Genomic DNA, 141,840 nt, shown 5'->3' on the forward strand with positions numbered 1-141,840 from the left:
CCCATCATGATGAACCAGATGAATTGGTCTGGCCACCCCTGTGGTCCTGCTCTGCAGGTTCACAAAAAGATATCATGTTTCAATTTCCTTTTGTGTGTGGACCACAATGTAGAAGCTGAAGTTGACATATGTATTTTTCTATTCTTTTTTTTAAATAAACTTTGGAAACCAAAACAAAAAGTCTCTGTTTTAATGTCTAATGTGGTAATTATCAACAGATAAACTGATAAACAAAAACTCTTTGGGGGACTCCGTGATTTTTACATTGGTCCTGAGATCCCAAACTTAGAAACCACTCTCCCAAGGTGACTTCCCACCTACAATTATTCTGACACCTGCTGGCCCCTCCCCTCTCTCTCTGGGTCGTTGTTTGCGCTCTGTCCTTGCGCTCTGATCCGCTGACCAACTCACACATCCATGAGAACCCCCGTTCTCCACAACCCTGAACAGCCACCACCTCAAATCCTGCCACACCACTGCCCTCCATGAAACTGTACTCACTCTTCAAGACCCAAACACTTCTGCCTCCCCAGAAGCCTGGCTGGTTGCCCTGGGTCCTCTGAGCTCACAGAGCCCTCGCCTGACGACGGGACAGACAGATGGTGCAGCTGGAAGGATTTTGCCCAGACAGCCCGTCTCCCCTGCAGGACGGCAGCTCCTGGCTTTGCATTCAGTGCAGCTCTGAACCATTCACCCGGAATGAGCCGCTTCCTCTCTCTGAGCCTGTTTCTTCATCTGTAAAATGGAGCCGTCTCTATACTCACCTTGCACATTGTTTAAGATCAGAGCGGCTCATGGGTCTGTGGTTAGTGACTTCAACCACAGAAGCCTCTCTGGGAGATTCAAGTCCAAGACCAAGGAGTCAGCAGGGCGGGTTCCTCCTGAGACCTCTCTCCTGGGCTTGCAGACGGCCGTCTTCTCCCCGTGTCCTCACGTCAGCTGTGTCTGTTTCCTAATCTCCTCTTAATCGTCATATTGATCGAGGCCCATCCTCATGACCTCATTTTAACTTAATCACCTCTTTAAAGACCCTGCTCCTAATACAGTCACATTCTGAGATTACTGGGAGTTAGGACTTCAGCATAGGAATTTTTTTTTTTTTGCGGGGGGGTGGGTGTTATAGGTGCAACCTATAACAGTGTCTGAAGCCTCCAGTCCAAGGCCATCGCTTGTCACAGAGCTAGGCTTCTCTCTTCACCACCACCAGGGCCTGGGACTGTGGTCAGTGGCCTGGGCCAGCCCATCAGCCCTGTAAGGGATCAGTCATCTCCCATGACTCTCTGCTGGACTGCTAGACTGACTTACCCACCATATCTCCTTAGCTACATGAACTTGGGTCAGCCCTTGGCCTTCCTTCTCTGAGCCTCAGTTTCCAAAATCGGCAACATGGAGGAAATGACTTGCAGAGTGATGGCGATGGTGAGACGAGACCATCGTTGTCATTTTTATCTATGTGACATCCACTTTTCTTGAGCACCTACTATGTGGCAGTACCGTTCTAGGTTCTGGGGATGCAGCGGTGAAAAAAAAAAAAAAACAAAAAAAACAGACTAAACTCCCAGCTCTGCTGGAGCTGACATTATTCCAGGGACCGCCAGACACCAAACAAATAAGCATGTAAAACACAAAGCATCTCAGATGGCGGTAAGTGCTAGGAAAGAGTAATAATTAAACCCAGAGAGGGGAAGGGGAGATGTGGGAGGACGGGGTGGGGGTGCTGCAATTTTAGACAGGACGGTCAGGCAAGGCCTGTCTATAAAAAGATTTGGCAAGTGAGGGAAATGCACAGGTATTTCAGAGACCTTTGCAGGCAGAAGGGGCATGAGCGTGCCTGGCATGTTCCACAATCGGGCTGCTCGAGTTGAGTGAGCCGGGGGAGATGACTGCAGGCAGAGCCAGAGAGTAGCCAGGGGTCAGCCAGGGCAGGGCCTCGCAGGCCACTCTCAGGATTCTGGCTTTTCCTCTGCATGCAATGGGAGCCTCCAGAGTGCTCTGAGAGCAGGAGGGGGCGTGACCTCACTCTGATTTTACTAACAGAGCGTAACCTGGGTGACAAGATGAGATTGCAGCTGGCTCCTCGGCTGGGCGGGTTCGGCTCAGAGTGCTACGTGCGCCTCTGCAGATGGCTCTGTCTCTGGCTGCTCCCGCCCTCCCGCCCTGCTCAGCCTCACCCAGCCACACTAGCTGGCCTGCCACACCCCCGAGGCTGCAATCAGTCTAGACCTCATCCCCTTCTCAGGAGCCAGTCCAGGGCCCCAGTCCAGCCCTCATCCCTCCCTTCCCAGAGAACTAAGAAGCAGCTAAGAGGCAAGTCTGGACACTCGAGTGCAGGGTTCAAGCCTTCCCCTTAGAGTCTCTGTGCCTCAGTGTTCCTTATCTGTAAAATGGGAGTGACCATAATAACAGACCATTAAGAACCTATCAGCATGGTATGAAAACAGGGCTAATGATCGCCAGCATTTTGAGTGGGTCTGTGTTGTCATGAGACTGCCCAACAACACTGGAGAAAGACCGGCTGCTCACGGGGCTCGTTTCTTAACCTCCCCAAGACCACCCACATTCATTGGAGAACAGGGGCTGGACCACAGATGGCTGATTTTCACACCTACCTACAGGGCAGCAGGGTGGGGTCCAAGAAGAAACCCCTTGGGAGTATACTTGGCACGTTCGGTAAGCATCATCTGCGGGCACAACACCCATCGTGCCACACGGGAAGGACATCCGTCCCTCCTCTGCTTTCCCAGCCTGCAGGAGGATGCAGGAGATGACCATGCTTCATGGATCACCAAGGCCTGGTATACAGCAGGGGCTCAGCCAATGCCTATCAGAGGCAACCAGAGCATAGCCACAGGCAGGTGCAGGTCCTGATGTTTCCCAGATGTGTGGCCAGGGGTCTGTCACTTTACCTCTCTGAGCCTCTGTTTCTGATCTTGCAATGGGGACGGCTCATTCTTCCTGGGAGGGTGAATGGGGCAGGTCCGGGGCACCTGCGTCTCAGCTGCAGCGGGACGTAACTCAGGTACCCAGAGGATGCCTGGCAAGTGCCCTGTGGATGGGGTGGTGCTTCTCTGAGCCTCTGGAGCACCTGGGCCGAGCAGATGGGGGCGTGAACTCTAGCGATCTCAGGTTGGGGAGTCCCGACAGAACCTGTGAGGTTCCCAGGAGCCAGGTGGCCTATAGCAGCAGGTGGAGGCATGAGTTAGGTCACTGTTTCTGCTGCATGGATGATTCTGTGTTTAGTAGGTTCGCTCTGGGCTCAGAGAAGAGCTGGACTCACTGAGTTCAGGGAAAAGACCATTGGGAAGGAACATCCCTGTCCCCTGGACCAGAAAAGCCCTCACCAGCACCAGGGCCTGCTGTCTGCACTTTTCTTTTCATGTTTTCCCTTCTAATTTCCCCCCATGGTGCTAGAAATCAAATCCAGGCCCTCATGCGTGCAGGACAAGCGCTCCATCACCGAGTTGCACGCCAGGGCCCGTCTCTAGGCACTTTTCTTACAGCACTTCAGTCGAGCCTCTCAGGAAGCTTTTGAGATAAGCGTTCATGTCACCACTTTGCAGGTGAGGAAACTGAGAGTTCCCAGGGCCAGGCGCAGCGGCGCTGGCCTGTCATCCCAGCGGCTCAGGAGGCTAAGGCGCGAGGATCACGAGTTCAAAGCCAGCCTCAGCAACGGGGAGGCGCTAAGCAACTCAGTGAGACCCTGTCTCTAAATAAAATACAAAACAGGGATGGGGAGGTGGCTCAGTGGTTGAGGGCCCCTGAGTTCAATCCCCAGTACCTGTCCCACCCCCACCCAAAATAAACCACAATAAAAGAAAGGTTCCCAGAGCCACCCAGGTAGGAAGTGGTAGAGCCACGATTTGAGCCAAGGTCTGAGCCTCGCACTTTCTGCCTCAGAGGCAGCCCTAAAACCTTGACCTCTTCCTAAGCCAGACCTCTGGGGTTCAAAGTGAGAAGGGGGCTGCCCCTTTGATCTCCCTGCCTCAGTTTCCTCATCCAAAAACTAGGAGCCACAGGACCTACCTCATGGGGCTCTTGTGAGGATTCAGTGAGGGAGTGTGTGGAGTGACAGGCAATCCACAGTCACTAAAAGCTCTCTCTAATGCCACCCGATTACCCTTCTCTCAGCTCTGCTAACGGCTCCGCGTGTGTCGCGGGATTGCTTATTTCTCTTGCTCACTGCCACCTCTTCTGAGGCATTTCTCTTTGAAAAGCTTCTCTTTGTCACTTTCCTCTCTTTCTTGTTCCCTTCTGGGTCCTAAATCCTGGCTCTGCTGCCTGAACTTCAGCCGAGCACGGGCAGCCATCCCGTCAGTGACCCTCTCAAACTTTGCTCTCTAGAAAATTCTCCTGGGGAGCTCGCTCCGTGTGGAGTCCTGGTTCCACTCGGGAAGATGGGGTTCTGTAGGTCCAGGGCCAGGACAGGGAATGGGCCAGAATTCTTGACAGCTCCCCTCCCCCGTGTGTGGCCCACCTCCCAGGTGAGACTGGCGGGGCCTTGGCCGGGACCACATTTGCCCTCAGTTTCTTCAGCTATGAAATGGGGACAATCAAAATCTACCTCCCAAGGTTGTCAGGATGAAATTCTTTTGTCTAGAAAACAAACACATTTTTTTTTATTTCCTGCCTTGGCTTCTGTGTAATTTCTTTTGTCTCTGTCTTTCCCATTCTGCGTCCTGATGGTTTTGTATTTCATCCTCTCCACCGGCTCCTGAACAGACCTGAACAAGGGTGACCCTTCTGGAAGACGGTCCAAATGGCGTGTCCCGCCCCTCCCCTGCTGCACCCAGGCAGGCAGTCCCCCAAGATGAGCGTCCCCCACCCCTGCAGCCCCCACAGCCTGGAAGCCCAGGGAAGATGGGGGATCCATTGTGCAGGAATGGCCCTGCTGCTATGGAAACCGGCGTTCAGGAAAGGCTCCATTCCGGGGAGCCGCTTGGCCTTGGGGGAGGGGGAGAGGCCAGACTCCGCCTCGGACGTTGCCCTCCCATTACCCGCCATGTGATGCTGGGCAAGTCACTTAACCTCTCTGAGCCCTCGTCTCCCTCACCGGCCTGGGAGCCGCAGCCCCATTAGCGGTGGGAAATCAGGGCCGCTGATGACTGAACGGCGCGCTGCGGCTTTCAAGCCTGAAGACGCGCCAAATTGCCGTTTGCTTTCATTACCGCGAGCTCGAAATATTCTAGTGCCAGCTTGCGGCGCGACCCTGGGCCACCGAGGGCCAGCGAACGATTTCCATGATAGAATTCCCTCTCTCGGCGGCTCGGGGTGCACACGCACGCCCACGCCCACATGCACACGCGTCCGCCACCAGGTCCTAGCGGGCTGCTGCGCGCCCCCTGCGTCCCCTGCACCCCCTGGCCCCGGGACTGACAAGCTGCCCGCCTGGAGCCGCAGCTCCTCCGCCAGGAAGGGAAGGAGGCAGGGAGCGATGGCTCCTGGTTACTCCACGGGCAGTGCCAGGGTGCGGATCCATCTGGAGATGCGCTTCCTCTTTCCCACGCCTCCAAGGCATGGGCTGCAGAGGGACCATGGGGTGGGATCTGCCTGTCACCCACCCCAAGTGGCATCAGGTGAGGTCTCACACACACCTCACTACCCTCAGAAACACATCACACCCACATGCTTTCAAACACACACATGCACCATGGTGCACAATGAGCACAGGTCGACTTGGACATCAGGGTCCCCTGGACAAGCTGAGGACTTTCATGCCTCCTCCTCTTGGCTCACGCCATCTCTCTATGGAGAATCCAATCCCCAGGTTCCTCTAGCGGGCTACTCCTTTGTGGATCCTCTGGGCCCCGCCTCACCTAGATAACCCACCTGATCGTCCGGAGAACACTTGTGACTTGCCCAAGTTTGCACAAGCAGTGAGCGGCCGAGGAGCCTTGTTAGAACCTGGGGCCAGCTGCTCCGAAGAGCATCCGTGTTCATCCTGCCAGCCTGGCTGTTAGTTTGTTTTCCCAACAAACATTTATTACGCCCCAGGCAGGCTGCTTGGTGCTGGGGACCCAGCCATGAACAAGGCCAGCCGAGAATGAGAGAGCACAGCCCAGAGAAGCAGACAGATGCTAAACAAGCAATTACAAGCGTGATGGATGCCACCAAGGAAAAGCAGAGAGCCCCCGGCAGGGGACAACAGGAGGATGCCAACAGTTCCCATTGTACGAGGTTGGCAGCAGCCGTGCCCCAAGGGTGTCCCCTTGCAGAGCAGCCCCCTGGGGAGGGACACTTTCTCCTGAGCACACGCCCAGGGAAGGGCACTGTGAGGTGTGAGGACCTCTTCAGAGGCCTGGGGGGGGGGGTGGTTGGCAGGGGATAAATGCTTTCTAATCACTCGCCTCTTCTTGGGTGGGCTCCTTGCCCCCACCAGGCCACCCCCAGACCACCCCGGGCAGGTAGAATTAGCCCCAGCATGCAGATTACCAAAGCAAGGCCCAGGAAAGCGGTGCCAATCGAGGATCGGAACCCAGGCCTATCAGACTCCAGATCTCTAGGAAGGTCCCTAGAGATGATCTACCTCCTGGGTGCCCAGTACATGGCCCTGCTGAGTGTGCTTACAGCAGCAGGGAATACAACCAGCATCCAAGGAGCCCATGTTACCCATTACAGGATGCCACCTGCACCTCACAAGGAAGCAATTTGGCAACATGTGGTAAAGCTCCGACATGGCAACGAGCAAGTGTTCAGACAGGTGCTTCCAATTGCCAAGCTGTGTGGCCTCAGGCAATCTGTCTAACCTCTCTGAACTACATTTCCCAACTGTACAGTGGAAAAGATGTGAGGAGATGTTTCAGGTCTCTGGCCTCCTGGTCCCGCCTCCTTTTCCATGCCTCTCCTCCAACCACCCTGGCTTCAGGCTCTTGTCAAACTTGCCGGGTCCTGTCCTTGCTCAAGGGCTTTGACTAGGACCACCAGGAGGGAGGTAAGTAACAAGCACACAGGGGCCGAGGCTTCTGGATGGCCCGTGGAGAAGGTGCCCCATTTCCCGGTGCTTCTGGTGGCAGGCTCTAGTTCCAAACATTCTGCCCTTCGCCTGGCAGATGACGGGGCCCAGGCGGAGCATGTCCCTGTCCAGGCAAAGCTGCCATCTTTGCCTGGATCATCGCCTAGGCCTCCTTGACCACATGGAAGACTAGAGAGGAGGCGGTGATTCCCCTGGGCCTCCTTGCCAGTGCCCGGAGCTGACAGGCAGCGGGAAGCCAGGCCCAGGCTTGGCAGGGCCTAGCAGGGGCTCAGTGCCCAGGGCCAGGGCCCTGCCAACCTCATTCCCCCAAACAGCTACCGATTGTCCCCGTGGCTCCCCAGGTCCCTGAAGCCCTCCCAGCAGCCACTCTCTCACGGGGATCCCCTCTCTCAAAGGGTCCTGCAGCCTGGCTGCTTCCGGCCGTGACCAGGGAGGCTGGGCGGCCATGGTGGTCCCAGCCTCATGGGAGGCCCTTGGACTTCCGAGCCCTGCTGGGAGCTCTCAGCCTGGTGCTCAGCAAAGAGCAGGCGAGGACAGATCCCGGGGTGGGCCGGTCCTCGTGGCATTTGTATGCAGGTGCAGGCCCGGAACATGAGCTGGAATCCATCAACAGAAAATAAAACGCTCAGGGAGTGCGGCCCTGGAAGACAAACGGCCGCGGGACGAAGGTAACGGCCACTGGCGCCTGCCGAGCGCGCACTAGGTCTCAGGCCCACCCCAGGGGGATCATCCAACCCTCCCAGCAGATGCGGGGGCCTGTGGAACCTGCACTTCTCAGAAAGAGAGGAGGCCCAGGGATGGACACTGCTTCCCCAAAGAGGGGAGCAGGGCTAACCCAGGCCCTGGCCCCCGAGGCGGGGCCTTGCCAAATCTGCCACTTTCCAAACCACCCCCCCCCCCCAGAGGGTTTCAGAAGGGCTGTCCCAGGAGCAGAGTTTTCACATCAAATTCTCATTTACCACCCCACCCACCTGGAGCAGCGGCCAAGTTCAGAACAGGGTGCATCCGAGTAGGGTGCAGGGGGTTCCTAGAATCTCAGTCCAGGCCCTCCCAGACCGGCTGGGGTGGCTAAGTGTGTCTTTTCTACATGGTGCTACTTGATTCTGGGCTTGAGAGCCCTTGGTTAAGAGACAAGTTCAAACTAAAAAGAACCTGCTTTTTATTTGTCAGGTGAAGAGACCCACAGATGAGCTGCCCGTGTGAGATCTAGAGGTGACCATATAAACTACCGTTTAGTTAGCACCTATTACGGGCTGGGTCAGAGTGCTTCAGGTCCCTCCACACAGCTCCGTGCCGAAGGTCACATTACACTTCCCATTGTACAGATGAGAACACCGAGGCACAAGCTGTTTAAAGTCCTTCGTATGATGTTGCCCAGCTGGGCAATGGCAGAGCCAGGGTCTGAACCCAGGTGGGGGCTCCAGAACCGGCTGCTCCAGCCCCATCCTGGAGTCCACAGTCCAAAGGGAAACAGATAAACATCTGAAGAATTCCTGGGAACAGGTACTTGGGGAGGGGGCATGAGTGGGCTGCAGAAGCTCAAAGGGGCCCCAAACCCAGAGAAGGGAGCTGATCAGAAAAGGCTTCTTAGGGGAGACCCTCGAGAGCTGGGTTTTGACAGATGAGTAGGAGTTGGCTGGGCTGATGTGGCAAGAGCCGTGAACGTGGGGGAGAACCTGGTGACATAGAGGTCTTGGTGAAGTCCTGGCTAAGGAGCCAGACAGCACCCTGAGGGGGTGCCGCTAAAGAGGGGGAGACACAGTTTTGCATTGACAAAGGGGATCTGGGACAAAGCCTGGCAGGTGGAGGCAGGGAGACCTGGGGCTCTGGGAGCAGGTGGGATGCAGCTGAGGACTTGGGCAGGGCAGGAGGACTGGCGTGGGGGGTCTCGAGGGGCAGGCAGAGGGGTGTGTGGAGATTCTGAAAACAGGCCAATAAAAGCACAGGGGAGCTGCACAGGCGGGGGGGACAGCAAGTCCCTTTACAGGGACTTGTGTGGAGTTTGGGCTCCATGGGCACCGGCAGGGGAGGGGAAGTGGGTTCAGGAAGAAGTCAGAGAACTTCATGTCTGAGTGTGGGCGAGGTCACCCTCCAACAGGCAAAGTGGGCAGAGGACACTCCGGGGTGGCATCCTCCAAGTTTCAGCCTTGGTTCCAAGCAGGTGCCCCTGAGGTCCTGTCACCGTCACACCTGCCTTTCCTCCTCTTCACATCTTCAAGGGGTGGTCAGGGGAGGGACCAGCCGTCCAGCTGTCCTCTGAAGGTCACATCATTGTCTGGGGGAGGTCTGCCTTCTCTCTGGAGGATCCTTGAACTTACCATGTGTGCCTACATGCTTGAGGCACTGAATGGGCACTAGGCCAGGTGGGTTCGGCGCAGTGGGCTCCCAAGACTTAGGCTTGGGGACAAGCCCCAGGACCTCTCCCACCCCACCCCTCTCCCACAAGTACACACCCTCATTCCTGGACTCCCCATGCCCGTTTTGCTGTCAGTGTGGCCTTGACCAGGGCACCCCACACACACACACCTTCTTCATCTGGTAAATAGACCCATCAGTGCAGAATTTTTTGAGGAATAGGGTCTAAATGGCGCACAGGGACAAAGTCCTCAGGATGTGAACTGGACGGCCATGCACCTCCCTGCAAGGCGAACAGTCTTGGAGGCGCCCTGCAGGTCCACCTGTGCACCGTGGGGTCACAGTTGCATGTTCTCCTGTGGTGACTAAACATGCACAGTGCCCGGCTACAGGGGGGCGCGCCTTGCAGTCCCCTATTTCTCTTCCCTTCTCCTGTCTGTGGGGGCGCAGAGCACCCTGACCCTCTTCCAGGGCCAGCCCTACAGGGATGGCTGGACCCAGCTGGGCCCCCACCTCCAGCTGGGGCTGGAGCAGGGGAGCCAGGGAGTGGGAGGCCTGCAGGCCTGTGGTGTGAGATCCCAGCTGTTGGAGCTAGTGCCAGCAACAAAAGGTATTTGCATCAGATAATGAGTAAAGTGTCTTGTTATTCCATTAACTGTGTAGCAGCGACTGCGGCAGAGGGAGGGAGCGTTGGAAACCCACGGGGCAGGCAGGGGCTGAGATTGCTGACCACCAAGCGGCCTCTAGGCTTCCTGGGGGCCCATCAGCCCCAACAGGAGCAGCAGGGGGCCACCGATGGGCAGAAACGTGTGGGGAAGGCTGGGCCTCATCCTAGACTCAGCTTCACAATAGGAACTCCAATGGAGGCAAAATCAAAAAGCACATCCTGGTACCACCAGCACCAGTGCCAACACCAGGATGTCCCCTGAAGGAACTCTGAGTCCCCAGGACTCTGGCTCTGATGACAACCGTGGTACTCAGCCTCCTACATCAAGCTTTGGTGCAGTGCCCATGGGATGGGATGGGGGTTTGCATTCCAGAGGTGGTGAGTCACACTTGCACTTGACCTTGCTGGGCTTTCTATACAATGGGATGATACTACTACACTGGCATTGCATGGATGGAACCCCCCAGAGTCCCTCTGCAGGTGCCAGAGATCCTGTAAAGAGCAACCCAGCTGAAGTCCCTCTCTGGTGAAGTTTGCATTCCAGGGGAGGGAGCACATAAATAAATAAGAAGGTGATAAGAGCTATAAAATTTGGAAATGGGATAATGAAAGGCTGGGTGCAGGGGTGGGGTGCCGGGGACAGAGTTTAGAGGGAGAGGGAGGGCCATTCCCAGCAGGGGACATTGGAACCAAGGTTCAGGTGATGCCCATGGAAAAGCCCTGGGCATTGGACATTGGACTTGGGGGCCTCCCTGGAGGAGGGGAAGACCAATTCAGCTCCACAGCAGAGACCATCCAAGATGAGGATGGAGGGGAGAGACGGCCCGCCGTGGAGCAGCGCTGGCTGTAGGATCTGGGTTTGATTTTGAGCTTCCTGGCCGCCCCCAGCAGTTGGAAGCAGGCAGAGACAGGATCTGATTTCAAATGTTCAAAGGCCTCCTGGTTGTTATGGGGGGATAGATGGGTTGCAGGGACCAGGGCGGGTGCAGGAGAGCCCGAGGATGCCCAGGCAGTGGTCAGTGGGCAGTGGTTGATAGGGGCTGGGCAGGAGAAAGTGGAACGGGTGGTGAGCCAGGGCTGGGCTTTGAAGGTGCTGTCAGCAGGACCGGGAATGAGAAGCAGCAAGGGGAAGGCAGGGACAGGCTGACAGGGTTAAAGGAGATGGCGGGTGCTGGCAGAGGGCTGATTTAGCACAGCACCTTGCCCATGGTGAGCGCTTTCTAAACACTGCCTGTCGCACGGCAATCTGCACCAGGCACCTTCTGAAGGTTGCGGGATCAGCTCTGCAGATCACCAAGAATAAGTGGCCTTTCGGGTCCCAGGTTCCTGGGTTGATCTGAGAGGAGAATAGAGGACTCACCACCCTAGAAGAGGTCTGGCAGTCATGTTGTCCAACCTGCGCAGTGACAGCACCTCAGACAGGGACTTGCCCCAGATGGGCTGGTCAGGGGCAGAGCAAGTACAACTTGGTGTAAGATTCTCTCTGGGTCTGTTGCACCTGCGATCCCCAGGTGTGAACTCAGGAGCACCTCCCTCTGCTTTTGACCCTCCCTGGACCCCATGGCAACAGTCACAGAGACTTTGCACTTGCTCTTCCCTCTTCCAGAACCTTCCTGTGACTGCTGTGGGTCACCTGGCCTCTCTCCTCTTCTCCCCCCAGCAGTCCTGCTGAGGTCAGCTCTCCCCAGCTGACCCCAGCATCCGGGGCCTGTGGGGCTTCCCAGCACCAGGCAGGAGCTCGGCCATCCCGACATCTCCCTCCACAGCCGACTCCGAAGGCATCTCCAGCCTTTTGCCAGGGGAGGCTGGCAAGGTGCCCAAGCCCCACTCCCTGGTGCTGCGGGCCCCCCAGGCCCTCACTCCTGATGGCCAAGACACACAGGAAGGAACCACCTTTCCTGTTGGGACCCAGCCCGGGCGGAATCCCCCTGTCTTCCTCCTCGCCCAGCTTGGGTATGAGTCAGGAATGTCCCATTAGTACTTTTCCTTTTCCTCCTCCCCAGGAGCCAGCCCAGCACTCCACGGCAGAGGAGGAGAGGTGGAGGCCAGGGAGTGTGGCCCCCCTGCCTCCTGCAGGGTCAGGTCACCAGGAGCCTCAAGCCAACAGGCATTTCTTCCCCCAATGCCAGAGGGGTCTGGCCTTCTGTTGGCCCCAGACTCGGGATCTGGGCTTCATGCTTAACCCCAAAGCAGTCCATGCCTCACTCAAGGCCAAGTTCAGACAAGAGGCAATCAGGGGCTTAAGTGGCTGCCAGAGAAGGCCAGCCGCCTGGTTATTAAATATTAAGTGGCAAAAGCCTGGGAACGTTTAATTGCAAATGAGACTCAGAAGCAGATGTTGCCAACAGCTTGGCCCGGTGCTCACGGTTGGGAGCGACAGGGGATTTCAAGTCACTGAGCCGGGCTGCTGGCAGCTTCCCTGCATTTACTGGGTACCTGCTGGGTGCCAGGCCTTGAACTGGAAGCCGCAGGTAGAAAGATTGGCCAAACCTTGGTCAGCTTCCAAGGGTTCTGCATCTGGAGAAAACCTAAGACAAGACAGGCAGACTGCCCAGCACAGGTAACCCCCGGGGGGGGGGGGGATGAGTCTTCAGAGGGGAGATGAGCAGGCTCGAAAGGAGACAGTCGGTTAGTCACTCAGTGAACATTTATCCAACACCTGCTGTGTGCCAAATGTTGTGGATTCTGGGAAATGAAGTTTTTACACAAGTTGAACGCTTTCTCTCATGGCATTTACTTACAATTGACTCAGAGCCTGCATGCCACCGCAAATGAAGGTTTGCACCATGAAGAAATGGCAAAGAGGAAAGAGTCCCTGCAAAGTAGGGGGTTCAGTGTGGCCAGACACGTGTGGGAGGGAGTGAGGGTTGGAAAAGCCAGTCGTCATGAGCCTGAAAAACTGCCCTGCTGAAGAGTTTGGGTGAGTCCTGAGGGATTTCAAAATAGTGGAATGACCTCCCTCAGGAACCGTCCATGGCTCCCAGCATCCTGGGAAAGAACATAATCTGGACTTTTAAGCTACCACCCTGAGAAGCAATAGAGGAAGGAGGCACCTCTGTGGGCATCCAGGTGGAGGCGGCTGCCTGGTCAGCTGCCCATCCCCACCCCCACACCCACGCCAGGTAGGGTTATTATGGGAGGCTGGAGGATAATGGAGGAGCCAAGCTCCACCCCTTCACTCTCCTCACACCTGCAACCTGTTCCACCAGCTCCTGAGCCGCTGCAAACATCCTGGGAACACAGGCGCCTTTGTGTTGGCTGGAATGCAGACCTGCTGAAGGTGGGAGGGGAAATGGGAGAGCCAAGACCCTGCAGGCCCCAGGTCCTTGCCCAGGGAGGGAAGATGCCCGTTCACCATGCCCGAGAATGCCGTGTGTGTGAGTGTGTGTGTGTGTGTGTGTGGCACGCGTGCGCGGTGCGTGCCTGTGGGGCAGCGTGGGGGAGGTCCTGATGAACTTCCAAGGTCATGCCCTGGTCATGATTCTATATAAAGAAAGGCCAGCAAGAGGGAGGGAAGAGAAGACTTGCCGTGAAGATGCCAAGACCCGGGAGGATGCAAGACCTTAAATATGGTTTTCAGGGTAGATGATAGGAGATGAGAACCTAGAATATTCTATAGACAAACACCCCCCACCACCACCACCACCGTGCTAAGATTCTAGAATCCTGTGATTCTGAGACTCTAACCTGATCGGGGAAGGCAAACATCACAGCCAGAACTTCCTCTTAATACCCTCCCTGCCTCTGGAGAGAACCCCACACCCATAACTCCAGAGCCAAGCAGCCTTGTTTACCCCATTTTTGCCTTTAAATTGTCTTCTGGCTCCTCGTCGGCGTCTGCTCATCTGCACACACCCCTCCGCAGTCCCTCCTCCCAGCCTGGCAGCCAAACATTTGCCATCTGCATGTAACCCAGTGATTAGCACCGCAGAGCGGGAGAGGGAGGCCGGAACCCTGGCTGCTGCCGCTCAGTCGGCCTTAAGTCAACCAGGCTGCGGGGAGTCACCCCGGCTCCCCAAAAGGGCCGAGCAGGGGAGGAGAGGCCACACACACACACACACACACACACACACCCAGCAAGACACACAAAGAAAGGCCCCAGCGCACAGACACACAAAGACACGGAAAGACACGCAGCCACAGACAGGCACCCCAGACAGCACACACCCACACGTGTGCAGAGCTCACAGAAGCAGACCCACGCCGTGTACATGGGCCTGGACAAACACACAGACATGCACGGCACACTTAATACACATTCACACACACAGGGCAGGTCTCACAAGGGCCTGCACCCAGTGATGAGCAGAACGCACAGTGGCTTGCACAGACAGGCACATGCAGACACACCCAGCCCAGATATACACCTGGGGTCACAAGGGCCCACACTCTCCCAGGGGGTCCGTGGCACTGAGCTGTTGGCCTGCCCTCTATGACCACCTCCCACTCCCACTCCCCCATGGGACATTATGTAGGGACCACTGTGCTCGCAGCCGGGGCTGGGCCCTGGGGGAATCCTGGGCCTGTGACCCAGTGGGTGGAGATGGAGAGAGCTCAGCCAGGCCCTGGGGGCTCCGAGGATGCCGGCACACATGCAGGCACTGTCCAGAGACCAGAGCTGTACGAAACAGACTTTCCAGAAAGGTAGTGAGCTCCCCAGCACAGGGGCCACCCAAGACCACCCAGGGTGTTGTAAATACTTGGGTCAGTGGGCGCTGGGAGCATGGAAGCCCTGTAACATCCCTTCCGACCCCGAGATTCTCTATTTCTATCAATTCCACCGGGCTTCCAAATAGTGATTTTTTTTTTCAAAAATGTTTGTATCACCTTCTCTATTAGTGGAAACACGTTCAACATGTTCCCCCAAAGTTAAACATAGGTGTTTATTTATAAATGCACTTATATACGTTTTCGCTAAAACACAATGTATTTGATAAAAGATACGCAAAAATAGAAAAACTTGAAGTAATGAGACACACACACACATAGATCATTACCTTAAGGGACAAGTGGAAGAGCGGGAAAGCCATATCCCATTTATTGAGTGCGTCCGTATGGCAGACTTCTGATATATATTATTCCTTTGAATCTTCAAAATAGCCCTGTAAAGAGGCTATCATGATTTTTCCATTTTCCTGATGAGAAACTGAATGACAATCGAGCCACCTGTAGCTGGCAGGGGTGGAATTGGAACCTGCTCGGGCTGCTGGCTCCAGAGCCCACTGGGCCACCGTGATGCTCTCCCACCACGCAGGGACAGGACGGGGTTTGCATGAAGTCAGGGAAGGACCCATTTGGTTTTGGAGGTGATAGTTGCAAAGCCGGGGTCCTGCAGCTGAGGGGAGGGGCTGCATCATGTGTCAAGAGTGTTGAATGCTGGGTGCAGTGGCACACTCCATAATCCCAGGTGTCTATCTGGGCTGGGTGTGTCTGCATGTGCCTGTCCGTGCAAGCCACTGTGCGTTCTGCTCATCACTGGGTGCAGGCCCCTGTGTGACCTGCCCTGTGACTGTCCCCGTGTGTGTGGATGTGTATCCCAAGTTCAAGGCCAGCCTCAGCATCTTAGCAAGGCCCTAAGCAACTTAATGAGACCCTGTCTCTAAACAAAATAGACAATAGGGCTCAGTGTGTGGCTCAGTGGTTGAGTGCCCCTGGGTTCAATCCCTAGGACGCCCCAAAAGGAGATTTGATTGACAGCCTTGTAGCTGAGCGACATATGTGATCTCAGACCATTGGACTAGATGTGGCCATTTCTGTCCTTCAAATCATGGCTGTTCCAGGTGCTGTCCAGGCGGGGACCAGTGGCTTCGAGGTTCGTTAGGGATACAGAGCTCTGCCCCGACTCATGACCCACTAAATCAGAATCTGCATGTAACAAGACAGAGTCTGAGGAGCCCCAGGTGCCTTCTCAGCTGGTGTGGGCCCCTACCCCAACCCGTGGGTGAGAGGCCACTCCAGCCTTGGTCATCTCAGGGCTCCTCGTCCCAGAGTTTGGCAGTTCCAGGGTCTTGGGGCGTTTGAGGTGGCTTCCTGGAATCTGTGCCTTCTGCTTGGTCTGGATGTCCTCGGCCGTACCCCTGCAGTGGCCTCCGTCTTGCCTCAGTGGTCGCCCGCTGCCCTGAGCCTTCCTCGTCTCTCCTTCCTCTCCCCTCGTCTGCCCTCCCCCACCCCGTCTGTCCTAGCCTCCTGGCTGCCCCCTGTCCTTGAACTTGCCAGGGGTCTCGGAGCTGGCCGCTCCTTCCCCTGGGGTTTTCCTGCGGCCCTCCCTCTCGTTTCCTGACAACTCTTAACAGCTAGGACAGTTCCCCCCGAGAATGCTCTGGGGACAGGAACTGTGACTATCTCATTTCCAGCACTGGGCAGGGCCCTGGCCCATGGTAGGTGCTCAGTAAATGTCCGCTGGAGGAATGGAGGCGTGCCTGCCTCCCACCAGGGCCTCTGTCTCCACAGCACCCAGCTTATTGGAGCCTCTGGCAAAGGCAGAGGCTGTGGCACCCAGGCCTGGCTTCCTGGGACCCCCATGAGGCCTGCTGGGGAGGCCTCACCTGCTCCCCAGTCATGCAGGGTGAGCGAAGCATCCCCCGATACCCTGAGACCCCCCAGCTCTCCCAGTCCCCCCTGGTAATCACCTTAGTTTGAGACCTTCCTGGAGACTCTTGACCCTAACTCCTGCCTAAATCCTAAATCCATTCTGGAAGGCTGACCGTTGGCTGGAAACTGGGGAGAAGAACTACCAGGAGATGGAACCCGGATGAATGTTCTCTCCCGAGGCCCCTCACGTCTCAGGCTGAGGTGTGGGGCCATGGTTTCTCTCTGGCCCTCAGTCTTTTTATCTATTCCATGGGGGTCCCTGCTGCTCTCTTTGCTGGAGAAGGAATGTCAGAGAGGAAGCTCTCAGGGTGGAATTCAGGCATAAACCAGCTCCGTGTTCCAGGCAGTTGGCACTGGGGTAGGAAGGACCTGGATTGGAGGAGGGAAAGGGATTTGGCATCAGAAGATCTAGATTCACTGCCTGGCTTTGCCTGGACCCAGGCTCGCCCAGGCCCACTCTCCCTCGCAGAGCCTCTGTCAGCTCACCTGTGCAAATGGGGAGAGGCCAGGGGAGGATGGAGCTTCAGCCAGGTGAGCCGGCACCTGAGCTCCACCTTCACCCAGCCAGGCTGGGAGGCGGCCGGAGGGACCAGGCCACCAGGCTCTGGAACCGAGGTCTGAGGGGGCTTCCCAGCCCACTCCCTCCTTGCCCCAGTGGCTGGGGCAGCACGGAGACCAGGGTGGCCGCAGACGACCGGGAGCCAGGCCCCTGCTCATTGGAAGCTGCAGCAGAGAAAGTGGTGTGTGTCCCCCGGGCTTTCCCTGAGGACCAAGCCAGTTCCTGCCCAGGGACGGACACTTCCTCTTTGGAACAGGCAGAAGGCCAGCTGCGAAGTCTTGGACTCCTTGCCTGGAAAGGCAGCTGGGAGTTTGATGAGGACACCTGTTCCTTGAGGAAACCCAGGCCAAACCAGGCCCTTGGGACAAGATGGAGGAGCCTGAACCCGTTGGTCAAGCTGCAGCGCCCTCGTAGACAGAGCTGCTTCCTGCCCTGTCCATGAGCAGAGCCATGAGCGGAGATAACATGTGAGCAGAGACACAAAGGAAGATTTGGAATGAGCTCGGCAGCTAGCTGGGGAAAGATGATTCCAAGCACAGGAAATGGCAAGTGCAAAGGCCCTGGGGTGGACACCCACCAGGAACGTACTCAGGAGGTAAGTATGGCTGCAGTTCAGTAAGCAAAAGGGAAGAAACAGGAGGGGGCAGGGTCACATGGGACCCTGTGAGCTACATGGAGAATATGGTTTTCTTCAAGAGATGAGATGGCAGGCTATTGGGGAGGTTTTGATTGAAGGAAAGACAGGTGGAATGTCCAGGAGGAAGTGAGAAATGCAAGTGTCCAGCGCAGAGTGTGGAACAGGTGGGAAGGATGAGCGAGAGCCGGGGCGGGGGGGGGGGGGTCGACATGGTGGCCTGAGAAGCCACACGCCAGGATGCAGATGGAGAAGCAGCTGCCACTACACATCAGGCCCGGGCTTCTGCAGAATTTCTCTCTCTCTCTCTCTCTCTCTCTCTCTCTCTCTCTCTCTCTCTCCTTCTTGTCCATTAATCCCACTCTCAACCTGCTTCTGGATGAGGAAGCTGAGGCGAGACCTGCCCAGGATCACGCAGCTAGCGGGGGACACTCTGGGACTGAATACCCACCTTGTGGCCACTCGGCCGTGTGGTCCCACAAGAGCCAAATCTTTGGGTGCTGGTGGCCCCTCAGCAGGCCCAGTGCCGGGCACCCCAGAAGGACCTGGAAATCATGGAGCCAGTCACTCTGGAGTGATGGGGACCCAGAGAGGGGACTGTGGGGCATTCCAAGCTCCCTGCACAGTGCGAGCCAGAGTGCACAGACACACAGGGGGAGCAGGGGTGGGGAAGGAGCGCTGCCGGGTTCACAGCTTGGCTCTGAAGCTCTCCAGCTGTTTGCTCTCACGACAAGCCCCGTTCAGCTCCCTGCCTCGGTTTTCTCATCTGTGAAATGGGAATGAGAATCATGTCCACCCACGGGAGAGTCACCAGAGAACCCACTGAAGTCCCTCAGGGCTGGGCTTGGTGTGTGCTCCGGGCCCTCGCTGTGGTTAGTGTGGTAGGCAGGGTAGCTCCCCGACCCAGGCTCGTGGACACACACGGAGCCAATCAGCTCTCTGGCCTTGCCTCCCCACCCTGCCAGACTCCCCTCCCAGAGGTGTGGGGGAGGCTCAGCCTCAGCACAGCTGGGCTCGGCTCCGGGTGGAGTCAGCTCCCCAGAGCCTGAGAATGGTATTTAGGCCCTGACAGCCCAGTCCCACCCTTGATGAGCTCCAGCGAGCCGCCTGCCTGGTGGCTTGATCGCTGACTTTCCCGGGAAAGCACTAATTACCGCCCGGCTCCCTTGGGGTCTGGCTCAGTGATCTGTCACAGCCCCTCAGCCTCAGAGCACTGACTGTACGCTCTGAGCGGTTGCTGTTCTGCCCTCCGCCCTCCCTTCACCTCAGACAGGAACCCCAGGGACGGACAGACTGGCCAACCAACAGGAAAGCCGGGACCAGGCCCGCCAACCGTTCCCATGTCCTCTTGAACAGCAGTCTATCCAGTGGCTCTTGACATGTGGCCCTGGGACCTGCAGCCTCAGCATCACCAGGGGGGACCTTGCTAGAAATGCAAATTCCCGGACCTTACCTGACACCCACTGAATTAGACACTCTGGAGGTGGGGCGTGGCGTGTGTCTTAACCATCCCTCCCTCCAGTGGCTGCTGAAATCTGCTCAGTTTGGAGAACCACAGCTCTGCTTTCCTGGGCAGCTATGGATGACAGGCGGGGTGCGATGAAGAGGTGATTATAAAGTGGGGTGAGTTTTGAAACACAGGTTTGCAGAGACCTGCCTCTGTTGATTCCTTACCTTGTGAGCTGGAGTGAATCGGTTTTTAAACTTAATACATATTTATTATCAACCTACTCTTTACTGCTGAAGGACCCTGGGGCTGAGGTTCTGGGGAAAAAAAAAACAATTGGCATAATCAATATCAACTTCTTTAGCCCTTACAAAAACTGTTTAGATTCAACACTATCATTAACCCAGTCTTCATAAGTCAGAGGCGGATTCCTGAAAGAATTTGCCTCTGGGCTGGGCATGGTGGCGCACGCCTGTAATCCCAGTGGCTCTGGAGGCTGAGGCAGGAGGATCGTGAGTTCAAAGCCAACCTTAGCAAAAAGTGAGGCACTAAGCAACTCAATGAGACTCTGTCTCTAAATAAAATACCAAAAAATAGGGCTGGGATGGGGCTCTGTTGTCGAGTGCCTCTGAGTTCAATCCCCGGTATCCTCCCTCCAAAAAGAAAAGAAAGAAAGAATTTGCCCCCGGGATAGTCTGAGTTTCAGCCTTAGGATCACGTCCAGAGCTAACCACTGAGCAGCCAGGCTGGACTGAAGTGTAGCTAGGCAGGAAGATAGATAAAACACAACGAAAACACACAATTTGGGCAGGCCACAAAGCCTGCTAGGCAGGCAAGTGGGGAAGAGGCTGGGGTGTCACTGGGGCGGGGCCGAGGGGGACTACTGTGACAGGGTGGTCTGGCCAGGCCTCACTGAGGACGTGGCTTGTGAGCAGAGGCCTCTCAAGGTCTGAGCTTGGTCAGCTGTAAAGCCGGGGAGTTACTGGCAAGCCCCTCGGGTGTGGCGCGAGTGTGTTCCAAAACATGACTCTGAAGTTCAGCAAACGGGAAATGGTGTCATGCTTTTGGAGAACCGAGTTCCAATCCTGACTGGCTTGGCCGCCCATTAGCTGTGCATCTTAGGCAAGCCATTCCCACCCTGAGAAGCCTCTGTTTTCACAGCTACAAAATGGGTGAGGGTCGGAGGACATTTACTTTGAAGGCAAAAAGCCAAGAGGATTGGCTGACAGGACAGTGAGTGGGGAGGAAGGGAGAGAGATGAGCCGGGGACACAAGGGCCCGGCCCCCCAGCCCTGCTTTCTCTAGAGCCTGGTCAGCAGCTTTGCTCCCTGGCAGCTGGTTCCCGGTGCAGGCTGCCCAGGAGTCTGTGCTGTTTGTATTTTGATGGTTCTGGCTCCACAGCTGAGGCCTCTACTCCAAATGCCTCCTCTTTGCCCAGAAAAATAGGTCATTGGCAGCCCCAGCCTCTTGACAGGCCCCGCACAATAGCAGCCTGGCGGGCTCGCCTGCTGACGCTGGCCCAGGGTGACGGGAAGTGAAGAGCCGGGCGTGGGCAGGGCTGGTGCCAGGGAGCGCTGGGTCCCTGCAGGGTCCCGCGTGCCCTGCGAAGTCACCCTGGTCCAGTCACCCTGTCCCTGGCTTTGCTCCTCACCTTTGGGGACCCAGCAAGGTTGTTCCATGAGTGTGGAAGAGTCTGGTACCTTGGCCCCTTCTGCAGAGGATCACTCCAGATCCTTCCTACTAGGGCTGCGTTCACATCCAGGCCACCAGTGACACCTTGTATCAGGATCGTCCTTGTCATTCTTCTTTCATAGATGGGGCCTCAAAATATTTTTTTTCTCCAAGTTACATAAGTCAACTTGCCAGAGCCCTAGCTTCGAAGCCCCTGATGGTCCCCTCCTGCGCTCAGTCACATCTCTCCAGCAGACCCCTGACAACAGGAAAAGGAGCTGATGGGACACATATCAAAGGATCCCTGGGGCTGCTGAGTGGCAGGAAGGACAGGTAGAAATGGGACACCCGGGGATGGGGAGGCTCAGACCAGGGTGCTAACAGGGGAGGGGCTAAGAGGCTCTATTCTGGATGTGATGGGGAAGCCCAGCCTGAGCCACCCAGTGACAGACTGTCACCAGGGGTAGCAGAGAAGAGTCGAGGAGCCGGTTCAGGGACAGAGCCCTCTCTGGCTTCCCATCCCACCTCCCCGGTGAGGTGAGATGGTCCCCTACCCCTTCCCAAAACTGGCACAGGAAGGGGCTCTCCCCCATTGTATCCATTTCCACTCGAAAAGCTAAACAGTTTACTTATCGATTTGTTTATTTCCCCCACTAGATTGTCTGCTCCTTGAGAGCAGGAGGTTTTTTTCGGTTTTATCTTTTTTTCCAGCCGCTGCATCCCTGTCGCCTAGCTCAGTGCCTGGCACATAGTAGATGCTTAGTAAATATCAGCGTGCACAGGAGCAAATGCTCATGACCCAGGGCAGCCCAGACTGTCTGCTATGGGAGTGCCTGATTGGAACCAATTATCTGCCATAATCTCTAGGTAACCACAGGCAAGTGGTACACACCCCCTCTGTTTGCCCATGTGCCATTGATCTCTACCGCCTCTCTGTCCTGATGTTTGGTGACAGGTGATTTTTATGTGGATACAGAACCAGGCCCAGTAGGCCCCTTCTCCACCCCACCCCTGGGGCAGAGGTGAGGATAAAAGGGACACTGTGTTGGGAAGCCCTGCTGAGCGTCTTTGCCAAAGGTGCTATATATAAATAGCAGGTGGTTCAATTATTATCCTTCCTAATCCCCAGCTTCCTAATCCCAGGCAGGTTTGTGTGTGTGTGTGTGTGTGTGTGTGTGTGTGTGTGTGTTCGCGCCCTGGGGGAACGGCAAACAGCAGAGCCTTCTGGAAGCCCAGAGCAGGAGGCTGCCTTGCCTCTGACCTCATCAGAGGCTCCTGTCCCCCTCCCCCTCCAGAGGGAGTCTGGTGATGGGTATTTCCCCAGAAGCCTCCTCTGGCCACCTCATGGTCCTGCCAGATGTGGCCTGAAGAGTTGGAAACTCGTCCCTGCTGCCCATTACAGAAGCTAGGATGACCCCACAATAATCTTCCTACCCTGATACCCCAGTTCCATGCTCCCCTCCCTGCAGCCCTCTCCGGCAGGCAGAGTGGCCTTTTGAACACAACAAAGACCATGGCCCTGGGCTCTCTCCCTGAGCCTCCAAGGCCACCAGGCTGGATGGCCCACCAGCCAAGCTGACATTGGGTCTTTCTTCTGTGGTTGACCCTTCTTCCTGGAACATCTTTCTTCCCAACCTCTTCTTTCCCTTCTTGTCACCCGGCCCCCACCTCTCAGGGAGTTAACTTACCTGCCACCCTATCTAAAGGAGCTCACCCCCTCTCGCTAAGCTTCTCTTCTAATGTTGTCCATTAATTCCTTCGACTTGCCTTCTTATCTGTCTCTTCTACTAGAATGTGAACTCCTCCAGGGACAGGTACCTGTTGTAATCTCCCACGCCCAAAGAAATGAAAATTCCCTTGAACTTCAAAGCTCCCTGGAACCCTGTAGGTTCCCCAGGACTGGCGTCTCATTTACTTATCAAACATTTGCCTTGCACTTGGTACATGGGAGGCGCTTTTCAAAATGTTATGCAAATATTAATTTGTCTAATCCCCACAACAGCCCTTTTTTTTTAGGTTGGTTCTCACCCTGGCCTCATTTCAGATGAGGAAACTGAGGCACAGAAAGAGAAGGCATTTGTTCAAGTCCCCAAGGCTCATAGAATATAGACCCAGAAAGTCTGGTCTTATGTTCTTAGCAGCTGCACCCTGACTGCCTGTCTGTCTTGGCAGAAAAGGAGAACCAGGCATCTGATCAAAAAGCCTGAGGGGGCAAGGGTGTCACTGTGCAAAGGTTATTAGCTTGTGAATAATAATAATAATAATAATAATAATAATAATAATAAATCATATCTCCTTTCTACCTTAGGCCTTGCTGTGTGGCCTTTGGGAAAAATCTCCCTCTCGGGTCCTCAACTCCCTCTCCCTTTACAGGCAGGGACTTCTCCCACTTTGCTTCCTTCTGTCCCCTAACCACTTCAGTGTGAAGCAAATTTGGCCATCTTGAAGCTTATTTTCAACTCAGAAACTCTCCAATTAGTAGAGGGTCTTGAACTCCTTTCCCTCCCTCCCAGTGGAGCCGCCTTCTGCCAGATGACTCCAACACTCCAACTCCCCGCAGCTGACCTGGCTGATGCTAGGGACGTAAGGAAGAAGGACAGGGACAGCCTCGGCTGGGTTTTCCACGGGGAGACTCCGTCCTCTCCTCCGGGCCTCTCACCCCAGGTCTCCTCCTTTCCTCTAGCCTCTCCCCATCTCCTGGCGCCCAGGCCTTCCAGGGGCCCCCTCTCCCCACGCCCCTGCCTGGGTCTTCCGCGCCTCTCAGGCTGCGCTCCGCGGTGGAGAGGCCCCGGGCCCGGGCGAAACCGCCGCCCCAGGCGGGCCGGGACCCTCGCCCCGCGTCGCCCGCCGCAGCCCCTTCCCGCTCCCCGCTCCCCGCGCCTCTCTCCCAGGCGGCACCGAAGTCCTTCCTACACACACGCTATTTTTGTACCATCACTCTCTCCTTCCTCTCCCCTTCCCCCTGCCTCCACTTCCTGCTGGCTTCACCTCGGCCCAGCTCGGGAAGATCTGGGCCCCTCCGGCCCGAGCCCATGCCCTAGGCAGCTCCAGAGCTCGGGGACCGGGGGCAGGGCCACTCGGGGAGGGGCAAACGGCAGCGCTCCCGCCCCCTCCACTCCCCCTCTCCCGCGCCGCCCGCAGCCTGTCGCCCGCGGCGGGAAGCGGGGACCAGTCCGGCGGAGTCTGGAGGCCGGGGGAGGCCGGCCGCAACTTCCCCAGTCCACCTTAAGAGGACGATGTAGCCCGCCCGCGGCGCCGGCCTCAGAAAAACAAGTTTGCGCAAAGTGGAGCGGGGAGCCGGGCCTCTGGGCAGCCCGGGCGGCGCGTCCACCGCCTTCCAGCCTCCCGGGGGCGCAGGTCCGGCCGGCGGGCGCGAGGGCGGAGGGAAGGGCCGCGCGGGCCGGGGGCTGAGCGCAGTCGGAGCCCGGGCTCTCGGCGTCCCGGTCCCGAGCCCGAGCGGGCGGCGGAGCCTGCGCGGCCGGGAACCCGCGCGGGGTGCTGGGCCCGGCGCTGCCCTCGCTGCCTCCGCGGGGCGCGCTGCGGGCGGGCGCCGGGCGAGGAGGTGCCGCGGGGCCGGAGCCCGCAGCCTCCGGGCGGGCGGAGGGCGGCGGAGGGGGCCGGGCTCGGCGGCGGGCGCAGCGCGGGGACCGCGGCCGGGCGCGCGGCGGGCAGCCCGGGCGGGGCAGGTGGGCCGCGGCGGGGGCGGCTCTGCGCTCGGGCCCCGCGGCCGCGCTGCCCCGGCCCTGCGCTCGGCGCCGCTCTCCCGCGCGGTCGGCCCCGGTCCGCGCGCCGCCTCGCTCTCTCCTCGCTCTCTCCCTCGCTCTCTCCCTCTCTCTCCTCTCTCTCCCTCGCTCTCTCCCTCTCTCTCCTCTCTCTCCCTCGCTCTCCTCGCTCCCTCGCTCCCCCCGTTCGCCTCCCGGGTCTCGGGCTCCCCGCCTGGCTCCCCGGGGTCCGTTCCTCTCTCCCGTCGCCTGTCCCCGGCCGTCCCCGGCTTCCTTCCCCGCGCTCTCGGGCTCCGTCCCCTTCCCCGTCTCCCGATCTCTCCCGGGGGGCGGGGGGAGCCCCCGACCGTCGCGGCGGCGGCGGCTCCGAGCCGCTCCGGGCGCCCGATCCGGGGCGGGGGGCGGGGGAGGGGGAGCCTTAGTCATTTCCCCGCTCCAGCCCGCGCCGCCCGAGCGCGCACTCACGGCCGCTCTCCTTCCTCGCTCCGCAGCCGCGGCCCATGGAGCCCGCCGGCCCGGCCCCCGGCCGCCTCGGGCCGCTGCTCTGCCTGCTGCTCACCGCGTCCTGCGCCTGGTCAGGTAAGCACCCCTACTCCCCACCGATGCCCGCCCGGAACCGCGGGCTCGGGCCTCGCAGACTGCCGCTGGGAGCCGCTCGGCTAACGTGCAGCAGTCCTAGGGGGAGAGACGCCTGTCACCAGGGTTACAGATGCAGAAACTGAGGCCCAGAGAGGGCCAACGACTTGCCCAAGGTCACACAGCCACGGCTAGCACCCAGGATAGAACTCTTCCTATAAAGGTCTGTTTCTATAGACTGTGACAGTGTGACACTGTGCTGGGCACTGGGACTTAGTGAAGAGTCGGTTTACCCAGCCCCTGCCCAATGCAAGGAGGATGGCAGGCTGTCAGTGGCTCTTAAGCAGGGTGGCTTTGCTCAGAGCTGTCTTTCTAGACTTAGGGCTTTCCACAGGTTTGACTTCAGAGTCCAGAGAGCGGGTGGGGGCAGAGACGCTGCCTGGAATGAAACAGGCTGTTGCAAATAGGAAAGAGTGAGTCCTCCCTCGGGTACCAAGAGTCGAACAGTATCAGTGTGTATGCGGGAGTGGGGGTTGGCAGGAGCCAGGGAGGCCCTGGGGAGACTGCCTGCGATCTACTGATCTCTCCTGAAAACGCTGTGGATTGTCCCCGTGGTGGCAAAGCCTCTGGCTGGATACTCCTCCTGGTTGCTCTCCGGCTCCTCCTGGCTCTGCCTTCCCCAGGCTTCCAGGCAGCTCCCGCAGTTCAGGTGTTCAGCGGGGCTGTTACCTGTGGCTCTGAGCATGTCTTTTTGTTGGCCTACATCAAACACCTGGCAGGCAGGCAGCAGGCAGCGGGCTGTGAGGGCTACTGTGTGTATTCGCCAAGGGGTGAGGTCACCGTTCAGGAGTCCTGCTTCTTAAAGGGGTTTTGCAAAAACAGGAGTCTCCTGGGAGGAGGTGAAGCTCCCAGCAATGGCGTTGGACGAGTTGCGGAGGGAGGGGATGGGGGGGGTCTTGTCTTGTGGCCTCTGGAAGCTGTAGTGGACAGGGGTCTCTGCATCTGCCACCGTGAGCAGGGAGGTAAGGATGAGCTCAGTGTGCACCCCCCCCAACACACCCCACCCCTTTGCATTTGCCTGGAAACTGGTTACCATCTGATAGCACTGAGAAAAAGAGAACTAGCAGAGAGGGGGTGGAAGGAGGGTGGGGGATGGACAGCAGCTTCTCTCTGCCCTGCATTTAGTTCCCCCTGAGCCCCAGCAGCCCACAAGGTGTCCCCCCACCCCCAGTTCTTCTCAGTCGCAGTGGGCTCCTTGCTGGGTGGACGCGGAAGCTCTGATACATTTCCTATCTTTCCTGTGAGTGGATCTCAGATCTTCTTCCTGCCCCAGCCAGCCATTTGTACCCTGCAAAAAAAAGTCCTAGCCCTGCCCCGCGGTCCTCCTGGGCTGGGAAATGCACAAGTGCCTCTCGCAAGTGCCTCATTTTCCTGAAGCCAGGAACTGGGTCCAAGTTAATTTCTAAATGTCTGTTCCAGGCCCTCTCAGACCAGGACCCTGTGGTTCATTCCCTGGCAAATGAGCAGTAATGCTGATTAACAAGTGTTCAGGGGGACACCTGCCTCCGCCGGGGCCCTGCCCGGGAGTGCCAGCACCCTTCTTGTGATCACGTCTCCCCCGCACCCTTTGCCTATAAAAACAATCTATAAAATGGTAAAGATTGGGCCATAAAACTTCCGTTCCAATCCATTCAGCATCAATAGTCTGAAAAAGTGGAAGCAGCAGAGGGGCCCCGATTAACTTTGAAATAAATAAATCTTAGGAGGTAAGAATGAATGTCTCGGTTGAGAGTGGCAGCAAGGGATGGGGCAGGGCCACCGAGCTCGGGCCTCCCAGAATCCTTCACTCGGTTTTCTGGGGTTCTGGTGGCACCCTGGGCCCTGCTTTGAGGCTGGAGAGTGGGGCCTCAGGCCCTGCCACCCTTGTTTGGGGCAAGGGATTCATGACAAAGCAGAAGAGGGACAGGATAGAAGGGCAGGAAGGGAGGAGTAGGCAGTTGTGCAATTTTCTAAGAAAATGGATTTGTTGGGGTGAGAAACTCAAATGTCAGGCCTAGGAAGGCAGCTGGAGATGGAAGGACGGCCCGTGTCTCGGGCAGGGTTGTCATTCTGGGAGGTGTCACATGATGGCTGTGGCTTCACATGATCCCTGTGCGGGGGGGGGGTCTGGTCATGTGGATCATCTTGGTTGGGGGGAGGCAGGGGAAGAAGTTTCTACAGATCACATTTGGCACAAATACCGCCAAAGGGCAATTGTAAAAAGGTGCCAGTGAAGTCCCCACCCTGGGCTCTCCCAGCCAACGTAGGCCACTTCCTGACGACTGTGCTGAGGGAGGTTGGGGACACCTGGGCAGGCCCCACACTAGGCCTGTGGATACTTGCTGGACCTCATCTGGGCCTAGGGACCTCTGGGTCACTCTCAGGCAGACCTCCCAGGAGCTCCCTCAGCTTAGCCTGGGGCAGGCCAAGCTGAGTTGGGATTCAGGCTTTGGGGACAGCTGGACCCTCCACGGAGCCTCTGACCCTGGGGTGGAAGGTGGCCTTTTGGTGGCTCCAGTGTACTTTCCTGAGTGATGAAGTCAATCTCACTTCCTCTTTCACAGAAACATAAGGGGGTGGGAGCCTGACCCCAACGTGCCCAGGCTGTCGGAGGTCCTTTAACGCCGTGGTGTTCTCTGGGTACTTTCGAGCCATTAATTATTTCTCTGCTAGCCCCACGGAGGAGACTCGTGGTGTGATTCATCAGTCAGCACCGATGAGTCCTGATGTGAACCAGGGGTTGGGAGAGGGAGGAGGCACCATGTTTATTAAGTACTCAGCAGCGTTCCCCGCTGTGTGTTTTATCTGCACGATCTCATTCATCAGGGATGCCCGGGTTGGCGTTTACCCCCATTGTACAGATGAGGAAAATCAAGTCCCACACTGGGAGGATAAGTGGTCCCAGGAGTAAGAGGGGAGGGAGCCAGGAGTTTGAGCGCGTGGAAGAGATTAAATGCCTAACTCAGGATTCCTTGGTCCAAGACGGAAAGGGGGAGACTCATCCCCTCCCGACTTAGGGGGAGAGTCACAGAAAGGTTTTCCACTGAGTCACACACATGTGCTTCCCGAGAGCCCGCTGTCAGCCCCTTGGCCCTCACAGATGACAGCACCCCGAGAGTGATGTGGCCCCCCCAGGAGCCCCCCATCTGGGCTGCTGAGCTCTGGAGCCCCCCAGGGCTGGATGTTCCTCCCTGCATCTTCCTGGTGCCCTTTGTGACAGATGGCGAGGGGGTGTGCGAGAGGAAGGGAGTCTAAAAGTGTTGTGCGGATCCCACACGCTCGCGCGCCGCTTCCAATGGCTCCGTGCGACAGGTTACTTTCTAATTTGTAGTCTTGGACTCACGGAAGGTCCCTACCCCCTCCGTGTTGAAATGTGCTCAGATTTCTGGCCTGTCAACACAGCGCCCATCATGTCACTCCCAGCCCAGAACCTCGAGCTGCTGGTCCAAGTTTTCTCGGAAAAAAAAAAAAAAAACCAGAAAGCAGCAGCAGGGCCCTGACAGGACTCGTTTCTGGCCACGTGTTTCCAACAGCCTGACCCTTGAGCTGTTGCAAAATAACAGGGCTGACTCCCTGTACCCAGAGCCCCGCTGGCTCCTGAAGCCCAAAACGCCAGCAGCACCTGAAAGAGCTTGCCCTGGGGAATCCCAAGTGGGACCACTTCTGCCCCTGTGCTGGCCACGGTGTGGGCAGGGTGCATTGGATTTGCTCACCCATCACCCTGTGGTCTAGCCCAGAGCAAAGCCAACCCCCGCCCGACCCTCACCTCCATGCTGTTCCTGCCATCAAAACTGCCCATGAGAGCCAGCGTGGTGGCACACACCTGTAATCCCAGTGGCTCAGGAGGCTGAGGCAGGAGGATCTCAAATTCAAAGCCAGCCTCAGCACAAGCAAGGCACTAAGCAACTCAGTGAGACCCTGTCTCTAGATAAAATACAAAATAGGGCTGAGGATGGGGCTCAGTAGTTGGGTGCCCCTGAGTTCAATCCCTGGCACCCCCCTGCAAAAGCAACCCCTTCCCAAACCAGGCTCAGTGGTGCTCCCCTGTCATCCCAGCAACTCAGGAGGCTGAGGCAAGAGGATCACAAGTTCAAAGCCAGCTTCAGCAACTTAGCAAGGCCCTAAGCAACTCAGTGAGACCCTGTCTCTAAATAAAATATAAAGAGGTCTGAGGATGCAGCTCAGTGGTTAAACGCACCTGGGGTCCATCCCTGGTACCAAATAAAAAGCCCCTATTCGGACTTCTTCCTCCCCTGAGCCTCCCCTCACCAACCCCCTGGATTTGCATCTGAGGCTCCTCACTATTTCCTCCTTGATCTGGGACCCCTGTCTGCACCTAAACCTCAGGCCTGCTTCTCCAACCTTGGCCGCTAGGAAGCCTCTGCCTGTCTCCCTGGTCTGGCGCTCAGACCCCCGCTTCAGTCCCAGCCCTGCTATGGACTTGGGCCTCAGTTTTCTCACCTGTAAAACAGGGATGGGTTAACAGCTGTAGTTCAGGAACCAAGACGGCTGATGCTCCTGGGCTGCTTCTAGGGTGCCCGGGAGAGCAGCGCTCTGCGTTTCCTTCGTGGTTCTTTCTGTTTGGATCTCATCTGTAAAACTGGAGCTGCTCTCTGAAGCATGCAGCAGGCCTGTGGCCCGTGGCAGGGACTCAGACAACAGCAGGAGTGGCTCAGTGAGTGAACCTCAGTGTGGGTCGCTGGGCTGAGGGAGGACAGACAGGTTGAGCCAAACCTACCTGCATGTTCTCTAGACTGGGCGCAGTGGCGCGGGCCAGCCTCTAGGTGTCTCCAGCAGGACACGCAGGGCTGCAGCCCAGATTCCCAGGCCTGGAAAGCAGGAGGGGCCGGGAGGGGCAGGCACCAGCCTCGCCCCGCACCCCATTGTGCCCAGAGCAGCCGGCAGAAAAAAAGGGACTGGCCCAGCTCACAGGGCAGCTCTGTGGCCAGCCCCGGGTGGGATGCCAGGCCTCCTGTGGCCTAGGCCAAGACTTTTGAAAACTGGGCTGTGCTGGAAGTTTCCACTGTGAAAGCCAGAAACCCGACAGGATCCTGAATTCTGTGAGAAAATTCTAAAGTCGTCATAATAGGAAAGATCATTTCCAGACCGACACTGGCTCAGCACTGGCAGTGTGTGGTCCCAGTTGTCCCTGCAGCTCCCCTGGGTGGTGTGCATCATTATCATCTGACCCATTTGACTAGTGAGGGAATGGAGGCTCAGAGAGGTGGAACACTTGCCCAAGGCCACACAGCGTCAGAATCAGATGGCCACCCGGGGCAGCCTAACCACAGGACCTGTGCTGTGAGCCGTCCTGCTGTTCTTTAGACACTGTTTAGCCTGATTTGGCCATGGCAAAACTGAGGCCTGGGAGCTGGCGTCCTGCTCTCTCAGGGCTACACTTGATGTCCCTCCATCAGCGTATCATCTGGGAGGTGGGGGCAGCAGGTGTTCCCAAGACGTGTTTCCGCCCCGTGCTGGAGGGGGAAGCAGCTATTTTGACAGCTGAGGCTGCTTTCCTGTTCGCTTCGGGCGTTCCTGGGTAGGTCTTCTGTGCAGGGCCGACGGTCCTGCCAGGTGTCTTGCCGGTCCCGGGGTCCAGGGAGATGATGGAACAGCTGAGCTGGGAGTGGGCCGGCTGTGGAGCTGGTTCTTTGTGTCTCTGCGGTTTCCTGAGCCCATGCATCTGGGGGCGCAGGGTGTGAGCTGCCGCTGGTGGGCACTGCAGGCCGAGGGCAGGTGCTGGGACCCGGAGGGACATGGGAGCAGGAGCAGGCCATAGGCCCCCGACCGCAGAGACTGCTGGGGCCGGTGGGCGGTGAGGCCCGGGCGCTCCCGGCTCCCCATCTTCAGTGTCCTCCAGAAATGGGAGCCCATGGGGGAGGAAGGACTCGGAGCATGGGTGATGGGCACATGCTGACCCCTGGGCCTGTTATCTTTTATTTTGGAAAATTCCAAACTTATGAAAATGAGAAGGAAGGAGCCCCGAGTCGGCACCGCCCCCTCTCCCAGGCCTGGGCAGCTGCCCCTTCCTTTGTTGGGGGGTGTTGTAAAGAGAGGCCTGACGTCAGCATCACGTGTCCCCCCACCACTGTGAACCCTGCTGGGCGTCTCCACGGGGGCACGTGGTCTTGTCCTCACAGTGAGCCAAACAGCATGGGGCCCTCCTTCCCCAGGTGCAGATAAGGAAACTGAGGCTCCCCAGGGCCAAGCTGAGCCTCCCGAGGCCACACAGATCAGAGCCAGGTCCACCCCCCTTCACTCCTAACCACGTCCTCTGCTTATTGGGGCCATTTCAATTATAAATATTCATCCAACACGTTCCCGAGCATACGCCTTGTGCAGGATGTTGCGCATCTACTGTGTGCTCCAGGTGCCCAGGGACACAGCTGTGAGCAAGTCAGAAATGCCTGCTCTCAGTCGGCCACGGTGGCCCATGCCTGTCATCCCAGAGGCTCAGGAGGCTGAGGCAGGAGGATGGCGAGTTCAAAGCCAGCCTCCGCAACTTAGCAAGGCAGGCCCTAAGCAATTCAGCAAGACCCTGTCTCTAGATAAATTATTTTTAAAAAGGGCTGGGGATGTTTCTCAGTGGTTAAGCACCCTCGGGGTCAATCTCCAGTATCAAAAAGAAAAAGAAATACCTGCTGTCAGGGAGCTGACGTCCCAGCAAGGATGAAAACATAAACCCAAGTCAACATTGATGTCGGGCAGAGAGATGAGGTGAGAAGGAAAGTAAAGCAGGAAAGGAACTAGGGAGGGTTGGGTGGAGATGAAGGAAGGCCTCTCTGAGGAGCACAGATCTGGTGAACTGAGGGAGCGGCCCTGGGACTACCGGGGAGGACCCTTCCATGCAGAGGAACAGCAGGTCCAAAGGCCCTGGGGTCGGAATGAGCCTGCTCTGGTCCAAGAATGGCCTGGAGACCAGTGTACACAGAGTGGGAGGGGACAGGGAAGGGGAGGTAGCAGAGGTCGGGGCTGGACCTGGCCTTTGCATCCTTCAGTTTTCTGCTGCCATCTAACCTCCTCAGATGCCTTTCCCAGCGACCCCATTCTCAAAGGGTTCCCGTGTGCTTCTCTATCACTGTGCCGACCTTACTGGTGTCCCAGTGCTCCCAGCCATTCCTGTATTTGTTCGTGTCACTATTTCAGCGCCGTCTCCCTCACCAGGATCTGAGCTGCCGAGAGTAGGAACCGGGGCTGCTTCATTCCCTGCGGGGCCTTAGCCTGGCCACCGGGTGGATCCATGTTGGTTACATGGAGGACAAGGAGGACAGAGAGAGAAGGCTGAGGTGCAGGAGGCTGAGCAGGCAGAGCCAGGGCCGGGACCTGCCCACTGTCGTTCCGAAATATCAGGAAGCACAAAGTACCTCGGTGCCTGGTGGGAGAGGGGCCCGCGGTCAGGCAGCCTCGGGAGCACAGCGAAGTCCCAGCAGCGGAGCCGCTGCCCACCTCAGACGGGGGAGGAGCAGCGGGCGCCCAGAGCCATGGCGCTGGCGAAGGGAGGGCTGCGCGCTCTCAACCGGGCTTTGGCTGGGGTCCCCCGTGAGACTCAGCGTCCCTCGTGAGAGTCACCATCCACAAGACGGTCAGGGGGGGAAGTGGTTTGGCCGGACAGAGGTGAAGTCAGTTGCCTTGGTGGCCCGTGACCTTGACCGAGGGTTGTGGCGCCCCAAGCCGCCGTGGGTGCTCTGTGGAGTGGGCTGGGGAGCTCTGAGGCATTCCTACTCCCCGGTTGTGGTATCATCATTTATCGTCTGGGGTCAAGAGCAGATGGAGTCCTACTCCGTCACTCACCCCCAGAGCCTGAAACCCACGACCCTGCCCTCCGCCTCCGTTTCCCTTGTGTGAAGAGGGCCTGGCGGGTTGCTCCCCTACAGGTCTCCCCCAGCTGCTCTGTGCTGGTTTTTGCTGGTTTTCATCCACACCACTTCTTTCCCACCTCAGGGCCTTTGCACTTGCCGTCTGGGCCAGGGAAACCTTCCCGGGCCTTTACTTCCTTCAGGTTTCTGCTCCCATCTAGCCTCCTCTCTAAGCTCCTTCTCAGGAGGAGAGGCTGTGCAGGGGGCACCCACGTTGGGGCCCACTCCTGAGTCAACGCAGCCTGTGCCTCTTCCTGGCTGTATGCTCTGGAGCAAGCACCTTCCCCACTCTGAGCCCCAGTATCTCCATCTGCAAAACAGAAAGGCTGCCACTTCGTCCTCCTGCACAGGGACTAGGGGGGGTTAAGGGAACTAAGAGCCACGGAGAGTGCTCTTGCGAGCTGCCGAGAGCTCTGTAAAAGGAATCCCTGCATAGTGTCAACTTGGGGAGAAATCCCGTCCAGAGAGTGTCTGCCTCGGCAGCAGAGTGCAGAACCTTGGCAAATGCCGTTTCATAAATGTGTGTGGCTTTTAAGGGGCCCTTTGCCTCAGCTGGGAAACGTGTGGCAGCCTGCGTGGGCAGAGGCCTCAGCTACGGGGACCCGTCCTCCCAGGGAGAAGCCAGGCTCCTGGCTCCCAGGTTTCAACCTGCCTCGGCCTCCCCAGGCCTCCCTGGGCCTCCCCAGGACTCTCTGCCTCCGCAGAGCAGGGAGGTAGGAACAAGTTCTCCGGTTGCCAAGGCGCCAGGCCCAGCGCAGGGGGACCTCCAAGTACTCCCCCAGCCTCTCCTGGTCCTCCAAGGCCTGCCAGAGTTCAAAGGGCATTTACAGTGCGCCTGTCACAGCTCCTTCCCTGCCGCTGTGCAAACAGGGTCCCAGTGTGACCCTGCTTCAGTCACCTCCAGGGCCGGGTAGAGCCAGCTGAAGCTCCTCAGGGCCTTGGACCCTCCTTGCCTGCCCCTGTCCCAAGCAGAGGGGCCTTGCACATGACGGTAAGGCAGAGCCGGTTCTGCCTCTGGGAGGATCCCAGCCCCTGGGGCCTCTGGATGAGGTCACCAGTCACGCCTTCCTCTCCAAATGCCCCGCTGCAGGGCAGCCGCCAGCCCTGAGTGCTGACCTGTGCCAGGTCTGGTGCTGAGCTCCTTACACAGGCCAGCCCGGTTCACTCTGAGCACAGTCCTAGTGTTTACCATCGTCACCATTGTCATCGTCACCGTCGTCACCATCACCGTCGTCACCATCACCGTCATTGTCCCCTTTCTACATATGAGGAGGAACCAGAGGTCCAGATGGGTTAGGACATTTCCTGGGGTCACGTAGGTAGGAGGGTGAGAATCCAGACCAAAATATTCCTTCAAACAAATGCCAGGCCCTGGGCTAAGCCTGTGGGACAAAACTAAGTCCCTGCTCCCAAAGGACTTAGAGGTCGAGGGTAGGGAGACGGAGACTTAGAAAATTAGATGACTGTGCAATATGTTGGGCAGAGAAATAAAGCGAATCAAGAGGCATGAAGGGCGTTAGAGGTCATATCATGTGACCAGGGAAGGCTTCTTAGATCAGAGGCAAGGGAACCAGCCATGTAGATACCTAGGGGAGGAAAGTACCAGGAAGAGGTAATGGCAGGTGCAAAGGCCCTGTGGTGGGCATAATTGAGTGGCATGATTGAGAAAGAGTAAGGCTTTCCTATGAGGATTCTGGGTCTCACTCTGAGTTTAGCAGAGGCCTTAAGAGGGAAAAGGGGGGATGTCACCTGACTCAGGCTTCAGAGCTCCCCTGGCAGCAGAGGGAATGTGGGTTATAGAGAGGGGAGTGGAGGCAGGGAGGCCACTGCCACAAGGATCCAGGTGAGCGATGACTGGGCAGTGAGGTGGTGGGATGCGGCCAGAGTCTGGGCTTGTAGTGCCAGAAGCTGAGCCAGGCCGAGTCTACTGTTAGGCTGGAGGGAGGAGCCATGGCGTGTGGAATTCCCGCCTGGCCTCTTCTGACCGCTGAGCATGTCTCCTGGGAGGGCGAGGGCAACCCCATCCACAGGTGAGGAAGTGGCGGCTTAGACAAGAGCCACTTGGCCAAGTGCCCCAGGAGGGATGACGCACCCTGGCCTTCTGGCCCCAGAGCCCACACTTGGTACCACGTGTCTCGGCACCTTGGCATTGGCTGCCTCCTGGAGAGCCGCCAGACACATCAGGGGCCAGTCCTCAGAGCTGCCCACAGTGCAGGTGAGGGAGCCCACCCTGCCACCAGGCCACACGTCCCCGTGAGAGCTGCCTTGGTGCAGCTGTGGGGTCCACCACAGCACGTGGGGCATCTCCACCCAGGGTGCCAGCCTGCTCCTCAGATAGGAAACCAGAGCTACCTTCAGAGTATCAGGTTAGCCCAGCCCCAGGCTAGCCCAGCCTCAGATTAGCCCAGCCCCAGGCTACCCAGGCTACCCACATCTCCGCTTGCGGGGTGGCACATCCCACAGACTCTTCCCTGACCCCCAGGCTGTGCAGGGCCCTTGTCTCACCTCTGCCTCTGCTCACCCCAGCCCCATCCCCTGGAGTGTGTCCCCCACCCTGCCTCTGTCAACCTCCAAGACCTGGCTCAGGGGCCTGGCCTCCAGGAAGTCCCAGATCCTGCCCCACCTCCAGGGCCCCTCCGCAGGCCTCCTCTGGACACGGATTGCGGGTGCGTGGTCATTCCCGTGTCCTGGACTGCCCACAGACTTGGCTGCTGTCAGGAGCAGGGCCTGGCCTACTCCTCTACCCCGGGGCATGGAGGACGAGGCCTGGTTGCAGACTGGGATGGAGGGTGTGAAGGGATGGTCCCACCTCCATAGGCCAGGCAGCAGGGAGCCTGAGCTGGCCACCTAGCTACGGAGTCCACGCTGCCACGCACGGGCAGCCCCTCTGAGCCCTGGCCCCTTTTGCCACCATGCCCCGCGGTGCTCTCCAGCTGAGACCACACGCACCAGGTGAGCTCAGCACCTCTTCAGGGCGGGGCCTGGGCCGGGCGCCCCGCAAGCCCCGCCCCCGGGAGCTGTGACGGACAGGGAGGGCCCTGGCGCCCCTCCTCCCCCACAGCCTGGGAAGAAACTCACCTGTGCCAGGTGCGTTCCCAGCTGGCCACACTCACAAACGCGCGTGCAGATACACAGGGCGCACACCTGCCACACTCAGCCCGCAGTCCACGCCACGCCCACACGCGCGCCTAGGTGGTGGCCCCTTCTGCGCACGTGTGGACGCGTGCCCAGCCGCCCTCACCTCCCGCGCACCAGGCCGCCACCATTCCCTCGGCAGCCCCGGTGCCAGTGTCCACGAGCCCCTGGACACACAGCCCTGCTGCCCTTGGCACGGCCCTGCGCACGCGCGTCTTCCACACTCACACGCTCACACCACTCCCTTGGCCCACCCTTGAGTGTATGTGTGAGGGGGTGCCGGTGCTCTGCACACTCACGCACACGTACACACACACCTGACCTGTCGTGTGTGCCCTCTCATGCACACTCATTTCCACCCGTCCTTTTGCACGCTCCTGCACCTCGCACTCTCACAACCATTAAATCACAACCGAAGGGAGCAGAGGCGACATCGGGTTAGGTCCCAGTGCATGGGTGATAACCGCAGCCCTGAGATAAAGCCCTGGTGGTCGGGGAAGGGGGAGGCCAGGCTGCCTCTACTGTGGGAACCATGGTGTCATTCAAGGCCTCTTGGGACACTGAGCCCCGGTACTGCAGGGCTCCAGCCAGAGCCTCCTGGGCCTTGGGGTTCCTTGAGTTGGTGGAGGGTTTGTCACTAGCTCATCCTGCAGTCCCGCTGTGGTGACCCAGTGCTTGTGGGGGACAGGCCAGCTTCCCTGCAGGTGCCCGCCTGAGCAAGCAGCTGCTCCGAAGTGAGCACGTCAGCTGTGGTCCCTTGGCCACCTGGGCTGGCCCTGCCTCCCTCCTCACGGGCGTCGGCTCTAGGTTAATTTCTCATCCATGCTTTTTTTCTTTTTTTCCACTACTAAAAATTGTTTTCATCCTTTCTCAACCTCAAACACCACCATGAGCACTGTTTTAAGAAGAAAAGTCACCTGTGTGTCTCCAAGCCCTGTGGTCAACGCTCAGCCCCACCCCCAGCACCTCTAGGTGGCATTGGCCACAGTGGTCCAGCCCTCTGTGGCCAACTGAGGAGGAGAAAGGAGGCAGGGTGGTGGGGCCGTGGTCACAGGGAGCAGTGGCCAGCAGAGCCACCTGTCCAGGGCATTGAGATCTATTTCCAATGTTGTCATATGTCCTCACCACGAGTGTCAAGCTCTGGGTGGCCAGGGGCACCGCCATCCACAGCCCGGGGCTCAGGGTCTGGGAAACGGGTCCTACCACCAGGCCACTCCTCTTATAGCCATGTGCCCCACCCTGGGGAAGTTACTTCTCCCCTTAGAAAACTTACTCACAGCCTCTGCATCGACACTTGAATTTTTTCCAAAAAGCATTCAGTGATCACTGCAAACAAAACAAAACAAAAACCCAAAGCTTTAAGATATTCAATATATTATTTACTGTAAATTAACAGTAAAATGTTCCCACTTCATCCCACACCTGGCCTCTTTCCCCAGGTGTACCACACCCCAACATGGGGTGTTTACCTAGTATTCAAGACCTCTCTCTCTCTAGACATGCAATTGATCGTCTGCAAATATTTATTGAGCACATACTCAGGCACAGTCATCAGGAGCCAGGGCCATAGTGGTGAGCAAAGGACAAAATCCCCAGAGGGCAGATTCATTCAGACAAACACACAATGTAACAAGCAAATTACATGCATGGATTTCTTTAAACAAATGAGATACTATATATATTGTGTGTGTGTTGTTTGTTTTGAGGTACTGCAGATGGAATCCAGGGCCTCCTGCAGGATAGGCAAGAGCTTTACCACGGACCTATACCCCCAAGATTTTATTATATTTAATAAAATATAACATTAATATAAAATATTTAATAAAATTAGATTACCTAAAAATATAAATATAATTTTATTACACTTAATAAGATTATATATTATATAATTTATATATAGTTTATATTACATATAAATTGAAGATTGAACCTAGAAATTCTACCACGGAACTACATTCTCAGTTCCCCACCCCACCCCCCGCTTTTTTTTTTTTAATTTAATTTGAGACATGGTCTTGCTAAGTTGCCAGGCTTCTCTGAAACTTGGGATCCTCCTGCCTCAGCCTCCTGAGTAGCTGGGATTACAGGTGTGTGCCGAGCACCCAGCAAATTATGTATTCTTTAGTGTTCTTTCAATTTAGAAAAAAATCTGAAAAATACCCAAAGTAGAAGTCGGGGGGCGGGGGAGAGAGAAAACCCCCATCAGTTTTAGAGTCACGATCTAGAGAGAGTAGCCTTTTATAGCTTTGGATAGTAACTTGGAGTTGTTCATAAATAGTTTCATTTTATTTTACAAATTTGCAATCATACTGAGAGCACAGGTTTCCTTCATCTCTTGCACAAGTAATGCAAACAAAAAAACAGACACAAACCAACTCCTGTGTAAATTACTCCAATTACTCAAATTAATAACCCGTTAGTTAATCCTCAATGTCTCCACCCCCCCACCCACCCAAAAAAAACTCAAAGTGTGGGACCACTCTGACCTGTGGCACATTTTCGTGGCATTTCTACACTGTTTTCATGGCTGTGCACTTGGCCGTCACATGGATTGACTGCAGTGGGGTCAACCAGCCTCTTTCCCTTGGATATTAGGATAGTCCCAATTTTTCATTTTTATAAGGACACTTAAATGAACAAACCAAAACGTCTGCACATACCCTGAGCTCTCTGAAGGTATGATTTCCATTCACTCTTACTTTAACTACTGTACATCAAAATGTTGATTGCAGTTCTTTGATGGCATTATATGAGATTATTTTGTTTTTATACTTTTTTGTTTCCTCTAAATGCTTCGCAATGAACAGGTTTTATTTGCATAACCACAGTGTTATTTAAAATTAGGCCATGAAAACTGCCCGTGTGACTACAGTTTTCAGGGTAACTTTACTGCTGCCTGGATTTCCACGAAGGGGTAGGCCCTCGTGCACTGGGCCATCCCTATCAATGGTTGGTTTTCTAACTTCTTCTAGATCTTTCTGGAGGCGACCCTCTCCATATCTGAGGTGATGTCCCTGGTGGACAGTTCCCACAGTTCTGGTCCATCCTGCCAAACTGCCTTCTGCAGAGGATCTTCCAACTCCCCCTCCCACCAGCAGCAGGTGGCTGTGCCTGCCCAGCACCCCCTCTCCCTGAGACTGCCCGGGGCCCCTGAATAGTCTCACCCTGCCAGGAGGGCCAGGGAGAGCGAGAAAGGGTTTTGTCAGCCACACCAGCATGATGACCCCAGGCCTGGACCACGGGAGCGATTCTTAACAAGCTCAGTTCCCAGAACAGAACCTGCAGAGAAAGAGAAAAGACAGTGAGCAAGATGGGGAGGGGGGAGCTCTCTTTGGAAGAAACACACACATACCCAGATTAAAATAATATTTGGCACTTACGTCGCACTTTTAAAATTCTTCAAACGCTTTATAAACACTAGCTAATTAATTAAGCTGCCTAAATCTGGCTGCAGTTGGTGGAGAGAGCTCAAGAGGATCTAAAAAAAAAAAAAAAAAAAAGAGGGGTTGCCAGCCCTACCCAACTCCAGATTTTATTGTCGCCTGCCCGGGTGTGATGACGGGCCTCCGGCTGCACAGAATAGCCCTGATCCTGGGAGCCCGCTGCTGGGTGCTGAAGTGCCTCCCCAGCACAGTGCCCTGGCCCATCGCTGACCCAAGCCTAGGGGCACTGATACCAATAAGGATGATAATCACCGAGAGCCGTGGCCCAGGCCCCCCACCACCTAGAGATGCCAATATTAGCTCCACTTCACAGACGAAGAAGGAGGCTCTGAGAGGGGATTTATCTAGATCCTGGAGCAAATAGAACCCCCTCCCTCCTCCACTTGTCAATGTGTTCAGTCAACATATACTTAGTGACAACCCAGGGTGCGCCAGATCCCGTTCCAGGCAGGAGGTTGGAAGCCGTCCCTTGTGGATCCAACATCCTAGTGGGGGGCAATAGAACAATCCAGACGAAATCAAATATATAATAATGCAGCTTGGTGATAATAATAGGAATAGGGACTAAAATTTAACCAGCACGTGTGTGGCAGGTGTTTATGTGTAGCTCTGTCACAGTCCTCATGCCTGACTGTCCCCAGGGTGGATGCCGGTACCTGGCTTGGTGGATGATGGCATGGGGGTCCCGGAAGGTGGGGTAGAGCCAACTGGAGGCTCTGCTCTGGCCCAGGCCTGTGGCCCCAGCACAGAGTAGGTGCCGTTTCTGGTTGGGCTGGTCTCCTGGTGCTCGAGTGCAGACCCCTGGGGAGTGTCACTGGCTGGGTGCTCTGGGCAGGGGCTGGTGTTGCCTCTGGGGTCTCCAGGTGACTTCCTGCCTCCAGGCCTTGAGTGGCCTGTACCTCCTGTGCCTCTCACATGCCTGCCACTGTTGGGCTGGCTGATGCTGGCCGGCCCCTGTCCCCTACAGGCTCTGCTTTCCTCCCTGGTACCGTGAGAGTCAGGCGGTGCTCAGGCTGGCCCTGGAGCCTCAAGGGCGAGCCCTGGCAGGAGGGGAAGTGAGGCAGGATGATGACAGATGGTGACAGACCTGCTCTCAGGCCCTGGGCTTGACTGGGCCCATGGACCTCCCCTTGGACACTTTCCCCCTGCCAGTGAGGCAGCCAGCTCCTGGGCCCGTGGGCACATTCACAGGGTCTCTCTCCTGCCCACCCAGAGCTGGAGGGGCTACTCAGAGGGTCTGCAGCCCTGTTTGGTGGACAAGGTTCCATCAGGGTCAGTGGAGAGCCCAGCAGGGAGCCAGATCACTCATCCCACGGTGCCGCAGGCTGCCGCTCCTGTCTCTGTCTTTCCCTCTTCCAGCCCCCTCTCTGACTTGTCTCTCTGTGTCTCTGTCTCTGTGTCTACAGTTGTCTCTCCAAATCCTCAGATTCCACATGACACATTCAGCCACAGTTAGGCCTACCATGGCTGCATCTGTACTGAACACAGACGTTTTTCCTGCCATTATTCCCTAAACAGTGCAGTCTAACAGCTATGTGAGTTGTGTTAGGCATCATGTCGTGCACTGCACAATGACATTTCACTTGACAGCCAACCACACTTACAACCATACACACACCACCTAGCCTAGGTGTGTGGTCGTCTGTACTGCATCTAGGTGTGGGCAAGTATGCCATACTGCTCACACAGTGACCAAATTGCCCAATAACCTGTCCCCGTTGTTAAGCGACACTTGGCTGTCGGTAATCCAGGGTGATATACAGTACATAAAGGATCACAGACATCATGCAAATACAACAGCATTTATAAGAGGGACGTGAGTTGTCCATGGGTCTGGGTATCCAGGAAGGGTCTTGGAACCATCCCCACAGGTTCCGAGGGATGGCTTTGTGTGTTTCTCCCGCTCTTCGTGGTCTTTCTTTTCTCCCCTGCCCACCTCCACCTTGTTCAGAACTGGGGGCCCAGGAGGCACCTGCTCTGAGCTCTCTTCCCTCGATGCCCGGGCATCTGCAGCCCCCAGCCTGCTCGGGCATCTTCTGGGCTGTGTCCTTCCTCTGCACTGCCCCCCAGGCTCTCTGTGGGGTCTCTGTCTCACACGCTTCAGGGTCTCCAACTCGGAGCCCAGGCCTCTCCCACTGCTGACCCCAAGACTCCTTCCAGTTGCCCAACCTGGAACCCTTGAGGCCTGGACTGGGTCCCACTCCTGGGAGTCCCCATTGTCCAGCTCAGGACTGGCCTGAGCGGCAGTAGTGAGGGCTGGTGAAGTGAGGTTTGAGTAGCAACCTCACCCTTCATCCACTGTTAGTCTAAAAAATGTCTTCCCCTGTTCCCAGCCGTGTGCTAGGGGGCTCCTTTGGGGGAATCTCATTTTCTTTGCAAATAAAGCAGAGGACTTGGGGGGAGGGTGTTCTACCTATTTTTGTAGATAAGAAAACTCAGACTAAAACCTGATGGATAAGCCAGGGTCACATGTGATAAGGGGCCCACCACATTTCAAACCAGGTCTGTTGACTCCAAAGACCAGAAGCTCCTTTTTGCCACTGTCCCTGGTCTCTGCTGGCCCGGTCCTCCTGGACAGGCCGCGAGATGGACTCAGTGATTATTTTACAGTCGAGGAAGGCAGCACTGAGAGCTGGAAAGGCCTGCCCAAGCCCAGGGCAGCACTTGGCAATCGGGTCTTTTCAGTTGCCCTAGTGATGGCCCCAGGTGACACGGGACACTACTGGGCCAGGACTCCAGCCCACGTGCTCCTACTTCACCACTTCCCAGGGTGCTAAGTGCAGCTCCCCAATGCAGGGTTGTCGTCCTGAGTCCCCTGGGAACAATCAAATGCCATGCAGAGTCCGTCCCCACACACCGGGTGGCCTCCTCCTCTGCACCTTCTCCCGTGTTGTTCCCTCAGCCAGGACCCCCAGGGCTTCCATCTGGTCAATGCAGATTTGAATTTCAGAGCCCACTAGACGTGGCTCTGCCACAGAGGGCCCAGGCCTCACACCCCACTCTGTCACCCCACTCTGACTTAGCTCTCCAAGCCTCAGTTTCCTCGTTTGTATCCCAACCACAAGGAGCAGGCCCATGCGAGGATTAAATGTGGTCCCATGTGCCTTGCGCTGAGCTCAGGTTCCTCTTGGGATGTGTATTCAGCAAAATTGGTTGTTGAGAAAACACACAGGATCCCCCAGGAAGAAGAGTGACCACCCTCTGTCTCCCCCCAGGAGCGGCTGCACAGGAGCTGCAGGTGATCCAGCCTGAGAAGCCAGTGTCTGTCTCTGCTGGAGAGTCGGCCACTCTGCACTGCACTGTGACCACCCTGCTCCCTGTGGGGCCTGTCTGGTGGTTTAAGGGGGCAGGGCCAGGCCGGGAGTTGATCTTCAACACCAAGGAAGGCCACTTCCCCCGAGTCACAAATCTCTCAGATACCACAAAGAGGGACAACAGGGACTTTTCCATCCGCATCAGTAATGTCACCCCAGCAGACGCCGGCACCTACTACTGTGTGAAGTTCCAGAAATCGACCCCTGTTGATAAGGAGTATAAGTCTGGACCAGGCACCGAGTTGTCTGTGCGAGGTGAGTGCAGCTGCCTCCTCCTCCCTGGGGTGGGACAGGAGGTCAGGGGTCATGCCCTCCATCCTGGGGGCCACAGCTGAGAAGCAGGAGCAGCACTGGGTGCTCATGTCATGACCTGCGGTCACCCCTTCTGCAGGTCAGGGAAGCAGAGGCCTGTGGAGGCCGTGCTATTTGGTCCAGGCTCCATGGCTGGCAAATGGGGGGCATCTGCACCCCTCACCTGCCTGCTCCACAGCTCTCACCTTTCTGGCCCAGCCCTGTTGCTCCCCAGTTGAGGGCTCTGAGGGTTTGAGGGACTTGCCAATCACAGAGCCAGACTGTGTCTGCTGGCTCAGAGAGCATTGCCCCGTGGGGGTGAGCCTTCTCTTTATACCACAGTCCTCGAGGGCCTGCTGTGTGCCAGACTCTACTCTGGATGCCATGAAAAAAGCAGGGAGCAGCCCAGGCTGAAGCTCTTGTCCCACCTCCTTATATTCTTGTCCCTCCCTGAGGACCAGGCCCTCCAGAGCAGGGAGGGGGCAGGGCATGCTTTCCTTCCTTCCTCTCCTGGAACAGCACCTGGGAGGATTCTGACAGGCTCAGGTTCCCTGTAGACCTGGGGCCCTGAGGAGGAGCTGCCAAGAGGTGAGGCCTTAGCCCTGGGTCTGCCTGTAAATCCCTGTGTCCCAGGGACCAGCCCTCCAGGCCCTGCAGGGCAGGGGCAGAGCTGGGTCACTCACCGGGCAACGTTCCCCATGTGGGTGACACAGGGGTCCCAGTTCAGGAAGCACAGGTGCTCACTTTGGGTTTCCTGCTAAAAGCCCAGGATCCTCTTTCTAACTCCTGAGCCCAGGAAGGTCAGCAAAGGAAGGACCTTTTGTCCATCTGCCCAAACCCATTGACAGAAGAGCTGGAGGCTTAGGCATGGCCAGTGACCCGCCAAAGGTCACATGGCCAGTTAGTGCCAGGATCAGGCCGGGAACCCAGGTCCATTCCAGCCCCACTGTGTGCTGCCCGATGTTGACACAGATGAGCCAGGTGCAGGGGAGGTGCTAAAGAAGAGCTCCTGGAATCCGCTGAGCAGGGAGCCTGAGTTTCTGCCCCTCACTGGTTTCCCCCGAGATTCAGTACGAGCCTTACATTCAGACCCTGAGGCTGGTTTACATCAGAAACTACCCCCCCCCCAGTGCCATCCGGGTCATCCTTATCAGGATCCCATATCCCTGCGTGGGATATGGAATAACAGGCGCTTTATCATCCAGCAGCTGGAAATGCCACCGTGGATCCTCCCCTATTCTGTTGGTGGAGATTCGAGTTGGTCCCAGCCTTGAGCTGTTAAAACAGTGCTGCCGTGGGGACCTCACGGTGGTCACCCCCTGCAGGTGGACAGCCACTGCAGAGGCCCGCTGGGTCAGAGAGTACGTTTACTTTATGTGGATGACACCAGTGTTCTGTCCTGGGTGTGATGGCACCAGGTCTCAGGACCCCCGGAGGTAGGCAGGAAGGCGGCTTCCTCCTGATTTTGCAGGTGTCACCAACAAAGACCCTGAGGGCCCAGTGTCACATGCCTGCCAAGGCAATCACGGCCAGCCAGCAGTTCAGGTGACTCACTCTGCTGACTCCTAGTAGATACTTGGTCCTCTCTGCCATGGCTTGGGCCTAAAGGGTGCTCTGGATGACAAAGAGGGAGATGGAGGGGGCAGGGGTGGCCGTGGCCAGATGCCGCATCTTCCTTGTGGTACTTTGCCTTGGGTACCCATCTTCCCAGGCTCTTGGGAGGACACAGGGAGCCTGCCCAGGAACAGACCCACAGGAGCCCGGGGGCTGTGCTTCCCACCTGCGTGGTCTTGGATGAGGCATAGCTCCTCTCGAGCCCTTCTCGTTTCCCTGTCTGAAATGGTCATGACCATGGCCCCTGCCCAGGGCTCCATGGAGAGTCGAGGGGATATGCACAAAGTCCTGGTGGGTGGGTGGGAGGGGTGCCGGGTGATTACTGATCAGCAGGAAGGCCAGGATAGAGCCCACATGCTTGGACCCCACAATCCCAGCCCAGCCACTGTCCAGCCGGTGACCTCAGACAAGGTGCTCCACGCAGGGTGTCTCAGCGTCCTCACCTGTCCATGACACCCCCTCACAGAGTAGGGCTGGCCCTGAAGGACGGAAGTCACCTAATGCCCTTGGATCGGCACATGGCTTGTATGAAGTATCCCCTCTATGTGAGCCGTCGGGTTTAGCCGTGTGACCTTGAAGGGGTCATGTTCCCCTCCAGCTCCCAAGGGACAAGAGGGTTGGGGCAGCTTAGGGTTGGGTGGCTCCCACCTGGCTGCTCATCGAAATTGCTTGGGAAACTAAAAAAATAAAAAATAAAAAAATCCCAGGCTCCATCTAGAAGTTTTGCTTTGATAGGTCTGACAGGGTCTGGGCATTAGTCTTTAGTTACTCCAGAAGATTCTAATATACAGCCACGGCTTATGACCCCAGAGCCACATGTCCCGAGACCACAGGGGAAAGTTGGAGTCATCCTCTGTCAAACCTGGTCCCTCATGGAGGTAGAGCGTGAGGTACCTTTTCGGGTGTGGATGCTTCAGAACAGCATGTGCTGGGCTCAGCTCTCTGGGGTCCGTGGCAGAGCAGGGCCACCTCTCAGGAAGCAGACCCCTGGGCCTGTGGAGGGGCCACCAGACACAGCCTGCTCAGGGCCCATCTCAGCACGGGCCCTCCCCGCTCCGTCTTCCACCGTCTGCCAGCGAGTCCTTGCTCCTAGCCACAACCCTCCCAGCCTCTGTGGCTCAGGATGTCACTGAGGTCCATCCTCCTCCCTCCACAGAGTCCTGGCTTTCTGTAAAGAGCTCATCTGGAGGAATCGCCTGGGATCCTGTCCCTGATTAGAAAGCCACTTGCTCAACCTTGTTTCCTGTTGGGAAAACGGGGGGGCATCCTCTGGGGGTGTCTGCTCCTCCTCTCAGTCAGGTTCTCCCGGCAGCTGCAGGAACAGGACAGAGGCTTCTCCTGGGTCCCACGTCTCCTGGCTGCTAAGGAATGAACGTGTGGTCAGAGGGAGTGACGGCAGCAGCCATAGGTCTCATTTATTAGGCACCTGCAGCATGCCAGGCACTGAGTTTTGCTTCTACCCTCATCTTACAGGGTGATGTCCCCTTTTTTATGGAGGGCACACTGAGGCTCAGCAGATAAGAACAGAGACATGGGCTGGGGTCCGATGCCTTGTGGTAGACCACCCACCGAGCACATCTAAGCCTGGATTCCATCTCCAGCCCCCCAACCAACCAACCAACCTACAAAAAGCCCAGAGATTCTGTAATGAATCAACCTAAACCAGGTGCCATGCACCCTGCCCTTTGCCTGCTGTGTGTCTTTGGCCAGCCACGCCTGTCTCTGAACCTTGTTTCACAAAGGGGCTCACATTCAGACCCCCTTACAAGGTTGGTGAGCACAGATAGAGCAGCCAGCTTCAGAGCTCTCAAAATTTGATGATTGGTACCCTGTAGCGATAGGGGATCAGTTCTGGGACCCCTGAGGATACCCAAATCCAAGGGTGCTGAAGACCTTCCTATATAATGATGTGGTATTTGCCTATAACCTATGCACAGCCTCCTGTATACCTTAAAACATCTCTAGATTACTTACAAAAGCAAATACTATGCAAATAGTTTTATACTGTTTTGTTTAGGAAATCATGACAAGAAAAAGCATGTGCAGTACAGGCGCCACTTTTTAAATAGTGCTCCATCTGCAGTTGGTTGAGTTCAGGGACTGGGAACCCTCGGGTACGGGAGCTGGTTCTGCCACCTCTCATCTCTTGAGCGACTTCTGCTGGTGTCTTGATGACTTAAGTGACACCCTCCTTATTGTGCCCTCAGAACGTCTGGTGAATGTTAGGGGGTAGGGTAGATGTTTACATGTACAAATATTTGTGATATTTGCTGCCTGGCGACTGTGCTGGGTGGTGATTAGCAATTTGGAGACTCCACAGGACCCATCTGAGGACCCATCCACAGGGCACACGCCTCTTCTGATCCTCTCCCTTGCGAGCCTTCTGCCTGCTCAGCAGGCCTGAGTCTGTGTCTCTTGTAATTAATCAGTGATTAACAACTTAACCCTCTTCAGCCTCCTGAGCACGTGGCGATCTATGTTTCCAACCTCAAAGTGACCTAAGGAAGGCCCCAGATTCAGAAAAGCATTTTTTTTCCAAGAGCTGGGGAGGAGGCTGAGGCAGGAGGATCACAAGTTCAAAGCCAGCCCCAGTGATTTAGCAAGGCCCCAAGCAACTTGGCAAGACTCTGTCTCTAAATTAAAAAAAAAAAAAAAAAAAAAAAAGGGCTAGGATATGGCTCAGCGCTAAAGTACTCCTGGGCTCAATCCCTGGTACCAAAAAAAAAAAAAAAAAAAAGGTGGCGGGGGAGTGGGGGGGGGGAGGGAAGCATCTCTTTAGCCTCTCCCTTTCAAATTCAGGAGTTAACAAAGGTTAGACCACTGGTATATTTTTGGAAAGAATGGAAAACATGGAGGTCATTCATAAAAACCTACAGGGAGCTCCCTGGATAGAAAGAAATTCTTGGAGAAAGATAGATCTGCCTGGGTTCTCATCTGAGGCCAATCTCTGGTGTGTGACTCAAAGCAAAATACTCCCAGGGTCTCTGTAATTGTCACTGTGGCCCCAGAAGAGGTGCTGACACCCCATGTCTTAGACTCTGGAACATGCACACCACACACGTCAGGGTGGCCGCAGGGCTCCAGGGTTTACGGTGGTGCTGTGGTGCTGTTTGTCACCTGTGTTTACTTCTATAAATGCTTTCCCTAGGTCCCCAAGGTCTCGGGGAGGCCAGTAGGGAATGATCAATACAAAGAGTGAAACAGGTCGGTCATTTCCTTCCTGGGCCCAGCTTGGTGGAAATCCCCTCCTGCAGAGGACTTTGACCTCAGACCTGGAATTCCACCTGGTCTTCCCTTCCTCACTGTCTGGCAGGGTCAGTGTGTTTGCCACCAAGACAGGAGATAAGAGGCTAAGGACACCCACTCCTGGCTTTATTAAGAGGATTAACAGATAATGTCCTGTACAGGCTGGGACCAAGCTCAGCCTTGGCTTGTGCTTCCCAGAATGAGGCCTGGGGTCGATCCCAGCAACGCCAAAAATAATAATAATAATAATAATAATATCTAGGAAGGTTCTTCACAGTGTCACTCGCTCATGGTCACAGGTGGCCTCCCGATCACCTGACTTGTCTGTCAATGCTCCTCCGCAGCCAGACCTTCTCCCCCCATGGTGTCGGGTCCTGGGACCAGGGCCACACCTGGGCAGACGGTGAGCTTCACCTGCAAGTCCCACGGCTTCTCCCCCCGGAACATCACCCTCAAGTGGTTCAAAAATGGGAATGAGCTCTCGCACACCCAGACCAGCGTGCACCCCACGAGAGAAAGTGTGTCCTTCAATGTGTCCAGCACAGCCCAGGTGACCCTGGCCCCTGGGGACGTGCACTCTCAAGTCATCTGTGAGGTGGCCCACGTCACCCTACAGGGGAGCCCTCTTCGTGGGACTGCCAACTTGTCTGACACCATCCGAGGTACAGGACCCTGATCCCCACCTCAGCCCACACTGCCCACCCAGCCCGCTGCTCCCCAGGGGCCTTGATCCAGAACTTCAGTGGCCTGGGCTCTAGTTGTCAGCAGTGCTGCCACCTGCCATCACATATGGACTCCTGCCCTGTGTCCAGCATGTGCTGGTGGCTTCATTTCATTGACCATCAGCAACTACCACTGCTGAGCTCCTCCCAGAGCCGAGCCTTGACGTGCAGGGAGGTTCCATCTATTTGCTCACTTCCTGCAGGCAGCCTGTCAGCCTCACTCACTTTACCCTCAGGGGAGCTGCTGGTCACTTGGCACCTGTGGGTGGCAGGCCCTGTGGTCAGTGATTCACTCCCGTGCAAACCCTCAGTGTCTGAGCCCCTCTGCATGCCTGGCCCTGTCCCGAGGGAGGCCCCTGACATGCTGGGAGGAGCTCAGCTGTCTGTGCCATAAGGTCACAGCTTCTGTCTGTGCTGTTTCAGTTCCACCCACCATGGAGGTCACCCCACAGTCCACCATGGCAGGGAACCAGGTGAACGTCACCTGCCAGGTGAAGCACTTCTACCCCTGGAGCCTACAGCTGACCTGGGTGGAGAATGGAAATGTGTCCAGGACAGAAACAGGCTCAACCCGCTCAGAGAACAAGGACGGGACCTTCAACCTGACAAGCTGGCTGCTGGTCAACTCCTCTGGGCACAGGGAGGACATGACGTTCACCTGCCGGGTGGAGCATGATGGGCAGCCAGCCACCACCAGGAGCTACACCCTGAAGGTCTCTGCCGAACCCGGGAAGCAAAGCCCAGAAAACACCCCCGGTGAGGCCTGCATCCCAGCTGATTGAGTACTTTAAACTTCATCTTGACTCTGTGTGTTGTGACGTGAGAGCAGTGACCCCTCCTTCCCCCAGGGCACCCAGAGCCCCGGAACACAGCAGTGTCTTAGTCAGCTGCCCACACCCACACTCTGGGGGTCTCCTCTGTAGGGTTGGGCACGCATCTCATGGGGCCTTCAAACAGGGGCACTAAGGAAGAAGGGGGGCGATAGGCCTGTCCTGGCAGCCACCACTTGCCTTCTTCACCTGACACTTGTCACATCCTCATGGCCGCCTCCCTCCTCTCTTTCTGACCTCAGCCTGGTGTCCCCAGCACTCATGCTGCTGGCAGTGGGGTGGGAGGCTCTAGGGATTCTTTCATCTTGGCTCAAGGAAAACCAGAGCTGCCGTGACCACTGTTGTACCTACTGTGTCCCATGTGTGCTGTCTCTGTGCGACCGTCTCTCAGGGACCCTTTCTGGGCCAAGGGCATGCTCATTTAGCATGAAGGTGGCGCATGTACTTGACGAGGTTGGGAGACCCAGGCACGGGTTGTCCGCCCCCCTCCGATGTGTTGCGGATTCTTCTTACTTGAAAATAGCCGCATCTTGTTGTCCTCTAGTGCCACCGTGGAGTGATGATCTGTCATCACCTTGGCTGACAGTTTGTACGTAGCAGAACCTTTGGACAGATGAGAACGGAGGCCACTTCTTTGTGCTTCCTTCAGGGAAGCCCCAAGAGAGCCGCAGTGCTGTGTCATGGTGTCCCTTTGATTGTACCAAAGCCTGGTTTTCATAGGATGTGCAATACAGGGTGTGTGGATTTGTCACAGGCTTGCTGTGTGACCTTGAGCAAGTCAGTGCCTGAATCTGAGCCTCTGCTTTCTAAGGGCCATGTTGAAGGAGATGAGCTTCGTGCCCCTCAGCTCTGATTCTCCGTGGATAGGGACTGTGACTGTTTTATTCAGCATTGTAGCTTCAGGGCACATAATAGGAACTCAATTAATTGTTGGAGAGAGGTTGGAAGAGTTGGTGTTGAATAGTTGCAGTGGAATTTATTATCATCCCCAAGAAGAAGGCAGCAGGGGGAAGAGGTTCACCTGACCTGCCCAAGGTCATGTAACTAGTTAGGGACATTGACTTGAACCCACATTTCTATGACTTGGAGCCCTGGATCTCTTACCTGTGCCCTGGGGCCCCTCAAGCCTCTGCTTCTAACCCAGGTGCCCTGATTCACAGCTCGTAGGCTGTAGGGCCCAGGGCCGGGGCGCAGATGGGTGGTCAGCCCCTGGGAGCTCACGGAGTCCTGCAGCCAGTGGGCACACAGCTGCTCCGCACTGTTCCTCTCCCTCAGCGCCTTCTGCCGCTAGCGGCTGACTCACCGTCTCAGATGGACGGGTGGCTCCTCTGTGGTTCGGCTCCAGATGAGAAGGAACGTATTCTGTTCCCCGGGAGGGAGATGCTGCCCACACCCTGCAGCTGGGCTCCGCAGTCCCCTACCCTGGGGCCCTCAGCCTGGTGTTTGCTCCTGGTGACCCCCAGGGGCAACTGTGCCCCGACCCCTGTGCCCACGTGACTGCGAGGCTCGCCCGTCCCAGCCAGCTGTTCTGCCTTACTGTGCAGAGGGGCCGTGGGTTTTGGGTTTTTCTGTTTTCCATCTGCATAAGTGAAGCCTGTCTTCTGTGTGGTCCTCAGACAAGTCTGCCAAGTGGAACATCTTCATCGTGGTGGGCGTGGTGTGTGCCTTGCTGGTGGTCCTGCTGATGGCAGCCCTCTACCTCCTCCGCATCAAACAGAAGAAAGGTGGGTGGCTCCCCTTCTCTTCCCTCAGAATCTGCCCCTGGGCTTGTCCTCCCCGGGACACGCGGAACCTTGGGCATGGGTGACAGGGTCCAGAGGTGGCCACACCAGGGCGGCTGGGGCAGCTGCTCCAGGCTGGTGGAGTCTGGGAGGGTCCCTCGTGGCCTGCCCCTCATGGTGGCAAAATGATGGTCATTGCCCTGAATTTCGTTCCTCCCAGGTCCACTCCTAAGGCAGGAAACAGATTGCTGCCAGGGGTAGCAAGAGGGGCCCTGGGACCTCCCCTTGCCAGTATCAGGGGGGAAGAGGCTTTCCCAGGAGCTGCGCCAGACTCCCTCTCTCCTCCCGTGCATCCAGGTCACATGCCCAGCGCAGGCCATGGGGAAGGGAGTGGGGTCAGCACAGCCAGTACCTCCGAGGTGGGGGTGGGGGGCTACATGTAGGATGTTAGGGCGGTGTGGACACACAGTGCTCCTCAGGGTGACCCCAGAAACGTGGCTGTCCTCCCTAGAAACCCCACCCTCCATGGCACTGTGCATGAGGCTGGGGCTGGGACAGGCCTCGGCTTTGAAGTCAGGCCAACCAGGTTTCTTGATGCCTCTTTTGTACTCTATAAACAATCAGCTCTGCCTCCACGAGCCTCCGTTTTATAGCCTCATCTATAAAATGGCTTTAGCGAGCCTGGTGCCGTGGTCACACCCATAATCCCAGCAGCTCGGGAGTCTGGGGCAGGAGGATGGCAATTCAAAGCCAGACTCCACAAAAGGGAGGCCCTAAGCAACCCAGGGAGACCCTGTCTCTAAATAAAATACAAAATAGGGCTGGGGTGTGGTTCAGTGGCCTAGTGCCCCTGGGTTCAATCCCCGGTACCCACCCCCACCCCCAGAAAACAAAATGGCTTTAGCAGCACCTGCCTAGGAGGATAGATCTGGGGCCCAAAAGTCAGCTCCTGGGAAGTGACGAGTCTGGCATGTTCTGGGACCTTAGCGCGCATTTCCTCAGCCACGCTCAGAGGAGCCAGTTTTAAGCTGGTATTTCCGAAACCTTTTTTACTGCAAGCGACAAAAATAACATTTCCCATCTCAGCCCAACACACCCCTTTAGATAAAATTGAAACTCTGGTATTTTCTTTTTGGTCATACTGTGTTCTTTTCTGTTTAAAGTGGCTGGCTGTGACCCACCACGAGCCACAGGCAACAAAGTGACAGGCGCTGTCCCGAGCTGCCCTCCTGTGTCGGGGCGCTTGGCTCAGCCAGCACAAGAGTGTCCTGGGTAGTCAGGACCCCCTCTGCTCCAAGCTTCTGTCCCTCCTGGGCTGGCAGGAGTCTGCCTGAGACACAGACCAAGCCCCACGCTCCTATTCAGGAGGGTGGGGGTAGGCCCTGCCTCTCCAGAGAGTAAGGGGGTCCCCGGCACCTGCCCCATGATGGCCTCCCTACAGTTCCTGGGGAGCCCTCCGCTTATTCACCCAACGGGGACAGAACATTGTGGTGGCCTTCAGTGAAGCCCCAGCTGTCCCTTCCAGGACTGCGTCTGGCGTTAGGCAGGGCTCCTGGCTCATGAGCTTGTCACTGTGGGGTAGGATCAGCGGCCCCTTGTTGCAGAGGAGGGATCTGAAGAGAGGTCGACACCCAGGAAGCCCCTCAGCTGCTGAGTGGTGGGTCTCTACACAGAGCCCAGCTCCCAGTCCAGGCTGCAGGGACCTGTGTCCCACTGGGCCACCCCCATGTGCTCCACACTGCTTCCGGAGCTTGGCGTGTAGTGACATAGTCAGCCCCCGCCACAGGCCTCAGCCCAGGTTTTGCAACCCATTTTATAGGTAAGGAAACTGAGGCCTGGGTGAGTTAGAAAGCTTGCTCAGGAGCTCCCAGCCGGCAGGTGGGGCCAGGATTCAAAGGCAGGGACCAATTAGTGCCCACTCTGCACACTGCCTCCCCAAGCCCTAAGAAGATGTCCCTCCTCCCCTCCTTGGGCCTGGAGATGTCCCCTCCTCGACCTCAGTACCCTCTGTGTAATGTCCCCTTGTCAGCTCCACCACTGGCCAGCTGCGTGAGCCTGGGAAGTCACCCAGTCTCTCAGGTAGAGAAGGAGGGGATTGGCATCCGGTCACTAGATTCTCAGAGATGACACGTGCCCCAGCTTGACCCTCTGCCTCCATTCAGCCCTCATCTGCTGAGCCCCCACCAGGTGCTGGCTGCCCCAACCACCCAGCCCCTGCCCAGGCACCAGGCCCGGTGAACTCGGCGGCAGGGATTCCTGCCTGCGGCGGCCTCTGCCTGTCCAAGTACAGCGCAGAGCACACTCAAGTGCACACGTTGCTTTTTAATTACAATTTTGCAGCAAAATTGGAGTCCAATGACTGCTCAGCCCCGAAGCCTGTCTATGGGAGGCCCCATATCATAGGCTGAAAACCTCCAAACCAGATAGACAGACACTGTCTTTCTTGGAAAGAAGTGATATGTAAATAAATGGATGCACAGCACCGCCCTGTGAGTTTCAGAAGCTCAGAGAGGGAAAGTGACCCACCTAGGGTCACACAGCAGGTAGGTGAGTGGTAGACCTGGCTTCACACCTGCTCCTCAGCCGCTCTCCAGGACCTAAGTGGGACTCAGTTCCATAGAGGGTCCCATGAGGTTTTCACTTGCACGGGGGTGAGGCCCTAAGAGGGGAGGCAGGTGGCTTCTCCTGGAAGTGGGAAGCCAGGAAGGCCTAGCTTAGTCCTCGGCTTCTAGGAAGATGATAGACCACCCTCGGGGGAGGTGGCCATGGGGACTTCCTGTGGTCCCCAGGATGTGATGGAGAGAATTACCTTACACATCCCTGGAGCAAACCTTTGCTTAAAAAAAAAAAATGTTGCCAGAGGCGGAGGTGTTTCTAAGGGACTCACTGCATCTCCTTTTCTCTTTCAGCCAAGGGGTCCACTTCTTCCACAAGGTGAGTGCGTCCTTGGGCCCGACGCCTTTGCAGTTCTCGCTGGGTGGCTTGGTGATCGATCGCGGGCGTCCTCACTGGCCCCTCGGTTCCCCTCTCTCTTGTAAGCTGGAGGCTCCAGGTCTGTGTTTAATTCTGGTCTCAGATACAGTTTGGTGCACAGTGACACTGATTTCGCACCCACTGTCCCCAGACAGCGTGGCCCTGATCTAATCCCCTGCAGAGTGACAGAAATTCCAAGTCCCTGGATGTCACAGTGTCCTGCACACACGGCTGGCCTCTCCCTCCCCAGATCCCAGTTTTATACCTACCTTCTCCTTCTTGATGAAGATGTGTTGAGTACCTCGGGTGTCAGGGTGGACGCCGGGCAGGGGCTCAGGTCTCCTCACAGAGGGAACGTTAGTTTATTGATTAACATTTGTAGGGACTTGTCAGACCCCTGGTATGTGCAGCTCTGCTGTGGGTGAGCAAGAAGGAGCCCCGACCTTCATGGGGCTCAGCCTTGGCAAGGGATGCAGGCAACAAGCATGCAAGTGAAGTGATCTAGAACATTCTACCAGGTGGTGACAACTCTCGTATGGCCGAGGGGGTGGAGGGTCACAGTGGGGGGCTGTCTCAGGCTGAAGGGGCACCTCTGCAGAGGCTATGTGAGCAGAAACCTGCAGCTGGGAGCCGAGACCAAGATCAGGGGCTGGGCAAGAGCCGTCAGGGCCAGAGCCTGGAGAGGGAAGTGGCCGGGACCGAAGGAAGGAGGGGAGGCAGGGATGGGATCGGGGACCCAGGCCTCCTCTTAGCAGAGGCCCATGCGGCAGGATGTGCTGCAGAGCTGGGCCAAAAAGACTAGTCAGCATCCAGGAAGGCCCTGGGAGTCATCTCCAGCAGAGCAGGGACCACATTCCACAGCGTCCCCTGGGAATGCCACTGTGTGGAAACAGGTAGACATCTACCCTGAACATGAGAAACAAAATTGTAAACAGGTTCTTACTGTTTCAGGTCAGGTTTTGCCACCAAACGGGTTGTGCAGATCTTCCATTTCTTTTTTCTAGAGCTTTCTGGACTTCAGAATTGCACAGCAAGAACTCAGGATCTAGGGTGGAGGCCAGCGGCCTCGAGTGTGGGCTCTTAGAAGGATCCACGGTTTCACTCCCAGTGGGAGAATGAGCCCTAGGAAGGATGGGGTCTGGCTTTTGCTTTAAGAGCATCAGCCTGACTGCAGGTGGGAATCTGGCTGTGAGGTGAGGGTGGAGGCGGGGAGGCTGATGAGGAGGCTACTGCAAGGGACCAAGCAGATGATGGGGGCCCAGACCTGAGCGGCGGGTGGGCTGAGAAATGGTCAGTTTCTAGACATAGTTTGAAGGGAGGGCAGAGAACATGCTGATGGATGGGATGTAGAGTCAAGGACAGCTGCAAGGTTGGGGGCAATGAAGCGCTGTGTCCTGAGAGGGGGGTCACGTGTGGTGATGGAGGAACTACTGGACTCTGTGGTTGCCCATAGTAGGAGCATCTCACCTGCCAGAGGGTTGGCAGCTTCTTGTGCCATTCTCCTGTGCAGAATGGAAAGTCCTGGTGCCCTTGGGTAAAGCCGTGCCTCCTGCTCTGGCCTCCATGGGCACTTCCTGGGCTGAGCCTGTCCAGCCTCCCAGCCTCCCCGCAAACACTCAGCGCCCTCCTGACCTCCCAGGGGATACTGTCCTGGTGCCCTGTCTTTGCCTGTCCTGTCCACACACCAGGCACGCTCTTGTCCAGGAGCCAGACTCATCCCCATCCTCTGCTGAGAGACCATCAGTGTCCCCCGTGTCCCTCAAGATAAAGTCCCGAGGCTCTGGAGGCCTCATGGCCTGGCCGCAGCTGGTATAGACAATCTCACTTCTGTCCACCCCACCAGGCCTCACACTGAATGGCTGAGCCGCGTTGCTCCCTTCCTGCCACACACAGGCCCCTTGCTGTCCTCCTGGCCTCTGTGCACTGGCCTCCCCTGGGTGGACCCCCACACATACCACCCAGGGTCTCCACAGCACTGGGGGCACCTGTGGCACCTGTGAGCTCTGCAAACCACTCCTGGAGGAGCTAGAAGCCACCCCTGCCTCCACCTGGTCACCTCCCACTCTTCCTCCCGAGCTCAGCAAGGACCTGACCATCTACCTACTTAAGGGGCTTCCCTCACCTCACCTCACCTGTGCCCTGGCACTGACACCCTCGTGTGTTCCAGGTGTCTCTGTGCCCATTTACAACCCACCTCTCTTGAGGGCAGGGACCATACCCCTCGTGTTCACACCTAATAGCTTCTGAACTCGGCCCTGTCCCTGGAAGGGGGCAGGCGCCCAGTAGAGGTTTGTTGAGTGACTGAATGAGCGCCGTCCCTAACCCCTGCCGTGCCCAGAGCTCTTCTCTCACCAAATGCCCGGACCCCTGCTCTCTGTAGGGGCGTCTCTCCCTTCTGTTTTGCTTTGTTATTGGCCTGACTTTTTACCTGATTCACCTTCCCAGTTGCACAAGAGGTTCTGGAAGCAAAGAACAGTGAGAGTGTCCATGATAATGACAGTGGTGGTCACAGCTGCCATTAACTGAGCATTTATGGCCTCCTGTGCACCCATCCGTCCCTTTCCTTCCTTGATCCCACTCGGTGGTTTTAATTTTTGCAAAAGCCCTATGATTGTTCCCCAGTCCTGTCACAGGACAGGGGTTCCCAGGATCCAGGCTGTGGCGGACTCCTGGGGAGTCCTGTTCAGACTCACTGCACCCCGAGTCTGATGCTGTTCTCCCCGAGCCACACTCTGAGAACCCCGATTCTAGAGGGTTGCTATCGTCCTGGTCCTAGGTAGGGTCAAGGCACCTGAGGCTCAGAGAAGTCATGTGACATTCCCTGGGTCCTGCCACTCATAAGTGCGGGCACTGTGACCCCAGCCCTGATGGCGGCCGCTCCTCCTCTCTGCTAGCCAGCCGCTTTCTGCCTGTTTCTTATTTTTCCAGGGTGAGCCTCCCGAGGAGCCGAGGCATCACTTGCTCCCTTATCTGGAGTGAGCCGGGAGGGTGCTTCCCGGGCAGAGGCCACTGGCTCTGGCCACAGCTGGCGGGGGTCAGAACCACTCCAGGGACAGGGTGCAGGAGGCTGCCACTCCGAGCTCAGAGAGCCTTCAGCTGGTGGCTGCTGAGGGACCACTGGCCCTAAAGCCCCCCGGCCCTGGGCTAGGAATGCGCAGGTAGAGCGCGTCACCTGTCATCCTCCCCGGCTCAGACTCCAGAAGTGAGTCTCTGCTCCCTTAATTGGGCACTGGGGTCCGTTCAGTCTGCCATTTGCTCACTCGTCAGACGTTGGCTGCATTTATTCTTGGGATATTTAGGGCTTTCCGAAGTCTTTCATTGATTCATCTAGACGGGCCCCGCTGGGTGCCAGGAGCCCGAGCTGGGGCATCGCAAAGGAAAGCAGAAAAGGGACGAAGCTGGGCCTGTGGCACTGAGGGTCCGCAGGAAAAGAGCTCATTCATTTATTCAACTATGGGACAGTGGCCACGGGCCAGCCCAGGACAAGGTCGGCGCCTCCCAGGTGAACAGGACAGACCTCGTCCCTCCCCGTGTAGAGCTCCTGGCCTCTTGGGGACAGCTTACCCAACAAGCTGGAAGCTTAATGATGTCTGCAGGGCCTGCTGGATAAGGGAAGGGATGGGGCAGACAGAGAGCCGGTCCAGGGCTCCAAGGCAGGAGTGCTCAACACAAGCTCAGGGCGTGGAGGCCAGAGTCGTGAGGGTGGGAGAGGTGAGACCAAGGCGGTCAGCGGGGCAGACCACACAGCACCTCTCCAGAGATGGATCACACCATGTGGCGAGAGGGGTGAGTGCTCCAGGCAGAAAAATAATGTGACATCTTTTATGCATTTTAAGTGTGGAGAATGCTGGGCACAGTGGCTCAGGCCTGCAGTCCCAGAGACGTGGGAGCTGAGGCAGGAGGATTGCAAGTTTAAGGCCAGCTGAGCCAACTTAGCAAGACCCTATCTTAAAATAAAAAGGGTTGGGAGGTGGATGAGTGTCCCTGGGTTCAATCCCCAGTATGAAAGAAAGAAAGAAAGGAAGGAAGGAAGGAAGGAAGGAAGGAAGGAAGGAAGGGAGGGAGGGAGGGAGGGAGGGAGGGAGGAAGAAAGAAGAAAAAGAAAGAGAGAATGTGGAGAATGGAGTAAGGAAGGCCAGAAAGGAGGCTTGTTTAGGAATTTAGAGAGGAGAGCTGAGAGAGGGAGATGACAGAATGACTTTTTTTTTTTTTTTTTTTAATGGAGCTGACCAGCCTTGCAGGAATCAGGCTGCAATTTCTCTTTCTTGTACAAGAAGAGAGAAGAATCAAGGATGACTCCCACTTTAGCCTGACTCAGGATGAGTTAGTGCCATTCACTGAGATAGAAAGACCAGAAAAAAGTGGATAATTGGTTATAATCTGAAATACAGCTATGAAAGAGAAGAGCTTGAGGTTCTGAAATGGAATTTGAGAGATTCAGTGAAGGTCCCCCCCTGAAAAGACTGTTGAATATAGGATTTGAGGGAAGAGTTGGAGTGAGACAGATGAAGAGGCAGGAGGGCTGTGTGTGCAGAGGTCCTGGGGCACTCCGACCAGCGTTCATTCCAAGTTGGTTATTGGGCACCTGTGCCCATACAGCATGACAGGGCAACGGAAAGCAGAGGTGAAAATATGCAAGGAGGTCTGAGATTGTCACCGAGGGCCACCCACCATCCCAGCATGGTCAGCAAATCCTTACCAAGGAGGAGACACCAGAGTTAAGTTTTGAAGGATGCTTGAAAGTTCACCAAGAGAAAAAGCGTGACGGGGTCATTCAAGGCTGTTGTTGAAGCAGAAAACACAAAGCTCCGAGTAGCCAGCATGAAATACTTGGTGGGTGGCTCGTGAGTAAATGAGTGCGGGGGAGTGGAGGAGCCGCGGAGCCAGGCTGCCTGGGACGCTGAGCAGGGCGAGGAGTTGGACTCCAACCAGACAGGCAGCGGGGAGCGGTGGGGAGGCTGGAAACCAGGGGGTGGGGGAAGATCTGCATGATCTCCCCCACCAGACGCGTCCCCCATCCTGGAGGGCTGTTCCTGTGGCACGTGGGACATGTCATGCCCCAGAACTGCCTTCTGAGCCAAGCACTCATGCCAAATCCATTAATAACCTGGCTGCCAAGCGCCATTGCTCACTTCTGACACTATCCAGGCGACCGTCCCGTCCAGGAGTCACCGGCCTGAGAACTTAACACGACTCCCGGCAGCTCAGTGTGCACATCACCTTGACGGTGACCTCTGTGCACTGAGCCGCAGCCTCCAATGGCCGAACCAAAGGCTTTTTTGATGAACCAAGGCATCTTGGTCTTTCTCTTTTCATTGTTTAGCCGTAATATATAGGTACTCCTAATACAGAGCATTTGGGAAATATGGGAAACCCAATACCCCCACAAAGACCACTGCGGTTGGCATTTGCCCCCCATTATTATCCACGCGTTTTCCACCATTGAGATCATTCCACAGAGATTTGCCTTTTCGGTTATCACTTTAATCATTTGTAACTTTAAAAAAGTATCTTCTCATGAACCTTTTAAACCTTAATCTCTACGTTCACCCTAATTTCCTAAACCGGTCTGGATGGACAGAGCCCAGAGAGATAAATCTCCCTCCCCCCCACCCTGCCTGGGACAAACGGACAGGAAGTGCTTTGTATATGGAATATCCCCCCAAAAGTCAAGAGATGGAGACCCCATCCAGGCCCTCCCCCTCCCCCCGGGGCTGTCCTTCCAGGGTCCTAGCTCGCCTCCCCCAACCGCAGCCTGTGAAGCACCATGCCTTCCCCGCCCAGTGCATCTTCTGGGTATTATCATCTTTAAAGATCCCTGCCCACAGACATTGAAAAAAAAAAAAAAGCAAATGGCAGAGCTTTGTTGCCACGTCCTTGTTAGTGAGAGATGGCCCCCTTGTCCAAACATTTGATAAGCAGTTGTATTTCTGCTGTGACTCATTCATCCCTGTCCTCTACCCATATAGGAAGTGGGACTGAAATGTTATTCTTATCGATTTGCATAAGCACTTGAGATAGTGCGGTATTTATATCTGTGTGTCTCTTTCCATTTTAGGTTGCATGAGCCCGAGAAGAACGCCAGGGATATAACCCAGGTACAGTCCTTGGTGAGCCGCCCTTCCTGGGAAACTCAGGGTGTGATTTCCTTGCATCAGCCTGAGTTGCAGATCCGGTTCTAAATTAAGACTCTGTCCCCCCCCCCACCCCACCCCCCCTGGAGAGAGGCGGAGGGGAGAGGATCTGTGCATTCCTGATTTCCCGTGTCCTCTGCGGGCTCCTCCTCGCTGCTCCAGCCAGGAGACTCTGATGTAACCTTGCTTCATGGTGCCACTCCAGTGGGGCGCCAGGCACCATGTGTGCTGGGTGGCCTGGTGCCCTGGGGTCGGGCTGTAGCCCTGCATTTGCTCAAGGCAGTCCCCCCACCAGGAGCACCATTCCCATCAGCCCGCTCCCACCTGGGGTAATAGCACAGCGGGGCCGCCAGGGCCTCTCTAGCTTTTGCTGCTGGAAAGACCCTTTTGTCATGAATTTCCTCCCGCGGGCACCTCCCTAGACCTGGCAGTCCCCCTCAACATGGCTAAGGAGACTTCTTAGGCAACGTGATTGGCCTGTTTCTGAGCAAACGAGATCGGCCTATTTCCAGCTGACCTCGTCAGACCTGGGAGGCAGGGGCCCCTCAGCACCTGGTAATGCGGCAGGCCCTGCTCTGAGCCCAGTAAAGGAGCACCACCCATCCTTGACATTTCCTGGGCGATTGGCATCATTTAGACATAATGTGTTGACGAGGCCGGGCTGGGGGGAGGCCGAACACCTCAGCCTGCCCTCCTGACCCGCTGCAGCCCCCACAGCCCTGGGCATGAGATTGGGTGGGAACTGGAAGAGACAGAACCATGTCCAGTCGTGGCCTTCTCCCCAGTCTGGACTTCTCTCTGGAACCTTCTGGGGAAAGGACGATGGTGAGAAGAATTAGTCATGGAAACCTGTAGAAATCACCCTCAAAGACTTAATGAGCACCAGCTTCATGCCAGGCCCTGGGCAGTAAGCAGGGCAGTCATGACCCTGCTCTGGCCGAGCTGGCAGACCTGAGCCTCGGGCCCTGAGGCTGGGCACCAGCTCTTGCTGGGGAGGGACTCTGGCTGTCCCTGTGGGTTTCGCTGACAGCAGCTGGGGAGCACCTGCAGGGCTCAGGATGGAGGAGCCCTGGTGAGGGAGGGCCACAGCCCGAGAGCCAGCAGACCCTGCCCGCTGGGTGACTGCCAGATCATCAGGCCCGCTTAGGTTTCAGTTTCCTCGCCTGGGAAAGGGCCCGGTGAGGCCCGGGAGGGGATATGTGGGAGTGGATGGTGTCCAGAAGCCTAGGATTGAGATCAGCAGCTGCTGGGCGCGGGCAGAGCAGGCTCTAGTTCACGGGGAGACATTTTAAGGCGCGATGGCCGGTGGTGAGACGAACGTGGGAGGTGTGCGGCTTTGCGAGTGGCTGGCGTGTGTTGGCGGTAAGCGATTGCAGGTGCCAGGCTCGGTTCTGAACGCTTGCCTGGATGCTTCCGCTCGATCCCCACGACAGCCCTGGTGAGAGGCACGATTATTATCCCTGCTTCACAGATAGGGAGACTGAGGCCCGGAGAGATTAAAGGATCTGCCAAAAGTCGCTCAGCTTGAAAAGGCAGAACCAGGATTCAGACCCAGGCCTTCTGACTCCAGAACCTTTACAACCCCCACAGCTGATGATCTCACTCCCTCACCGCTGCTGTTCTGTCTCTCAGCTCCGGCTGTACCCAGAGTGAGGGTGAAATCATTGCCATCCATTGTTCGCCCTTCCCTCCCTCCATCCATCCATCCATCCATCCACTCATTAATCCATTTGTTCATCCATCATCCATTCATCTCTCTATTCACCCGTTCATTCATCCATCCATTCATCTGTGCATTTATTCATCCATTTATCCATCCATCCATCAATCCATTCATCCGTGCATTCACTCATCCATTTATCCATCCATCAATCCATCTTTCCACCTATTCATCCATCCATCCATCCATCAATCCATTCATCCATGCATTCACTCATCCATTTATTCATCCATCTACCTAAACATCCATCTATCCACTCACCTATCCCTCCACCTATCCATCCATCCACCCACCTCTCCATCCATCCATCCATCCATCCATCCATCCATGCACTCATGTCTTCAACATGAATTGAGCCTCTCCTGTGCCAGCCTTGGTGCCCGTATCAACAAAAGTCCAATGAACATTTGCCAAATAAACACATGAATGAATATGAGTATCCCTTCCCATATGGGGACATCATATCTAGTCAAGCCCCAAGCCGACCCCGTCCTTGGCAGTGGGTACTGTGATGGGAAGCAGGAGAAGGAGCCTGGGCCCAGCCAGGGGCATGGAGGGCAAGGAAGCATCTTAGAATAGAGTCACGCTTGAGCTGAAATAGACTTGGTGGATTTGTGACGAGGAAAAGGAGGGGTGACGTGGGAAGAGGGGTGAGAACCACCGGTGGTTCCAGCTGGGAGGAGGGGACAATGAAGGAGGACTGTGGGGAGACTGTGCCCAGTTGATGGTTGAGCAGGCTGGATGCTCCAGAATGACCTTCTCTCCGTGCCTTTTAGATCCAGGACACAAATGACATCAATGACATCACCTATGCCGACCTGAACCTGCCCAAGGAGAAGAAGCCTGCCCCGCGGGCCGCCGAGCCCAATAACCACACAGAGTACGCCAGCATTGAGACTAGCCCACCATCCAGGCCAGAGGACACCCTCACCTACGCCGACCTGGACATGGTCCACCTCAACCGGGGCCCCAAGCAGCCAGCCCCCAAGCCCGAGCCGTCCTTCTCGGAGTATGCCAGCGTCCAGGTCCAAAGGAAGTGAACAGACTGTGCTTGGCTCTAGGGGCCTGTCCCCACGAGCTTTCTTGTCCCACATGGAGTGGTCCATGTGGAGGACAGCCAGCCCAGTCCCGGGACGGCTGGGTGGCGTCGGTCCCAGGACCAGGAGTGAGGGTGGCTCCCGTCTGCCCAGCCCCCTCGGCTCTCCAGCATTTCCAGGGCAGCCACGGCCCCCACACCCCACACCCCGTCTGGAGGACTGATGTTGTCGAACCACCTACGGAACCCGCCAGCGCCTCTGCTGGGGACCAAGAACTGTTGTGCCTCTGACCGTCACTCACGGGTCTGGGTCGTGGTCTTAGAGACCCTGGCTGCCTCCTTGATGCCCCAGATCCTGCTCTTCCAGGATGAGGAGGACAAGACCCCCCACCTCCTCTTACCACCTCCACCCAACTGGGGCTTCTGGGAAATTCTTTCCCTGTAGATCCAACTGCCCCTCCATGGAAAAGGCTGGAAAAAAAATAAAACTGAGACGCGAGTCCTGAGACCCGGGAGGTTGCTGCCGACAGTCCTGGCCTCGCCCGCTCCGGGTCCATGTGCCACTCTGGAGCATCTGCCAGCCCCACGGGGCACTGGGCGCGGCCCGCCTCTCCTCTCAGCCCCCAGCTTGCTTCCCCCCTGGCAGCACTAACCCAGCAGCCTCGCCCTGGGGACGCCTGTAAATTATTGAGAAATGTGAACCGTGCAATCTTGAAGCCGAGGTGTTAGAAAACTTGATCTGTGGTGTTTCGTTTTGTTTCGTTTTGTTTTCTTTTTTTTTTTTTCTTCTTCTTCTTCTTCTTAAAACAACAGCAGCGTTCTCTTGGCTCTTTGTCATGTGTTGAAGTTCACGGTTGGGTCTTGTGAAGTCTGAGGTTTAACAGTGTGTTGTCCTGGAGGGAATTTTCTTACAGCAGAAACCGAATCCTTCCAAGTCCCAGAGCCCCGAGGACCTGGAAGAAGGACCCATCCGGCTGCTCTGTGGAGACATGTAGCCTTCTCTCCGGGACTCACTGGACCGCGTCCTCAGCTGGGCCACCCAGTGGGGTCTGTTCCCTCCGAAGCCCCACGGTGGTAAGTGCAGACCTGTCCAGACCCGATGCCTCAGTCTGCTCTTCCATAGAGTGGGAAGAGGGACGGTGACACCCCTCCCCACCATTTCTCACAAGCACTTTAGGGACATGCACAGGGAGGGACACTGAGCCAGGCTGTTTGCCTCACCCCCTTAGCCATCGCCCCCTCCTCATCCGGCTCTCAGAACTCATTCCTACAAGGAAGAATCTTCCATTTCTGCTCATGAACGCCATTGGGATCAGACTGGAATAGATCCTGGTCACTACCAGGCAGCCCAGCTCTGAGCCAGGGCAGACCCCCCGCCAGTCCCCCGCCCTCTGGTTCAGGAAGTCAGGCAGAGGCTGTGACCCAGTCACCCTCTGACTGCCACCCTTGTAGCTGGGTGCCAGGGCCTGGCTGGGCCCAGGAGCTTAGGTCACAACCCTGGTTATTCAGTTTTCACATATGGCTTGTAGACTTGAGAAACGAATGTCCCTGATCCCCTGAGCTGTGGGAAGCCCATGGCACGCCTGGCTGTCTGAGCCAGACGCTGAGCCCGCCTGCCCGCCCGTTTCTGCAGGTGCAACACACAGGTGAGACCCAGGGGCTCAGCGCAGACCCGCCTCTCCGGGGCCGGTGACTGGTGTTTTACACCCTGGCATCTGGAAGTTTGCTGAGCCAACGGGCCACAAGGGCAGTCTTGGCCTGACAAGCCAGCTCCTCGGTGACATCTAGGAGCCACAGTGGCCCGGTCACCTGCTCTGGCTGTTTCTCAATTCCAAAGGGTGGGCTTGTTACCCTTCGCGTCCCTCTGCTCTGCCCAGAGACAGCACACGTGTGCACACACGCACGCACAGACACACACAGGATTTTTAAAAGAATGTTTTCTTGGTGCCATTTAAATTTTGTTTTACTTTAATTTTGGGAGGGGGAAATAGGGAATGAGGCCAAGGAAGACTGTAGTTTAGTTTCAGCCGGGCAGCCTGGAGAGTCCCCGTACCTTGTGTATGGAACCCCAGGAAAAGGAAGAGGTTGAAATAAACCTGCGGAAGGAGCGTGGTTTCGGGAGTTTATTTTCAGACTGTTGGGAAGGAAACAGGCCCCATTTTGTATATAGTTGCAACTTAAACTTTTTGGCTTGCAAAATATTTTTGTAATAAAGATTTCTGGGTAACAATGACGACTTTGGGTGCTGTGTGTCCTTGCCTTTGGGATTGTAACTCAGGGCCTCCTTGGAGGCTATTGTCTGCCTGTCCCCAAGATCCTGGAGAGGGTCTGATGTGGCCCAGGCAAGGCTTAGAGACAATCTGCAGTGCTGGCTCCTCTCTCCAGGTGTGGAAGACCTAAAACTGTTGGCCTGCCTCAGAGAGAGTCAACGGAAGGTGACAAAAATCCAACAGACCTCTGGGTTTGAATCCTGACTCTGCTTTTTGTAGCTGTGGGAGTCTGAGCGTCTCTCCTTCTTGAGATTTGCACCCCTCATCTGCACAGTGGGGATAATTAAACCCCCTGCTATGGCTCTTGGGAGAATTAGGAGAGGTGACAGGTGCTGAGACCCATGCGTGGTCCATGGCAGACTCTCACTAAGTGTGCAGCCTCACCATCCTGCCTCACCCTGCACAGTGGGCCAGCAGCCCCTCCACATCTGTGGACCTTAGACAAGCAGCCCACCTCCCTGGGTCTTCACTCTCCTCCTGGCAAGTGCCAATGTGTAGTAGGTGCTCAAGAAAGGGTAGTTCCCTCCCTCCCTTAGAGAGTGACACTAGTAATGATAGTTATGCAACAAGGCTAATGCATATATGGTATTACTACTCCTTAGTGTTCACTATGTGCTAGCACGGCATGGGGACCTCTCAGATCTGGTAGCTCTACCAGGTCAGTGCTGTTATGGCCCCCATTCGATAAACAAGGCACAGAGAGGTGATGTCATTTATTCAAGGTCACAAAGCTAATGGGTGACATTGCTGAGTCTCAGCTCCAGCAATCTGACTTCAGGGCCTGATGCCTATCCACCACGTTGATAGTCAATACATCACATGTTAAGCACCACCCACAAAATCAACTGTAAGAGCTAATGGGGACGTGGCGAGTTATGTGCCAAATGCTTGAGTTACTCCTCTTTTCATCTCCCAACCCCCCTGAGGGAGGTGGGAACTCCTTCTCTATGCTTTATAAAGGGGGAAATAGAAGCCAGGTCACTTCCTGCTGTCCCGTGGCCAGGGTTGGAAGGCAGAGGCTGACTCCTCCCAACACGCGCCTTCAGTGTTCATCAGCCCAGGGACTGTGATTGTGCCCATTTTGCAGAAAAGAGCATTGAGTTTCCGGGAGTGCACACCCAGTCAGGTTGGGTCTTAACTGGAATGCCCCGCACCCTTTACCTGGTCCATGTGCTCAGGGACCACCGGAGCCTCCTGCAGGACTCAGAGGTCGCCTGCATCTCAGGCGACAGAATTCGGCAGGTTCCTGGCCCTCTGCCTGAGTTCAGCTCCATAGGGCCCTTGGGGCCCAGTCCATGAAATCTGCACGCCACTTGCAGGGACCAGGTGCAACCCAGGAGAAGGGGCGGAGAAAGGCCTCCTTCCTGGGAAGCAGCAGTGATGGACGGGGGCGTCCTGGCAAGGAGACTTGGGGGAGGTATTTTATGCCGCGCCTGGGCCTCTCTTCTCCACAGCCCAAATCTCCAGGGCTGCAGGTCAGCAGGTAAAACAAAAGTTGATGGGCGCCAAGTGGCCTTTTTCCTGCCTGCTAGGAAATCAGTCAAGCTTTTGCATTTATCGGGCACCTCCCTTGGGGCTCTTCCTCGTGCAGAGGAGCACGCTGCCCCCCTCCCTCCATAAGAACCAGCCCTTGCTCACAGGGGATCAGGAAAACCTCCACCCCCAAACCTGAAGAGTGCTCTCCGCGAAAGCCCCCGTCTCTCGGAGCCCAGTCTCAAAGCCAAGAATCACTGAGGCTTGTTTATTTTATTTAACTTTACGTGAGCACATACCTCACATCAGACACTCTCCTAAACTCTGTACAAATATTAACTTATTTAATACCAACTCCCTCCATCCTCTTAACCTCTAAGCTAGATACGATGATTACCCCATTTAATAAAGAAATTGAAACAGTCAGGTTCAACATCCTGCTCCAAGCTGAGAAGCGAGTCTGGGGATGTGGCCCCGCCAGGCACTGAGCGGGCTTGATGGGGACCAGGGATGGCTGGAGACCCCAGGGGTTCACAGGAAATGCTCAGGGTGCACCAGACCCTGTGGGAAGCCAGGAAGCCCCACACGGTCTCCTCACTGAAGTAACGGAGGGTCAGCCTGGTCACCAGCCGGTCAGGGCGAACCAGAGTCTCTGGGGGGCTCTGTCTGCCACTTGTGGGGTCTCCAGTGTCCCCTTCCAACATAGAGCTCTGGACCTGGGTCTTGGTTTGTTTTCTGAACTCAAGTTCATGACATGGAAAATGGTTTTTAGAGGGACACGTGTCCCAAGTGTGCAAAAGCTGGGTGACGGAGGAGGTCCTACCCTTGGAGGGAAGACGGGGAGGAGCCCGGGGACAGGCCGTTCTGTAACTCCAGGGAAAAAATCCCCCAAGCTGCACTCGGCGTGCCTCCCCTGTACAGAAGCTAGACCTCAAATTTTCACCCAGACTGGTGACCCACCCCGCCCCCAACCTTTGATGCCTGCCCCATTCTGACAATTTCTTCAAAGCAGCGTCAACATCTTATCTTTGGTCCCTAAACCCAGGCCAGGGTCCTGGTCCAGGTGAGGAGCCCGAGGAGCATGGTCAAGTTAATTTGAGAGATAGCATCCCAGAGACCAAAATAGCACACGAACCAGGGAAAGAAACACAGTGGGCAGGAAGATCAAGGACAGCGGGGACAGACCGTTTGTCTGTCATCCCTTCTTCTGCTGAGGCTCCTCTAATTACTCTCTCTCCCACACAGCCTCGCTCCCCATCCCCCCACCTCCAGCCTGTGACGTGCAGGCAGATCCTGGCCCTGCGACCTTGGGCCAATGACTTCACCTCTGAGCCTCAGTTTTCTCACCTGGGAAATGGGGAGAGTGGCAGCCTGCACCTCCTCTCAGGGGTCCAGGGAGGGTTCAATGAGAAAATAGGTGCCACAGCTTCCACAGTAGTGTGGCACCTGCAGTGCCCAACACCACACCCATAGCCCCCCCCACACACACACCCACACACACACACACACACACACACACTCACATCCCTTACCCATGCACCAAGGCCAGGTTATCACAGGAACCCCACATTGGCTCCTCTCCCCTCCTGGCTAAAATTACTTATCAGGTCTGTTTCCCTCCTTAGCCTGAAATGGCTCCCATGTACCAACTTTGGGGACTCACACTGGAGCCTAATTTCAGTGACCTCTTCTCTAAATTCCTGTCTGACTTTCTAAAGGACATTTCCTGCTCCTTGACCCTGTCCCCAACTACAACTGGACCCTCTGGCCAGGCTGGTCTTCCTGTCCCAACAATTACCTGCTGGAACCTCCTTTGACTGATTGTCCTGGCCCCACAGAGAGTCACTCTGCTGTGACCTGGTGTCCTTCCAACCAGACATGATCTCCCCAGCCCCAGGACCTCAGGGAGCCAGGCCTCAGGATGAGGGAGGGTACAGCCTAGCCCACGCAGATGGCGTGCTGGTCACTTGCGTTGTCTCACAGAGCCTCAACACCCCTGGCAAATGAGTGCTATGGTGTCCATTTTGCAGATAAGAAAATTGAGGCTGGAAGAGGGGAAGAGCTAAGCTCGAGATCACACATGTAGCTAATAATTATGCCCCAAGCTCCTCCTGGGAACCTGGCCCTGTGCAAAATTCTGTGGATATGATATTGACTAGAAGATGGGCCCCACACAGATGAGCTCATGGGGAACGAGGAAGCCGGAGCAGCAGCAATCTCAATGCAGAAATGAGGCTGCAGGGATGAGCACTGTCCAGCGCCCAGAGCAACCACATTAGCATTGAGCCAGCGGGAGGGCGGCACTCCTTCCAAGAACCTGTGGAGAGCCAGGGCTTTTGAAAGACCAAGGTGAGAATAAAATGTTCAGCTTAGACAGAAAGCTGGTTAATGTTCTGCAAGGCGACAAAACCATACCTTTGGAATTATCTTTTCAGCCAGATGGAAGTCTCTCACACCTCCACCAGACAAAACCTCCAAATTAGCACCAAGGGTGGTTTTATAAGATCTGGGCCCTAATTGAACAGCAAAGACAAACTCAAGTGTATTCCTGACAGAATTAACCAATCCTCTAGTGGGTCTTTGAAACATGCCCCAGCGTGGCAGAGAAAGGGAACGAACGTCACCTTTCTTTGCCTTCTTTCCAAGTTTGGGCCCTGTTCTTATTAGGGGAAAGTGCGTAGGCCTGGCTCAGCCTGCATAGGGCAGGAAGTCTCCCCAAAGAGGAAATTCCTGAGCTGAGACCTAAAGGATGAGTAAGGATGAGCCAGACAGGGCCAGGAGCCAGTGCCAGGCAGAAACCAGCCTTCCCTGTGTGAGCTGGCCCCTGCCACACTCTGCAGCTCCGCCTTCCATGGCTCTCTCCAACGCCCCCTGCACTGGCAACACCAGCCAGCAGCCTGTTTCTAAAGTGAGCCACAGGGCCTTTGCATATGTTCCCTCTGCCTACAACACTCGCTGGGTCTTTCCTGCCTACCCTCCAAACTGCCATAGCAACTGTGGCCAGCACTTCTCCCTGGGAACACTTGTCATCATTTGTAATTACACTTGGCCTCACAGTGCTTGATTAACATCCCTCTGCCCTGGGAGCTGCCTCCGGGGAGGGAGGATGCTGGATTTCCCTGCCCAGCCTACAGGAAGCATCCAACAGTATTTGTTGGGTGGAGAGGAGGAATGAATGGAGGAACGGGAGGATGGAGGATGAATAGGTATATTGATAGATGCATGGAAGGATGGGTAGACAGGAGGATGGGATGAGATGGATGGATGGATGGATGGATGGATGGATGGACGGACGGACGGACTTAAAAATTAGAAGCGGATTGAAGGTTGGATGGACAGATGGGAGGTTGGACAGGAGGATGGATGGACAGGCAAATGGGAAGTTGGATGGGAGGATGGGAGGATGGGAGGATGGGAGGAGGGATGGGGTAGAGGGAGGAAAGCAAGAGGAAAGAAAGGACCCGGAGTTTGGATGTTGCTTGGAGTCTCCGGGGAAAGGAGCGCTCTGGCTGGCAGCTTGGATCTGGATTCAAACCCCAGCACCTGACTGCTCCCTCGGAGTTCGTCTGCCTTTCATCGTGATCCCGGGTTAAGAGCGTTCACTTTTTAAAAACGGCACGCATGCTCCCCAGCAGGCAAGGAGCCCGTGACCCCCGTCTGAGCCTTTGGTGCCTCTTCTAGGGAAGCTGGGGCTATACTTAGAAAACAGGATGAAAGATGGCAGAGAGATTTCTCTGTCCTGAAATTGCACAACCCAAGCTCTGCAGTGAGTGGCCCAACTTTGAGAGCCACCAGTGATTGGCCACTCAGCAGATGCGTCCTCCTGGCCCCACTTCAAGGACAACAAGCCAGGCCCTGGTGGTGGAAGGTGCCGCTCCCACCCGCGCCCGGCTCCTGCCCCCGCGGGCCACTCTGGGAGGGGTCAGCTGGTGCCGCAGCAGGTCAGGTGGAGCGGGGCCACGGACCTGTCTCCAGAATGAGCCCGGGTGAGAGTTTAATGGCGGGGAGGCTGAGGCCTGGCTGGGGCTGTGGGCCGGGTTCTGCCACCGCTCCCTGGGTGCCAGTAAGTGCACCCCGTGCACATGCAGATTAACGCATTAGCGCTGAGAGTATATGCAGGACGCAGAGGCGCTTGAGCAGCCAGGCCGGGAGCTGCCATTACGCAGGACCTTTTGCTGGAGATTTTTTTCTTGGGGCAATTAAATCTTCAGCTGTCTCCTCACAGGGAGTGCCAGCTTGCATTTTAATTATTCTTAAAAGGGGGAAGTAGGGGAAAGGACACACGGCAAAGAATTAAAAAATAACAATCTGCTTTATAAACAGGGCCATCCTTTGGCGGCTGTGTGTCTCTGTTGGGAAGCTTCTCCCCCCATCAACTCCACATGCCGTTGACCTTCGGGCTCCAGGCTCCCAGGGGCCTCTTCCTGGGGAGGTGGGGAGGGGAGGGAAGGAGCAAGTGTCCTGGGTGTGAAATATGTGTTGGCGTCAGCAGCCTGTGTGACTCAGGGTCCTCTCTGCACTTCCCCCCACGTCCTACGAGGTGGAAGTTATTAACCTCATTTTACAGATGAAGAAACTGAGACAGAAAAGTAATTGGTAGTAACATGACTTAGAGCAATAAAAAGGAAGGAAGGATGGCTACAGGCAACAGGCTGCGGGCATCTCAGAAACTCCATCTCAAAAATGGAGTCGGAGGGGCTGGGGATGTGGCTCAAGCGGTAGCGCGTTCGCCTGGCATTCGTGCAGACCGGGTTCGATCCTCAGCACCACATACCAACAAAGATGTTGTGTCTGCCGAGAACTAAAAAATAAATATTAAGAATTCTCTCTCTCTCTCTCTCTCTCTCTCTCTCTCTCTCTCTCTCTCTCTCCTCTCTCACTAAAAAAAAAAAAAAAAATGGAGTCGGAGCTAAGGAATGCAAGCTATGGTTTAGTTCATGTCAAGTTCTAGAACCTGCAAAACTTACCTGTCAGGTGTCAGGGGGAAAGGAGGGAATTGACCAGAAGAGGCAGAGAAACTTGTGGGCAATGGAAGTTGTTCTTTACCTTGATTGGGGTGGTGCCTAGAAGGAGGTATCATCTATGAGAGCTCATCAAACTGTATCCTTAAAGATGAATGCATTTTAATCCTAGTAGCTTAGAGGATCGCAAGTTCAAACCCAACCTCAACAACTCTTTGAGGCCCGAACAACTCAGTGAGACTCTATCTCTAAATTTAAAAAAAAAAAAAAACATAAAAAGAGCTTGGGATGTGGTTCAGTGGTTAAGTGCCCCTGGGTTCAATTTCCTGTACCCTCCCCCCCAAAAATAATAGCACGCTGGTGAGTTACTATTTATCTAGACCTCGCCACACACCAACTCTTCTTGTCTGCACTTCCCACGTGTTGAACGGTTGATCCCTCATGCTCATCTGTGACACAAGCTTTAGGAGCATCCTGGTCCCCAGAGGAGGAAACTGAGGCCAGGCAATGTTCAGATATGTGCCCAGGAGACCCCTCGCAGGAGGCAAGCCTGGGCTCAGGTCTACGCAGGCTGAGGCTATGCCTTAAAAGTGAAGTCCGGGGGCTGGGGATGTGGCTCAAGCGGTAGCGCGCTCGCCTGGCATGCGTGCGGCCCGGGTTCGATCCTCAGCACCACATACCAACAAAGATGTTGTGTCCGCCAAGAACTAAAAAATAAATATTAAAAATTCTCTCTCTCTCTCTCTCTCTCTCTCTCTCTCTCTCTCTCCTCTCTCACTCTCTCTTTAAAAAAAAAAAAAAGTGAAATCCGGGACTTCCCAGCCCATGAGCTCCAGCGGCAGCGTTGGATCAGGGCCTCTCCTGCAGAAGGGCAGCTCCAGCATTGGGTAGAGAAACATTTACTCAGCCTCTCCGTGGGTAGACACGCAGAGAACAGACTAACCCAAGCCCCGTCGGGAAGAAAGGGGATCCCCAGATAATCAGAAAAATAAACATAACCTGGGTGTGGTGACGTATGTCTGTAGTCTCAGTACTCAGGAGGCCAAGGGCAGAGGCAGGAGGATGGTGTGAACCCCAGGAATCCCAGGCTGGCCTGGGCAACACAGTGAGACCCCATCTCAAAAAAAAAAAAAAAAATAGAATGAAAGAAAATGGGAAGTCAGCGACAAGATCCAGACAGTCCACACCACACCCTCCGTCACATTTTCTCACCCAGAGCTGCTGCTCCAGCATGCACCAAATTCCTGAGCCACCTGCTCCTAACTCGTTTCCCTTCCAAGCTGTGTGCACTGCTGATGCAGGGCAAGTTGCGTGGTGTCATCTTTCAGGAACGGTGGCAAAGGCCCTTTGAAGTCCTCTGTCCTGCTCTAGGCATCTGGAGCCTGGAACTCTGCTATTTCACAAGTGCCCCCCCATGCATTCCCCTGTTGGGGGTGCCAAGAAAGTCACATTCTAAGCCTGGGTGACAGCTGGGAGCCAAACGACTGAACCAAGCCATCGGGCCCTGTGGAGCCCCATGTGGCCCTGACTCGAGGAACTGGGACGTGGCTTCCAGGCCGCCTTCTCCAAATGTTGACGTCCCTGGCTTGTAGTCACTGTGTGCTGCTGTGCTGTGGGTCTCTGATGGGCACTGGGAGCACATTATGTAGTGCATTCCTCTCCATAGCTCTGGGCCATCGTCCATGGTTCCCAGAGAAGGAGAGTGGCTTGCCCAAGATCACACAGAGCTCTAGGAGCAGAACTGGCCTGTTCACAGCCAGAAACTACCTCTGTACCCCAGTGACTCAATATCTGGGAATCAGACCCTCTGACTTCCTGGCTCCTGTGCTTCCCAGCTCCATGAACTTGGAAAAAAAGTTCTGTACCAGTTTCCTCCTCGGTGAATGGTGCCCCAAACCAAACCGACCCCAGAAAGTCACTGTGACAATCCAGAGAGACAAGCGAATATGTGTAAGAGTGGAGAGAGCTGGCCCAGGTGGCTGTGAGTGCTCAAAAACTGGCGGCAATGCGAATCGTGTGGACTTTGGTTAATTTGTGCTTTTTTGTAAGTGGGTTCATATCTACCATACTTCTTTGGGGCACCTTTCAAGTAAGACTTTTAAACAGCTTCAGGGAATCCTGGTGTTTGTTTTCTCATTCCCCAAACACAGAGCAGGCATCTTCTGGGTATCATGCAAGGGCCCCTGCACCCCCCACCCCCATTTAGTCTTTGCCCTCGGTTCTAGTGGGAGAGATAATTAATAAGAGGACAAATGAATAGTTGAGACCATGTCACCTTCTGCTGAGTGCCATGAAGAAAATAAAATGGACAAAGTGATGGGGAGATGCTGTTGGGGTGCGGGGAGTAATTTAGATGGATGGATGGTGTTTGTACTGCCCCCTGGAGGAAGAGAAGGGCACAGCAAGGGAAGGCAGGGAGAAGCCAGTAGAATATTCCAGGCCAAGTGAAGAGCCAGGGCAGAGGCCAGACAGAGGCCAGAGGCCAGAATGAGCTCCAGGAGAAAGAAAGTGAGCATTTGTTTTTATTTTTGTTTTTGTGTTTTTCTTTTGGGCACTCAACCACTGAGCCACATCCCCAGCCCTATTTTGTATTTTTTTTAGAGACAGGATCTCACTGAGTTGCTTAGGGCCTTGCTAAATTGCTGAGGCTGGCTTTGAACTTGGGACCCTCCTGCCTCAGCCTCCCAAGCCGCTGGGATGACAGGTGTGTGCCACTGCACCTGGCTAGAGAGTGAGCATTTCTTAATTGACACGAGTGAGGCAGGCCTGTGGGCCTGGTGAGGAGCGTGGGTTTTGGACTGAGAGAATTGAAATGCCACTGGGGCAAGGGATGCTGGCCACATGTGGAAATGCACTGGAAGGACACCTTCAGGCCATAGAGTCACAGAGACACCTGCAAGGGGCAATGAGGCAGGGACTCAGGGAGGCAGCCTCCAGCTGCAACGTGCCTCACCCAGGGAGCCCACAGGACCAGCCGATGGGGAAGAAGGGCTGAAGGGAAAGGAGAGATGAGTTACCGATGACAGATGTCACCATGATCATTTAATTAACAAATTTCCTATTGATATACATTTGGGTGGCTTCTATTTTTTCCCTCCTTGCAAATAATTTTGACAGAAACATCACTGCCTAGAAATTCCCAGAAGTGAAATGGTCAGGTCAATCCATATGTGAACACTTTTGGTCATTTCCAGACTGTCACGTGTCCGTGTCCTCATCCCACTCCTGTCCAACGCTCAGGGGCCCCAGTTCCCTCTCTTGGACTTTCTCCACCTGCTCCGCTCCTGGGAACGCTCTCTGCCCATCCCCCCCACCCCTGGCACAAACTCATGAGCCTCAAACGCATTTGGATTCCTTGTCGCCATCTGGAATTAGAAACCTTAAGAAGAAACCCTCAGAAGCAAGCGGAGTGGCTGCAAAACCTGCCCAGGGGCCTCCTTTTCCCTGGGAGACAGAGAAAGGCCTCCAACACCCTGAAGTGGGCCAATTTACTCCTATTCTTCCAACAACAAAGAATTTGCTTTTCTTTCTGTTCAGTCCTGAAAACAAGTCCCCCCACTGGGATGGCAGGGAAACCAGGCCCCGAGGTGAAACTGCAAAACTGCGGAGGACCATTGCAAAGCCCCTCATTGCAAAGCCCCTCGTGTGGGCCAACAACCTAGAGAGCCGCCCTCTGAGCCCTCCACCCTCGGGGACCCAGTGGGCCTTCCCATGGCCAAGCTGGTCAGGGTCCCTGGTTGTGGCCACCACCTGCCAGTGGAGAGCTGCTGGCTTCCGTTCCACCCGGCTCTGCTGCCAGGGTTTCCTTTTCATACACGACCTTTTAAAAGAAAGGATTTTCTTTTAATCAGCAGCCACTGCATCTGCAAAGCTTGAAGCAACATTTTAGTATTTCTCCCTACTTAGGGCTTGTGCATTTGGTTCATTTGGGGGGAACTTAAGATTTCAGAGCTTCATGACTGGCACGCCTGCAGTATCTCATGCTAACCTTGGCATGGGGGGAAGCCAACGTTGGAGATGGTGTGTGTTATCTTTCCAAATGGACCCGGTGAGCTACTTAATTGAGAGAAGATTTTGCAACACGCTGCTTGTTCATATCGCACTCCCTTCTTACCCACAAGGTACACACTCCGAGACCCTCAATGGATGTCCCAAACCACCGAGAACCCTGAGCCGCATCTATTCTGTTGTTGCACCATTCATTCATATCCGTGAAAACATGCCAAGCAAAATTATGGACAAAGGAAAACTACTGTGTCTTATCTTTTAAGACAAATGACTTTTTCCCCCTAGTGAGACGGATGAATAGCAAACTCAGATTTGACAAAAACAGAAATTATTATTAATTAACTGCATTGACAGTGTCAACGGCCAGGCTGGTGGGCTACTGGTCTCTTTTTATTGTCTCGGTAACTCTATACAGGAGGTATGGGGGGTTTTGTATGCATTTAACAGGTGAGGAAACCGAGGCACTGTGAATGTATGCTACCTGGAATTTACTCAAGGACACCGGGCTGGTCAAGGGCACAATCAGGGAGCAATCCCCCATCCCAGGACCCTTCCTTGGCCCCTGGTCTTCGCCTGCCGTGGGTTTAGGATTAGGTCAGCCTAGAAAAACCCAAGTTCGGTTTCACAGAATTCCTTCCCCATCTGGTTCTGGGTTAACAGTGGCCATGTGCCAAATTTGGGGGCAGGTGGGGATGTACCAGGGATTAAACTCAGGGGCACCTGACCACTGAGCCACATCCCCAACCCTATTTTGTATTTTTTTAGAGACAGGGTCTCACTGAGTTGCTTAGGGCCTTACTTTTGCTAAGCTGGCTTCGAACTTGTGATCCTCCTGTATCAGCTTCCCAAGTCTCTGGGATTACAGGTGTGTGTCACCATACCTGATTCACGTGCTGTGGATTTGCTCAAGGTTTCCAAGGCTGCAGTGAAGAGGCCACCATGATGATGGGCTCCCGGGCTGGGGTGGCCGCTGGTTCCCCACCTGGCTGCTCTGCTGTTCATGGCGTGGCGGGGGTCAGTGCTCCCCCTCAGCTCCTGCAGCCATGCCAGCCCTCCTCCTTCCCCTGGGCCAGGAGGACATGCAGCTCCTATGGGCAGGTGGCAGGTCTCGTGTAGGCCGCTGCGGGGGCACACTGGAGGTACTGACAGACGCATTCCCCTCTGTCCTTCCTTTCATCCACAGCGGCTCTCCTTTCCAACTGGCTGCTGCTCCAGCTCCTCAGACCTTCCAGGTCCACCCTGGAGGCAGAGGTGGCCCCAGCCAGCTCCCACAGGGCACAAGGTCACAGCCTCAAGGTGAATCCCTTGTTCTGGGCACAACTCCATCTTCTGTGGGTGGTGGGTTTTTGTTGTTATTGTTGTTGTCTGTTTTGCTTTTTGTTATCTGCAGCCCTGGGATTGAACACTGGGCCTCGGGCACGGTAGGCAGGTGTGCTACCCCTGAGCCACGCCCCCAGCCCCCTTGCCCTGGATCACTCACAAAGGCTCTGCGTCTCTGGTGGGCCCCTGACTGCTGCACAGGGGGCCGATTTTATTTATTTATTTATCACTTATTATTGGCTTGCTCCCCTTCACCTAGATTTGACAGATTCAATTAAATTTCAATTTCACAAAAATAATGAATACTTCTTAGTGTATCTCATGCAATATTTGTGACATATGCTAAAATTATTTGTTGTTTGACTGAAATTCAAAACTAAGTGGGCATGGGATCCTGGATTTTACTGGTAACCACCCTGTCTCCATCCCCCAGAGAGACCTCCTGGACTGAGCCTGTCCCTGTAGCCAGATGTGACAGAAGAGCATTCAAGACTGCACGTGAGCAACAGGCCGAGCCATGGAGGCCGGAGCAGGACAGGCTGAGGTGCTACTGGAAGGCCGCAGTGTCTCCCTGAGGAGGAAATGCAGAGCTGGGAAGTCCTCCAGGGGCCCCTAATCCACCCACTGATGACCACTGCCTTCAGGAGAGCGCCCAGCTTCCTGCAAGAGGCACTTAAAGGCCACCTCACCTTCTGCCCAGCTCATACCTCCACCCGGGGACTTGATTGACCCTAAAGACAACCTCTTCTCATGCACAGCCACACAGCACACCTTGGCTCCTCTTGCCTGTGTCCTATGTAAATTTCTATTCATCCCTCACTCTCCAATGCCTAATTTCTTAATTAAATAAGGAGCACAAGGGCTAATGGACCCACCCCAGGAGCTGTGAGAGACAGAGGCAGAACAGCCTTCTGGCCTCAGTCTCCACAGACTCTCATCCTATAGCCCCTGAGGACAGGTTGGACTTAGAGATGAGTGTTTTGACCGTGCAGTGGCGCGCATCTATAATACCATGGGCTTGGAAGGTTAGGTGGGAGGATCACAAGTTCAAAGCCAGCCTCAGCAACCTAGTGAGGCCCTGAGCAACCTAGCAAGACCTTGTCTCAAAATAAATAAATAAATAAATAAATAAATAAATAAATAGGGCTGGGGCCGTGGCTCTGCAGTAGAGCGCTCGCCTTGCATGTGGAAGGCACTGGGTTTGATCCTCAGCACCACAGAGAATAAAAAATAAAGGTGTTGTATCTAACTACCACTAAAAAAATATTTTAAATAGATAGGGCTGGGGATGTGTCTCAGTGGTTAAGCATCCCTGGGTTCAATCCCTGGTATTAAACAATTTTTTTAAAGAGTGTTTTGGAGTAGGGGGTTGTTTTTTTGTTTGTTTGTTTATTTTTATTTCTTTATTTTTTTTAAACTAGCAATATATTGTGTGGGGACAAGTGCATGGAGTACTGCATACATGGCATACGTTAAGGGCGTCTGAGTGGCAGGGAGCACTTGTCCCTATAGTAGTGGTCCAGAATGAGGGACGAGAGGGCTGGGCTGAGGCTTGGTGGTAAAGCGCTTGCCCAGCATACAGAGGCCCTGCGTTCCATCCCCAGCACCCACCCTGCACCCACCAAAAACAGCACGAGGGACATGGCCAGCAGACTTGCCTAAGGTCGGCTTCCGGCTCTGCTGCTTACTAGCTGCCTTCCCTGGGCCTCACGCTGGGCATCTGTAGAATGGGCATGAGAAAAGTCCCAAGCTCCTGAGGTTGCTGAGAGGTGGTGTGAGTTGGACGCCTGGCTAAGCTCCCAGCAGAGCCTAAGCACACCTCGGGGTTGCACTGCGGCTGCCGTCACCCGGGCTTGGGGGCTGCATGAAGGAAGACGATCTACTCTAATTCCACAAAAAAACACTGTCTGCGCCAGACTCTCCAGGAGACGTCTGTGTGCAGCCCTCCGCTTCCTAAGGGTTTGTTAAGCCCTTCAAATTCCCATCCTGCCATTTCTAGTGTGTGGCCTTGAGCAAGTCAGGTCAGCCTTGCTCACTTCACCTGCCAAATGGGGAGGGTGACACCACCTGGCGGAGTCCAAGCAGGGAGCACCTGCCCTGGTACACGGGCCTGGAGACTTGGACCCTCTGCCTACTGCCATTTCGGATTCTCCCCATGGCTGTTCTTAAAACCAAGGAAAAATCCAGATAAACCCACTGTCCCTAGCCCAATTCACCTCCTCTCAGTAATCTCCAACCACCTTTCCCTGCGCTTCAGCCCATAAACACCCCCCAGTCCTCTCCCTGGGGAGGCAGAGTTGAGCTCGGGTCCCCTGTGTCCTCGCACTCGGCCGCCACTCCGTGAATAAACTCTTTCTCTTTTGCAAAATTCATCCGTGTCAGTGACGGGCACATCGTGCTGCTGGCATAACGGGGCCTGGTTCCGTGACATTCTGTTTCCATTTCAGTTTGCATGTAACTCTCCCCCACAGTCGCAAACCCGTAAGGACTGGGCTCCATGAACAAGTCTGTACCCAAACCAGAGGGCATCCAATACGCAGAAAGAAAGCAGGAATCAGCCATCCCCTCTCTCCTTTGACCGCTGGCCCATCTGATCAGGATCTGATCAGAGGAATCGATCAACAGCCCTTGCTCCTTCCCCTATCTTTTCTAGGAATCACAACTTAGGTTTGTAGCTGTCTAATTTATTATTATATGGTGCGGTGCAGAGTAATTACACGCTGTGGTATAATTTGTTATAACTTGGGCTGAGGCCTATAACTGTATAATTTATTATTATACAGTACGGTGCTGAATAATACGAAGAGTATATAATTTATTTCAGGCTTATGAGCCTAACCTGTAATCCAAATGCAGCACGCCGACTCTGTGGATGAGTTAATGTTTCTACGGTAACCTCGACTTAGATCTTTCTTCTCTTCTAACTTCTTTCCTTGGGCCTTTCAGAAGACAACCTGATAGTGCTGCCAAGTTCCTGGCACTTTTATATTTTAAACAAAAGTGAAATCTTGGATAATCCTGGCCCAGGTTGAGAAAATGTGTTACATATTGGGTCATGAAAAAAAAGACAGCCCAAAGCTGTCACCTTGTCCAGTAACAGTTGTCATTACAGGGAGGTCACAGCTTGCCCGAGGACATGCCAATAGCAGGTGGAAAACCATGACCGGACTCCAGCTTCCTGGGTCCCCAGCAGGCTCCCTGGCACGCGGCATCTCCATTCATTTGATAACTAATTTTTGTTCTGTTTTCAGCCCTGGGAATATGTCATTGGACCAGAAAATGTTCTGTCCTCATGGAGCTTCCTGGGCTGAGGGCTGGGAGCATCAAGCTTCCAGGTCCCTGTTTCATAAAGTGTCCCTGGGATCGGCGTCATCTGTATGGCCTGGGAGCTGGAGAGAAACTGCAGCATCTCAGTCTTGACCTGCTGAATCACAGTCTGCATTGTAACAAGACCCCCTGGGATCCACATGGCTGACAAGCTGGGCTTGAGTTTCCATAGCATTTAGAAAAAGCAATTTCTACCTGCGCTTCCCTCCCTGGAAAATTCACACCCTCTTGCTGAGGTTTAAAGCAGAGCTCCTTCTCTTTCTACCTCTCCTTCTCCTCCTCCTCCTTCTTCTTCAACATATATAGATTTTCATCTTGGTCACAAAAGTTCATTGCATGCTTTTTGGAAATCACAAACATGCAAACACATGCACGCGTAAGCACGTCGTTGAGTGTGCACTCACGCGCACGCGCGCGCACACACACATACACACACACACACACACACGCACACACACCCATACACACACACAAAGAAAATCAAAATCACCCAAATTGCTCATCATTAGAGATGACACCATTAATATCTCCTCATCTGCCAGACGTTTTTATACACTTTTTTTTTCTCAACAAAATGTCAAGAAAAGGTAGAATCACGTTGCCTGGTTAGTTCTCGACATGGAGCATGCACCCACAGGAAGGCTGGCTCAAACACAGATTGCTGAGCCTGAACCCCCAGGGTTTCAATCAGAAGCCCTGGGACCATGCCTGGGGACTGGCATGTCTAGCTTGTTCCAGGTGGTGTGGAGTCACTGGTCCGGGGACCACACTTTGGGAACCACTGGACTCTGAGACTAAGCATCAGTGGTTGGAATCCAGCTCTACCACCTGCTACCTGGCCATAGGGTGGCTTCTGCAGCTAGAAGGACAGTACCCACCTCTTAAGATCATTCTGAGAACTACATGAGCTAATTAAATTAGCAAGGCACAAAGGAAGCATTAATTACTATAAATATGCCTATAATTTTAAAATCTAGGTTTCTTAACAATCGTTCATAAGCATTTTGTCATGTCTTTATTCTTCTGTGTATTTGTTTTTAAAGGCTCCTGGATTGTCCCTCATGTTGATGCATCGGTCTGGTCCCCAGTCTTTGACTACACAGTACTGTGATGAGCATTCCCGTGGATAAATCACCGCACCTGTCTGCCTATTTCCTGAGGACAGAATGTGCTAAATGTGAAATCGCTGAGAAAAAATCACATGACTGTGTTTAAGGCTTTTGATAAATTTTGCTAAATGGTCTTCCAGAAAAATTAAACCCATGCAAAATGCCACCAGCAGCCGATGAGATATCTTTTCTCTACAATCTCATTAATGTCCCATGTGACTGTTTTTTTTTTAAAATTATGTCAATATTTTGTTTGTTCATTTGGATTTCTTGGATAACTACTGAAATGGGGACCATCCCTCCCTCGAATATCTTAGGGCTTTAAGTTTTTAAAAATTAAAAATTCCCCAACGACTGTGTCTGCGTGGTTAACAAGCCCTCTCCTCTGACTCAGCCTTTGCTTTACTCCATGCTTCTCACCCTGTGGGAGCAGAGGCGTCATCTCACAGGTAACAGCTGCCTGATTTAAATCCCACCTGTGCAGCTGGTAACATACCTCCCACTTAATAGACGGGTGTGCATTCGGAGAGGCTGGCAAGAGTAAGAGGGCAAACAGAGGAAGGGAAAGCATTGATTTGTTCAGCCCAAATCTCCTCATCTCTCCACAGCCAGGCCCTCTACTAAACATGGAGGATGCAAAGCCAAGGCAGTCTCCAAGTCCACGTTGGGGCTGGGGGAAAACAGAGTGCAGATGAAATCCAAGGGGTGGGGATTTCACAAAAGAAATGGTACCAGCTTTGAAGTCAGAGAGGTCCAGGGTTCTGTTTCTGTCTCATCCAACTCCTAACTTTGGGCAATAAAAGTGAACTCTTTTTAGACTATTTTTAGGCTTAAACCTGTTAAAATAGCAAATGGAGAAAAATCTGAAAACAGGTAAGGTATGAATCTCAAAATGTCAACTCAAAGGCCTAATATTGTTTGGCTCATCCAGTGTTTTTGCAAAATTAAAAGAAAAATCGGGATGACTTAGGTTACTGATTTTCTAGAAATATATTGGTTCTTTAAGAGAAGATCAAGGTTCATTCATTGACTTCCACTGGCTGAACTGGAGTAAGAGAGAATGATCCTCTTTCTTGAAGCAAAAAACTGGGAAAATTATATATATATATATATATATATATATAAAACAGCAGTTGTCAAGGCATCGGACAGCAGACCATCCCCAAGAGGCACGGAACAGAAAGTGAGAACAGAAGCCCAACCACTGCCCCAGCTGACTCTTGCAGAGAGTGCTCAGGCCAGGGCCCAGGAGAGGGAACCCACCGGAGCTCTGTGCTCTCCCTGAGTTCAGGAGACACAACTGGGAGGCTGCTGGGTTTGAATATTTCTGTCCTTAACCTCCACTATAGCAGCAGGGCATTTGGGGAGGTGTTTGGGTCATGGATTGATGCTTCCATAAAAGGGCTTGATGGAGTGAGTTCATTCTTTGGCCCTTCCACCTTCCTCCATGTGAGCACACAGCATTCCTCCCCCACAGAGGATGCGGCTTTCATGGCGCCATCTTGGAAACAGAGACTGGGCCCTCTTCAGACGATGAAGCTGCTAGTGTCCTGGCTCTGGACTTCTCTGCCCCCTGATCTGAGAAATCAGTTTCTATTCTTTAAAAATTGCCCATTCTCAAATATTCTGTTTTAGCAGCACAAATGCACTAAGACAGGGGCCAAGGTGGCTAGAGGTCACAGGGCAGGTATCATGGAGAGGAGAGATGGAGAGAAAACGAGGGAGAAGGAAATGAACTGTGCATGTGCAAGAGCAAACGTGAGCTCTGGAGATCAGCAGAGGGACTTGCAGTCTTCCAAGTGTGGAGGAACACGTGCATGTGCGGAAACACTGAGGCCAGGAAGGGGCCACCTGAGAGCATTAGAGGGAGCGATCCCAGGAGTCCACACAGGGCTGAGAATAATCCCTGTCCTCAGAAGCCAGAGGAGAAAACCTTATAACCTACAGGGAAATAGGCAGAGTATTCACTCAAGTGTTTTTGCCTCATTAATAGGGCAAAAATTAGCTCTAAATTAAGTATTGTTCTGGTCCTACCTCATAATGCTTAAAAACAAAGATTAAACTGATCTCAAGTAACTTTGTGTTCCAGAAAAGGCTCAAAACATATATAGAAATTAAAAAACAAAAATCTAGCACCCAACAGAGTAAGATTCTCAATATCTGGTATCCACTAAGAAATTGGCAGGCAGAGAAGCAGGGAAATTCAACTCATTAACAAAGAGAAAATTCAATCATACGACACTGACCCAGAAACGACATAGATGATGGAACTGAGGAAGACATTAAAACAGTAGCCACAGCTGTCTTTCATATATTGAGGAAGCCAGAGGAAAGGCAGGATGTTAAGATGTGACACGGAGGAGAGTACAAGAACTCACAGAGACTGGGGATGTTAACTTGAAGATAAAATCATAGAAACCATCCAAAAGGAAATTCAGAGGTGGGGGGGAGTAGGAATAAAAATCAGGAGGAAAAAGATGATTCAGTGAGCCACAGGACAACTTGAAGTGTGTTCTCTATTTCAGAGGGGGGAGTGGAGAGAGAGAGAGAGAGAGAGAGAGAGAGAGAGAGAGAGAGAGAGAGAGAGATGGGGAGAGAGAGAGGGAGGAGTTAGACTTCTAAGGACAAATAAATTATGGTGCAAAAATTTCTACTGTTGATGAAAACTCTTAACCCATAAATCTAAGGAGCTCCATGAGCCCCAAGCACATTGACTTACCACAGTTCTCCTACCTCCAGATGACGTGGTGCCACTTCACCTTACAATGTCACGCTTAAGAATCTTCTTACATCATACTCCCACGTCTCCCCTCCTGGCCTTAGAGAAGCATTAATAAAATGACATGAGACCCATTATGATCAAATTATTCAGAACCAGATATAAAGAAAAAAAATCTTTAAAAGCAATCAGAAAACAAACAAAACCGTGTCACAGATAAAGGAACAACTAGAAGGCGGGCATCCGAATTCTCCAAAGAAACAATGCAAGCGAGAAGACCCCGCAGTCAGTCACATCTTTTGAAATATTTTTTCAAAGATCAACCTCAAATTCCACATCCACAAGAAGACAGCGTTTAAAAAAAAAAGGAAGGCAAAATAAAAATGTCTTCACGTTTGCAAAAGCAGAAAAAATTCATCACTAGCATACCTGTAGGTAAGAAATGGCAACGGAGTTCTTGAAGCAGAAAGAAAATGATATTGGACGGGGGTCTGGAGCTACAGGAAGGAATGAGAACACTGGAAATGGTAACTACGTGGGAAAATAAAAATTCTTTTTCTTTTAATTTAAAAAATCACATTAAAAATAAGATCAACTATTTAAAGCATAATAATAATGTTCAGGGGGGGGGGGTTCAGAATAATTGTAATAATCCTACAACAATAGCACAAAGGCCAGGAGGGAAGTGGGAAGTGGGAGCTTAGCACTGTCTGGTTTGATGCTATATGTGAAGTGGTGTAGTGTCACTGAGGACAGGCTGCACTGAGTTAAAGATGTATATTACAAGCTCCAAACCACTGCTAAAGTAACTCAGTGATCACTGAGATGGGCGTGTAGCTCAGAGCTAGAGCACTTGCCCGACATGTGTGAAGTCCTGGGTTTGATCCCCAGCACCACAAAAGGGGAGGGGGTGGGCTAACAACAAATAGGACACACAGGAAACAAAGAGCAGCGTGGTCAATTTAAGCCCAACTGTGTCAGTTATCACATTAAATGTAAATGGTCTAAACATCCCAGTTAAAGTGGCAGAAATTGTCAGATTGGATGAAAAATCAAGACTCATAATATGCTTCTGCTAAGAAACCCACTTTCAATACAACCAGGTTAAATGTAGGAAAAGACATGTCATACTAACTGTAGCCAAAAGAAGGCAGGTGTTACTATCTTAACAGATAAGATAAATTTCAGAACAAAGAGGAACCTCTGGGATGAAGAGTTATTTTATAATAATAAAGGGTCACTTCACTAAGATACCAATGCCTGGCCCCATCCCCTAGAAATTCTGACTTAACGGGTCTGGGGTCCACCTGTGCTTCATAGCTTTCAACACCTCCCCAGGTGCCTCCAGCTGAGAACTCCGTCTCCATTTGGCCCCTATGGATTGCCTGCTTGGTTCTTCATGGCTCTGTAGCAGCTGCAGGAAATTATAACAGCCGACTCTTGTGGACAGTCCCGCAGGCCTGCTGGTGCTTAAGAGCTTGAGATGCACTCTCTCATCTAATCCTTCCAACTGCCCTGTCAGGTTGGTAGGAACATTGCTCTGAGATAGAAATGTAGGGATACAAAGGGAACTCCAAGTCTCTGAAGAAAACAAAAAAATCTCTGTCAAATAATAGAACCAACAACTCATAAACAACTGGTAAACAGGACAAAGGAGAGGCCTAAGGGACAGAAAAGGACCCGGATGTGAAGACATATTAAACACCCATAAGTTACTGTGTGATCCACGGTTCCCTGTGAGTTTCTGGGATGTAGGCCTCAATAGAAAGAGACCATTCACAGGGTGAGTGCGGGGGTTCACATGTGACTCAACCGTGATCCTCTGACTGATAACCCTGTGACCTGTCCCCACTGCCAGAGACTGATGTAAGATGACATTCCATCTCAGGCCAGACCCCTCTGATGGGAAAACGTGATTTGGGTCAATATTTTCCAACTATGAGAGAAGCTGAGCCCCTTTGGATCATACATATTTCACTTAATTACTTTCCCTAATGGAAACTTGACCTTAAGCTCCGGTGGCACATTCCACTCTCAAGATGGCGCCCATTCTGCTCTGAAGACGCCTGCTTTTACTCTCCAATAAACTTCCTTCTATGCTACTAAGACCCGACTGGCCCTTAGATTCTTTCCTGTGATGGATTCAAGCCTCTAGAAGGTTCAAGAAGAGCCCTCCTTGGTACCCTTCCCTTGTAGCCTGGCTCTAACATCCCACTCTGCTGTCCTGGGACATGTGGTCTTTTCTCTGTAGGGCCAAGGGGAAGACAGGACCATCTGAGCCAGGGACTGAAGATGTCCCAGCAGGTGCTCCAGGAATGTCAGTGCAGCGTGGCCTGAGTCAGCCTCACCAAGCGCCTGCTGGCACCTCTGAAGGGATCTTTGAGGTTCTTGGCTCTGATCCCAGAGTCTACCTGTCAGCCCAACAGCTGGGTGGCACCTGGGTGACACAGCCCACCCTCGGGACGGTGTTTTTCTCATTAGCTTCAGAGACAGGATCCCTCTGTGAAGACAATTCCTTGGAAACCAGCCCCAAATGCCAAGCCACCAGATTGTCTTCCAGGTGCTGCGAGGTAGGCCTTTGTCAAATGCCCATGGAGTTGCTCTCATGGTAGGATAAATGACCAGGCTGCATCCACCATCTCCAGGGACCAAGGAAGAGTTATTGGTCTAATCCACATCCAAGCATCCATAGAGAGATTTTGTTTGTTCACTCATTTGTCTTCAGGATGTTTATGGAGCACCTTCTGTGCTCGCTGCGTCCAACACAGAGAATACAGTGAAGACTGACGAGGCTTCTGCCTCCCGGGGGCTCCCAGCCTAGTCAAAAAGAGACATGCAGCAAAGCACAATGACTGTCGAAATAACAGTTGTGACAAGGTCTAACGGATGCACCCCGTCGTGTTTTGAAGAATGATCAGGAGTCTTCCAGGGGACACAAGCCGGGGAGGCCACAGCAGGCAGAGCCGAGGCTGCAGCTGTGAAGAAGCAGGGGGGATAGGGGCAGGTGGTTGGGGGTCTTCTGGGGCTCGGTCAAGCACGAGGCAAGCCTGGAGACGTGGAATGTGTCAGATGGCAAAGGGCTTTGAGTGCCTGGCTGGGGAGTTCACACTTGACCTCTTGTCCTGGAACAAGGTGCCCTTGAAAGGCATTCTGGAGGTGAATGACATGAGGATATTGCACCTTCAGAAAGGATACTCCACCGGCAGAGGCGTGGTCACATAGGGGCGGCAGTGGCCACTAGAAGCAGAGACGGGAGACGGGCGGGCAGGAAGGTACTGGCAAGAGGTAATGGGGGCTTGAGTTGGATAAACGTCAGTCTGGCTAACAAGGAGAGGTTGATGGGGTGAGGTGGAGCGGGCGTAGTTTAGTCACAGTGATGGGGTAGCTGTTCTTCTTGTCATTCATCACTATGCCTTGGAGGTTGGAACTGGCTTTTACCTAGCTCTTAAATTTTAGGGTCAGCTGGGCATGGTGGCACATGCGAGTAAACCCAGTGACTTGGGAGGCTGAAGTAGGAGGATCTCAAACTCAAGGCCAGCCTCAGCAATTTAACAAACCTCTGTCTCAAAAAATAAAAAGGGCTGAGGATGTGGCTCAGTGGTTAAGACCCCTGGATTCAATCCCCAGTACTTAAAAAGAAATTTAGGGTCAACACGAGGACCAAAAGAATGGATGAGTGGATGGAGAGGGAGGAATTGTTGGAGGAATAGATGAATCAATGGAGGGAAAGAAGACAGGATGGATGGAGAGATGGATGGAAACATGTGGGACTGATGGAAGGATGGATGGACAGATGGATGGTTGTTTGTGCAAACAGGAAAGTATATGGAGTGATGAAGTTATGGGTAAATGAGTGAATGATTGATGCAGTAAGAGAATGAGTAAATAAACAGGTGGATAAATAAAGGAGTGAGTGATCCTACAGATGAGTAAGTGAATGGATAATTGGCTGGATGAGTGAATAAGTAAATGGGGAAACAAGGGATTGAGAGAATGATTGAATAAATAAGTAAAATCTTTGCCTAAATAAAATAAAGATCTACAGGACAGGTGAATGAGTTAATAAACAGACGATTGAGCAGTTGACCACCAATGGAAGACCGTGTGTAACCCGGGCCTTCAAGTAACATGGGTAGGCCCAAGGTGGTCATCTGATTGCAGACACTCTGGTGTCCCCAGTGCTTAGAACAGCCTCTGGTGCATACAGTAGGTGCTCCATTGACCCTTGAGGAATAAATGAAGGCTGGTAGATGAGCTGACCCAGTGCCGAACTAAACATGGGCTGGTATCGAGAGACTGGGTTCAAATCCTAGCCCTTCCCCTTTCAATGACGTCATTAGAGCTCAGCCTCTCTCTTCTCTGGGGCTTGGTTTCCCCATCATGGGACCATTGTCTTCCCCTGTCAAGTCTATTGTAAAGACGCCCCAAGAAGAACCACAGAGTCCCAAGGCAACAGTAGGGACCCAGCACGTGCTGGTTCACACCACTCCCCCCCCCCCATGCTTTCCGCACTACTGGAAATCACTTCTGGATTTTTGAACATATTACGAAGCCTTTCCTCTGCCTCCTCTCTCTTGGAGTCATAATTTATCATTTACTCGTCCAAGCAACTGAACTTAACCTGCAGCGCCTCCCCAGATTCGGTCAAAGGAGGCAAAGACTCTCTTCCTTTGACCAAAACTTGGGTCAGACTTCTCTGAGTCCTCTGTCCTCCCGGACTCCAGTTTGGGAAGAACCCTACGTCAGTTCATAGAAAACCTCCTCCTTGGTATCTGGTCACACATCTTCCCACTCCGGCCCACCTGCAGCAATAATCCTATCGAGTGGGTTTAGCCAGAAACTCTTGTCCATGATGTTTCCCTGAAGATTTTTCATCTGCTGGCCCCACCCTGCTCCTTGGTTATAAATCCCCACTTGTACAAACGACTGCATACGTGTGTACCCCCTTTATCCTGGTTGGAGTCACGCTTCAATCCAATCTCTCTCCTCCACCACAAGACCCCCCTTGCAGGGGGCCCTACACCTGAGGCCAGGCTCCCCTGGAACAAAGTCCTCCTCGCCATCTTTAACAAGGGCCATGAATAATTTTTTCTTAATAGGCTGCATTCACAAAACACTCTTTCACTTAGGCATTTCGATCTTTCTTGAGAGCCCTCCATATTTATAATTTGTGGGTTTTGCTTTCATCGTCATTATTATTTAAAACTTCCCCCCAGAGCTTCAGGCACAGCTAAGTAGACAGAATATTTGGGGACCTGTTTTTATCTTCATATTTAGTTTTCAATGGAGGAAAGATGGGATGGATAGAGAGAGGGGTGGGGGGGGGCTTTGTACTTGAGTGAGGCTGAGATTTCTGGAAGCCAGCTATCCAAGGTCATTCTCTGCTGGTGCCTTCTGAGAGCTATAGCAAGCCTTATTCCTTTTCTTTAGTGAGAAAATTACTTAATCATTTGCCGCCAAAGGGAAAAGACAGCGCTGAGAACATATTTTAGCAGAAAGCACCAAGACTTTTCATCTTAATGCTAACGACCATCTCTTTAGATTCAATGGGCCCCTGAGTTCTCTCCTTAAATTCTCATTTCTTTTTTCTGCTGGAGTTGGAACCCTTGAGATCCCCTGGTCAGGGGGGGAACCTTCTTCAACGCGTATTGCTCCGTGTCGCCACGAGGGGGCGCTCCCAGACCAGACACAGGCGGCTGCAGCCACCTGCCTCGCTGCTGCCATCTATCTGCACAGGCTTGTCTGGGAGAGTGGGGCGGGGTCCCCTGCCCCATGAAGATCCCCATAAAGTTCAGATGCAGCCCTAAAGACTTGAGCAAGGCCACTATAGAGGAGCGGGATGTGCCTTGAGACTTTTCAGGAACTAAATTGAGGACCTACTATGTGCCGGGGCTTCCTAGAATAAAAACTGAAGGCCTGTAGAGGATGCTGAGGATCCAGTGGACACTTGACCTTGGCAACTGTCCCTGCGATCGATGTGTTGCTAAGCAAGAAGGGGGTCTCAGCTGTGACTTAGCTGCATCCAGACCCCAGGTGAACTCAACAAGTGGGCACTGTGCTGCCACCAGGTGAGGGACTGGTTGTTGGCATCCCCAGGTCTTCTGTGGGAAGGGGACAGTTTTTATGAGAAGAAAACTACCCAGGCTGGTAGTCACTATGTGGTAAAGGGACAAGCAGGAACTTTGGGGTTACCTGCAAGCCCCAACTTAGTTCCTAAGTGAGCTCAGGAAATGTCAATGTGGGAGAGGTTTTTTGTATGCAGAAAAGTTTCCTTGTAAGTAATTGTTATTTAATTAGCATTCAATGTACTACAGTGGCTTTTAAAAAGACTAGTCATTCTTAAGCCTTTAAGCTCAATTTACAAAACTTATTATTCTTTTTCTACACAGTCACTTCCAAGGGGCTTTTGATTAATGGTCAGTGGACTCGGTTAAACCATCCATCTCACTTACAAACTTGGTTAATTAAATTATCTCGAACATTTTACGCAGGACTTTCTCATTTAACGGATTCAATTTCCTTTTTTAAACACCTTCCTCCGCTGACCTGACAAGCCAAACTTTCCAAAGTCAAACCACTTTGGAAAAAAAAATCTAATTTAAAAGCTTAAACAATAGCACATCTCAAGATCTCTTCTACATCCTGGTCCCGTGAATAAGTTTAGTGTGAGAAGATTCATGTGTCTCTTGATGGAAGAATCACAAAGTCTGAAATCAATTACACATTTTAAATTGGAGTCTCAAGGCTAATTTGTTCATACGCGATGCAAAAGAAAAAAAAAACCCTTTTCAATGTTCTGAATACTTTAAATACCAAATATATAACAATAGGGATTTGATTTCTAAACCTTTTCAGGGTAAAAGGCATTTGCCCGGAGTTACAGTTTGGATCTGAAATGTCCCCAAGGTTCAGGTGTTGAAGGTGTGGTACTATTGGAAAATGATGGAAACGTGGGAAGGTGAGGTCTACATGGGGGACATAGGCCACTGGAGGATCCTGGGATCCGGGACCCTGGCCCTTTCCCACCCTCCTCTCTCTCCCTCTGACTGCTGGCCATGAGGTGAGCTTCCTGTCATTATGTTCTGCTCACCAAAGGCCCAAAGCCATGGCACCAAGTCACCATGGACTGAGCCAATGAGCCACAATCAACCTTTCCCCCTTTTCCGTTATCTCGGGTATTTGTGTCACCGGGGTGGAAAGCCAATATGCCCAGTGAGGAGAAAGTTCTCCATCCGCACAGGAGCTGGGATGAGCTCTCTAGCCCAGGTTCCATCCCAGGGGCAAAAGTTCCATATGATGGAAGAAACCAATATCCATGCTCCCTGTGCCTCCTCAGAAGTAGGACCTCAGGCTCTGAATGGGCGTTTGGCCACCTGGAATAAAGATGGCACTCCTCAGCCTCCCTTGCTGCGGAGTGCGGCCTACAGTCCAGCCAGCGAGATCAAAAATGTTAGGTGGCCACGTCCAGAATCCTCTCTGAGAAGACAGCAGGAGTGTGTGTCCCTTCCCCTTTGGTTTATCCACTCCTCCATCTGGCCATCCGGACCTTAGGTGTGATGCTGGACTTTGGTCACATCCTGGACCTGGAGGACCGGGGGCCCCCCTCTGGGCTGGAGGGGTAATCTAGAAGGATCCCCGGATTCTGGTGACTTCATGAAGCTGCCCATCGGTTCAGCCGGGGATGGACCGTTGGAGAGATTTCTTCCAGCACCAGCTTCTTGGCCATGCGATCTCACCCTCTTATCTCCTGCCTCCCCTGAGTTTGGTCTTGTCCTGACCCTTGTTTTGATCAGTGACACGTGGCAAAACTGGCACTGGGCAGCTTCTGAGGCTGGGCTTTCCGGGGGCCATGCAGCTTCTACATCTGAGCACTTGGAGGGCCGAGCTGAGACGCTCGGGTGAAGGAGCCAGTCTAGCCTACGGCAGGACGCGGGTCTCCAGCCAGGAGCACCAGCTGCCAGGCACTCGAGTGAGCCCCTGCGGAACCTTCCAGTTGAGATAGCCTGGCGGCTCTGGCTGCAGCTGCGTGAGGGAGCCCAGGCCGGATCCACAGGGGAAACAACACTCCGCCAGTGCACAGAATACGAGACATAAATTGTTGTTTTCAGCCAGAGTTTCAGGGTGGTTTGTTTATGCAGCTCAATAAAATACCAGTTCTCTTTCTTGAAAAAAAAAAAATTAATCCTATCTGAGCTATGGTTGTTTTGAGTCTTAAGTGAACCAAATCCTGACGGATCTGTAGACCAGAGATTTTTGCTGGGATGTGATACCTCGGTGTCTGGGATTATTCTCTCTTGCTGGTGATGGATGGATATGCGGAGCCCTTTTTTAATTGGTTGCCATGGCAACAAGGGACTCTATTTCCTCTGAAGAGGTTGATTTTGTGGGCAATTAGATTCTGGCCATACCATTACCTAATTCTTCTGTGTGATCTAAGACGACAACCCCCCACACACACTCCCTGCCTTGTTCTGCCCCCTCCCCCCCCACCTCAGAAGGTCAAAGCTGCTTCCTTTGCTAATCTCTTTATTGCCTAATTGAATTCTGAAGCTGTTTTTTGCCTGTGCCGTCTGCCCAGGCTGTGACTCCAATAGATATTGACTGCCTTTTTTTTTTTTTTGGATTCTGCATCTCTCTCTTTCTGGGCTCTGGGTGATACTCTCCCCAGAGTCCAGTTAGGGAATAAAGGTTTTTCTCACTCTGAGCCTCTGTTTTCTTCTGTGCGAGATGGAGACCACACACTGACCTGATGGGGCATCTGGCTACGAACTCCTACAAACTCTCAGTCTCTTCACTCCCTGCTCTGAGGTCCTAAGTGGCTTCCAGGCCTTGGGTGATCAAAGCTCAGTGGCTTGCTGTGGCCAACAGGGCTGCTGAGCTCCCGGCCTCCTCCACCCCACACCAGCCATGCTAGGCTTCGGCTGCTCCCGCTTTGCATCTTTGTGACCAAGATACCTGACCAGGACAACTTCAGACAGGGAGAGATTTATTTTCGCTTCTGGTGTTATGGTTTGGATGTGAGGTGTCCCCGAAAAGCTCCCAGGTGAAACAGCGCAAGAAGGATGATTGGGTTGTAAGAGACTTAACCCAATCCAGTGATTTCATCCCCATAGGGATTAACTGAGTGGTGACTGAAGTGGGGGGGGGGGTGGCTGGAGGAGGTGGGAATTGGGGTGTGGCTCTGGGTGTGTGTCTGTATGTGGGTGGGATCTCTCTCTCTCTGCTTCTTGATCACTGTGATGTGAGCTGCTTCTCTCTGCCACACTCCGCCATGATGTTCGGTCTCACCTCGAGCCCTGAGGAATGGAGCCACCTTCTGTGGACTAAGACCTCTGACACCGTGAGCCCTCACACAAATCTTCCCCCTCTATAGTTGTTCTGGTGAGATCCTTTAGTCACAGCACAAGCCGACTAAAACGCCTGGTTTCAGAGGCCCCCGTCCATGGTGGGTTGGCTCCAAGGCAGGAACATGGCGGAAGGGAGTGGCTGAGGAATGCTGCTCAGCTCAGGGCATCCAGGAAGCAGAAAGAGGGGTCCGGAATGGATCAGGGACAGATGTAGCCCCCAAAGTCATGCCCCCAGTGACTTGCTTCTTCCAGCCACACCCACCTACCTGTAGTTTTCACCACCTCCCAGTAAGTCCATTCAAATGATTAATTCATCAAATGGATTTACCCACTGATGAGGTCAGAGCCATCATGATCCAATCATTGTCTAAAAGCCTCACCTCGGAACCTTGCTGCATTGGGGGATCATGCTTCCAACACAGGAGCCTTTAGAGAGACCCAAATCGTAACACACACTGTGCCCCCACCTCAGGGCCTTTGCCCCTGCCAGGGCTCTCTCCCCAGCCCAGAATGCCCTCCCTCTGCTCTTTCCTGCCTGTCTTTTTCTTCATCCTTTTTTATTGGGGGAGGGGGGTGCTTGGGATTGAACCCAGCCCTATTTTGTATTTTATTTAGAGACAGGGTCTCACTGAGTTGCTTAGTGCCTGGCTGTTGCTGAGGCTGGCTTTGAACTCGGGATCCTCCTGCCTCAGCCTCCTGAGCCGCTATAATTACAGGCTCTTCAGGTCTTTTTAAAATACCATCTCCAAGCCAGCTCTTTCATGTCACCCCCACCTGTCAAAAGTAATAATAAAAATAGCTTAATTAAATGATGACTGAAATAAATAATGAAAACTCTCCGTTGAAAACTTTGGTCCACAAAAATCCTGCACATGGATGTTTCTAGCAGCTTTCTTCAATCACGATCAAGACATGGAAGCACCCGAGATGGCCTTCAACCGGGGAAGGGACGAACCGCGGGCCACACATCCAACTGAATGTCATCCAGACAGAAGGAAGTGAATTCTCAAGTCACAAAGAGGCCAGGAGAGCCTCAAGAGCACGTGTCTGAGTGGAAGAAGCCGGTCTGGCAAAGGCTACATGCTGCCTGGCTCCAACTACATGACACTCGGAAAAGGCGCGACTAGGGAAATGGTAAAAAGATCAGCGGTTGCCAGGGATTTCCAGAGCAAGGTATGAACAGGTGGAGCACGGGGACCCCGAGGACTGTGGAACTGTTATTCTATGTGCTACGACGGTGGCAGGTACATGTCATTGTACATTTGTCAAAACCCATAGATTATGTAGCACAAGGAGAAAACTCGAATAATGTGTCAGTACTGTCTCATGGATTGGAACAAATGTCCCCCAGGGATGCAGGATATGGTGGGGGAAACTCCAGATGTTGCAGAGACAAAAGGGTACCTAGGCACTCTATGGACTCTCATTTTTTTTCTGTAAACCTAAAATTAAAAAAATAAAGCATTAATTTTTGGTTTTTCTTGGGGGGGGTACAAGTGATTGAACTCAGAGACACTCAACCACTGAGCCACCTACCCAGCCCTATTTTGTATTTTATTGAGAGACAGGGTCTCACTGAGTTGCTTGGCACCATGCTTTTGCTGAAGCTGGCTTTGAACTTTCGATCCTCCCGCCTCGGGCTCCTCCTGCCTCGGCCTCCCCAGCTGCTGGGATGACAGGCGTGCACCTTCTATTAATGTTTTTCAAGATTAAAGATCTCATTGCATGTAACTTATACAAAGGACGATGGACTTTATCTGTTCCTGCCTCATCCTCTGCAGCAGGAGCTATGGGGCAGTCCTGCTGGTGAATGATCCAGCTAGCCAGTTGACAGGACAGGGTTGACACAGAGTGGCATTCATTTCCTGGCCATAGGGTGGACCATGCCACTCACCCTGACACCCTTGGAGTAAGCGCGGAGCTCGTTACTACAGGGCACAAAGCCTGTTGTGACCTGAGGTCGCTGCAGCCCTGCCCCATACAGCTCCCTTGGTGATGCTAGGCGACACTCTGCTGCCTGGGACTGGGGTGGGGGGGGAGGCGGTTTCCAGCGCTCTTTGAAACCTTCCAATTCTACAGCAGAGAAAGGCTCCTTTTGGAACTGGAGAGTCTCAATCGCCCTCTGACGCTTGCAAAGTGTCCTTTTTTGTGTGTGCTGTCTTGAGCAGGTTCACAGTGGCCCCTCCTGTGGTGTTATTCCTTGAATTCATAGTTCTACCACTTTTATTAATGGGACATATTCTCTGTTTTCCACTCATGGCAATAACATCGAGTTTCCTTCGTAAATCAAATTACAGAGGTTTTTAAAAAGTAAGTCATTACAGAAAAGTGTTAGGAAATGGTAATGCCCGTGCGGGCTCTGGCAGAGGCGACCTAGATGTCTGAGTTTGAGAAACACTAGTTGAATCTCGGTGACCTTTTAGCAATGACTGCTTGTGACGATGTGGTTCATTGAAGCTCATCAGTTGGAATACATCCATCGCAGGGTTATCAACAGCAGCAATAGCAATATAATCGCACCGTAAGCAACTCAAACGTCCATCCCATAGGAACGGCAACCATTGAATTTTTCATCCAGGATTCTTTCAAAAATGCAAGAGATACGATTCATAATGACAACAGAATGAAGTCACAGCCTTGGGAAATCAAAGGCAAACCAGGTATTCGTTCCCCCCCACCCATCAGGAATGCTTCAGGAAAGTGTGGCATATCCAATTTGTCAACTGTTGTGATTGTGCAGATTTATAACTCACACTTATGAAGAATGTGTAAAAAAAAATACATAATGTTACATGAGAAAAGCGCATCATCCAGGATTCAGAGACGAGTAACCACCCTGGGAGGAGATATGTTAAAATGGATTGATGATTGATATCTTTGAGAGGAGATCAAGGGAGATAGCTGTTTTCTATATTGAATGCTTAGGTATAAATGTTCATGCTTCATCTTGTCCAAGAAAACTCTGATTCAGTGCATGTGGGGCCATGTCATTTCTTTGACTGAAATCCTCCACTTGGCAGCTTCCCGTTCATGCACCACTCCCCAGAGTAACTCTTCATGTAGTTGCCATCGGTGTTTGCTCTGCAGGGTCTCCCCGGCTCACCTGAGGGCAGAGGTCCCCACTGCGCCTTGGCCCAGGAGAGGACTCAGTGTGCATTCACTGTCTGAACCCTGACCATTGATTGGTTAATTTCACGTGAACGTTCTTGATGCTTTTCTGGACTTTTCAAATGTTTCTAAATGGGCAAGAGACATCATTATGGTCTGTAAAATCAATAAGGAAATTGAATAGCAATATTCCCTCATTCCTTAAAAATACAATTCGATTTGCACAAATTTGATTTGCACACTTGCCAATGATGCATCTTCTACGTAAATCCAGTCCTCATTCAGAGGCCATTCTCCCAGGGAGTTCAAACCCCGAGGCCACATTTCTCAAGACTGAGATAGAGGGTGGCGGGCTGGCACTCTGAGCTGCCCTCCTCCTCCATCCCATCAGTTCTCCAGGCCGACTTCTCCACTGCCACCTGGCACACACTGAACTCACCCCGACCTGATGAGCCAGGGAGCTCGGTCTGCTCAGGGGCCATGGTCTGATGCCCATGTCTGCTGGATAGGAAAAGAGTGTTGTGACAGTGGCTTTGTTCCCAAGGGGAAAACAAAATTCCTGTGCTGTTCCTGGTCACCTCTGTCTCTTATCCTTACTTTGGATGGTGCCATTTACTGGAAGATCCCCTCAGGCTCCCTACAGCCTGCCCTCCCCATGACAGCCACCGCCATCTCTTTACATCCAGCTCAAACAATGTCTCTCCTATGCTTACTCCATTTCATCGTAGGTCAAAAGTCAAGGTCATTTCCAGGGCCCTCAGGTTGGGCAACAGTATGATCAACGGTCCAGACCAGGATGCTTGGATTGCACAAGAGGCTCCACCACCGACAGGGTAACAGTGGGCACAGGGACGGTGCTGAGATGCAGGAGGCCCTATGCCAGCTGGTCCCCTTGATTCGGCAGCCTTGTTGCCCACCCTCTGCCTCTGCACGCCAGCTGTTCCTTCCTCCCCTGGTCAGAACAGCCTCCCACCCTCCTCGGGGCCTGTCTGTGCACTTGCCCTTCCCTCTGCCTGGGGGCTCTTCCCCCGCCCACCTAACCCTGCCTGCACAACCGCAGGCTCCCCACTCAATCTCTGACACATCTCATCACATGTCACCCCTCTGGAGAGGCCTTTGTGACCTCTCTGAGAGACCGCTCCTGCTCTCCACCAGTGGCACCCTTACTCTTGCTTTTCCTTCCCACCTCTCGGAACCACCTGACACCCTGAGACCTACTGAGGACTTTGCCCAATCACCACTGAATCCCCTGGTGCTCATCCAGTGCCAGGTATACAACAGGTGCTCCATAAATGTCTATCAGAGACCAGATGGCCTCGAGTGGGGAAGACACGGACACTGACTACTCAACAACTTTGGGCCAGATGCCACCCTTGTCTTCTCATCCCTGACCTCCTCCTACCCCGCAGGGTAGAATCCATCACTGTCCTTTTGAGATAAGGACACGGAAGCTGTGTTCGGCATTTCCTGGCGGATGCAGATCAGATACTAGGCATCAGCTCCTGAGAGGACAAGAGATCCTACGATATTGTTAACATCATTTCACAGAAGAGAATCTGTGTCCTGGGGAGGTCTCAGGCCACCTCCCACAGCGGGCTAGCAGGGCGCGGACCCTGCTCGGGTCTCCAGGCCCTGGACTCTCAGTCCAGTGCTCCTTCCTCAGGTTCAAAGTCTGCACGGATCTCACCAATAATCCAAGCACCACTTACTCCCCCAGGCCCCAGGATAGGTGTCCTCCGGGGGCTGAGACAGACAGTTGCACATCGAGGAGGGAAACTTCCCTTCAGAGCGATAGAGAGTGAGGGGGGCAAAGAATAATGGGCTTGGCTTAAATTAGAGACAGGACAGGTGGCGGGAAGCATCCTAGGTGCACATTTACATTTTGGGGGAGTAATTATAAATCTCCACAGCTAACGGGAGGTGACGTGGACCCAGCACATGAATCAAGAGTGTGAGATGACACCTATTAGGGAACCGTTGTTCCCAACGCAGTCGTAGGGATCTCTGTTGTCTTCACTTTGGGGTCTTTAATTAGCAGACAAGCCCAGTCGGTCGCTGGGCTCATTTGTATGAAGGGCTCGGAGCTCGAGGGTGAGGGAGGAGCAGTCCAAATCCGAGGGATCATAATGACTGTCACGATCATTATGACAAGACGTTGCTCGCCCGTGGTGGTGTACAGCGTTGCCATGGGAACCGCACGCCTATTAGTAACGTGCATTTTTTAAGGTTACTGGGACGTTGGCATCCCCTAACCAAAGACGGGTCTGTGGTGGCTGCACGGTGGCCTTTGTGGCAGGACAAAGGGTCGGTGTTCTGGAAGGCCTGCCATGCTTTGGTCCTGATTCCAATTCTAGCTTGCTCCCTGTTCCCACAAGCAGCTCATTAAAATGACCTTGTGGAACCCCGTGGGGGGCAGGAATGTCCTACACCGTGGACAGAGAGGTGGTCACACAGGGGTGTGTGTGCGCTCAGCAACTCCCTGGAGTCACTCACTTAAGCACACTTTATGGTAGGCACGAGACACCTCAATGACAAATATTTATGTTTTAAATGTCACTGTCTTCTTACTCCCAACAGAACGTTTTCCCTTCTACAGGGATGTGTGCCTCACCCCAGAGACATCCGACCCACTGCCACCAGGTGCCACCCTGTGAGAGGGGGACCACAATGTATGACGCACACCTCCATCAGACCCTCCATCACCAGGCACCACCCTGGGAGAGAGGACCGCCATGGGTGTCACACACTTCCTGTGTGTCACCAGCCTTGGAAACATTCCAGTACTGAGTCTTCGCTTCCATTTAGTGACGCCCATGTCTCTTCCCCCACTTGACAGATTGAAAACCAAGGCTCCGTGGAGAGCAGTGGCTTGCCCAGGGTCACACAGGGATTCGAGGTCTGAGCCCAGGTCCTCCGTGACCCCTCTACCCTCTGGACCTGCCTCGTGGTGACCAAGTGAGATAAGCTGAGGAACCGGAGGCCAGTGTGATAATGTTTTGAAATCCGCAGCCCAGGGGAGTGTTTTTTAAAATTAAAATGAAGTCATTGAATAATGGCAAGAGAGTGATTTGTGTCATGCCAACATATTCTTGTTTGTCATGTTTTAAAAAACATGACTCGTCCACATTGAAACCCTGAGAGACGTCCTCTGTGGATCCAGGTGTCTGCAGTATCGTGCGAGTCAGGGTCTGGCTGCTCTGGGACCACGTTCCTGTGGCACAAACTCTCCAGCTTCTCCAGACCCCAGCAGCCGGCTCTACTCACTAAGTGGGTGACCATCTAGTGTCCAGTGGTCCAGCATTTGTCCCTCACCATCCGGGAGCCACATTTTAATTTCCTTCTCCAGAATGACCCACTTCTTCCCCTCCTCCAGGTCACCTGTGGTTGAATTCAACCCTGCCTCCTGGACTGTCGATGTGGCTTGGTCCTGACCAATCAGAGCCCCACACTAATCTGTCCACATGATTGGCATTAGCTCATGACTGGATATAGGAGCCAATGGGGTGTAATGAAATTTTGACTAGAATCACTGTGAAAATAGCACATGGGACTTAAACCTGCATGGCAGAGCCTGGAGCTTCTGGAAGCCATCTAAAAGCACCTGGAACTTCACAATGAATCCAACACCCAGGAGAAAGGAGTCCCCTGATGGGAGGTCCTGAGGTTCTTAATTAGCTCCTCGATCAAGCTCTACCCAAAGCAAAATATTGCCATACTTTTCATTTACATAAGCCAACAAATTTCCTGTTTTCTCTCTTCATTTAACCTGTTTGTGTTACTTGTTTGCAAGTGACAGAAAATCCTTCCCTAAGGGATCTCCCAGGCTAGCATACAGCAGGAGCGGGACCCAAAGGGTAAAAGTGACAGGAATCTAAACATCAACCTAACATAAAGATGGGAATTTTCAATGCTGAATCGGCAAGGAGTGGCAACGTGTTATGAGACCCAAGTCAATAAAATTATTCAGGCAGGTTAAAGTTTACTATCAATGTGTCCATTTTGGCCCAAGGTAGGTGGTTGGATAAGATGGATCCAAACCTCAGTTTCCTTCCAACTTGATTTTCCAGTGAATATCAAGAATAGAATAATCCAGAAAAAATGAGAAATGATACCCCATTTATGTATGATATATCTAAGTGCATAAATGCATGCACTTAATTACTATATAATTATAACTAATTAAAACAAAAAATGAAAAAAAAGAGAATAGAATATTCCTTAGAAAATAGTCTCCTCAATACCTTAGGGAGATGCTTCCCCCACACCTGTTACCCCTTACCTGTATATCCCGATTCTTTTCTTTAGAGCAATTACCACTATTTTTAATTCTATATTTATATTTTGTTGACTTCTTTATTTCTCTCTCCCCCACCAAGCGTCAGTTCTGTAAGAGTAGAGAGGCCTGGGTTTTGTTTTCCTATACCTCCCACCTAGTGAATGTGTACCACACACAGTAGGTCTGCAGCTTTGTGCCTTGAATGACTGAGACCTCCCTGCCCCTGTGTTTTCCATGAAGTTGTTCAGAAAGCCAGTGTCCAGATGGTCCCTGTGGGGTCTGTAGCCATCTTGTCCCTTGCACGCTTGACCCATTTAAACACATCTCATCTGTACCCTGTAGTGAAGGATGTATTTTGTATTTTTGTTGTTGTTGTTGTTGTTGTTGTTGTTGTTTTGCGGTGCTGGGGATGGAGCCCAGCATGGCTCGAGCATGTCAGGCAAGTGCTCTACCACTGAGCCAGGCTCCCCGCCCTAGGATGTCATTTTAGTACAGGACATTCTGCTAGCTTGTCACTCAAGCACACACACCCTCATTAGGAACATCTCTCTCTCTCTCTCCTTTCTTGGACTTTTCCAGCATAGAAAGCAGTTCCCTTCCCAACACCCCTCCTTGTGCTCTCTATTGTGTGGCTGCACATTGAGCTTTGCTGCTGTCCCCTAAGATAATGGAGGAAAGGAAACTCTCATTTTGAGGGTGAACTTTATGTGCTAGGAGCTTTGCATATATGATGTCATCAAACTCTCACAGCTACTCGACAAAATTGGTACTTTAACTTTTTTTTTACATTTTTTTTTTGGTTGTAGATGGACACAATATCTCTATTTTTATTTATTTATTTTTTATTTTTTTAATGTGGTGCTGAGGATCGAACCCAGGGTCTCACACGTGCAGAGGCAAGCACTCTATACTGAGCCACAACCCCAGCCCTATAACTCTTTATTTTTATAGAAGAGAGAAGTAAAGCCCAGAGATTTGATAATTTACTCAAGATTCAACTATCAAACTTAAGACTGTGGCACTCTGAAAATTTTGGCTCTATCATGCCATGGTTTGTTTTCAAACATGGCTGTATATATGTGTGTGTGTGAGCGTATGTGTGTGATGAATGTGCACTGTGTAAACTGTGTATGGATACATGATAGATATTCATTCCCTAGCATTCTTTTCTGCAAATGATCTTTTGTTCTCTCTGGGCCTTCGGCTCACGAGGGCCTGGTGCACACACACTCACACACACAAATCATTAGCATCTATTATTTATTGTACTGGAGGAGAAGGAAATTACACAGGCCTATTAAGGGCAAAGCAAATTCCAAGTAAATTGCATAAATGGGATTTTTAAAAAGCACACAAAATAACCCCCAAAAACAATCTGTACATTTCCAAACACCATGAGAGCCCCAGAGGCTGTGCATGAAGAGGTCTGCTCAGAAGCATCTTGTACAAATGACCCAAGCTTGAGTCTGTTTTCTCTCCTGTCCAGCAGCATCTGCTGGACCCACAAACCCAAACCTAGTGTCAGGGAGAGAGAGTGGGGGGACTGAAACCCAAGCACCAGGAAGTCTCTGCCTCTGATTCTGGGTTATTTGAATCAAGGGAACTCATTTGGCCTCAAACACTCCATCATGTCTTTCCTCTTTCTGGTTTTATTTGGAGACACAGAGGAAGGAATTGCCCAGGGAGTGGAGGAGGGCTTTCTCTTTCCAGGCTCTAACTTTGGACTCCCTCATCCAATGCCCGATGCATACGCTGGGCCAGATGGCTTGGACTCCTGGCAGCCAATTCATCTGCTCAGGAACATGGCTGTCCTTAACCTCATCCACTTGACTCTGCTTCAGTTCATCATAGGGGAAGGAGTGGGATACCAACCGGTTTAATTAGCCTAATGAGCGCTGAGGGAACCGGTCCACATTCTGAATTTGTTGCACAGAACAAATTGGTTTGCTCTGCTCCCTCCTTGATCATTTAAGAATTCAGAAGGAGAACAGATCTGGCCAAGGTACCACATGAATGGGACTTCCGGGAGCTCAGCTCCCAGTGAGGTGCCTTTCCAAATCACAAGGGCTCAGAAGATGCAAATCAGACATTGAACCCTCTAAAAGACTGGACTCCCCCGTGGCAGAATTCCTGATCCAATGAAAGGCAAAACGTTTAATCTTTTCACCTAATGCTCAGTCTCCAAGGTGAGGTGCGCAAGGAGATTATTTGAGGTTTGAGCATACAAGGCTAGGATTTCTATTTATTTATTTAAGTTTTTCCTTTGCTTATTTTATGGTACATATGTATATTGCCTGCCTGGGGGGCATGCTTATTGGATTTTTTGTTGTTGTTGTTTTCCGAGAGGGGCATGTAATCAGGAAAGTCTGGAGATCATAGATCCAAAGAACAAGTCTCTCTGGATTCCTGGAGTTGCGGGGGGGGGGGGTCATAAGATCGGGTGGAGGAATATCAAAAGCTGCTGGTGGTTGTAAAGGTCGAGGGGTCTCAGCCAAGCACTGTTGGAAGGGGGATCTCCATTTTTTCTCGTCACTGACCCCAGGCAACTCCCACAGTCCCCGGCCAAGGGAGGAAGGCTGCGCTTGGATACTTTGTAGCCAGTGCTGAGCTGAGCACGAGGGCGGGTGCGCGGGGAGGAGGAGCGCTCGCGCTCGGGGCGGGAAGGTGGCGGGGAAGCTCCGACTCAACTGCACAGGGAGGGGCTTACGCATCAGAGAGCTCGGCGGAGTAGGCATAGGGGTCTTCCTGGGACCGAGTCACCACCTTGAACTGGCGCCGGAGGAAACCGCCATAACGCTTCTGGTTATCCCACTTGAGTTTGGGACGGATGCGCCGCAAGAAGCCCCCGTAGCGTTTGTACAAGTCCTCGTGGCCCGCCCTTTCCCCGTCGCCGTCCCCCTCCCCGGCCACCTCTGAGCTCCTCTTGGGGTATTTGCGTAGAAAGCCCCCATAGCGCTTGACCTTGGCATCCTCCTCATCCATGTCCAGCGCAGCAGCCTCCAGGGCGCCGTTGTTCGCCTGGGCACCCCCTGGCAGCTCGGATTCCGCTCGGTCCCCAAACCCACCAGGGAAACCCCTGAGCTTCTCCTTCGTCAGGGTGCCAGGGAGAAGTTGGCTTCTCTCCGCCTCCTTCAGGAAGGGCCCCAGGAGCTTGGCCAGCTCTCTATAGGCCTCTTCCAAGGCTGCCTGGCCCTCCAGATCTTCCTGGCCAGCAAGCCCAAGGGTGGACGGGTTGAGAGAAGACAGGAAGCCCTGACATCTCCCCCACTCCTCCGAGGGCAGCAGGGCGTCCTGGCATTCCAGAGAGCAAATCTGCAAAAGACCCCGGAGACCACAGTGGTAAGGTCACCCTCATCCAACTCTCAGTTATTTTATTTTAATATATTGGTACTGGGGAGGACAGAACCAAAGGGCGCTTAACCACTGAGCTACATTCCCAGCCCTTTTTATTCTTTATTTTGACCCAGGATCTCACCAAATTTCTGAGGCCAGCCTTAACATTGCAATCCTCCTGCTTCAGCCTCCTGAGTCGCTGGGAATACAGGCGTGCAGCACTGTGCCCGGCCCTAATAAATTATCAAAACACATGCTCTGAACTTAGCAAGGCCCTGTCTCTAAATGAAATATAAAAAAGGATTGGGAGCGGGCAAGGTGGCACACACCTGTAATCCCAGCAGGTAGGGGCGGGCTGAGGCAGGAGGACCACAGTTCAAAGCCAGCCTCAGTAACTTAGCAAGGCACTAAGCGACTCAGTGAGACCCTGTCTCTAAATAAAATGCAAAAAAGGGCTGGAGATGTGGCTCAATGGTTAAGCACACCTGAGTTCAATCCCTGGTGTGCCACACACACACACCCACACACCCACCCACACACACACCCACACACACACACACACACAAACCCACACAAACCTACATGCTCTGCCCCACCCTGGAGCCCCTTTTCCAATATCTGAAAAAATAAAAATGAGTGGCTTTAGCTAAGCACTTGGCCACCCATTTTAATGCTCCCAATGATGCATAAAGGTAGATGCCTTTTGTGTCCCTGTGAAAGAAAACAGACTTGGAGAGTTGAGACAGCTTTTCCAAGGACACATGCCTACAGGTGGCAATGCCAAAATTGGACTCAAATTGATCAAAATCAATCTTCCCACGGAGCTCTGTGTGCTCCTCCAGAGGGAGAAGATAGTTCTCCTAACATTCTCAGGGTGTGAAGGATGCTGAGAACACTTGACAGACACGGAGCAGGGCAGCATGCTGTAAAGAGCACGTGTGAGGGGTCTCAGAGGCTTCATCAAGAGTGGAGTTGGGGGACACAGTATCTGCCTCATGGGGGGGTGACTATGAGGATGACCGCAGTTGTTGACGCTGCCACGTGAGCCCAGGCAATCTAATGCCACAAGTCCTCATGCTTCACTATCTGAGACCGTCTGTGCTCACAGAATTACCCTCCTTTTGCAGAAAAGGAAATTGAGGCTCCAAGAGGGGTTTCCAGAGTCAGAGAGCCAGGAAGGGACACCCTGGGCACCTCTTCCTCAGGCTACCTGCCATCGTGGGCGAGGCACTGGGGAGAGTCTGCAGAGTAAAGGCCCCAAGCCTGGCTGAGAGATGCCGAGACCCAGAAGAGGAAGCAAAGTTTAGAGCCTGCCACACAGATCCCAGCTGTTAGGGGTGGTGGAGACAGCTCTTTTCATGAGAGTGACTGGATTTAGAGGTGTCCATCAGCCCGGGGCTGGGGGGGGAGCAGCCCTGAAAAGTGAATGTAGATCTGCTGACTGCGAAGTCAGCGCCTCATGATTGACAGACACCCTCCCTGTTGCCAGGCATCCAGCTCCCTGGTACCTGAATCTCTGTCCGGGCCGGAGGGAGCCCATGGCGGTGAGATCTGGGGTGTGGATGGGAGCTGGGAGACAGTGGCCCCTGGTGCCTCACCTTATCCAGGGACAAGCCCTGCACAAGGTTATGAGTACCTTGAGGGCACAGCTGCCCGGGCCTGGGACCTCCCCTCCCTGGGCTCCACACTCAGAAGGGCCTGGGCATCAGGAAGCTGTCCGGAAACCTACCAGAGGGTTGATGGGTTTGGGTACATCCTGGGTCTTCACGGCACACCAGGCGCAGTGGGACAGGCAGTCTGCCGCAGCAGAGGGGAGAGCGAGGAGGCACGCGGCCATCACCAACTCTGGCCACCCCATTCTCTTGTGTCTCTTCCTGCTGGGAAGGAAGAAGGCGAGGGTGATGAAATCCAATCACCTGGTTCCAGGTGATCAATGCAAGCAATTGACAAGTTAAGTGCTGACTGCCTGCTGTATGCTAACACTTCAGCTCTGAGCACCAACTGTAATTCCCTTGATGACATTTCAGGCTCCGTCCCACAAAGGCACAAGCTGTTCCCTCCACCTTCTGCCAGAAAACCCTTCCTCTCCTCTTCTGTTACCTGTCACTTAGATCCTAGACTAGACATCACCTCTTCTGGGCAGCTTTCCCAGGCTAAATGAGATGCTCATCTTTCCTATTCTCCCAATAATTTGCATCTCTTCCATCAAAACAATGTACTACTTGATAATTAGCTGTGTGAGCCTTCAGAGTCTGGTTCCACAAAGGCAGTGACCATGTCTTGTCTTCTCTGTAATACTTGCTCTGTGTTCCTCTAACAGGCCAAGCTTGCTCCTGCCTCAGGGCCTTTGCACTTTCTGCTTCTCTGTCTGCAGTACTCTGACCTCAGATTTTCGTAAGATTCCCTCTTTTGCGTATTGAATGAGTTCAATGTGGCATGGCCAGAGAGGCATTTGCTGATCCCTGTGTCAGCTTCCTCCATCTCCCACGTCATCTGCTTTGATTCCGTTACACTCATGGCCTTCCCTATTTATTTGATATTTGTTCACTTGGTGGTGGTGCTTTGTTAGGCTCGGGCATGATCCCCCTCTAGAATGTGCACCTCCAGGGTCACAGGTCGTATCCAGCTTCTTCTGTGCTATATCCTAGCACCTGAAAACCCTGGCCAGCACATAATAGGCCTTCAATAAATACTCCCCCGATGAAGTGCTGCTTCACCAACAGCTGTTAAAACCCACCCCTTTCAGCCAACTCTTTTTATAATCCAAAAGTGAAGACTCAAAGCCATTCAAGTGGGCACGCAGTGCAGTTCTGTCCTGTGTGCTCGGTGTTTTGGGGGTGCAAAGATCCCATCTCATGAGCCCCAGAACCCCATGCTGTAGCCTGAAGTGGGATCCAGTCTCCATTTACTGAGCCCTGCCACCCTGGGCCCTCACTCCATCACCTCATCCCACTCCTCACTGTGAGACAGGCACTTGTGATGCACAGAGCCACCCCTACGTCCCGCCTGCTGGGGTGAAGCTGGGGTGCAAGGCCAGCTCACGTAGTGCCTCCAGGTCTAGAGCAACTTTCACTCATTGAGAGTGTGGCCTTTGTGAGACCCGGGGCTGGCTGCCCGCACAGCACCCCTGACCTGTGTATTGAAGTCAGCCCATCACCAGCTGAGAAGTGGTCCTGGAGAGACTGGAAGGCTCTCCCAAGATCACACAGGGGTTCAGGGTGGGTCCCATCTGCTCCCGGAACGGGGACGCCCAGAATGGGAGGCTCAGGGAAGTGGACTTGTGTCCACCTGCGTCTGTCTCCTGTCCCCGGGCTTCTCTATCAGCAGCTGAGCGGATTAGGGTTCCGGGTGAGCGAGCCGCACCATTTATATGGAGACACAAATGGGTGGCTCACACTTTCCTGGATGGCAGCCACAGCTGGTGTGACACGGAGCCCCGGCCACCCGTGACGTCCTGGCTGGTGGCTTCCCGCTCTGTTTTGGGGTGTTTTGGGGTTGTAAAGATCCCATCTCATGAGCCCCAGAACCCCATGCTGTAGCCTGAAGTGGGATCCAGTCTCCATTTACTGAGCCCTGCCACCCTGGGCCCTCACTCCATCACCTCATCCCACTCCTCACTGTGAGACAGGCACTTGTGATGCACAGAGCCACCCCCACGTCATAGGCAGTCCCATGTCAATCTCGTGGGAATCTTCTCTCTCTCTTCTCTCTCTCTTCTCTCTCTCTCTCTCTCTCCTTCTTTGAGCCACACAGCTGTTCCCCCACGCCCTTCCGCCACCAAGGCCCACGTCCACAAAGGCCCAGAAACCATGGCGCCCGCTGACCCTGGGCTGAAACCTCGGAACCCAGGAGCTGAAATAAACTTCCCCTCCTCTCAGTTTTCCCAAGTGTTTTGTCACCATGATGAAAAGCTGAGGAACAGAGACAGGTCGCTCTGAGCGACCTCAGGAGTTAGGTCGTACACACGCAGACTCCATGGTGTAAGCACTGGGCCACACCCACCCGACAGGTGAGGGAACGGAGCCTGCCAAGACTCAGAGCTAGGAGGGGCTCCAGAGCGAGAGACGCACCCAGGCAGTCCGGCTCCGGAGCTCTCCTTCTGGGCCAGCGGGTACTGCCCAGGCCCCTTGGTCCACCCCAGTTGTAGCCTCCAAGCCTCCCTTCTGGAGCAGCCTCCAATCTTGTCCTCTTGGACACACTTCACAGGACACTTAAGGGCTTCCCTGATCCAGAGGCAACATTTTCGAGGTGCTCACTGTGTGCTGGGCCCAAGCTCGGTCCTGCATGGATCTTAGGGAAGGGGTCCTCGTGATGAGCCATAACTGGACTAGCGTTCTCCCCATTTTCCAGATGAGGAAATGGAGGCCCAGAGAGGTTGTTTCATCTATCCAAGGCCTCCCAGCAGGTACACAGCACCCTCACCGACTGGCATGAGCTCTTGACCCAATGACCAATTCCCGACCCATGCCACCAATGGCCCTTCGCTGCTCCCCCAAACTTTTGCAACACCCCCGATTTCTTCTCCCTGGAAGCTTCTCTCACCCCACCCACCCTGCTGACCACCTCAGGCCTGGCTAAGTCCTACTCCCCCTTCAGATTCAGGCTCCACTGCTTCCCACCTGGATTAGGCCCCTCCTCTGAGCTCCCACAGCCACCTGTGCTGTCCCTGTCCCATCATTACCTCTGAGCTTTCAAGTCCACTGCTGGGGGCACCTTGCAAGTGGAACGTCCTTGAGGTTGGGTGGGGGGGGTGAGGATGGCAAGGAGACCAGGGTAGAGGAAGGGCAGAGAGGGGGGGACGGAGGTTGGAAAAGTGGAGGGGTGGGCAGAGGCTGGGTAGCGCTGCCCCCGTGGCCAAAGCCGATCTGCAGCTGTTCTAAGTGCGATAAGACCAAGGACGTTGGGTCCAGACATGAGTGAGTGAACGAGTGGTGTCCCTGCACCTCGTCCAGGGCTGCAGTGAGAACAGGGGCGCTGTGCCAGGTCACTGAGTACACAGGTGGCATTTTAAAACCAGCAAGAATTTTGTATTAAAGTCAAAAAATTCAATTTTCAACGCCTCTTAAAAAAAATCAAACTCCCTGGAGACACTGGGCTTGGGGTCCACTATGGCAACAGACACGTGCTACCTGGTCACTGCTGTCCCTGCTGAGCACCTGAGAGAGAGTTGCAAGCCCCAAACAGCTGACTCCGGCAACTTGGAGAAGCAGAGGGGGAGAAGGAGGGGATGAGGCCTCCACTTCCCGTTGACCTGCAGCAGGGTCCCCAAGTGAGGTTAGTGACGGGGGCCCAGACCCCAGCCCACCACTCACCACTGCTTTGGATAAACCACTTAATGTCGCCAGGTCTCCATTTTCTCTGCTAAACAATGGGCCAATAATAAGGTCTCAGATGGTTGTGCAGGAATGAAATGTGAGACCGTTATGAAGCACCAAGCATGCGTGTGGCACACAGTAGGTGCTTCAATAGTAAAGTACGGCTTCGGCCTGGTCTTACTTGGGCTGTAAGGGAAGGGGACAGAGGAGCACAGAAGAGAGAGAACATAGAGCCCTGGCATGCGGTGGGAACCAAATCAGTACCTGGATGAACTAACAGTCGTGGGCCCCTGTGACATCGATTTTACAACAGCCACCAACTCCCAGGAACCTCGGAGGTGGGAGTTTTTATTCCCATGACACAGGCTCTCCACAGCTCCCCCAGGTCCAGCGTGGCTCAACCAGTGTGACCCGGTGGCCTGGATATTCTTCTTAGCGATCCCGTTTCCTTTCCTTTGTAGCATAAATAAATGGTGAATAATGTCAGCTGGGCCCTGGGGAGAGCATGTCCACCTCTCTAGTGGGGATCTGCTGAGGGCTGGAGCTTGGAGGTCAGAGGTCACAGATGGCCCTGCTTCTTGTCATCTCTGATTGGGGACGGACTTCATCCTTCTTCAGGGGGAGAAGTGGAAAAGTGGAAAGTGAACGCGCTCGGCAAGTGTCAGGGGTGACATCTAGCCAAGGACCCTGGCGGAGGCCATGCTCAGCCCACCAAGCAAGGAGGGGACCCTCTTGCAGGTGGGTGGACCAGGGGGCTCACAAAGAAAAATCCTGGCCTCTGGGCCGTCCCTGAAGGGTGTCCTTGGCCACCACCTGACCGCTCAGCAACAGTCCAGTAGGGAATCACGGGCCGATGGGGGGCGAGGGAAGACTGTCCCCTAACAAGAAGCAAAGGACACTGGGGACTTGTCCACCTCCATAATCCCACCAGCCTCTGTGGATGGACGCATCCTGCTGGGCCTGTCCTCACCCAGTGCCCAGCCTCGCGAGGACGTCTGTTTCCAGGGCTGCTCTCATGCTGAGAGCAGGACAGATTGTTGAAGCAAGGATCGCGTGGCCCAGAAACCAGAAATATGTACTCCCTGTTCCTGGACAGATAAAGTGTGTGACCCCGCTGCCTTAAGCTGATCACCGAGTTATGGTTCTGATGGTCTTTGGGGTCATTTTCTTGGGCCCCCAGGCATTTGCATATATTACCAAATAATAAGACTTGCCCTATGCCTCGTTAGTGTGGGCAGCCCCTGGGCAGCTCCTGCCGGGAGGTCAGCGCCCTGCATCTCCCCCACCATGAGTTCACAGCCCTTTCCGGTCACTCCTGCTGCTGTCCCGGCCAGAACAGAGAGGACCTGGGCCGCTCGCCTGAGGTCTTTCCTTTTCCTTAGGAGAGAACGACATGGGTGTGGGGTCAGAGAGACCCAGTGCCCTCTCTGTGACAAACCCCAGTCTTCTCATCTGCAAATGGGGGTGGGGGGTATCAGCTCCCCACAGTGTCCCCTGAGACAGCAGCCTTTAAAGGGCCCTCACACGGGGACCCTCTTTTCCCCCAGTGCCCAGAGTTTCTTGAAAGAGGACGGGTCTTTTGGCCTCTCCCCTCCTCGGTGATATTTCTACACGGGAGTCAGCCGTGGGCTCAGAGGAGCAGCAAGCATTTTTATTAAAAAAGCCAGCACGGAATAATAATGGCTTGATTTAACGTCGCAATTATCTCTCTGAGCACTTTATCGCATATGATTATCCCTATTTGATAGAAGAGGAAATGGGAAAAGGTAGAAATGAAGTCACTTGTTTAAGGTCACATCATGAGTCAGGAGGGAAGTGGAGACAGAGCTGAGGCTCCCACACTGGCTGCAACTCCCCGGAGGAGCTGGTAGTGTCTCGGTGGTGCCCCAGGGACAGCCACCCTGCGGGCCAACGCGACTGGGCCACTGCCATGTCCCAGGCCCCCTGCACGCCAGATGGACCCCACGGGTCAGGGACTAATATTATAGCTCAAGTTCTAGGGGCCAGGGCGGGTCCTGACGCAGTCCCTCCAAGATCGCAGAGCACCCAGTGGCAGGGATGGAACTGGCCCAGGGCACCCTCCTTAGCGCGCCAAGCTTTTTGCTATACATTTGATCTCAATTATTTCATTTTTGCCTCCAGTGGATGGGGTGCAATTAGCCCCATATCGTAGGAAAAGAGAGGCTCAGAGAAGGGAAAGGATTCAGCTAAGGCCCAGAAACCAGGGAACAGCAGAATGAGGCAGAAGCACCCCAAGAAGTCACAGAGGCTCAGATCCACAGGAAGGTCTTCCTGATATCTGCCAAGCTCCACATTCCTCAAGATGAAACCATTTCAGGAGATTTTACTTCAACGTAAAATAGAAAGAGCATCTTTGTGGGTCTGCAAGGGGTCAGGCAAAGATGGACCCGAGACAGAGAAACTGTGTCCTTATTAGGCTTTCGGGTCATTGACCCGATAGATGACCGACTAGCAGGGACAGGGCCCAGGTTCTGCATGGAAAGCAAAACCACCGCCTCATGCAGCAACCCTCAAACCACAGGACGCAGGACCAGGGTCTCACCTCAAGGGTCGGACACATTTTGCTGTGCAGAAGCCAAAGATAACGGTGGCCCTGACTCTGTGGTCAGGGTGTGATCACCAGCTGCAGGGTAAAGGGTGCTTTTCCAATGGCAGGATCTCTGTGGAACCCTCACCCTTTTGTCATTTGCACCATTAAGTGCTAGGGAGAAAGGCAAAGGAGGGCCACCAGGGAGATGAGGAGAGACAGAGGGAGGCGGAGAATAGAGACAGACACAGAGAGAGGGGGGCAAAAGAGTGACGTCCATGGGACTCACACAGCCAAGATCTAAAGACACCTAGAAGGGCAGAGAGAGGGGCAGCCGACCAGGACAGCAAATGAAGATGAGAGAAAGAGAGAGGGGGAGGCTGCCTGGAGGGGAGGAGGGAGGTGACGGAACCAGGGACAGGGAGAGGGTGGGCAGGAAGCCGGCTTCGAATCAGGAGGCTGGCCCGCCATGGGAGCCACAGATGCCCATAACTCCCCCCGAAGTCCTTTCCCCAAAGAGGCCAGAGACCCAGCCACATAATAACTGCTCAGTAAACACCATCGAACTAAATTGAATCGCCCAGGAATAAGACAGGGGGCAAGGACAGATGAAGCCACTGCATGGACAAACAGTCCCTGGTGAATACGTCGGCAGCTTGTGGTCAACCGCTCTGGTCCACAGAGTGCACTGGTGGGCTGAGGGAGGAGCCCCAGTGCCTGGCCCTGAGCCTTTGTCCCTCCTGTGGAGAGCCTCAGCGGAGACTGGAGGTCCAGCATCAGAGGACCCCATCTCGAGGGGCTGACCTAGGTCCACCTGGCTGCCCCGGGCCGATGCTCACTGGCCAGCTCTGCCTCACAGAGACCCTCTGAGATTAATCCCCCTCTTCTAGGCTGCAATGAAAACCCTGAGGGGGGCGGCCTGGGAACCACACTCTCTCAGGACGGCGCTGACATCAAACCAGCGGGTATTGATCCTTCACAGAATGATGGATGGGGACTAATAAATACAGCGATTGTATAAGAATAACCCAGGGAGGAGGGCAGGGGGCGGGTGGGGAGGATCAATCGGGAGGAGACCTGGTGGCCCAGATACCGTGGATGGAGAAATGAGGTCCTCTGTTGAGGTGGACAGAAAGAAATTACAGGTGTTCGATCCAGTTTCCATCCAGAGCAGGATGGAAGGGTAAGGTGGAGGAGATCATGAAAGATGGAGGGGGAGGTCCAACCCTGCCATTTTAAAACTGAAGGCTCAAAGGGACTTGGCAGCATTTATTGAGTATCTACTGAATGCTGGGTGTATTCCAGTCTCCCAGTTATTGGAGCCTCACAATAACCTCAGGGAGTGAATAGTATTATCCTGGTTGTCTAGGTGAGGAAGTTAAGACTCAGAGAAGGACAGCTACTGTCCCAAAGTCACACAGCCGATGAGGGGTGGGATCTGGAGCTTGAACCCAGCACTGTCTCGGTTGTCATTTAGATGCTCTATTATGGGAAATCCCTGGCTCTCAGGAGTTTCAAGAAACTGATGACCAATTCCTCAAACAGCCCAGAACCATTTCTTTGCCCGTTCCCCTGTCAACCTGTCAAAACGGACTGGGTCCCACCACGCGGCCTCAGGAACCACCAAGACATCCCACTCCCAGCTGCCGGTGGAGACAGTGGAGACCAGGGATGTGCCTGCCCCCGTCACACCCAGCACCAGCGGGGCAAAGCCGTGGGCTCCGAATCGTGTGGGTGAATGCGAACCTCCCCCGGGCAGCGCCACTCACCCGGCTGGGGCTGCTGCAGGAGCTCCCCACGCAGATCTCAAAGCTGGGAGGTGAATGACCTGGGAAAATAGAACAAAAGGCAAGGTGGGGTGGGCCTGGGGGGTGAAGGTGAGGGGGAGGAGGAGGAGGGTGCCCCGCAGAGGGGTGGGGGCGCGGAGGTGAGGCCCCCCGGGGAGCACAGGAGCATTGACTGGCGGAGAGGCTTTGCAATGATCTCGACAGCGATGCCTGTCAAATCAGAAAGACAAGCCTGGTGTATTTCACCAGAAAGATGGTAACAAGGACTTTCAGTCTGTGGGAGGGGAACTGAAATCAGATCCAATAACCTAAAGAGCTTGTTTCCCCCTGGGAAGCTTGGAGGCTTAATTAAGGCGTGTTTGTAAAGCTTGGGAGATTCTCAGAAAAAGACACTCAGGGAAGAGTAAGAGCTGGCAGAATTGTCTATGCAACCTTGAAGTTATCAACTGGCTTTGTTTCCTTTCTTTCTTTCTTTTTTTTTTAATTTCTTTCCTGAAGCTCACGGCTATTTGCCGGTCCAACTTCCAGATTCTATAGGACTTCCTTTGAATGTGGGTATCTTCACCAGAGAGCAAGTGGCTTTGATTTGGAGCTACCGCCCCTGCCTAACTCAGCTGCCTCCGGCTGTAATTTACATGAAAGCAACAAGTCCTTTCAAAGTAAAATAGACACGAAAAATCCTGCTCAGCCTGGGTTTCCGGGCATCTTGTCATCACCCCCCCAACACACATACACACACACACACGCGCACACACACACACACACACACAACTCCCTCCAACAAAACAACCCCAAACTTCATTCCGTGTAAAACTACGTCAAAGGAAGCTGCTCACATCAGCACCTTATCAGCAATTAAAAGCCATCAGAAAAGAAGGCCAGGGCTGAACTTGGTGGTAGCACTGATGTACATGATACATGGTAAATGCCAGCGCCCTGAATCTTATTAATGTCCCCAAGCCCTTGTTCTCTAAGTCCAGCGAGGATCGCTGACCTTTAAAATCACCCTGATTAGCGAAACCTCTCTTGTCCTCCAGCGAGGGGCAACCCGTTTTCCCCGCACCCCAGAAATTGGCGTGGGAAACTCTGTGTGGCAGAAGGCAAGCCGAAGAAGACCCCGTAACTGAAACCAAGGACCCCTCTGGGGAGACAACTACCTGTGTCAAGCAGGACTGTTCAGGGAGAGGGAGATACCCAAGTGCAGCCAGTCCCTCTCCAGTGTGGCTTTAGTAAACTGGCCTCAAAACTGTAACTCCCTTTCCAGACAATCAGCCCCAAATCCGCCACCCCCAGCCCAAGCCCCTACCCTCTCCGGATGCAGAGGACCAGAGGGACCCAAATAAAACCAAGAGCAGGAATTCCAGCACCGCTTCCCGAACTCACCTGTGTGCTGCTTTGTTCCTGGGCGGCTTCTGGAGCAGCAGGTTGTGTGGTGGTGGCAGGTGGCTGGTCCCAGACTCAGGGGCTGCCCGGACTCCACCTCAGAGGTGCCAAGGAGGCAGCTGTGAGCCCCTTGCAATGGCAGTCTGGTGCCTCGTCCCCCCCTTTTATGGACTAGAGCCTCCCCCTGTCGCTCAGTCCTCGCTGAGCACAGGCTGCTGGGAGCCAATGGGGAAGTCGCTCAGAGCAGTCAAGAGCTCAGGCCCCCAGGCCCTTCCACTCAACTCCCCAACACAATAGCTTCTCTTTCTGAGATGTGGAGGAGGAAGCAGCCGGGTTAGGGGGTGGGGGTGGATCCTGGGTGTAGTGCTGTTTGTCACTTGAAATCCGGCCACTTCAGCGTTGGAAACGTTTCCAGGAGAGTGTCACAGGGAAAAAAAAAAGAGACAGAGGTAGGGGAAGACAGAGACAGAAAGAGTTAGAGAAAAGACAGACTGGGAAAGAGAGGGAGAGAGCCAAGCAGAGACCCACAGCCAGGCGGGCACAGAGACAGATGGAGAGACAGAGAAACAGCAAAATAGAACTGGAAACAGAGAGACCTGGGAGCCTGGCAGACAATGCTGGGGAGATAGAGAGAGACCAAGAGACCCAGGGGATGGGATGGGGACACACAGAGGCACAGGTGGAAACAGAGAGGGATGCAAACACAGGGTGGAGGGACCAAGTGGGGTGCAGAAGCCGAGAGCCTCCTGATAATGAAGGGAGGGATGGGAACAGCAGAGGAAGCCGGCAGACACGTGTGTCGCCCTGTGTCGGTGCCGTGGCAGCGCCGTGCCGGCTGTGGCATGCGTGTGCTGGAATGTTTTCGTGTGCACATTTTGCCTGCAAATGCCAGTTGACTCCGGTACATGCCCGAGCCCGTGCCAGGCACACTACCCCTGGCAGAAGCTGTCATTCCCGCAGCCAGAAGCTGGGGTTGAGCTTTCTCTGGCAGAGATGCAAAAGGCGTCCCGCGAATCCCCCTCAAAATGTGGCTTCGATGTGCCTTTTCATGCGCTCCGTGTGGGCGGCGGAGAGCACACCCACCTTGTGTCCCCTCAGCCTGGCCAGAACACAGAGGGACTCGGAGTTTGGAAGGAAACGTGTTCCTCTCCTCAAGTCAACGGCACATGAGTGGTCTGGGAGGGAGGTTGGTGGGGCTGCCCAGTCTGTGGGCACCTATGCTGCACCTGGCAGTGAGCTAAAGTTGTTGCGTTCCATCCTCGTGACCTGGCCAGATAGGCAACGGCCTTCCCATCATGCAGAAGAAGAAAGACTTGAAAAGCAGACTTGAGAGCTGAGAAACTTGCCCAAGAACACACAGCAAGTCAGTCCCCAAGTGAGCATTGATAACCAGGCCCCAGCTGGGCGTGCCCGTCTGTAAGCCCAGCGGCTCTGGAGGCTGAGGCAGGAGGATCGCAGGTTCAAGGCCAGCCTCAGTAACTTAGCAAGTCTCTAAGCAACTTAGCAAGATCCTGTCTCAAAAACAAAACAAAACAAAAACCTCTGGGGATATGGCTCAGTAGTTAAGCACCCCTGGGTTCAATTCCTGGTTCAAAAACAAACACCCAAGCCCCCAAGTCCTGCTTCCTTCTCTACCTGTCTCTGGGCTGGAAGGTTAGAATCTGCTCACTCTGAGACCTGGAGCTCAGGAGTGTCCTTCTCTGGGAGTCCATCTCTCCACTTTAAAAAGTGGGTTTGGTTTCCAGTTCTGTCTCTTGCAAGTGATGCCACCTGAGCCAGGTTAGTGACTTCAGCCTCAGTTTGTTCATCTGTAAAATGGGGACAAAGCCTCCAGCTGGTTGGGATCTTGCAAGAGTAAAACGAGGACAGGCGATAGCACTCGTCGCGGCTGACCCTGGGTGAGAGCTCCTCCGCCAGTGTCCCTGTGATTGCTTATTCATTCCAGTGCCACCGTGCGCAGCTTCCCCAGGGTGTCACCCTCTCCCTGTCCTGGGTCATTATGCTCTTCATAGAAGAAGGACAGAAGGGCCATTCTCTGAGCACCTAATGCATCTCAGGCATTGCCAGCCATTTCGTTACGTCCTCACCAAAAGCGACCCATGGTGTGGACACCAAGATGTCCTCAGGCAGACAGGGCAGCTCAAGTTCAGGGAGGGAGGAGTCGCAGCCGCAGCACTGTCCCCTCTATCCTTGAGACCGTCCCCCCACTTCCAAAGAGGCCTCCTCTGCCCCACTCCTGGCTTTCCCTCCCCACCTGGGCGCATGGGCTCTGACAGGCCGGTGCCCTGGGCGGAAGCCCCTCTCCCCAGCCCTAGCGGTTGATGGCTCCCCAGGATCCTTGGCCTCATCTCAGGTGGCTTCCTGGCTGGCAGCCGGAGGACTCCGTGGAGTCTATTCACTGTCACCCTGGGGAGCTGCTGCGCGTCCCCACGGCCAAGACCTCCCGCCAGCCGCTCTCCAGCCTCCTAAGTCCCCGATGCCCAACCTCTGCCTCTGCAAGCTCCTGGAAAGGTCCTGGGGGCAGGTCGATGGCTCCCACCCTGGCTGCCAGCAGGCTGGAGGGACAGAGGAGCCAGGGCCTCTCAGGACCACTATTCATTAAAAAAGAGAAGTAGGACGTGGAGAGTGGGGACACTCAGGCCTAATCCTGCCTCAACCACTAATGTCTAGTGTCCTCCACCTCCGGCCTCTGTCGCCAGCCTCCAGGGCACACAATTCACGCATCTCCTTTCCGTCTCCTCCCGCGATGTCCTCTGCGCACACACGTAGGACAGGGATAGCCTTCCCCTAGTCCTAGAGAACCTTGACCTAGAACTCAGGACTCTCGGGGTCACGGTCAGGGGCCCAGGCAGCAGCACCGAGGAACCCCAGGCTCTGCAGGGCTCACGCATGCCTGACTCCAACCCCCTGCTTACTCACCGCGTGACAATGGGGGACACGTCGCCTCTCTGAGTCATCTTTTGAAGGCAGGAGGATGGGACTGGCTTTGTACGGTTGTCAGGACTGATTCCCAAGCTCTGTCCTGCTCCCTGCCTGTCCTCTGTGCATGACGATGTCGAGATCTCGGGATGGGTAAAAAACAGAAGGAAAAACTTGAGGTGACAGCAGTCCAATCATCAGCTACAAAGAACACAGCAAAGCAAAAGCCAAATGCACAAATAACAAAATTTTAAAATAAAGCCACCATCTTCTCTTCTTCCTTCCTTTTTTTCTTGCTTTCTTTTTTGGTACTGGGGATTGAACCCAGGGATGCTCTACCACTGAGCTACATCCCCAGCCCTCTTTATTTTATTTGGAGACAGGGTCCTGCTCAGTTGCCGGGCTGGCCTCAAGTTTGCAATGCTCCTGCCTTGGCCTGGAAGTACTACCTGGGATCAAGCCACAAGCCGGCATCTCTTAAAGGCTTCCTCCCTGCAGGGCCCTGTTGCAAACCCTCTATGTTTATCAACCACCCTGCAATTAGAAGAGATTCCTACTCCCACTCTACAGATTGGGAAACAGAGGCCAGGAAAAGTAAAGTCACTTGCATGAACCCAGGAAGCTAGAAAGGGGCAGAGGGCAGCCTAAAGCCACCACGATGTGTCGCTCCCTGCATCTGCCTGGTGCTGAAGCTCCTTGTGTGTCCTGTACTCACTGAGGTCCTGGAACAACAGGCCACACAGATCACTAAGACCGTGGGCGGAAGGTGGTCCCCTCCTTGGTCAGCTTGACGTCTCCTGGGTCCCTGTGCATGCTGAGATGCGTCCATGGGAAGGCCAGAGACCCCCCAGGGGCCTGGATGGGGAGAGCAGGCCAGACCCCCGCTGCCCCAGATGTGTGTGTGTTCAGCTGTCCTGGGAGGAGTCAGGAGCTGTGTTCCCTTCTTTCTGTTTCCTTTTTTAAAAATTGTACATCTTTATGGGCTACAATAGGAAGGTTTGGTATTTATTTACACTTATATATTGTGTATTGATCGACTCGGCATATTTAGGTTATCCATCATCTCATGCATTTATCATTTGCTTGTGATGAGGGCATTCAAGACCTCTCTTCTAACCGTTTTGAGTTTAATAATACAATATTGTTGACTGTAGTCACCCTCTGGGAAATAGTACGCCAGAACTTATTCCTCCGATCTGGCTGTGACTTGGAGCCCTTAACAATCTCTCCCTGTCTCCCCTTACCCTCCCTGGTTCTGAGTTCAGCTTTTCAGATGCCCTAGATGCTTAAGGTCATGCAGTTTTTCACTTGGCATGTCCTCCAGGTTCATTCAAGTCGAAGCAATAACCCCCGCTGCCCGCCCATCCTTTTTTATGGCCAAATAATATTTTATTGTGTATGCATACCACATTTACATCAGTTTTCATAGAGTCTTAATCATAATGGACAAAGGTAAAAACATACCAACAGATGAAGGGATAAATACAATGTAGTTGAGTCACACAAAAAAAGTTCTAACCCACGCTGCAACCTGGATGCACCTGGAAGACACCATGCTAAGTGAAACAAGCCAGAGACGAAAGAGCCAATCCTAGCATGGGTGCATTCCTGAGGAGAGAGCAGACAGGATCCCTGTCCTCCTAGAACTCACGTCTAGCTGGGAGCAGGTGCACTAATAGCCATGCAAATAAATATGTAATTACCGATAGGGTAGGCTCTAAAGAAAAAAATTCAGGAGTTTCTAAAAGTATTTACTAAGGAATGTACCCAACCCAGAGGTCAAGATAGACTTCTCTGCAGAAGGGAGCTTTGGAACCAGGATCTAAAAGAGAAATAGGAGTCAAACAGTGAAGAAACAGAAGAGATTTCCAAGAATGTGGAATGGATGTACAAAGGTCCTGAGGTAAGAGGTACATGGAATTGGAAAAGGGCCAGAGAGCTAGAATGTGGAAACTAAACAGGGGTGAAAGGAAGGGATGGAGACCAGACATTCAGGACCTTACAGATCACTATGAGTCCATCCTTTAGGAACGCTCTTTGTGAAATATCTGGAAATGAAGTATCTGGAAATAAAAACACATTTGTTGCTTGCTTAGCCTGAGGTTAAGGTTAGAGGTTAAGATCTACAGTCTCTGCATTGGCCCGGAGGTTCATGATCTTCTCAGAGACCAAATCACTTGGGAAAGACCTGAGTTATTCTTCCCTTCTCTCCCCACTCCCCAATATTGTTGACTTGTGTCCCCAGACTGGTTGCTCCATGGTTCCACGATGACTGTCACAGTTTGAAGCATCAGGCGCTCAGGTACCTCCTATGGATGCAGGTGAGGAGGTGAGAGAAGGGCAGGGCCGCCCTTACGCTAAGCAAGGGTTGGCTTGGCTGCGGCAGAGACGACCAGCCATGTCTATGGGAAGAAGTTTGGTCCTCATCCCAAGAGCATCTGGAGGCTATTGAAGAAGCTGGGCTTTCACAGTGAGGTGCTAAGACACATGCTCACTCCCTCCTCAGGATGCTCAGGGTCACGGCTGAGGAAGCAGAGAGAACGGTTCTGTGGGTAGGACTCCCTGTTCTCACCAGACAAAGAGCTTCAAGCTACCAAGCCTGGCAGCAAGGCTGGGCAACCCTCTAAGCTGCCAGAACTGCTGAACCCCAGGCCAGGCAGACACAGCACGGACTGGCTTCTAGCCCGAGCTCCTAACCATGTGCTATTTCCTGGGCAGAATCATGCTCATCTCCCCGGGAGAGGAAAGCTCTCTGTGGAATGAGGTTATGAGATTGTGTTCTTTTCCTAACCATGAATTCAGAGTCCTGGTAGCCCATGGGCAAAACCTCCCCTGGTCTCCTATCTAGTCTCAGCTGGCTGTGCTGCTCTCCCACCCTGTCTGACAGTGACTGTCTGTCTATTTGGCACCCATCTCTCTGCCAAGTCATCTCCGGGTACTATCTCATTTAATCCCCCTGGCAAACCAACAAGGTAGGTGCCATTTTTTTTCCTTCATCTGTAAGAACAAGAAACTGACTTTGGAGAGGTAGAGACTTGCCTAAGATCACACAGCTCATATGTGGAATAGTCCCCAAGTTTATCTTGCTCCAAAGCCCAGTCTTTGAACAACTACCTAAATGGGGGCAAGCTGATACCTAAAAGTGGCAAATGCACACATTATATGACGCACCAAGGGTTAGCCTGTGCAAGCCACATGCCAAGAACAGGGATCAATGATCTTTAATGCCCTTTCCATAAGCCTCTTAGGTAAGTATAGTAAATCTCACTTTGCAGATGAAGAAACTGAGGCTCAGAGAACTAAAATGACTTCCCAGCAGCACAGCAGGTTCCTGGAGGAACCATAACTTGCAGCAAGGTCTAGCTCCAAAGTCTGAGCTCTGTTCTGCTATGTCACACTCACCCTCTACCCTCCCCAGTCACCCAGGGGCAATCCCTGAACAAGACTCCAACTAGCACCCGGCAAGGAGAAGGGACAGCAGTTCACTGAGTACCTGCTATGTTCCAGGATTCATGGCCACACCTCTGGCGCAATGCCCTGGACCTCGGCCACCAGTCATACAGTAGGTCAGTGGTGGGGGTGGATGTCGGGTCTAGACTTCACCACACAATGATGTGGAAGGATTTTATCCAAGTGACAAAGAGAAAGCCCCTAAATCTCAAGCCACTGAGACTAAAACATCGCCCCCTCACGTCCAAGCCCTGCTACCTGCTAGGCGTGTCTCCCGAACTATCTCATTCAACCATTGCGACCCACGAAGTCACTATCACCTCCACTTTACAGACAAGGGGACAGAGCTGAGGGCTGCAGAGTCCCTTGCTTGAGATTGCCCAGTCCATCTGTGTGTGGGGGCCAAGACAGCACCCCAGGGTATGGCCTCCAAAGCTGCCTCCAAGCCTCCAGTTCTAGAGTTGCTCAGCACCTGCCGGAGGACAGATCCACCCAGAAATCCTGGATACAGGATCTGAAGCCAGACCCTTGATCTAGGAGATGCTCCCCCCATCCCGTGAGCTCCATGAGGACATCACTCCTAAGAATAGCTCTTCACACCAAGCAAGCTTTTTTTTTTTTTTTTTTTTTCCAAATGGGGAGGTTACATAGCTTCTTCCGGGTCTGCAAAGTTTAGTTTCTCCTTAAGCATTTTGAACTAACAAGTTGTGGCATTTGTGATGTCTCTGCTGTTCAACACCCCGGGTACCCACCACACAGGCCAGCCCCTCTGCTCGACACTCAGACACACAGCTGGGAAGACACAGGCTCGGCCCTCTAGGACCACAAGGTGGGTGCCATTTCAGTACCACATGGAAAGATCCCAGAACATAGTAGGTGCTCAGTAAACAGGTGCTCAGTAGGTGGAGACAAGTGTGAAGTCATAGACGAGAGGCCCTCAAGCCAGTGTGGTGGATATAGGAAGTCACCCAGGAGCTGGAGACAAAGGCTGGGGTTGAGGGCTGCGTGGGAGTGCTCCATGTTATCATTAAAGAAACCGAGCCAGGGTTTTTTAAGCGGAAAGAAGGAAAGAAAAAGAAAGTGGAAAGGGAGGGAGGAGAGGAAGGAAGGAAGAAAGGAGGGGAAGTTGATTGAACATAGGGGATTAGAAATTTAAGAAGGTGCTGGGGAGGAGGGTCACTGGAGAAGAAGTCTGGGTTTCCAAGAATGATTTCCAGATCACAGCACGACTGTCCAGCCACCAGCCAGGAAGTGGCGAACAGAAGGCCGCTCCTGCAAATTGAGTTCAGGAGCCTACCACCACTAGATCCAGAGATCAGGACAGTGGGACCAGGGAGCCACCATGCGGCCATCACAACGGCCCATGATGATGTCCCCTGAGCTCTGAGATGCTGCTACAGAAACCCCCACACCTCAGAGTGTCACAGCCTCAGGAAGCTGTGCCCGTTTCATTTCCACCATCGAACCTCACCAGGTGCAGCTCACTGCACCCAGGCTGCAAGGGAGTGTGGGGAACAGGCTGAAGTCCCATCTCTGCTGTTCAGGAAGGCACGCTGAGAGGAGAGGGGCGAGGAGGTGGCGCTGAGGGCCTGCCACATGTGGGAAGGAAAGCAATGGGTGTCCTGGGCGAGGTGGACACATGCTATGAATTTCCTCTTCTGTCCTCACCCAGAGGTCCTTTACCAGATCAGTATTCCCCAGGGGGCAGGGAGGCCACTCACAAAGACCTCTGTCCTGTGGCCCGCACAGAGTGGGGAGAATCTATCAGAGCAGAGAATTCAAGTTTCCTCTCTAGCCATGAGAAAACGGAGGTCCAGAGCAGAGAGCTGAAGTCTGCAGGCCACACAACCACGTGGCCACACTGAATTCAGAGCCTGGCTGGGGCTGGGAGTGGTACCTGGTGTAGTGATCCAATACAGTCTCGAGTGGTAGAAAATGCAGAGACTCTGGAATCAGACAGACCTGAGTTTTCTTTCTGACTCCACTCCATCTAACTGTGTGATCTTGGGCAAGTTACTTTACTTCTCTGAGCTCCAGTTCCCTCCTCTGTGAAATGAACATAACAGCAGCACAGTTATACTGACAGAAAATGCACAAGAAAGGGTTTATAACAGCTAAGCTCTGAACGGGAGCCAGTGCACGCCGTCTACAATATCATTGTTAATGTATAAGCTGCTATTATTATTAATAGTGGCTAATCTTCTAATTCAAGATTTAAAATGTTAAAGGTCTCACATGAGGTTTAACCCATGCTTCTTTTTCTTTTTCTATATCCTTAGCAGCTTCAAAAGAACTTCCTTATAACTGCTGTACCCACCCTAGCCTGCCATTTCCAGCCGAGCCAGGTCCTAGCCACAGAAATGCAGTAGAGGGGACCCCAGATGGCAGGATTAGAGGTCGAGGTGACGGGGAAGAACTGGTTAACTTTAACTAAACAGCCTGGGTTCGTCTCTTTATAGAGGTTCTCCAAAATATGGCCCTAGAGACCCACAAACACCCACAGGCCTTGTGACTAGAGTTAACCAAACACACACACACACACACACACACACACACACACACATACACACCTCAATGTGCACAGACACACTTGAACACAGTCAAATATGTAGACCTCACCAGCACCCTAACCCTAGCCCTTGCCCTAGCCCTAACACTAACCCTAACCCTAACCCTAACCCAACCCACAGAAACACAAGCCTCCTGAGGCCCGCACTCAGCAATTACAGCAGCGCCCAGTAAATGTGGGACCCCCCTCACGCTCCCTCCTGGCCTGTGACACCTGTGGGGAATGGGATAGCTGGGAGCCCGGTCCTTGACCTCCCTTTAACTAAGGGCTCAGCCTCTGCTTGGTACTCCCTGGAAGAGGCCCTGACAGCCCAACACTGAGCCTTCAGTCCAGGTCTCATGTCAAAGGAGATCATGAATCCCCCAGGCAGCTCCTCCTGCTCTGAGTCACCTCTAAGAGCCCCTGTAATAACGGCACTCACGAAGGGAACTTTCTGCACCCCCAGTCCCTCCCGCCAGGCTCAGCACTGACGTGCTACTGGGGGAGGTGCACCGAGCTTCCCACAGTTGAGGAAAGCAAGAGGAGGGAGCCGAGACACCCGCGCACGGCGCAGATCACCTTTAAATAAATCCCCACGGGGCTCTTCGGCAGCACTGAAAAGTGTTGTGTGCCTCGTGAAGTTGTCACAGAACACGGTCTCTCTTTTCTTCTGCTTGCCTATTGAGAGAGGCACCCTGGGGTTGGATCCAGGATCTAAATCTGATCGATCATCGGGACTCTGTATAACGGAGCAAGTCACTTACCTGAGTAAGGGTGTCTTTCTTGCTCAGCAGAATACAGTGCTTAAGAGCAAGCAAGGGATCCAGAGACAGCTGTGTGACCTTTGGCAAGTCACTTAATCTCTCTGGGCTTCAGTTTTGTTGTGTGTGAAATGGGTATAATAATGGCAATTCTTGCAGTTGTCACAAGCATGAAATCAATATACATAAAATGCTTATAATGGGCTGGGGATGTGGCTCAAGCGGTAGCGCGCTCGCCTGGCATGCGTGCGGCCCGGTTCGATCCTCAGCACCACATACCAACGAAGATGTTGTGTCCGCCGAGAACTAAGAAAAAATAAATAAATGTTAAAATTCTCTCTCTCTCTGTCCCCCTCTCTCTCACTCTCTCTTTAAAAAAAAAAGAAAAGAAAAGAAAACATAGGAAGAATTCTTTAAAATAAAATAAAATGCTTATAATAATCCCTATTATATATACAATGCTTGATAAATGCTAGTTGTTATTCTCATCATCACTACCTTCCAATGTTTGGGGGAGGGTTAAGAAAAGTTAAGAATGAGATGTGTCAAATGATTAATTTTTAAAGATATGTAAGTGCTTATTTGATAATTACACATTAATTGTATGCACCAATTAAATTACTATAAAGGACTACACAAAGATGTACAATATTTTAAATAAGATATCAAAAAAAAAAAAGAATGAGATTGTGCCATAAAAGGAGCAGAGATATCAGGTGCTACCAGTATCAAGGTCGGTTCTGTCAATGCAGGGGATTTCTTTTAACAGAATAACGAATTATGTGCTAAAGATCCAGGAAAAAAATTAAGATGACAAATGACTTTGGGGTCACACAGAGTTGGGACTAAGTCCTATTTTATCTCTTATGTACTCTGTGAGCCTGGGAAAGACACTTAACCTTTCCAAGCTTCAGTTTGTCAACTGTCAAATGAATAAATGACTCTGTTAACACTTCTAAGAAGGTTGAGGACCCTACAGAAGGGAGGGTGTGTGAAATCCCTTTGCATCCCAAGAACAGGAAGGAGAGGACTCTTCTTGCCTGGCGGGGGGGGGGGGGTCATGAGCAGGATGCAGGAGTCTCCCTATGGGGATGACGAAGCCCCTCCCCCTCCTGGAGTTGATGTGAGGCCAAGTTAAATTCTTGTTGAAGATGCTAGGAGGTGAAGTTCCCTTTTTTAAGCTTCCTGGCAGGAATTAGCTCTTTTCCCTGGGGACTGACTAAAGGGGAATAGAGCCTCACTGGTGGAGGCTTCTAGATCACCTGTACGCAGCCTGTGTAGACCACTGTTGCTCCCTATCTCTCAACATGGAGAATGGGAAGGGCCAGAGTGAAGTGGCTTTGTCTCAGATTCTGCTGCCCAGAGATACTTCCTTGCCTTTAGACATTCTGGTTTAAACCAGTGACTCATTTCCTCCTTTCCCCAGCAACTAGATCTGAGATTTGCATTAGACAGTGGTGCTGGGGTACATACAGTATGCACTCAAAAATTGTTGGCTGAATGAATAGTACATTTCTAGTTCTTACTGTCCTCGCTTTGTTAGATTTTTGGACTGGCAAGCTCTGTAAAGGCAAGGACTGTGCTCTAATTATATTTGTCTTCCTGGTGGCATCTGGTGTTGGAACTTATCCATGGCAGGTAGAGCAGGGACTGTCATTTTGTAAGGGTAGGCTTCTCATCCAATCACTTTGCTTTGACCTCCTCAGGACCTGCAGGATCCAGACCTCTCTAATGTTCCCTTTGTTAAATCTGCTCCACTCATTCTGACGTCTTTGTTGTCCCTTAGACGTGCCATCTTGTCCCTACCTCAGGGACTGTGCTGTTCTTATCACCTCCAATATGTACAGATCTATTGTTTGTCCTCCCTGCTGGAACGGAAGTCCTAGGAAGCCAGAAACAAGGGAACTTTTTTGTACATGGAGAGCCTATCACAGTGCCAGGTCATGGTAGGCACTCAATAAATATTTATAGAATGAATGGATGAATAGCCAAAATATCAGCACGGTAAATACTGGTCAAAATGAATCCCCTAGCCAGTTGGAACACTCACCCAGCTCCAGCCTGTTTCTACCAGACCCGACCTCCCTCTGATTTTCCCATAGCCAGTTCTGACTCAGAGCTACCTACATTTTTGTGTGACAGACACGGATGAAATCAGCTGGAGGAGGCATCACTATGACTATTACCTCGTCATTACCCAGCAACGGGCCGGGGAAAGGGTTCACCAATTTTCTAAAATGCTTTAAAGAAGGAATTTATGGGGACATGGGGTCCCAGTTCCTCCCTCATTGTGAAGATGATCGCTCTGTGGCTATTAAGAACATCTATCTGCCCAGTGTCTCGAGGTAGCAAGAAATGCCAAGTAGTGACAGCTGGAAAAAAATATATACATATCACATTTGTATTCCAAGAGATGGCAAAATGAAGATGTCACCAATCACCAGTGAAAAGTTGGCTCGTTCTTCCTCTCTGTACTCACTTCCCTTGGGCTCCTTTTTCTGCCTCAGCACCTGCGCTACCTCATGCCGAGTAGCAGGAATTTGCTTTTCAGCACCACGGACAGCGATCGGCTGGCAGCCAGGGAGGCAGAGGGAGCCAGAACCCGGGGCTTCCATGCAGTCAAACAAATATTTACTGAGTACATCCTGGGGCCAGGCACACGAGAGAATACAGAGATTTTTGTGGTCTTGACCTTCAAATACCTTAATCTGTTCAAAGCACAACCTTCTTAGACTGATAAAGCTGGGGCGAGGCTCTGATCCCCCTGATACTTAAAAGTGGGGAGAATCAAAGGGAAGATGGTTTTCCTTGCTACGATTGTTGACTATCTGCCCTGTGTTTGCATATATGTCACCTAATCTTCTCACTAGACCGCCATCTTCAAAGAACACAGGTACTGCCATGTCCTCTTCGCCGCTGTACCCTGGGTGCCCAGCGTGCTGCCTGGCACACGGATGATACCGAATCGTTTTTTTTGCAAGGATGTGCAGGTGAAAGAATTCTCACAAATTTTATTGTATTCTTTTCTCTTTACTTCTATTTTACAGATGAGAAACAAGCTCTGTGAGCTGCCTTCTCACAACAGATGTAAGTGGCAGAGGTTGCATCCCCCAATCCAGAGCCTCTCGGTTTCATGCGGGGCTGCGAGTTACCCCGTGCTCAATAGGGCATTCCTGGAACCTGCGACAAGTGACAGCCCGGCAGAGGCTGCCTGAAACCTTCACCCTCACTTTCTACTCAATCTGAAGTAAATCTCATTTTTCTTTCTGGCCTCAATTTTTCTCATATATAAACTAAAGAAAGAGAGGTCGGAAGCCCCTACTCCTTTCCCTCCCCAGGGGGTCCCTGGTTTGTAAGGAGCCTCTGGATCCTGCTTCTATCTGTTGCAGTTGGGTAGGGCACCAGCAGGGGGCGCAAAGAAACGGGTCAGAACCACCGCCTCTTGCCTCTGCAGGGCGTCAAATGAGAAGTATATTGATATCCTAACAGACCCTGGGCTCCTTTTTCATCTTTCTTCTATCACCAGAATGTGCGTGCAAGCCGAGCAGGCTCTCTTCTCTTCTGAGCGCAACAAATGAACTTCAACCCCTCTCGAGAAGTGAGTAAAGAGACCGCCGCAGGACACAGAGACTGTGGAGTGAGGCTGCGGTGACTTATCGCCCAGGAACCCACTGGTTGAGTAACTTTGGACAAAGCCTCGAGCAAAGATAACTGTTTAAATGGCTGCGGCAGCGGAAAAATCAGTTTGGCTGATTGATGTCCTGGGTTTCTAGTTAGTGGGTGGCTTCCAGCCAGGGCTCTGCCTCAGCTCCCAGAATTACTCCAATAAGAGATTTGCTCATCTCTGACTCTTCCCAGGGGTAGGGAGGGAGGCTGAATCAGCTCTCTCACAAGCCTGATTGGGACTTAATGGGGACCTGTGGGTATTTGTGCGCTGAGGGCAGTGTGAAGGGAGGAAGAGATCTGTCAGGCTTGGCAGAAGTGTCTGGCGCCTGCCCTTGGGTGTGGAGGGGAAAATAGAATCAGGAAAGGACTGATTGCGGAGCAAAAGTCTTTCAATTATTTGTAAAGAATACAAATCCAATGTGTAATAAAGGCTGTTTCTCTAACCAAGTCCTAGTCATCGAATTCTACATGGACCAAGATTGAGGAACGGTAATGAACAGCCTGGGAGATGTCAAGTAGGCATTTGGGATAATTGGGAGAGAGAGGGCTCTGTAATTAGGCAGAACTCTGGTCAGATTTGGCTCTGCCATTGGCCACCTGTGCAACCTGGATCAAGTTGCTTAGTCTTTCTGAAACCCAGTTTACTTGTCTGTAAAACGGGATAATACTAAGAATATCTACTCCTCCAGCTACCTGTTCCTGCATAACGAGCTACATTAACACTTTGTGGGATATCAAGCAATCATCTTAGCATGCTCTTAGATTCTCAGGTTAGGAATTCAGAGAGAACAGGACACATTTAGCTCATCTCTGCTGCGGTGTCTGGGGTCTCAGGTGGGAATACCCAAATGGCTGGAATTGGGATAACCTTGAATCTTCTTGACTCATATAGTCCCAGGAGGGGAAAACTCAAAGGCTGGGTCAGGCACTACAATGTCCTGAACATATACCTGTGACCTTTCCAGCATGGTAGCTCAGGATTTTAAGAGCCAGTAGCCCAGAGAACAGGCTGAAATGGCATGATCTTCTATGACCCAGCTTTGATAGTCACTTAGTGTCACTTCTTTGTACTCACTAGGTCAAAACCGTCACAAGCCTACCAGATTAAGAAGAAGAGACACAGACCCCATTTCGAAATGGGAGGAGTATCAGTTTGAAGCCAAGTTGTAAAACCATCATACCTGCCCCCCATGGATGCTGTAACAATTAAATACGTGCCAAGTGCCAGACATAAACACTTCTGTTTCTTCATAGGTGCAAATGAATCTTTGTAAGAGATTCTCATCACTCTTAGATAAAATCTGCAAATCTGGGGCTGGGATTGTGACTCAGCAGTAGAGTGCTGGCCTCACACATGCAAGGTCCTGGGTTCGATTCTCAGCACCACATAAAAATAAATAAATAAATAAAATAAAGGTATTGTGTCCAACTACCACTAAAAAATAAATATTTTTTAAAAATCTGCAAATCTTTATCATGGTCTACAAGGCCTTGCATGTTCTGGCTTTGATTTCTCCTCCAGCCTTTTTCTGCCCATCCTCTCTCTCAAATTTCTTTGCCATTCACCTTTCTTTAGCAACTAAAGGGCATCGTCCATTGTCCACCTGCCACCCCCTCTGCCAAGAACTCTGCCAATCAAAAATCATGCACACTTTAGGTCACTGCTTCAAAGAAACCCTCTCTTATCCCCAAGACCTACCTGTGTCCCTCTTTCCTATGCCATTGGAGTACCCAACACTTTCTCATCATAGCATTCATCACAGATGCCGTGCAATGATTTCCTTATATCCATCCCTAATTTTCCATGCTCAACCTGACCACCATTATGGCCACTGATGGACAGAAATTCCTGTCTGTCTTATGTCCTCAGTATCTAGCACAAGAACTGGCACAGAATGGATGCTTGATAAGTACTTGCTGAACAAATGAGTGAATGGATGATTAAGCCACCACAGCTTTAAACTTGGGCTTAAATCACATTTGCTAGGAGTAATTAGCCCATGTTTATCAGAGACCTGATTAGTTTTGATGTCATCATGGAGCTTACTGCTATTCAGAGGAGAAGCTTGTGGTATTGAAACGAGACTTCCTGGGGTGTACTTTTGAGGGTTGATTTCTTGGAGAGGACTTAATGTTCCCCATCTCCACTGTTACACCCAGTACTCCCTGAGACAGCAGAGGAGAATTTAGGGGGTGTCTAACTGAATTCATAAGGTGCAATAAGAATGTTTGGGCATTAACTCATTTGAGCTCAGCTTCTTTTCAGCCAAATGGTGCCAACAACACCATAAGCATTGAATGAATAATTAAACCATAGACTTGTATGTCCTTAACACTTACTGTGTGCTGGGCCCCGTGCCAGGCAGTGAAAATACAGCAAGCGAGAAAGAGCAAAGCCTCTGTTCTCATAAACCTTACATTCAAACAAGATTGAAAAGAGATACTTAGAGATAGCACAAGGTCTGTAATTAAGGAGTCCTGAGGACCTGGGAGAAGATGGGGTGCACCAACATGTCTACGATGGTTAGTGAGGGAAGGCTTTACCCAAGAGGTGCCATCCAAGATCTTCAGCGATACAGGTATCATCAAAGAGAAGAAGGGGGTGCCAAGAAGAAGTTCCAAGAGTGGGAATGGCATGCAGGGACTAAAGGAGAAAACCAGCATGGCTCTGTCACTAATGTGGAGAGAAGGAGAGGTACAAGATGAGATCAAGTATAAGGAGAAGCCCCCCAATTAAAGGCAAAGTCTAGGCCATGTGAGGAAGTGACTCTATTCTGAAGGCAGGGGAAGCCACAGAAGGGTTTTGATCACAGAGGGATAAGGCCTCAGTGTGGAGGACAGGTTGAGTGAGGAAATCCCGGAAGCAGGAAGCTAGCTGGAGGTTGGCTGCTACCCAGGCAGAAGCAAGAGTGACGGTGGAGTGAGGAGAAGTTGACAAGCTCCAGGAACACCTGGGAAGAGTAACGGTGATCCATAGAAATGGGAAACGAGGAGAGAGAAAGAGTCAAGGAGAGCTCCAGAGCTCTGCCTTGAGCCTCCGGATGGAAGGGGATGCAGATCCTCAGGAGTAAAAGCAGGTCTTTGTAGGAGGAAGTGACACATTGGGCTTGAGGTGCCTGTGAACACTCACGTGAAGTATTATGCTGGTCTAGAAATTCCCCTTAGTCCTTGGCATCATTGAATGGGCCAATGGAGTCATGGGGTTATGGTTTTGTTTTGGTCAAGAGCCTCCTTCAAACTCAAAAATCTGACTTAGTCTTCTGAGTTCCCCAAATCCAATCAGCTTTCTCAAGGATCATCTTGGGATGCACACAAGTTCCTGAACTGGGCCCTCTCTGTGGTATAAATAGAAAATGATGTAAGAAGACAAAATCTAGGGGTTCTCATTGGCCCTAGGAACCAATGAGTTCTCTCTCAGTACATGCACGGAAGCACAGGCTTCAGAGAGATGTCATAGAAAAAGACTCTGGTACTGGGTAAGGAATAGGATAAATTATCTTGAAGGACCCTTAGAGCCCTGGTCTCTACCTACTGTAATCCTGTATCTGCCATTTGAATAACAATAAAAAAAATCTATCTTATTGCCTCAATTTCCTCATCTGCAGAAGAGGGTATACAGTAAAGATTTTTGAAGCACTCTTCCAGCTTGGTAACCCAAACTATTTTCTCAAGAGCCTCTTTGTTAATAGATTCAAAGGGCCCTTCTCAGCTTTTTTCCCCCTAATCATTATTATTTTTATTCTACTTAGTTGCCTTCTCAGCTTTTATCTTGACTAATCACCCATAAGTATTTTACATTGTTAATTACTCTATATTTCTCGATTCATTCCCTTCTGAGGGCTTCGAAGAATACTCTCTGATCCTCTTATGCTTCTTCATGGACTCCTCCTTCCTCTATCTATACCTTAAAAGATGCTCCTTCTTTTCTTCTCTCCCCTGACACATTCTTATTTCACAGTCTCATTCAGCAGTATGGCTTCCATACCTACTAGATGCTCATATATCAGTCAGAATTTTTTCATCAGAAAGATAGCAAATCTGATTTGCCCTAGATGAGAAATATGGAAAGTAACAGCTCAAACACTTAATCAGTGCAGAGATGGAGCAATCTTGCTAGAGGCTCATCTGCTACCCCCAAAATCTGCGCTTTCCAATATCCCTCCGCTCTGCTTTCTCTCCTGCTGATGTATTTTCAGATGGTTTTTCCTTCAGGAAACAAAGAGGGCAGCAGCCTCCTCAGACCTCACCTCCTATCCACATCAACTCCAATGAGAAACAGAGCACATTTCCCCAAGATTCAAGAAAGAAGTACTGGAGTTTGTTCTCATTGCCAAATTCAGTCACAAGTCTAACAGAAATTAAACCCTGTGACCAGGAGGACTGGGATATAAAAATTCGTTCAGCTCACTCAAGGGCCATTTGTAGAGTTGAGCACGGGATGGTCCCTCTCAAGTGGCCAAGCGTCGGGGATGAGTTGCCAGAGGCTGACACTGAATGGCAAAAACGACAGATGCTACCCACAACCGATGACTTCCCAATCTAGCCCCAATCCCAGGACCCCTCCTTAACTTCAGACTCGTGTGGTAAGTTGCCTTCTGGACATCTCCACGTGAAAAATTTTCAAGTATCTCAAGCTCTACATGTTCCAAACCACACTTATTTTCCCTAGACCTGCCCTCCTGTCTGTACTCCCCCTGGTAAGGAAGGACATCACCTTCTCAGGTGCCGGGTCCAGATACTTCAGTGTCAAGCTTAAGGCTTTCCTCTCCTCCACCCTCCCGCTCGATCAATCATGAGGTTTTCTTCATTGCATGCCCCTGTATCTCTTGAAGTCACTCACTTTTCTCCACTTTCCTAGGAGAGGGCACCTTCATCTCTTCCTTGATTTTAGAACAGCTAATAACCAGACTCACTGTCTCCAGTAGTAATTAAAATATGATTGGTTTCAAGTTCCAGGTAAGATGGAGTAAGCAGCCTCTTCCAATGCATGACAGTAAAACTTGAGCAGAATGCATGGAGCAGCTCTTTTGTGACTCAAAAGTAAATAGTAGAAGGTTGATTGGGGAAGGAAATCAGAAGACCTAGTGCAAATGATCTAAGTATGGCAGGCATTTTCGGTTCCCTTTTCTTTCCATATAATTTGGCATGAGCAGGAAAAGCACCAAGAGAAGCAATCTCTTCCTGGTCTAGTAATGGGGAGGAGGCTCTTTTCAGCATGGAAAGAGTGGGTGGATTATTTTATTGTTATTGTTGTTTATTTAATCAATTGATTTTTTCTTTCTTTCCAACTCTTACTCCATCCCCTCGACCAATCTCTACACCAAAGCTGCAATCCCACAGTGTCTGGGCAATGGCTGTGCTGTAGCTAGGTGGCAAAAACAACCACGACCAAGCATCACCTAAAATCCTGAGGAAACGGATTCTTTACTTTGACCAGAGCAATGGTGGTCTAATTAGAGGATCAGGAAAGGGGGTGTTGAGAGCCAGTATGTTGGTTAGATCAAGATGAAGAATCAGATGGAGAAAGGGGTCTAATAAAGTAGTCTGTGTATTCCTGTGCTTAGTCCAGAAATAAGCATGTGTGGATCTGGCTTTCAAAGCATTTTAAAGACTTTGGGAACTGTATAGATCAAAGACCACCACCAAGATCCCAGAGTGGTCACAGAGAGATCTGACTACATCTGCAAATGCTTTGAGAAAGAAACTAACATTGAAACAGGTCAAAGAAGGTGAATCAGAACTTGCAACCAGAGACCACTGGGACAATTGCCTGCCTAAAAAACAATTAGTATTATACATGGGATTTAAACAAAAGTGAGATCCAGAGTCTCACACCATGATATACCACTGGCCAGGATAGAATCACAAAGTGCTCCACATATATAGAATCAAGGGGAAAAAATGATCAGTTTTCACTTGAAAAAGCAATTAGCACAAGACAGTGGCAGGAGGATTCAGATATTGGAATTACTCAACAAAAATTGTATAGCAGATATTACAACTATACTCCAAGAAGTAAAGACAAACTCTCTTGAAATTAATGGAAAGCTGGAAAATTTCTATAAAGAAATAGAAGCTACAAAAAAATTTTGAAAGTCCATAATGGAAACATATAATAATCAAATTTTGAAAGTCCATAATGGAAACATAATAATCAAAAATTTAAAATTCACTTGATGGACTCTATAGCAGTTCAATCCCTGGTACAAAAAAAAAAAAAAAAAAAAAAAAAAAAAAACTTCTTCAGAAGTGTTAAGTCTTCAGTTTTATTTTGTGACAAAATACTGAGATAATCAACTTAAAAAGAGGAAAGATTTATTTTGGCTCACAGTTTCAGAGTTTTCAGTCTCTGGTCACTTGGCCTGTGCTTTGGGCCTATGCCAGCACAGTACACCACAGCAGGAATATGTGGTCAAGGAGGCCTATTGATCTGAAGTGACCACAATGCAAAGTAATTTAAAAAAAAGAGGAAGAGGCGGAGCCATGGTCTTGATATCCCCTTTGAGGGTATGATTAATGACCTCACTTCCTTCCATTAGATCCACCTCCTAAAGGTTGCATCACCTCCCAGCTGGCCTCGAACTGGGGACCAACACTTCGACACATAGGTCTTTGGGGAACATGTGAGATCCAAACTATCCAAGAAGGAAGGGAAGTGCTACCAGGAGGAGATTCAGAGCATGAACGATGAAGGAAGAGCACTAAGAATAATTAATATCTGGGTAATGATACTGCCTTTCTCCCCTTGACTTTCCTTAAATATATGGCAATTGAAAGCAGAAATTATAAGAGTGTCTGAGTTTTCAACACATATACATACAATACATATAACTAATATAACTTAAGAAAGGCAAGAGAGCTTGTCTAGTGGTAAGGTTATATGTAAGACTGGAAGTGACAAAATACTGATTTTAGTAAACCATAAAGTCAAGAATATGTATTAATCCCAATAGAAACAGGTAACTATATGCAAAAAAAATTAAAAATTAAATTAAAATATTTAAAATAGAATATTGAAAAATAGTAAAATAAACCAAAAAGAAGCCAGGAAAGGGAAAACATGGCAATGAAAGCAATAGTTAAAATAAATAACATGTTAGACCTCAATTCAAAATGGTCGATAATTTAACAACCACGAGCCACGTATCGTTTTAGTTCCTAACAGACAGCAAATCCAACGGTGGTCCCATAAAATTATGACCAATTTGAAAAATTCCTATTGTCCAGTGAAATCGTAGCCATGGTAATGTTGTAGCACAAGGCATTATTTGCGTGTTTGTGGTGACACTAGTGTAAACAACCCTACTGCCCTGCCAGTCAAATGCAAGACTGAAAATAATCTTAACAGACGAGTTAAAAAAAAAACTGAGATTGTCAGATTTGCACACACAAAAAAAAATGTAAAACATGATTCAAGTAGAAGCAATCTACAAGAATTCCATTTAGAATACAATGATGTAGGTGGTTACAAGTAAAAGGACGGACACAATATACCATGTAAACAGTAATAAAAAGAAAACTGGAGTGGCTCCAATAATATCAGACAAAGTGCACTTCACAAGGAAGAAAGTTACCGGGGATCAAGAGGGCACTGCAAAATGACTCAAGCACCTATTCACAAACAAGACATAATTTCTTAAATGCATCTATCTCACAACAGAGCTTCGAAATGCATGAGGCGGAAACTTCTAGAACCGAGGAAGAGACAGACAATGCCACAATACAGTTGGAGATGTGAATACCACTCTCTCAAAAACTGGCAGAACAAGTCTGCAGAGAATTAGCCAGGACACAGAAGAACTGAATGGTACCATCACAGGAAGCCAATTCTAATATTTGCATAATACTCTATCTAAGAACATCAGATTTTCAAGGAACATTCACCAAAGCATGCCATATTTGGTGGCAAAAGAAAATAAAAAGAATCCTCATGGATTTAAAAGATTTAAATCATCCTAAGAATGTCTTTAAGAATAATGGACATAAATTAGAAATTCATATTAGAAAGTTATCTGGAAAATTTCTCAAATACTTAGAAGTTAAAAATAAATAAATAAATAAATAAAACTTCTAAATAGTCCGTAGGTCAAAGTAGAGGTCTCCAGAGAAATTAGATATTTTTAAACTGAAGGAAAGCAAAGATGGATCTCAAAATTTGTGGGAAGCAGCTAAAGCTGTATGTAGAAGAAAAATGTATATTATTAAATACTTATATTTGGAAAGAAAAAAGATGTCAAATCAACAACCTCAGAAACTGGAAAATAAACTCAACGCCATCAGAAGGAAGGAAATAATAAAGATAAGGCCAGGAATCAGTGGAAATTGAAAACAGAAAGATAATAGAGAAAATCAATCAAGCCAAAAGCTGCTTCCGTGAAAAGATCAATATAATGGACAAATCTCTAGCCAGACTAACAAAGAAAAATAGAAGACACAAATTTCTAATATCCAGAGTGAAATAAGGACTATCTCTATAAACTGCACAGACATAATGGATAATCAGTAAAGATCATGAACAAGTCTATGCCTTAAATCCAACGACTTGGTTGAATCAATTTCTTGACTGCCGCAAACTACCAGAACTCACTCAAGAATGAAAAAGTGACCTAAATATTCTAAAACCTATTTTAAAAAAAATCAAATCAGTAGTTTAAATCATTCTGAATAATATAACTACAGATTCAATATATAGGGTTTCAACAAAATATTAACAAATCATATATGTATTTTATAAGCAAATCGCACACATGAACACATAGTAGGTCTTGACCAAGTCAGGTTTGTCTTGGGAGCATAATGCTGATTCAGCATTTAAAAATCAATGTTATCCATAATATGAACACAGTAGCAAACAAACAACAACAACAAAACCCAAATGATCTTATTAACTGATGCAGAAAAAGTATTTAAGCACATTCAATATCTGGTCATGATTAAAAAAAAAAAAAGGTTAGTAGCAAACGGGGATTAGAAGGGAACTTCCTTAACCTGATAAGGCACATGTACAAGCGCCTCACAGCTAACTTGATGCTTAACTATGCAAGTTGGAAGCTGTTCTCCTAAGACTGGGAACAAGGTCACTCTCAGTACACCCATTCAACACTGTACATCTGAGCCACTGTAATAATGCAAACCAAAGAAATAACAGGCATCCAGATTAGAAAGGAAAAAATGAAATTGTCCCTATTCACAGATAATACAGCTATCTACAGAGGAAACTCCAAAGAACCCAGAAAAAGGAAAAGCTTCTAGAACTGATTGGTAAGGGCACAGGACGCAAGGCCACTGCGTAAAAATTTATCCTATTTCTGCATACTATCAATGAACAATTAGAAACTGAATGTTTTAACACTAATGCTTGCAATAAATACCAAAAGAGTAAAATAGAAAACTAACAACACAGCCGGGCGCGGTGGTGCATGCCTATAATCCCCCGGCTCGAGACTGAGGCAGAAGGATCACAAGTTCAAAGCCAGCCTCAGCAATTTAGTGAGGCCTTAAGCAACTCAGCAAGACCCTATCTCTAGATAAAAAATTAAAAAGGGCTGAGGGTGTGGCTCAGTGGTTAAGTGCTTTCTAGGTTCAATCCCCAGTACCAAACAAACAAAAAATCCCCAACAACACATATAGAATCTACGAAATCTATGAAACACACAAAACAGAGACTTAACCATTCTCACTGATTGAAAGACTCAGTATAGTTCAGATACCAATTCTCCTCCAACTAATGTAGTTCTAATCATAATCACCCCAGGGATTCTGCTGTAGGCATAGACAAGCTGATCCTAAAATTTGCATGGATAGGCAAAGGAATCAGAAGAACCCAAAGGATTTTCACAAAGAAAGCAATGTTGCAAGGTTCACAGGACTCCATTTTGACATTTACTGTAAAGCTGCAGTAATGAGGACAGCCAGGCAGTGAAAAAGATAAAGGAAGACAAATGGATCAATGAACAGAGGAGAGTGCACAGAAAAGGACCCACATAAATATGATCAGTTGTTTTCAGCAAAGTTGCTAAAGCAAGGAGAAAAGAGAGTGTTTTCAGTAAACAGTGTTGGAACAACCAGGCATCTCTATGCAGCAATAAGTGCATATGTAAGTAAATAAAACAACAAAAAAAAATCAACTTACATCTTATGACCACAGATAGCATGCAAGACAGGAAACTTTTAAAACATAGTAGGAATTTTCATGAGTTCTGGTTAGGCAAAAACTCACCACACCAAAAGTGTGATCCACTAAAAACGTTTGATAAATTGAACAACATCAAAGTTTAAAACATTTTCTTTGCTAAGAGAATGAGACATCAAGCTATACATAAGGAGGTCATATTTGCAAATAAATCACTTATTTTGCAAAGGATTTATATTCAAAATATACAAAAATCATTCAAATTCAATAATAATAAGACAAAAAATTATAATGGCCATTTACCAAAGATATATGTGTGGCAAATAAACCCATAAAAAATGCCCCAAAATTATTAGCCCTTATGGAAATGGAAATTAAAATCACGATGAGACACCACTACACATTTATTAGAATGGTTAAAATTTAGGGGGAAAATGACCTAATATCCAGTGTTGATTAAGGTGATTAAGAGCACCAGGAATCTCAAACATCTCTGGTAGGAGGAAAACATACAGCACTCTGTCCTCCAATAATCACTAAACAAATTGTGAGCCACCAATATAACATAATACTACTAAGCAGCTGGGCACCATGACATACACCCCTGTAATCCTAGTGGCTTGGGAGGCTGAGGTGGGAGTATCTCGAGTTCAAAACCAGCCTCAGCAAAAGCGAGGCGCTAAGCAACTCAGTGAGATTCTGTCTCTAAATAAAATACAAAACAGGGCTGGGAACTTTGGATTGAGCAGAGGGGAGGGAGAAGAGGGAAGATGGTAGAATGCGACGGACATTATCACCCCCTGTATGGGTATGATTGCACGAATGGTGTGACTCTACATCATGTACAACCAGAGAAATGAAAAGTTGTGCTCCATTTGTGTAAAAAATAAAATATAAACAAACAAATTTAAAAAAAACTAAAACACAGGGCTGGGAATGTGGCTCAGTGGTTGAGTGTCTCTGAGTTCAATCCCCAGTACAAAAAAAAAAAAAAAAAGAAGCTACTAAGCAACAAAAAAGATGAGTTGTAGATACACCCACCCACATCATGGATGTATTCCAGAGACTTATGCTGAGTGAAAGATGTCAGTATCTCAAGATGACATATTATAATTCCACTTATTCAACATCTACTTGCCAAAACTCTAATGACAGAGAATGGTTGCCAGGGTCTAGGGCTTGGGAGGGCTGTCTATAAAGGAAGAGCTGGAGGAAATTTTAGGGGATGACAACACTGCCTTGTGTTCTGCTTCTGGTTATGATTATATGAGTATTGCACTATTCAAATATATAAAAAACAGTGTAGTCAGCCCACTAAATGTGATTTGTGGGAAGTGGGTACTGGGAATGGAACTCGGGGGCACTCGACCACTGAGCCACATCCCCAGCCCTATTTTGTATTTTATTTAGAGACGGGGTCTCACTGAGTTGCTTAGCACCTGGCTGACTTGCTGAGGCTGGCTTTGAACTCAGTCCTCCTGCCTCAGTCTCCAGAGCTGCTGGGATTACAGGCTTACACCAGTTATATGCATTAAAAAAAAAAACTACCATGTAAGAAAATATTAGAGCTATGTATACAAAGTTTCAAACCAAAATCCCAGAATTTTGTACCCAGCCAAGTTTTCATTTGTAGATAATGGCAACAAAGACATTTCAAGCCAATAAAGAGATAAAATAAAGACTCTGGGAAACACAAGGACCAGCGTGCACACTGTAGCAAAATACATAATTAAGATCAAACAGCTCCAATAATACTTGTGACTGCCAAAAGGATGTAAATGTTCTCAGTTTTGACAATTTAAAGATAATTAAGAGAAATTGGCTAGTTGGGGAACAACAATGAGTGAAGGATGTCATCAAGGAAAGAATGAAAATGTCATCATGTTTCATAACAGGGAGTAATTCTGTACTCTCTAGAACAAAAAGGTAATTAAAAACTACTCCAATCTCTTGTATTTTATAATTTTTCCTATTATTAAAGTGGTCTTTTAAAACCTTTTTCATTTTGGAATAACTTAAGAATTACAGAAAGGTTGAAAATACAGGACAGAGAATTAATGGGCCCTTCATCATTTCCTCTAGTGGTTTTCTTTTTTGATTATTTTTTATATTGCAGGACTACAGTACAATGATCAAAAGCAGGAAATTAACATTGATACAATACTATCAATACCATGAGCTACAGACCTTATTAAACTGTTGCCAACTTTACTACTGATGTCCTTTTTCTAGCCCAGAATCGAATCCAGGGTTCCTGATCGCATTTAGCTGTTTTATTTCCTTGGTAAACTCTTTAGAGTGATCAATTAGGGAATATCAACTCTTGAGTGAAGGAAAATTGCTTGAGAATCAGCAATTACTTCAATTTCATTTAGTTTCTTTTTTTTAACTTTCAATTCAGACAAATCTAAATTTAATAATTTTGTTGAAAATACCATTACAATAACCAGCGTCCCATGAATTGAATGGGGGGAATCATTACCTTGTTGATCAGAAAAAAAAAAAAAAAAAAAAACACTGATCAAGGTGCCAAGATGGTCTTTGGAAACTCTAAGTTAGCATTCATCCTCATCCGTGCATTTGTAATTCTTTTTAAAACCTGCTACACATCAGGAAGGGCACTGGGCACACAGAAGCATGAGGTACAGGCCTGATCCCCAGGGTTCTCCGGCCCATTTGGGAATACAAGCAATCTGTAATTACACAACTGTATGCAGCACGAGATCAAGTAATTCCTGGAAAGAAAAGAACTTCCGTCTATGGAGGCATCAGGGAAGATTCCCTGAAGGGCAGTGATTTGAGCTGAATCTAAAG

General features: G+C 52.3%; 2 protein-coding genes and 1 long non-coding RNA gene across 10 annotated transcripts; 2 read left to right on the forward strand and 1 right to left on the reverse strand.

The window, feature by feature from the left end:
* The first annotated feature begins 23,984 nt into the window (after positions 1 to 23,984).
* Positions 23,985 to 65,499, forward strand: LOC308646318 (tyrosine-protein phosphatase non-receptor type substrate 1-like). 5 transcript variants are annotated; one of them, XM_081289080.1, is made up of 9 exons: positions 23,985 to 24,251; positions 25,108 to 25,195; positions 42,881 to 43,234; positions 48,475 to 48,792; positions 49,276 to 49,608; positions 51,299 to 51,406; positions 54,313 to 54,337; positions 60,435 to 60,486; positions 63,007 to 65,499. In XM_081289080.1, the coding sequence occupies exons 2-9, from the start codon at positions 25,117 to 25,119 to the stop codon at positions 63,268 to 63,270; spliced, it is 1,533 nt and encodes a 510-aa protein (XP_081145206.1). In that variant the 5' UTR covers positions 23,985 to 24,251; positions 25,108 to 25,116; the 3' UTR covers positions 63,271 to 65,499. The 5 variants fall into 5 exon arrangements, with proteins under 5 accessions (XP_081145206.1, XP_081145205.1, XP_081145208.1 ...); XM_081289079.1 differs by having other exon boundaries at positions 24,119 to 24,251; positions 60,435 to 60,474; XM_081289081.1 differs by lacking the exon at positions 23,985 to 24,251 and adding an exon at positions 24,274 to 24,456.
* Positions 65,500 to 70,872: 5,373 nt separating this feature from the next.
* LOC308647872 lies at positions 70,873 to 78,369 on the forward strand. The gene is made up of 3 exons (XR_014021722.1): positions 70,873 to 70,995; positions 77,162 to 77,274; positions 77,732 to 78,369. It is a non-coding gene; the product is annotated as an uncharacterized lncRNA (long non-coding RNA).
* A 24,105-nt stretch (positions 78,370 to 102,474) lies between these two features.
* PDYN (prodynorphin) lies at positions 102,475 to 115,707 on the reverse strand. 4 transcript variants are annotated; one of them, XM_081293276.1, is made up of 4 exons: positions 115,551 to 115,707; positions 114,150 to 114,208; positions 106,247 to 106,391; positions 102,475 to 104,496 (listed from the first exon to the last, which is right to left on the reverse strand). In XM_081293276.1, exons 3-4 carry the CDS (start codon positions 106,373 to 106,375, stop codon positions 103,888 to 103,890), a joined length of 738 nt encoding a protein of 245 aa, XP_081149402.1. In that variant the 5' UTR covers positions 106,376 to 106,391; positions 114,150 to 114,208; positions 115,551 to 115,707; the 3' UTR covers positions 102,475 to 103,887. The 4 variants fall into 4 exon arrangements, with proteins under 4 accessions (XP_081149402.1, XP_081149401.1, XP_081149404.1 ...); XM_081293275.1 differs by having other exon boundaries at positions 106,247 to 106,394; XM_081293278.1 differs by lacking the exon at positions 114,150 to 114,208.
* Positions 115,708 to 141,840: the final 26,133 nt, after the last annotated feature.

Source organism: Spermophilus citellus, assembly GCF_964194105.1.
Source record: "Spermophilus citellus genome assembly, chromosome: 4".
Lineage (NCBI taxonomy): Eukaryota > Metazoa > Chordata > Mammalia > Rodentia > Sciuridae > Spermophilus > Spermophilus citellus.

Bases quoted from the DNA above. Each gene is read 5' to 3' on its own strand.
- LOC308646318 (XM_081289080.1), top strand. From the start codon at position 25,117: ATGGAGCCCGCCGGCCCGGCCCCCGGCCGCCTCGGGCCGCTGCTCTGC. The intron at 48,793-49,275 runs GTACAGGACCCT...GTGCTGTTTCAG, and splicing joins CTTGTCTGACACCATCCGAG to TTCCACCCACCATGGAGGTC. The intron at 51,407-54,312 runs GTGGGTGGCTCC...TTTCTCTTTCAG, and splicing joins CCGCATCAAACAGAAGAAAG to CCAAGGGGTCCACTTCTTCC.
- PDYN (XM_081293278.1), bottom strand. From the start codon at position 106,375: ATGGGGTGGCCAGAGTTGGTGATGGCCGCGTGCCTCCTCGCTCTCCCC. The intron at 104,497-106,246 runs GTAGGTTTCCGG...GGTCTTTTGCAG, and splicing joins CCAAACCCATCAACCCTCTG to ATTTGCTCTCTGGAATGCCA.